This window comes from Microtus pennsylvanicus, chromosome 12 (genome assembly GCF_037038515.1).
Source record: "Microtus pennsylvanicus isolate mMicPen1 chromosome 12, mMicPen1.hap1, whole genome shotgun sequence".
Lineage (NCBI taxonomy): Eukaryota > Metazoa > Chordata > Mammalia > Rodentia > Cricetidae > Microtus > Microtus pennsylvanicus.
The window spans coordinates 93,044,051-93,188,229 of NC_134590.1; the positions used below are offsets into that span (position 1 = coordinate 93,044,051).

Genomic DNA, 144,179 nt, shown 5'->3' on the forward strand with positions numbered 1-144,179 from the left:
AGCCAGCTCTGCCATTGTGGGACGTCGACAACCCACGTCTTCTTTTCAGATGACTGAATCCTTGGTCCTCCCCATGGTTTGCAGACTTTCCCTGGATCTTCTGTCACACTAGATCAGATACCTCCACACCTTATTGATCTTCTATTGTTTTGAAAACCACACACACTCAGCTCTCATATACATGCCAGCAGCTGCAGCTGCCCTCAGCCAGACTGTGCACTGTCTGTGTTCTCTGCCCGACTACGCTGTGCAGTGACAGCCATCCTCATGTTTCACTGTCATTGCCAGAATATTTGGTGAGACAACTGTGAATATACTTTAGGGGAGGAGTGAGGTTTTTTTTTTAAAAAAAAAAAAGAATTTTTTTTACTATGTTAAAATGGGAAACAATATAAAAAGGTAGTTAGGTCTCTGTATGATTCTACAATGGCTGATTTAAAATGAAACAATAAAATGAAAGGATAATTAACCTATCTGTGGTTTAAATAATGTCCATTATAATCCTTACTAGTTTGGTAATTCTTGTTTTATCCCCAAAAATGTTGATTGATATCAGTGCCAAATACGAAAAAAAATGACTGATAAGATAAAATCCTTAGAAAGACATGGTACAGGAGAATTGTCTGTATTCTGTCAATCATGTTTTAAATAAACGCTGATTGGCCAGTAGCCAGGCAGGAAGTATAGGTGGGCCAACCAGACAGGAAGTAGAGGCAGGGCAATGAGAACAGGAGTATTCTGGGAAGAAGGAAGCTCTTTACCCAGTCCTGCCCAGACACTGAAGAAGCAAGATGCGACCTGCCCCACTGTAAAAGGCACTGAACCATGTGGCTAACATAAATAAGAATAATGGGCTACTATATGTTATAAGAGCTACTACGAAGCCTGAGCTAATGGGCCAATCAGCTTATAACTTATGTAGACTTCTGTGTGATTTTCTTTGGAACCTTACCGGCTATGGGAACTGGGCAGGACAGAAACCCCAACAAGCAGGCCCTCATGTAACAAAGACAAACTAATGGAACTAAGAAAAATACTCAGGCATACACAGAGGAATTTACAGCAGAAGTTGCCACAACATTGTATTATGAAATGGAAGAGGAGCAGCCCAATGTTATTAGAAAACCAACCTTAATTTATCAAGTTACTATTCAAGAACAGCGACCAGATGACAGGCATTCTAAAGACTATTCAGAAGTAAAATCAGATTCTATAGAAATGTTAGATTTAAAGAGATTTAAGGAAGCAATAGTTTCATGTGATATGCATTCATCTTTTGTGAAGCAGATGTTAAATTAATGGGTCACTTCAAAAATAATTATTCCACAAGACTGGAAAGATTTTGTTATGGCAGTATTTAAAGTTAGTCCTCAGTTACAGTGGAGAACCTGGTGGAGAGACAAACTAGGGCCATTGAACAACAAGGTAGGGTTAGATGTTATAAGATTACCCAAGATCAAATCCTTGATGAGGACCATTATACTGATGTGAAAAGACAGATTAAATTTGATGGTCACATCTTGGTCCCAAGTAATACAGAGCTTTGAATGCTTGGGGCAAGATTGAAGAATTAGGAAAAAGGACTGAGCAATTTAGTAAAATTATATGAGGCCCCAAAACAAATTTTTCTAACTCTTTTTTTTTCAAAGAAGACTTTAGCCATAAGCACAATGATATCTGATCCAAAAGTTAGATGAATATTAATTAAATCTTTGGCTTTTGAAAATGCTAATTCAGAATGTAAAAGGGTGATCCGGCCTATAAAGGTGAGATCTATACCCTCAGATGAATTGATTAAAAATATACCTGATGTTGGATCTCATTCTTATGATGATACTTGGATAGTAAGTGACTTCTAAAATTTTAAGAAAATTTACAAGTTTAGATGTTTTAATTGTGGTAATCTAGGTCATATGAAAAGGGATTGTAGGCAAGATGTTCTTAGAAAAAAATGTGTTTTCTAGAGAGAATCCAAACATAAATCACCAACATTCTAGAACATGCAGAACATGTGACAAAGACCAACATTGGACTAATAAATGCAGATTAATATGTAACAGTCAAAGTAGGCCTTTCACAGACCCTCATATCAAATTTTGTTCAATCATCCCCTGTCAGCATTGGGTGAAATCCTCCATAGACTTAATGCTTGTTATGCAAATTCATACTGCTCTGAATGATAGGGCAGCTTTATTAAACATAAAGCAATTACTTTGGCAAAGTTCTATGAATGATCAAAGATCAAAGTTAAAGATAAAAATAAATGGCATTGCAATTGAGGGTTTGACAGATACAGGGGCAGATATAACAATAATTGCACCACAACCTTGTTATCCAAATTGGCCTCTTAAGGAGGTAAATGTGAATCTTATAGGAATTGGAATTTACCTCAGGTAAAATAAAACATGAGATGTTCAAATGTAATGTATAGGACTGGAAGGACAGGAAAGAAAATTAAAGCCATACGTGGTTAGCATAGCAGTAAATATATGGGATGTGATTTGTTACAACAATGGAATATTCAGATTAACATTCCTCCAATTTAAAAAACAAATCATAATCTAATGTATGTTTTTGAGAAAAATACTAAAAGTAATTAGAAAGACCAGTCAACAACCATTCAGATTGTACATATATAGAACATAACTGTCACTGATCTTTCAAAGGTACCAACAGTCCTGCCATTAACATGGTTAACTGACAAACCTGTCTGGGCGGAACAATGACCTTTGACATCAGTAGAATTACAAGCATTAGAAGCAGCTAAATGCTCAACATTTCAAATAATTGACAAGTTTTGGAATTCTCCTAATTTGTCATTAAACAGGAATCTGGAACATGGAGAATGGTAACAGATCTAAGAGATAAGGTGACTCAAACAATGGGTTCTTTATAGTCTGGAATTCCCTTGCCTTCTCTATTACCTAAAGAATGGTTTATTATAGTGATTTATTTAAAAGACTGCTTTTTTTACTATACCTTTTCAAGAGCAGGATAGAGGAAAAATTAGCCTCCACAATGACTACTTATAGTAATTCCAAGCCTGTTAAAAAATATCAGTACAAAATTCTTCTACAAGGAATGTTAAAGAAACCTACCTTGTGTCAATATTTTGTACAACATCCATCGGAAATAATCCATAATTTATATAATTTATGATTATACAGATATCTTACTAGCTGATTCAGATGCAGATACCTTAGATAAAATGTTTGAAGAAGTAACAAATTTTGCCTTATTGATGAAAAAAATGCTCCTTAAAAATAGAAAAAGGAGAGTATATTAATTATCTAGGATATAAGATCGGCTTACAGAAAATTCAACCACAGAGTACAAATCAGAAGAAATCAATTACAAACTCTTAATGGTTTTCAAAAATTGCTGGGAGATAATAACTGGCTATGGCCCACAATTGAATTGGCAGCTCAAGAACTAAGTAATTTATGTAAACCCTATGGATACAAGTTGATTTGGACTTAAATAGTATCAAAAATTATCTGCTGAGGCTGAGAGAGAATTGGGTTTGATAAAAAAGAAATTACAAGATGCACATGTGTAACTCTTGATCCACAGCTTGATTTTTCTTGTTATTTTACATTCTATGTATTCTACTGGAATACTAATGCAGAGAGAAGATAATATCTTAGAATAGATATTTTTAACCATACAAACTGAGTAAAAATTAAAGACCTATGTAGAAAAATTTTCTGAAGTGATCCTGAAAGGAAAATTAAGACTTCATTAATTATCAGGAATTGAGCTAGTGGAAATTGTGATATCTTTCACTAATACTGAGATTTCCTCATCATGGGCAGAAAATGAGTGCTGGCAAAGAGCTTACAGTAATTTTTGGAGAGATCAACAGCAAATATCCCCAAAGCAAGAGACTTCAGTTTATAAAGAGAACTGCTTGGATCCTTCCTCACATTGTACAGGGAATACAAATTTCTGGAGTCCCTACATTATAAACTGATGCAAACAAATCAGAAAAGGCAGGTTATAAGTCAGGAAATTTAAGTAAAGTGTCTCAAAGCCCTTATGATTTTGTTCAAAAGTCAGAATTATATGCTATTTTAATGGTATTATTAGATTTTCCAGAAACTCTTAATACAGTTACTGACTCTCAATATGCACAAAACCATTGTTTTACATATTAAAACTGTTGAACTTATTCCAGGTGATTCCGAATTAACTATGTTATTTATTCAGTTAAAAGAAACTATCAAAAATAGAAATCATCCCTTGTATGTAGCACATATCAGATTCCATATGATTCTACCAGGCCCTCCAGCAAAAGGTAATGATGAAATTATCAGTTATTTGTAGGAAATGTGTTAGAAACCTCAGAATTTCATAAGAAGCACCATGTTAATAGCAAGGGGTTGTAACAAACCAAGGGAATTATAAAGAACTGTCCTACTTGTTCTTTGTATAATCACACTCTACTATCTGCATGAAGAAACTCAAATGGTACTCAAAGAAATAAAGTCTCACAAATAGGTATGTTTCATTTTTGCAGAGTTTGGAAAAGTAAAATATGTACACCATACCATAGATACATATTTAGGTTTCAATGGACATCTGCTTTCAGTCTAAAAAGATTGATTCTATAATGACATATTTATTTAAAAATTATGGACATCATGGGGATATCTGTATAAATCAAGACTGACAATGCTCCAAAATATATCTCTAGTAAACTGAAGCAGACTTTTGCATATCACAACATAAAACACATTGAAGGTACACCACACAATCCTACAGAACAGGCAATTATAGGAAGATTGGATCAAACTCTAAAAAACAGGCTTAATAAACAGAAAGGGGTAATAAAGACCCAAAGAGATAGATTTCACAATGCTTTATTAATTTAATTTTTAAATGCTAATGAGAAAAAATGATAGCTATAGAGAGACATTAAATAATAGGAAAGATTTGCTGAATTAAATCAGCCTGTATACTTTAAAGATGTATTGATCTCAGAACGGAAGCCAGGATATGTGTTACATTGGGAAAGAGATTTTGCTTTTGTTTCCACAGAAGAAAAGCTATGGATACCCTCAAAATTGATAAAGCTTAGATTTGAACAGGGGAGACCTCTTCATTCAATGAGGCAATAGTTCACACAGAATGACCACTCAATATAAACTAACATATAAGACTAACAAATGACTTTCATTTCATCAACAGTAACTTGCCAAAAAAAGAAACTCTTAAAGGTTAGGGTTGGAGCAGGATTTTGTTGTTGTCTTTTGTGAAGACTGAAGGCATACAGCTAAGAAACCTGAAGACTACTGGGAAAAAAAAGACAACTGAAGAAAAAGAATGAATAATCCAGAGAAAATGGCCCAATAAAAAGAGTACATTGACCTAATAATATATCACATTTCCAACAGGATAAAATTTCATAAATATCCCCAAATGTTTACTTATGCTGTTCTCTCAAAACATATAAGGCAAATGGTCTTTTAGTAGTCCTAGTTCAATTAAAAATCAAAGCTGGCTTTAGAGTTGGGGTGTGGCTCTCTCCTTCTCTAAACCCAAGCATGCTTCTTAAAGGAAAATCTAAAATCTCTCTTACGTCAGAAGAGCCACCTAATATGGGACAGAAGAAAAACCAAAGTTAAGGAACTTTTTATTGCCATTAATTTCATAATTCTTTGGTTTTATTTTTACTCTTTTAAACTTTTCATAAGGTATATTACCTCAAAATTTATGAAATTATATGTATATATATATATATATTTTAAACTTCTGTCATGATATTAATGGCCATTTAGAGTACTAATTGTAGAAAAAGGCTTCATCTAGCCTCCTGTACATGATTCAGATTTTAGTTTCTATCAGATGACTAGGAATTAAGTTTTTGTATACTGAATTTTTTCAGCTCAGATGGGTCTCATTCAGTAGAGCAAGAAGCAAGCATTCACTGTGTCTGCATAAACAGAGCATGATATTGAAACCTCTCATTCTAGTAACTGTAAGTGGAAGCAGTAAGGTCATAATTTCAAGGTCAGCCTAAACTTCATGAGCCTGATTTAAAAACAAAACTTCAAAAGCAATGATTAACAAAAAAGATCAAGGCTTGCCAGCAAAACTGATGGACATGCTTTGGTCCCTAGGGACCCAGATGTTAGGAGAGGACTGCATCACGCAGGCTGTCATCTGATTCCAAATTATACTTTGCATTTGTATGCACAAAGAATAATCATTAAATTTTAAAAGAAATAAGAATTTTGAGATGGTTTCACAGTTTAGTACCTGGCATGGAGCTCACAACAACCATTTGCTGCTTCTCAAAATTCCAGTGTTGTAACACTGCTGATCACAATTCTCCAACATCTTTCTACTTTCATTTTTAGTAATTCTCAGTACGTGTTATGGGAGTTTCCTTATGCCTTTTCCTTTGGGAAATTTTGTGTGGGCTTCAGTGGAGAATAAAGATGTATAAAGTGGCAGTTTCTTTAAACAAAATAATTCTTTGGGAAAAAGTCCCCCACCTCATGGAACTATATAATATAACTCTGCCTACTCCCACAAAAGAATCTGTATTGTGCCCCCCCTCCACAGTTACACCAAGAATAGAGGACAGGACACAGCTGGTCTCAAGGACAGAAGCACATTATGGAGAGAAACAATGGGCTCACATTCAGACAGGCATTTATGTACTTTGCTGAATGTACTGCCTTTTTCCTCAGTAATAATGCTGTGATAAGATGGATGGCCTGGTTCATCCCAAAATAATTAAGTCTGCATTCATTTTTGCTTATGGCTAAACTATTGCACAGTTATAGAGTACAAAAGGTGTAGTGTTTTAAAATAGACCAGCCACTATACTAATTCACTCTCAGATATTGTCAGTTTCCTTCCATTAATGACTCTACACCTCCTCTTTGGTGTAGTGATGAGGCGAGCAGGCCTGCTTTTCATCCTGCCCAGCTCCCACACAGCTAACTTTACACCCGAAGTAACAACACACAAATTGTATTCAATTAAACACTGCCTGACCCACTAGTTTCAGCCTCTTATTGGCTAATTTTCATATCTTGCTTTAACCCATATTTAGTAATCTGTGTAGCACCACGAGGTGGTGGCTTACCGGGAAGATTCTAACCCGCATCCATCTCAGAGAGGAGAACTATGGCATCTGCCTCACTTCCTTCTTCCTCCTAGCATTCTGTCTATCTTCCCTGCCTACCTATGTTCTGACCTATCAGGCCAAGCAGTTTTCTTTATTAATTAAACAATGAAAGCAACAGATAGATAGAAGACCCACCTACATCACTTTGGGATGAGAATTCCACTGCAGCTGAACTCTGGCAAGTATCTTTTGTAGAAAACAGTTCAATGTCTAGCCCCACATGGCAGCTCACATCTGGAACTTCAATGTTTCATGGAATCCAACCACCTCTTCTTGCTGAAAAGGCAGTGCCCTTGTGTGTGAACAAACATGTAGACAGATACCAAGGGTCATGGGGAAATATACCTTAAGGCAAGCCTAGTAGCCATTCACATGGAAGAACTCTTTCTTGTCCTCTCATACCTGGATCCCAAGTCCACCAGCTGCCTTTGTATTTGGGTTATGTGATCCAGCAGGATGTGCAGACCATATGCTCCTGCCCTTGCTGCTGCATCCCAGGTGGAGCAAGGTATGATTAAGGTATCCACAACTTCCTAAATAGATGAGCATCTTTGACCATGTTTGTGTAATTATGTACTTGTAAAGATATTTTAGCACATTTTATTTCTTTTATGTATATCTTCAGGTGAGTACACATATACCACTTTGCATAGGTGACATACAGAGGACAACTTGAGAATTTGATCTATCCTTCAGTCATGTGGGGAGCAAATTTAGGTAAGTAGTGCTGGCAGAAAGCCACATTATTGACTGCTCCATCTTGCTGGCTTTGATTATACATTTTCAGAAATATTGGAGTATATGTTTATGGTAAGCATCTGACTATTACTGGCATATTTACATGTGTTGAACATTGTGGTGTGTGTATGTGTGAGAGCATGGGTGCCATATTTACATGTGTGTTTGGAGAAGTCTACATGGGTGTTTGGGTTTAAAGGAGTTGTGTGTGGCAGAAGTGTTGTGAATGCAAAAGGTTGCCTGTGTGAAACTCTGGTATGTCATGGTTGACCTGGCACTCACAGACATGGCAAGCTTATCAACACCAGTCCAACTCTCTTGGTTCTACTCACCCCTGCACTTGTAATTCCCATTCCTTTCCCTGACCAAGCCTCTGCCCTGCCCACTGCTGGAACCACCTTGCATGTGGCTATGCCCAAATTGCCACTGCTACCACTGGCTCCATTTACTATGAACAATCAACCCTGTCTAAATGCTTTCCCAGCTTTCCCCAGACTTGAACCCCCATCAATACCTAGTCTCTATTCTCACCCACAACTTCTCACCCAACCCTGCTCTGCTTCTGTCTCTTTGATGACAGCAACAGCCCAACATTCTTTCCCCCTCCAACATCAAGCCTCCTGGGACCAACCCACTTCCCTGAGTCTACAGGTAAATACCTGGCTACAAGGCAATTCTGAGTGAAAACCTTACTATTACTTACATGTGTCTACAGGACATTAACTGGAAAATCACAAATACATCGCTTCCATTTGATACTATATTACTGCTGTGAATATCCTAATAGATGATATGATTGATCAGCTAACACCCAGGTCATGATGGGAATGCAGGTCACATGTAACTTAGTGGCTCTAATGTTCAGTTTCCACTGAGGCCCAAAAGTATCTCAAAAGCTTTCTCTAAAAGGGAGAATACATGTCTGCAGATGGTTGCAAATTCTTGCTCCAAGAACCCAAAGATCTCTTCTTTAATGTAACTATAGGTCTGGTAGCCCATGTGTGATTCAGTTTCCATCTGGAGTCATTACTGACTTAAAACATTTGAGTTCAAGTTTCCTGCTCTGCTTGCATCCTTGAGGGTTGCGAGAAAATTCCGATTAAGCCCATAAGAAAGAGAATTTTTGCTAAGATGAAAGAACACATTATCTATTAAGATGTGGGCTGGTGTATGCCAGCCAGAGGCACTCTTCATTAAAGATTAGAAGTTACTTAACTGAATGAGATAATGCATCTGCTTGAGCTTCCTCCCAAGGACAGTGCAGGGAGGTGGTCAGCTGACTGTGCTGCTCTTTGTTCTGCCTTTTGCCCATAATTAGTATATATGCTGGCTGAGAAATAAAGTTGGGGCTGTGTGGTATTCACCTTCAGTTCTCCCAGTCTATCCTGTTTTCTGTCTCCATTTCTCTTAATCTGCCATTTCCTATAACCTTTTGCCCCCTTCCAGGTACTCCCAGCTGATTCCTGTTGGAGTGGGCTCGACAGAGTGGCACCAAGCATGGGGCTGGGCATGGGGGATAAACGTGATGGTCACTGTGGATGAAAGAGTACACTCAATAATAGGGAGATCTGTGGTGAGTTTACCAGGAGTTCTGCAGTGTAAATATAAAGATAAGTAAACACAAGGATATACAGAGAGAAAAAAAGAGGTTGGTTGTGCAGTGTGAGAAAACAAGTAAGAAGTAACACAAGTATAGATGTAAAATCAGTAAGAAGTAACTTGAATTAAGACGTGTAAAAAGTAACTATGGGCCAAGGAAACATCAAACAGCTGTTTGTGCATACTTAGAGATTATTTAAAAGCCAGAGGCACTTAAATAGAACATTAGCAACTGTGTAAATTTTTAGAGTTTGTACATTTACTTGTAAACATTTTAAAGGTTAGGACTACTAAGGAAGCACAACAGCAATTGCTTCCATTTTTGAAATGTATAAAGATGTGTGTCCCTTGTTTCCTGCAGAAGGGAATATGAGTCTAGAGATTTTTTAAAAAGTGAGTGGATAAGCACTCTTTGTCATGGTCTTTGTTTTGACTGTTACTATGTTGCTGTTCAGTTTTGTGTTCATTTCTTTAGAAAGCTTAAGTGGTACCAGTACCTGCCTGCCATTACTGTCCGTTTTTGTCTATTGATCTTTGTTATTCTGGAGATGAGGTAGGCAGCCTCTGCCTCTATACTCCTGTGCATTTTTATTGGATCAGTTCCAGGGCTTTGAGTGCCAAAAGGGCAGAGAGGACACTACAGGGAGACATGCTCATGTGAACGGGGCGGCAGAGAATTGATTGCTTGCAATTGAAAAACTGCACAGATGTGAAACAAAGAGTCTGAGACTATGGCTGGAGAAATTTACAATTTTCTTTTCAGGAATACTGGCAGCCAAGGATATACTCTGTGCCCACCAGAGCTGGCCCCCATCTTCTTTTTTCCTAAGACAAGTTCTTCTTCACCGTGATAACACTCAAGGTCTCTTCTGCAGGCCAGCAATTTCTCATCTTAACCCTACTCTGTCCTGATACTGCTTGAAAAACTGTTGAATTATATCAACCTATATACTTTGAGAAACATTTTTTATCTTTTTTTTTAAAAGAAAAAACCTATCTCTTTCATTTCACATACCAATCCCAGTTCCTTCTCCCTCCCCTCTGCCCATTCCATCCACCTACTCTTCCACCCTAACCCCCATCCATTCCTCAGAGAGGGTAAGGTCCAAGGCCCTCCCTACTATATCTAGGCTGAACAAGGTATCCATCCAAAGAGAATATGTTCCAAAAAAGCCAGTACAAACAGTAGGGATAAATCCTGGTCCCACTGTCAGTGGCCCCTCAGTCTGCCCCAGTCATACAACTGTCACCCACATTCAGAGGGACTAGTTTGAACCTATGCTGTTTTCTTTCCTGTCCAGCTGGAGCTCCCACTAGTTCAGGTCAATTGTTTCAGTGGGTGTACCCATCATGGTCTTGACCTCTTTGCTCATATTCTCACTCCTCCCACCCAGTCAAAGTCCAGCCAACTGGGCTTTGGGAGTCCAGTGTTCCAATGCAGGTCTCTGCCTCTGTTTCCATCAGTTGCTGGATGAAGGATCTATGGCGATATTTAAGATATTTATCAGTCTAACTACAGGGCAAGACCAGCTTGGGCATTCTCTCCTCTTGCTTAGAATCTTAGCTGGGGTCATTCTCTAGGTTTCTTGGGAATTCCTCTAGTGCCGGGTTTCTTGAGAGCACCATAATGGCTCTCTCAATCAAAATATCTCTTTCCTTGCTCTCATCTCTTTCCTCCATCTCACCTATCCTGTTTCCTCAAGTTCTTCCACCTCCCCTTCTCCCCTCCTGTTCCCCTTCTGTCCTCCCTTCTCCTCCCACCCTCATGCTCCCAATTTTGTCTATTTCCCCTTTCAAGGTGGATCTATATATGTTTTCTTAGGGTTCACCTTGTTATCTTGCTTCTCTAGGTTCATGAACTATAGGCTCAATATCCTTTGCAAGTATCCATTTATGGTGGAGTATATACAATATTCATCTTTCTGGGTCTGGGTTACCTCACTCAGGATGATTTTTCTAGTTCCATCCATTTACATGCAAATTTCAAGATGTCATTGTTTTTTACCACTGAGTAGTACTCCATTGTGTAAATGTGTCACATTTTCTCTATCCAGTCTTCACTTGAGGGGCATCTAGATTGTTTCCACATTCTGGCTAATACAAATAATGCTGTTATGAACATAGTTGGACAAATGTCCTTGTAGTATGATTGAGTATATATATATATATATATAATATATATATATATATACTCAGAGTGATATTGCTAGGTCCTGAGATAAGTTAACAATTTTCTGAGAAACCACCATACTGATTTCCAAAGTGGATGTACAAGTTTGCATTCCCACCAGCAATGGAGGAGTGTTTCCCTTATCCACATCTTCAGCATAAGCTATCATTGGTGTTTTTGATTTCAGCCATTCTGACTGTTGTAAAATGGTATCTCAGAGTTGTTTTCATTTGCATTTCCCTGATGGCTAAGGATGTTGAACATTTCCTTAAGTGTCTTTTGGCCATTTGAGATTCTTTTGTTGAGAATTCTCTATTTAGTTCTGTACTCCATTTTTAAGTGGGTTATTTGGAATTTTGGTGTCTAATTTCTTAAGCTCTTTATATCTTTTGGAGATCAGTCTTATGTCTGATGTGGGGTCAGTGAAGATTTTTTTTCTCATTCAATCGGCTGCCTTTTTGTCTAATTGACTGTGTCCTTTGCTTTACAGAAGCTTCTCAGTTTCAGAAGGTCCCATTTATTTAGTGTTGCTCTTATTGTCTGTGCTACTGGGGTTATATTTAGGAAGTGGTCTCCTGTGACCATGCATTGAAGGCTACTTCCCATTTTCTCTTCTATCATGTTCAGTGTGGTCAGATTTATATTTAGGTCTTTTTTTTTTTTTTTTGGTTTTTCGAGACAGGGTTTCTCTGTGTCTTTGGAGCCTGTCCTGGAACTAGCTCTTGTAGACCAGGCTGGCCTCGAACTCACAGAAATCCACCTGCCTCTGCCTCCTGAGTGCTGGGATTAAAGGCATGTACCACCACCACCTGGCTTATATTGAGGTCTTTAATCCATTTGGACTTGAGTTTTGTGCATAGCAAGAGATATGGATCTATTTTCATTCTTCTACATGTTGACATCCAGTTATGCCAGCACCATTTGTTGAAAATGCTTTCTTTTTTCAATTGTATATTTTTCACTTCTTTGTCAAAAATCAGGTATTTATGGGTGTGTGGACTAATATCCGGGTCTTCAATTTGATCTGTTGGTCAACCTCTCTGTTTTTATGCCAATACTGGGTTATTTGCATTACTGTAGCTCTATAACAGAGCTTGATATCAGGGATGGTGATACCTCTGGAAGTTCCTTTATTGTACAGGATTGTTTTGACTATCCTGTTTTTTTTTATATGAGGTTGAATATTGTTCTTTCAAAGTGTGTGAAGAATTGTGTTGTGATTTTGATGGGGATTGCATTGAATCTATATATTGCTTGTGGTAAGATTGCTATTTTTATTATGATGATGCTACGTATCCAAAAGCATGGGAGATCTTTCCATCTTCTGGTCTCTCTTTCAGTTTCTTTCTTCAGAGTCTTAAAGTTTTTGTCAAACAGGTCTTTCACTTCTTTGGTTAGTGTTACCCCATGATATTTTATGTTATTTGTGGCTATTGTGCACGGTGATGTTCCTCTGATTTTTCTCAGCGTTTTTATCATTTTGATATAGAAGGGCTACTGATTTCTTTTTAGTTGATATTGTATCCTGCCACATTACTGAAGATATTCATCAGCTGTAGGAGTTCTTTGGTAGAGTTTTTGGAACCACTTATTTATACTATAATATTACCTGCAAATAACAAAAGTTTGACTTCTTCCTTTCCAATTTGAATCCCCTTAATCACCTTTTCTTGTCCTATTGTTATAACCAGAACTTCCAGAACTATGTTGAATAGATACGGAGAGAGTAGACAGCCTTGCCTTGTTCCTGATTGTAGTGGGATTGTTTTGAGTTTCTCTCCACTTGATTTGATGTTGGCTGTTGGCTTGTTGTATATAGCTTTTATTATGTTTAGATATGTTCCTTGTGTCCCTGATCTCTCTAAGATGCTTATCAAGAAGGGGTGTTGGATTTTGTCAAATGCTTTTTTAGCATGTAATGAGATGATCATATGTTTTTTCTTTCAGTTTATTTATATGGTAGATTATATTCATAGAGTTTTATATGTTGATCTATCTCTGCATCTCTGGGATAAGCCAACTTGATCATGGTGGATGCTTTTTTTTTTTTTTTTTGCTGTGTTCCTGGATTTGGCTTGCCAGTATTTTATTGAGTATTTTTGCACATATGTTCATGAGTAAGACTAGTCTGTAATACTCTTACTTGGTTGAGTCTTTGTGTGTTTTGGTATCAGAGTAACTATAGCCTCATAAACAGAGTTTGGCAATGTTCCTTCTGTTTCTATTATGTGGTTCACCTTGAGGAATACAGGTAATAGCTCTTCTTTGAAGTTCTGGTAGAATTCTGCAATGAAACCATCCAGTCCTGGGCTTTCTTAGATTGGGAGGCTTTTGATGACCACTTCTATTTCCTTGAAGGTTATAGGTCTATTTAAATTGTTCACGTGGTCTTGATTTAATTTTGGTATGTGATACCTATCAAGAAAATTGTCTATTTCTTTTACATGTTCCAATTTTGTCGACTGCAAGTTTTTGTAGCATGACCTAATAATTCTCTAGATTTCCTCAGTGGCTGTTGTTATGCCCCTCTTTTCATTTCTGATTTTGTTAATTTGGATGTTCTCTCTCTGCCTTTTGATTAGTTTGGATAAGGGTTTGTCTATCTTGTTGATTTTCTCAAAGAACTAGCTCTTTGTTTCATTCATTGAATTGTTTTCTTTGTTTCTATTTTATTGATTTCAGCCCTCAATTTGAGTATTTCCTGTTTTCTACTCCTCTTGGGTGAGTCTGCTTTGTTTCGTTGTAGAGTATTCAGGTGTGCTATTAAGTCATGAGTACGAGCTTTCTCCACTTTATGTAGGCACTTAGTGCTATTAACTTTCCTCTTAGCACTGCTTTCATAGTCTGCCATAGATCTGGGTACACTGTTCCTTCATTTTCATTGAATTATAGAAATCTTCAATTTCTTTTTTTACGTCTTCTTTGACTCAGTGGTGGTTCAATAGAGCACTGTTTAATTTCCATGTGTGTGTTGGATTCCCTAGAACTACACTTCCAGAGTTTTGAGCTTCTATGCTGGTGCTTGGGATTGAACCCAGGTCCTGAGGAAATGCAACCATCTTTCCAGATCCCTTTTTTTTGGTATTTTGAGAAAGGATTCCTCTATAAACTAGTACCATTCTGGAATTCAATATTAGGTCATCAGGCTTAGCAGCAATCACATTTTCTTACTGATAAAATTCTCTGCCATTCATTTGTGTTTCTAAAAATATAAGAAGTATTTAACCTCAGAACCAAGTACCAGGACCCAAAAATAATGGAATGACAATATAAATATCACTTTCAATTGGAAATACATTTTATTATTCAAATTATCAAACATGTATTCTTGGAATACAATGTTTACAACTTTAAAAAGAGACAATATTTTAACTATGGAGTGGCTCTACTAATTTTACTGAAGCACCATTGAGATAAAAATGTAGGCTTTTTCATTTGTGGACAGCAAGGCGTGACCTCATTTATTAGGTTGATGGAGATTTTCACCAGTGTGAATATTTTTTATGATTTTGAAGGATACTGCAACATGCAAAGACTTTACCATATTGATTACATTCATAAGATTTGCCTCCAGTATGAGTTTTCTTCTATTTGAAGATGACTATTAAGTGCAAAGTCTCTACCACATTGATTATATCCATAGGATTTCTCTCTAGTATGACATCTTTCATGCCTATGAAGATGACTTTTACGTGCAAATGCTTTATCACACTGCTTACATTCATAGGGTTTCTCTCCAGTATGAATTCTTTCATGACTGTGAAGATGACTATTATGTCCAAAGGCTTTACCACATTGACTACATACATAGGGTTTTTCCCCAGTATGAGTTCTTTCATGACTGAGAAGATGACTCTTCCTTGCAAAGACTTTACCACATAGATTACATTCATAGGGTTTCTCTCCTGTATGACTTCTTTCATGAATGAGAAGATTATTCTTCTGTGTAAAGGAGTTAGCATTTTGATTATATTCATAGAGTTTCTCTCCAGTATGACTTCTTTCATGACTGAGAAGATTACTCTTCTGAGCAAAGGCTTTACCACACTGATTACATTCATAGGGTTTCTCTCCAGTATGAATTCTTTCATGAATGAGAAGATTACTCTTCTGTGCAAAGGCTTTACTACATTGATTACATTCATAGGGTTTCTCTCCAGAATGAACTCTTTCATGACTGCGAAGAGAACTCTTCTGTGCAAAGGCTTTGTGACACTGACTACATTCAAAGGGTTTCTCTCCAGTATGACTTCTTTCATGACTACGAAGATTACACTTCTCTACAAAGGCTTTACCACATTGATTACATTCATAGGGTTTCTCTCCAGTATGAATTCTTTCATGAATGAGAAGTTTATACTTGTGTGCAAAGGCTTTACCACACTGATTACATTCATAGCGTTTCTCTCCAGTGTGACTTTTTTCATGCCTGTGAAGATTACTCTTCTGCACAAAGGTTTTACCACATTGATTACATTCATAGGGTTTCTCTCCAGTATAAACAGTTTTATATATTTGAAGATAACTGGGACTTGCAAAGGCTTTACTGCATTGCTCATATTCATACCTTTTCTCTCTAGAATGAGTTCTATGTGCTTGATGAAAACTATGACATGCAGAAACATTATCACTTTGATTATATTCGTAGGGTTTTTCTTCCAAATGGGTTCTTTGGTGTGCCTGTAAAGTAGAACCATATTGAATGGGTTTATCATGTTGATCACATTCATTGAGATTCTCTTCATTATTGGTTGTTTTGTGTGTTTGAAGATACCTGTGATGGCTAAAGTCCTTAGTATGAAGCTCACATTTTTCACTTCCCTTTCCAAAATGAGCTTTTTCATGTCTTTGAAAAGAACTGGAATAACTCAGAGTTTTACAACACTGACTGCATGTATAACATACACCGTGAGTCACACTGCATGAGCAAAGTGAGCCAGGACAGACAGATGGATTTCCATATTCCTTGTTCTCATAAGGGTTTTCGCCAAAGTGAGAGTGTAAACTTGTATCACAGCCATCCTGTCTTCTCGCAGTGGGGACTACAACATATCTTCTAACTGTTCCAGGAGGAAAAGAGGAATATTGCTTCTTTCCATATCCCTGATGCTCATATGGCTTGTATCCAGAGTGACAGTTGATATGCCTATTAAAGGAACAATAGCAAATAAAAGGTTTTCACATTACATTCACATAGTCTAACACTTTGTGCCTCAGAGACTTGCTGTATAGATTCAGGTTTCTATACCACAATACATTCCTTGTTGCTCATAAAGTGCTCTTCTCACTAAATTATTGTAAGTCACTCACTACAAGTATATGAGGAACACTAGGTTTAATATGGAAGTTTTGCTTATAAAAGATCTTGGGCATAGTGTAATTGCGTTATCAACATCTATACCTTATATGATGATTGAAGGCCATGATAATAATTGGATGGACAATTCTACAAAATGCTTTTCATATGGCTATGATTAAAACTGTGACATGCGCTATACTATACAATACTATAGTATTGTTTCCTTATCTTATCCTTAAAGGAATGGTTTTCAAATCAGGTCCCTGACACTGAAATACATGGTGTTGTAACACTTCTTCCATGGTGTATATGTACCAGCTTGCACATGAAAATTACCTTCCATGTCTTCTAGAACTTTGATCATCTTCTTCAATATTGTAGTCGTCCCATTTGTAACCTAAAATATAGTACCAGAAAATGTATATGATATATTACTGGAAATTAGGCACAGTCGAATATTCTATCTTTCATGAATCATTGAACAATGTCTGATTTATTCACTAGATTCTTTCTCTTTCATGTTCAAAATCACAGAATAGCAACAATCATCAAGAGAGGATTGTCCCATAAGTTAAAAAGTGACAGAAAGCTCATATTCCTACCTATAGAAATGAGGTTCCAGTAGGTTTCCACCATAACATCTCTGTAGAGACTCTTCTGGGAAGGATCCAGCAAAGCCCACTCTTCGTGAGTGAAATTCACATGCACATCCTCATAGGTCACTGCATCCTAAAGTATCCCACATATGTACATAATAGAAGTGTTGAGTCTGACTGCATTGTAAATGTATATTTCATTGAGAATATATTTACATAATTCATTGTGCTCATTACATTATGTCACATTGGTCATAAAATAACAAAGGCAGTCACCAACACATTTTAAAAGGAAAGAGAAAAGGAGAATCATGCCTTCCATATCTGTGGCCATAAAACAGAATCTGTCATTGCAGGAGAAATGCCTAGTAATAAACACAGAGAGACATGTAAACAGAATAACACTATTTGGTATACATCATAATTTTTTTAATTATCAATTTAAAAAAGTATACACAATATGGTTATGTTGGGGCCCACCTTTAATCCCAAATCTCAGGAGGTAAAGGCAGGTGATACTTAATGATTTCCAAGATAGCCTCGTCTGTGTAGAGATTTCCAGGACAGTCAAAGTTACATACTGAGACTGTCTCAATCAAACAAATAGAAAGCACTCAAAGAGTTAAAATATTCAATCCAGCTCTGTACTTCTCAGTCATAATCTGAAGTGATCCCTTATAAATTGTATGGCTAATAATTCCTAGGGAGGAATGCATGTTTAGTTCTGACTGTCAAATCAAAGAATTCTCAGAAACATTAGCAGAGTAAATGCTTATCCCAAAAAGAATAATAAAATGATGGAGTATATAAAGATGTGTCAACACATAAGATCACCTGTCCTAGACCAGTTCTCAGCACTCACTTGTATTTACCAACTATTCCTATCATCAGGTCAAGAGAACTCAGTGCTCTTTTCTGACTTCAGTAAATACCAGGTAGACAAGTGACAGTCACTCACAACCACCTGAAACTACACCCCTAGGGGATCTGACTCTTTCTGGTCTGCATGAGCACCAGGAAGACACAGTTTATGCAAGCATGTAAATCATAAAATCCTAATAAATCTAAAAGAATAAAGGGACCATAGATCGATCTCAGTTGGCAGCATTCTTGCCTAGCATGTGTGAATCCCTCAGTTCAATTCCTGTTCCTGAAAGGAACAAGTGAAGAGGTAGATGTAGTAAGATGAAACACTGAAAATCATTCTTGGGCCATAGGAAGTTTGAGGGCAGCCTGGCCTATATGAAACACTACCTTTAGAAACAACACACAAGAAAGCAACACAGGAATATCCCAGGAGAAAGAAAAGAATATAGGATACAAGCTATTACAGCTTTTTGAAAGCCCATAAATCTGGAATAGGAATGGATCCTAGTCAACAGAAATGGCAAAATGGGTATGGGAACTGAACTCTGTCTTCTGCAAAGTTTATATACATTCTTTCTACGCAGCCATCTTTTCAACTCCTAGACATTGTTTATGTACAATGTGGTTTCAGTTTCTGACTGTTATCACCAGCAGAAGATATGTTTATCTTGGAGAAAGCAGACCCTCAGAATGTCCCACCAAGGGCTGTATCTAAAAAAAAAACAGGATTTTACTGTCCACCAGTAAGAATCCACAGGACCAAATGAACAGTTCTTGCTTGTCAAGTTAACAACATCGGATCCCTATATAATTATATATAGTTCTGAACCCAAAATATTGACATTTAGGCTAAAGACTGTAGTCTGCAAAAAAAGAGGTCTCCCTAAAATCAAATCTTTAGAAAAGGTCTTCTTCAGATAGACATGGAGGCCTGAAATCTCTGATCTTACCAAGTAGGAAGTGGAAGGAAGCAAGAGAATAGGGACAGGACTTCAAGGCTAGATTTTGGCCCAAAATGTCGTATCTCAAAAAGGAAAGAAAAACAAAAAAATCAAAGTCTTTCTAAGGTGGCACATAAAGGTCCTAGTTGATTAAAAGGAGCTATAGGAGAAAGACAAATAGTACCATATAAAACACTTCATTTTCATTGTAAGACTTAACTGTTTAATAATATCTATACATACATTGATGAGATATTTTAATCCCATCAAAAAATTTAAGTGTGATTCAAGACCAGAGTGCATTCCTTTATCCCATCTAGACATTTAAACATTTAGAATTGCATGTGTGTCGTGTGTGTTAGGGCAGGCACGGAAGGGCCATAATGAGAACTTGAAGATCAGAGGACAGCGTTCAGTAGTTGATTTCTCCTTCTACATCAGGCTTGCATACCAAGTACTTTTCCTACTGAGCCAGCCTCACCAGCACTACTTCGCTGAATTCTAACCCACAGATAGTCTCACTCTTATATTCAAACACATCTATATTTCTTGTGGGCCTTTTCGCAGAGGATCTCTTTGTAGTTCTGGCAGGCCTAAACTCACTTTTTGAGTCAGAGCAGTCTTGAACTTCCTGCATCTGCCTCCAAATTACGAGCATGACAAGTATGTGCTCTCATGCTCTGTTAATTTAATGTACTGATTAAATCAGACTATAATACAGAGATATATGGCAACTCTTCAAGAATGGCAAAAATAAAGGGAAAGTGACATATTTATTTTAAAATCTTTTAACTCTAGCTCATGGGAAGTCTAACCATATAACAGGCATCACCAGTTGGTCTCTTATTGGACTAGGGAAACTCACAATTTCATTTCTCAGTAACATGCTGTAGAGTTTGCATGTTTCTTGGCCCTATACTGGCAAAATTGTTTTGTGTCTTTAGAGCATAGTCGCAGTCTGTGCTTTGGTCTGGCCGCATGCTAGTGGTGATCCTTTTGCTTCAGCTTTTCAAGTGCTGGGATTGCAACTGTGTGTCACTAAAACTAGGTCAAGAAATTCTGTGTAAAAGAGGACTTATTGGCAGACTATTTGCATATTATGTGTGAAACACTTGGGTTTGATCCGTAACCCACAGTGGAGAAATGTGGCCTCATTGTTCATCCAATATGCCCATAAGTATATAAAATGCACATGAAGATCTTCAAATCAAAATTAATCCAAAAGAGAAGGGAAGCACACTACCTATTCATTAATGAAAACATCCAACATGATGACCTTTCAATTTCTAACAACTAGTCCCCAAACACAAAGGCACCCTTCTTTGTAAAAGAAATATGATCAGAGGATCCCATAGGCACAGCTTCCACCTGCGCCAATTAGAAGAAGAGATGTGAGCGACACATCTCTAAACCAAACCAGTCCAGTTTCTAGGCTCTAGGCTCTAGGCCATGGAGTACATCCTGTGCTCCTCCCCCACTCATCACAGCCCCAGCAGCCAATCAGCAGGTAAAACTGCTCCACCAGTCTCACCAGCCATTCTAAAGGCCATTTATCCCATGGGCACCAACAGGAGGAAGAGGTGAGAGACTGGTGTCCAGCTGGAGAGCCCGTCGAGACACATCCTGTGCCCCTCCCCCACCATGGCAGCCCCACCACCCACGCAGCAGCTGTACCCTGAAGCATGGAAACCACCTGCACCAACTGGAGGAAAAGAGGACCCCCCCCCTGTGCCAAGCTAAAGGCACCACCTGTGCCTATAATTAGCCCAAACCCAGAAGAGTACATGGCAGTGCCAGAATATATTTAACCACAGAGTAAAATGGCACCACCAGTGGTTCTACAACAGTAAGACCTGACATCCCAATTCAGAAGGAGCAGAAGAAAACGGCCTTAAAAATAACTTTATGACGACGATAGAGACCCTTAAAGAGGAGATAAAACATTCCTTTAAAGAAATTGAGGAAAATGTAGGGCACAAGGGCCAACTGGAGCAGGAAAACCAACAAATTCCTGAGGACCCTGACTCTGAACCCAGAGTCAGTGAAAGAAACACACCCTGAATCTGAAATCTAAGCCAGGGGGGAAAAAAACTTTATCCCTGAACCCCAAACCAAAGAAACATACCCTGCTTTCGGGACTTGGCTCCAAGATGACCAAAAAAAAAAGGAGAAACAACGGTCGTGCCAAAAAGGGCCGCGGCCATGTGCAACCAATTCGCTGCACTAACTGCACCCGCTGTGTGCTCAAGGACAAGGCCATTAAGAAGTTTGTCATAAGAACATCGTAGAGGCGGCTGCTTTCAGGGACATATCCGAAGCAAGTGTCTTCGATGCTTATGTGCTCCCCAAACTCTATGTCAAGCTGCATTACTATGTGAGCTGTGCTATTCATTGCAAGGTAGTCAGGAATCGATCCCGGGAAGCTCGGAAGGACAGAACACCCCCACCACGATTTAGACCTGCTGGTGCTGCACCACGACCTCCACCAAAGCCCATGTAAAATGGCTTCATAAGGATAGAAGAAAACACCTTGGAAAAATAAAATGGAACAGAAAGAAAGAAAGAAAGAAAGAAAGAAAGAAAGAAAGAAAGAAAGAAAGAAAGAAAGAAAGAAAGAAAGATGCCCTGACTCTGAAACCAGGGTCAAAGAAACACCCTTTGCCCCTAGAATCAGAGCCAGTGAAAGAAATATGCCCTGGCCCTAAGATTACAGCCAAAAGGCCAGAAAGGACCAGTGTAAGAAACACAGTTTGGCACTGAAATCAGAGCCATTTCTGTCCCTGACCAATAAAACTAACCAATCCCTGAGCAGAGAAAACCAATCCCTTTTCTCCCTGGGAAAACTCTGCCCCTAAGAAGCCTGTTCAGTTGGGGGCTGTGTTTCACCACCCTGGCAAAGGCAGCCACTCTCCTGGACTCCTCCTTCCCAAATAAATGTCTTTCTCAGAAGAGTCTTGGGTGGCAATCTTCCTTCACCAGTGCAGAATAGAAGAGCATGGCTGGACGTCCCTTGGGGCTGGGCACTGAGCAGAACAGAACAGAACAGAACCTTGCTGGGATAGTCCCTTAGGAGGGCGGAGCAGAAAAAGTAACAACTTTTAGCCAGAGCAGAAGGAGATTGCTGTATTTCTGCAGTGGCTTCTCCTTTAGCAGAGTGTTAGCAAAAGAAGTAATATCTTGGTCTGGAGAAGAAGCTGATAGCTCTGCTAGGACATCCCCTTAGGGAAACAGAGCAGAGTTCAGCTGTAGTGACTCACCAGGAGAAGAACCGGACTGCTCTATCCTGCCGGGAGACCATTTCACACTGCACCCCAGTTTCAGGTAGCTTCGCTTCCCAACAAGTCGGGACATCTTTCCCTCTAGGGCTGAGCTGTCCTATTATGGCTCCAGACTCCAGAGCTGTCCTCTATCCCTCCACAGTTGTGTCCCTACTGCAGATCTACTCATCCAGAGCGGTGCTACTGCAGCTCTGCCCCCCCCTCCCACAGCTGTCCTACTGCAGCTCTCCCCCCCACAGCAGTCCTCTGCAGCTCTATCCCCCCCCACAGCTGTCCTCTGCAGCTCTCCCCCCCACAGCTGTCCTCTGCAGCTCTACCCCCACAAACAGCTGCCCTCTGCAGCTCTACCCCCCACAGCTGTCCTCTGCAGCTCTACCCCCCCCCACAGCTGTCCTCTGCAGCTCTACCCCCCCACAGCTGTCCTCTGCAGCTCTACCCCACCACAGCTGTCCTCTGCAGCTCTACCCCCCACAGCTGTCCTCTGCAGCTCTACCCCCCCACACAGCTGTCCTCTGCAGCTCTACCCCCCCACAGCTGTCCTCTGCAGCTCTACCCCCCATAGCTCTCCTACTGCAGCTCTATCCCCCAAAGCGGTCCTCTGCAGCTCTACCCCCCACACAGCTGTCCTCTGCAGCTCTACCCCCCCACAGCTGTCACCTGCAGCTCTACCCCCCACAGCTGTCCTCTGCAGTTCTACCTCCCCACAGCTGTCCTCTGCAGCTCTACCCCCCACAGCTGTCCTCTGCAGCTCTACCCCCCACAGCTGTCCTCTGCAGCTCTCCCCCCCCACAGCTGTCCTCTGCAGCTCTACCCCCACAGCTGTCCTCTGCAACTCTACCCCCCACAGCGGTCCTCTGCAGCTCTACACCCCCACAGCTGTCCTCTGCAGCTCTACCCTCCACAGCTGTCCTCTGCAGCTCTACCCCCCCACAGCTGTCCTCTGCAGCTCTACCCCCCCACAGCTATCGTCTGCAGCTCTACCCCCCACAGCTGTCCTCTGCAGCTCTACCCCCACAGCTGTCCTCTGCAGCTCTACCCCCCCACAGCTGTCCACTGCAGCTCTACCCCCACAGCTGTCCTCAGCAGCTCTACCCCCCACAGCTGTCCTCTGCAGCTCTACACCCCCACAGCTGTCCTCTGCAGCTCTCCCCCTCCACAGCTGTCCTCTGCAGCTCTACCCCCCACAGCTGTCCTCTGCAGCTCTACCCCCCACAGCTGTCCTCTGCAGCTCTCCCCCCCCCACAGCTGTCCTCTTCAGCTCTACCCCCCGAGCTGTCCTCTGCAGCTCTACCCCCACAGCTGTCCTCTGCAGCTCTACCACCACAGCTGTCCTCTGCAGCTCTACCCCCACACAGCTGTCCTATTGCTGCTCTACCCCCCCACAGCTTTCCTCTGCAGCTCTACCCCCACAGCTGTCCCCTGCAGCTCTACCCCCCCCCACAGCTGTCCTCTGCAGCTCTACCCCCACAGCTGTCCTCTGCAGCTCTAACCCAACAGCTGTCCTCTGCAGCTCTACCCCCACAGCTGTCCTCTGCAGCTCTACCCCCACAGCTGTCCTCTGCAGCTCTACCCCCACAGCTGTCCTCTGCAGCTCTACCCCCACAGCTGTCCTCTGCAGCTCTACCCCCACAGCTGTCCTCTGCAGCTCTACCCCCCACAGCTGTCCTCTGCAGCTCTACCCCCACAGCTGTCCTCTGCAACTCTACCCCCCACAGCGGTCCTCTGCAGCTCTACACCCCCACAGCTGTCCTCTGCAGCTCTACACCCCCACAGCTGTCCTCTGCAGCTCTACCCCCCCACAGCTGTCCTCTGCAGCTCTACACCCCCACAGCTATCGTCTGCAGCTCTACCCCCCACAGCTGTCCTCTGCAGCTCTACCCCCACAGCTGTCCTCTGCAGCTCTACCCCCCCCCACAGCTGTCCTCTGCAGCTCTACCCCCCACAGCGGTCCTCTGCAGCACTACCCCTCCACAGCTGTCCTCTGCAGCTCTACACCCCCACAGCTGTCCTCTGCAGCTCTCCTCCTCCACAGCTGTCCTCTGCAGCTCTACCCCCCAAGCTGTCCTCTGCAGCTCTACCCCCCCACAACTGTCCTCTGCAGCTCTCCTCCCCACAGCTGTCCTCTACAGCTCTACCCCCCCAGCTGTCCTCTGCAGCTCTACCCCCACAGCTGTCCTCTGCAGCTCTACCCCCACAGCTGTCCTCTGCAGCTCTACCCCCCCACAGCTGTCCTATTGCTGCTCTACCCCCCCACAGCTGTCCTCAGCAGCTCTACCCCCACAGCTGTCCTCTGCAGCTCTACCCCCCCCCACAGCTGTCCTCTGCAGCTCTACCCACACAGCTGTCCTCTGCAGCTCTAACCCCACAGCTGTCCTCTGCAGCTCTACCCCCACAGCTGTCCTCTGCAGCTCTACCCCCACAGCTGTCCTCTGCAGCTCTACCCCCACAGCTGTACTCTGCAGCTCTACCCCCCCCACAGCTGTCCTCTGCAGCTCTACCCACCACAGCTGTCCTCTGCAGCTCTAGCCCCCCCACAGCTGTCCTCTGCAGCTCTACCCCCACAGCTGTCCTCTGCAGCTCTACCCCCCCCACAGCTGTCCTCTGCAACTCTACCCCCCACAGCGGTCCTCTGCAGCTCTACCCCCCCACAGCTGTCCTCTGCAGCTCTACCCCCCCACAGCTATCGTCTGCAGCTCTACCCCCCACAGCTGTACTCTGCAGCTCTACCCCCACAGCTGTCCTCTGCAGCTCTACCCCCCCCACAGCTGTCCTCTGCAGCTCTACCCCCACAGCTGTCCTCAGCAGCTCTACCCCCCACAGCTGTCCTCTGCAGCTCTACACCCCCACAGCTGTCCTCTGCAGCTCTCCCCCTCCACAGCTGTCCTCTGCAGCTCTACCCCCCACAGCTGTCCTCTGCAGCTCTACCCCCCCACAGCTGTCCTCTGCAGCTCTCCCCCCCCCCACAGCTCTCCTCTTCAGCTCTACCCCCCCAGCTGTCCTCTGCAGCTCTACCCCCACAGCTGTCCTCTGCAGCTCTACCCCCACAGCTGTCCTCTGCAGCTCTACCCCCACAGCTGTCCTCTGCAGCTCTACCCCCCCACAGCTGTCCTATTGCTGCTCTACCCCCCCACAGCTTTCCTCAGCAGCTCTCCCCCACAGCTGTCCTCTGCAGCTCTACCCCCCCCACAGCTGTCCTCTGCAGCTCTACACCCCCACAGCTGTCCTCTGCAGCTCTCCCCCTCCACAGCTGTCCTCTGCAGCTCTACCCCCCACAGCTGTCCTCTGCAGCTCTACCCCCCCACAGCTGTCCTCTGCAGCTCTCCCCCCCCACAGCTGTCCTCTTCAGCTCTACCCCCCCCAGCTGTCCTCTGCAGCTCTACCCCCACAGCTGTCCTCTGCAGCTCTACCCCCACAGCTGTCCTCTGCAGCTCTACCCCCACAGCTGTCCTCTGCAGCTCTACCCCCCCACAGCTGTCCTATTGCTGCTCTACCCCCCCACAGCTTTCCTCAGCAGCTCTACCCCCACAGCTATCCTCTGCAGCTCTACACCCCCACAGCTGTCCTCTGCAGCTCTACCCCCACAGCTGTCCTCTGCAGCTCTAACCCCACAGCTGTCCTCTGCAGCTCTACCCCCACAGCTGTCCTCTGCAGCTCTACCCCCACAGCTGTCCTCTGCAGCTCTACCCCCACAGCTGTCCTCTGCAGCTCTCCCCCTCCACAGCTGTCCTCTGCAGCTCAACCCCCACAGCTGTACTCTGCAGCTCTACCCCCCCCACAGCTGTCCTCTGCAGCTCTCCCCCCCACAGCTGTCCTCTGCAGCTCTACCCCCACTGCTGTCCTCTGCAACTCTACCCCCCACAGCGGTCCTCTGCAGCTCTACACCCCCACAGCTGTCCTCTGCAGCTCTACCCCCCACAGCTGTCCTCTGCAGCTCTACCCCCCCCCACAGCTGTCCTCAGCAGCTCTACCCCCCCACAGCTGTCCTCTGCAGCTCTACCCCCCATAGCTCTCCTACTGCAGCTCTATCCCCCAAAGCGGTCCTCTGCAGCTCTACCCCCCACACAGCTGTCCTCTGCAGCTCTACCCCCCCACAGCTGTCACCTGCAGCTCTACCCCCCACAGCTGTCCTCTGCAGTTCTACATCCCCACAGCTGTCCTCTGCAGCTCTACCCCCCACAGCTGTCCTCTGCAGCTCTACCCCCACAGCTGTCCTCTGCAGCTCTACCCCCACAGCTGTCCTCTGCAGCTCTACCCCCACAGCTGTCCTCTGCAGCTCTACCCCCACAGCTGTCCTCTGCAGCTCTACCCCCCCCACAGCTGTCCTCTGCAGCTCTCCCCCCCACAGCTGTCCTCTGCAGCTCTACCCCCACAGCTGTCCTCTGCAACTCTACCCCCCACAGCGGTCCTCTGCAGCTCTACACCCCCACAGCTGTCCTCTGCAGCTCTACACCCCCACAGCTGTTCTCTGCAGCTCTACCCCCCCACAGCTGTCCTCTGCAGCTCTACACCCCCACAGCTATCGTCTGCAGCTCTACCCCCCACAGCTGTCCTCTGCAGCTCTACCCCCACAGCTGTCCTCTGCAGCTCTACCCCCCCCACAGCTGTCCTCTGCAGCTCTACCCCCCAACAGCGGTCCTCTGCAGCTCTACCCCTCCACAGCTGTCCTCTGCAGCTCTACACCCCCACAGCTGTCCTCTGCAGCTCTCCCCCTCCACAGCTGTCCTCTGCAGCTCTACCCCCCAAGCTGTCCTCTGCAGCTCTACCCCCCCACAACTGTCCTCTGCAGCTCTCCTCCCCACAGCTGTCCTCTACAGCTCTACCCCCCCAGCTGTCCTCTGCAGCTCTACCCCCACAGCTGTCCTCTGCAGCTCTACCCCCACAGCTGTCCTCTGCAGCTCTACCCCCCCACAGCTGTCCTATTGCTGCTCTACCCCCCCACAGCTGTCCTCAGCAGCTCTACCCCCACAGCTGTCCTCTGCAGCTCTACCCCCCCCACAGCTGTCCTCTGCAGCTCTACCCCCACAGCTGTCCTCTGCAGCTCTAACCCCACAGCTGTCCTCTGCAGCTCTACCCCCACAGCTGTCCTCTGCAGCTCTACCCCCACAGCTGTCCTCTGCAGCTCTACCCCCACAGCTGTCCTCTGCAGCTCTACCCCCACAGCTGTACTCTGCAGCTCTACCCCCCCCACAGCTGTCCTCTGCAGCTCTACCCACCACAGCTGTCCTCTGCAGCTCTAGCCCCCCCACAGCTGTCCTCTGCAGCTCTACCCCCACAGCTGTCCTCTGCAGCTCTACCCCCCCCACAGCTGTCCTCTGCAGCTCTACCCCCCACAGTGGTCCTCTGCAGCTCTACCCCCCCACAGCTGTCCTCTGCAGCTCTACCCCCCCACAGCTATCGTCTGCAGCTCTACCCCCCACAGCTGTACTCTGCAGCTCTACCCCCACAGCTGTCCTCTGCAGCTCTACCCCCCCCACAGCTGTCCTCTGCAGCTCTACCCCCACAGCTGTCCTCAGCAGCTCTACCCCCCACAGCTGTCCTCTGCAGCTCTACACCCCCACAGCTGTCCTCTGCAGCTCTCCCCCTCCACAGCTGTCCTCTGCAGCTCTACCCCCCACAGCTGTCCTCTGCAGCTCTACCCCCCCACAGCTGTCCTCTGCAGCTCTCCCCCCCCCACAGCTCTCCTCTTCAGCTCTACCCCCCCAGCTGTCCTCTGCAGCTCTACCCCCACAGCTGTCCTCTGCAGCTCTACCCCCACAGCTGTCCTCTGCAGCTCTACCCCCACAGCTGTCCTCTGCAGCTCTACCCCCCCACACCTGTCCTATTGCTGCTCTACCCCCCCACAGCTTTCCTCAGCAGCTCTCCCCCACAGCTGTCCTCTGCAGCTCTACCCCCCCCACAGCTGTCCTCTGCAGCTCTACACCCCCACAGCTGTCCTCTGCAGCTCTCCCCCTCCACAGCTGTCCTCTGCAGCTCTACCCCCCACAGCTGTCCTCTGCAGCTCTACCCCCCCACAGCTGTCCTCTGTAGCTCTCCCCCCCCACAGCTGTCCTCTTCAGCTCTACCCCCCCAGCTGTCCTCTGCAGCTCTACCCCCACAGCTGTCCTCTGCAGCTCTACCCCCAAAGCTGTCCTCTGCAGCTCTACCCCCACAGCTGTCCTCTGCAGCTCTACCCCCCACAGCTGTCCTATTGCTGCTCTACCCCCCCACAGCTTTCCTCAGCAGCTCTACCCCCACAGCTGTCCTCTGCAGCTCTACACCCCCACAGCTGTCCTCTGCAGCTCTACCCCCACAGCTGTCCTCTGCAGCTCTAACCCCACAGATGTCCTCTGCAGCTCTACCCCCACAGCTGTCCTCTGCAGCTCTACCCCCACAGCTGTCCTCTGCAGCTCTACCCCCACAGCTGTCCTCTGCAGCTCTACCCCCACAGCTGTCCTCTGCAGCTCTACCCCCACAGCTGTCCTCTGCAGCTCTACCCCCCCCACAGCTGTCCTCTGCAGCTCTACCCCCCCCACAGCTGTCCTCTGCAGCTCTACCCCCACTGCTGTCCTCTGCAACTCTACCCCCCACAGCGGTCCTCTGCAGCTCTACACCCCCACAGCTGTCCTCTGCAGCTCTACCCCCCACAGCTGTCCTCTGCAGCTCTACCCCCCCCCCCACAGCTGTCCTCTGCAGCTCTACCCCCCCACAGCTGTCCTCTGCAGCTCTACCCCCCATAGCTCTGCTACTGCAGCTCTATCCCCCAAAGCGGTCCTCTGCAGCTGTACCCCCCACACAGCTGTCCTCTGCAGCTCTACCCCCCCACAGCTGTCCTCTGCAGCTCGACCCCCCCACAGCTATCGTCTGTAGCTCTACCCCCCACAGCTGTCCTCTGCAGCTCTACCCCCACAGCTGTCCTCTGCAGCTCTACCCCCCCACAGCTGTCCTCTGCAGCTCTATCCCCCAAAGCGGTCCTCTGCAGCTCTACCCTCCACAGCTGTCCTCTGCAGCTCTACCCCCCCACAGCTGTCCTCTGCAGCTCGACCCCCCCACAGCTATCGTCTGCAGCTCTACCCCCCACAGCTGTCCTCTGCAGCTCTACCCCCACAGCTGTCCTCTGCAGCTCTACCCCCCCCACAGCTGGCCACTGCAGCTCTACCCCCACAGCTGTCCTCAGCAGCTCTACCCCCCACAGCTGTCCTCTGCAGCTCTACACCCCCACAGCTGTCCTCTGCAGCTCTCCCCCTCCACAGCTGTCCTCTGCAGCTCTACCCCCCACAGCTGTCCTCTGCAGCTCTACCCCCCACAGCTGTCCTCTGCAGCTCTCCCCCCCCACAGCTGTCCTCTTCAGCTCTACCCCCCGAGCTGTCCTCTGCAGCTCTACCCCCACAGCTGTCCTCTGCAGCTCTACCCCCACAGCTGTCCTCTGCAGCTCTACCCCCCCACAGCTGTCCTATTGCTGCTCTACCCCCCACAGCTTTCCTCTGCAGCTCTACCCCCACAGCTGTCCCCTGCAGCTCTACCACCCCCCACAGCTGTCCTCTGCAGCTCTACCCCCACAGCTGTCCTCTGCAGCTCTAACCCAACAGCTGTCCTCTGCAGCTCTACCCCCACAGCTGTCCTCTGCAGCTCTACCCCCACAGCTGTCCTCTGCAGCTCTACCCCCACAGCTGTCCTCTGCAGCTCTACCCCCATAGCTGTCCTCTGCAGCTCTACCCCCACAGCTGTCCTCTGCAGCTCTACCCCCCCCCACAGCTGTCCTCTGCAGCTCTCCCCCCCACAGCTGTCCTCTGCAGCTCTACCCCCACAGCTGTCCTCTGCAACTCTACCCCCCACAGCGGTCCTCTGCAGCTCTACACCCCCACAGCTGTCCTCTGCAGCTCTACACCCCCACAGCTGTCCTCTGCAGCTCTACCCCCCCACAGCTGTCCTCTGCAGCTCTACACCCCCACAGCTATCGTCTGCAGCTCTACCCCCCACAGCTGTCCTCTGCAGCTCTACCCCCACAGCTGTCCTCTGCAGCTCTACCCCCCCCACAGCTGTCCTCTGCAGCTCTACCCCCCACAGCGGTCCTCTGCAGCTCTACCCCTCCACAGCTGTCCTCTGCAGCTCTACACCCCCACAGCTGTCCTCTGCAGCTCTCCCCCTCCACAGCTGTCCTCTGCAGCTCTACCCCCCAAGCTGTCCTCTGCAGCTCTACCCCCCCACAACTGTCCTCTGCAGCTCTCCTCCCTACAGCTGTCCTCTACAGCTCTACCCCCCCAGCTGTCCTCTGCAGCTCTACCCCCACAGCTGTCCTCTGCAGCTCTACCCCCACAGCTGTCCTCTGCAGCTCTACCCCCCCACAGCTGTCCTATTGCTGCTCTACCCCCCCACAGCTGTCCTCAGCAGCTCTACCCCCACAGCTGTCCTCTGCATCTCTACCCCCCCCACAGCTGTCCTCTGCAGCTCTACACCCACAGCTGTCCTCTGCACCTCTAACCCCACAGCTGTCCTCTGCAGCTCTACCCCCACAGCTGTCCTCTGCAGCTCTACCCCCACAGCTGTCCTCTGCAACTCTACCCCCACAGCTGTCCTCTGCAGCTCTACCCCCACAGCTGTACTCTGCAGATCTACCCCCCCCCACAGCTGTCCTCTGCAGCTCTACCCACCACAGCTGTCCTCTGCAGCTCTAGCCCCCCCACACCTGTCCTCTGCAGCTCTACCCCCACAGCTGTCCTCTGCAGCTCTACCCCCCCCACAGCTGTCCTCTGCAGCTCTACCCCCCACAGCGGTCCTCTGCAGCTCTACCCCCCCACAGCTGTCCTCTGCAGCTCTACCCCCCCACAGCTATCGTCTGCAGCTCTACCCCCCACAGCTGTCCTCTGCAGCTCTACCCCCACAGCTGTCCTCTGCAGCTCTACCCCCCATAGCTCCCCTACTGCAGCTCTATCCCCCAAAGCGGTCCTCTGCAGCTCTACCCCCCACACAGCTGTCCTCTGCAGCTCTACCCCCCCACAGCTGTCACCTGCAGCTCTACCACCCACAGCTGTCCTCTGCAGTTCTACCTCCCCACAGCTGTCCTCTGCAGCTCTACCCCCCACAGCTGTCCTCTGCAGCTCTACCGCCACAGCTGTCCTCTGCAGCGCTACCCCCACAGCTGTCCTCTGCAGCTCTACCCCCACAGCTGTCCTCTGCAGCTCTACCCCCACAGCTGTCCTCTGCAGCTCTACCCCCCCCCACAGCTGTCCTCTGCAGCTCTCCCCCCCACAGCTGTCCTCTGCAGCTCTACCCCCACAGCTGTCCTCTGCAACTCTACCCCCCACAGCGGTCCTCTGCTGCTCTACACCCCCACAGCTGTCCTCTGCAGCTCTACACCCCCACAGCTGTCCTCTGCAGCTCTACCCCCCCACAGCTGTCCTCTGCAGCTCTACACCCCCACAGCTATCGTCTGCAGCTCTACCCCCCACAGCTGTCCTCTGCAGCTCTACCCCCACAGCTGTCCTCTGCAGCTCTACCCCCCCCACAGCTGTCCTCTGCAGCTCTACCCCCCACAGCGGTCCTCTGCAGCTCTACCCCTCCACAGCTGTCCTCTGCAGCTCTACACCCCCACAGCTGTCCTCTGCAGCTCTCCCCCTCCACAGCTGTCCTCTGCAGCTCTACCCCCCAAGCTGTCCTCTGCAGCTCTACCCCCCCACAACTGTCCTCTGCAGCTCTCCTCCCCACAGCTGTCCTCTACAGCTCTACCCCCCCAGCTGTCCTCTGCAGCTCTACCCCCACAGCTGTCCTCTGCAGCTCTACCCCCACAGCTGTCCTCTGCAGCTCTACCCCCCCACAGCTGTCCTATTGCTGCTCTACCCCCCCACAGCTGTCCTCAGCAGCTCTACCCCCACAGCTGTCCTCTGCAGCTCTACCCCCCCCCACAGCTGTCCTCTGCAGCTCTACCCCCACAGCTGTCCTCTGCAGCTCTAACCCCACAGCTGTCCTCTGCAGCTCTACCCCCACAGCTGTCCTCTGCAGCTCTACCCCCACAGCTGTCCTCTGCAGCTCTACCCCCACAGCTGTCCTCTGCAGCTCTACCCCCACGGCTGTACTCTGCAGCTCTACCCCCCCCACAGCTGTCCTCTGCAGCTCTACCCACCACAGCTGTCCTCTGCAGCTCTAGCCCCCCCACAGCTGTCCTGTGCAGCTCTACCCCCACAGCTGTCCTCTGCAGCTCTACCCCCCCCACAGCTGTCCTCTGCAGCTCTACCCCCCACAGCGGTCCTCTGCAGCTCTACCCCCCCACAGCTGTCCTCTGCAGCTCTACCCCCCCACAGCTATCGTCTGCAGCTCTACCCCCCACAGCTGTACTCTGCAGCTCTACACCCACAGCTGTCCTCTGCAGCTCTACCCCCCCCCACAGCTGTCCTCTGCAGCTCTACCCCCACAGCTGTCCTCAGCAGCTCTACCCCCCACAGCTGTCCTCTGCAGCTCTACACCCCCACAGCTGTCCTCTGCAGCTCTCCCCCTCCACAGCAGTCCTCTGCAGCTCTACCCCCCACAGCTGTCCTCTGCAGCTCTACCCCCCCACAGCTGTCCTCTGCAGCTCTCCCCCCCCACAGCTCTCCTCTTCAGCTCTACCCCCCCAGCTGTCCTCTGCAGCTCTACCCCCACAGCTGTCCTCTGCAGCTCTACCCCCACAGCTGTCCTCTGCAGCTCTACCCCCACAGCTGTCCTCTGCAGCTCTACCCCCCCACAGCTCTCCTATTGCTGCTCTACCCCCCCACAGCTTTCCTCAGCAGCTCTCCCCCACAGCTGTCCTCTGCAGCTCTACCCCCCCCACAGCTGTCCTCTGCAGCTCTACACCCCCACAGCTGTCCTCTGCAGCTCTCCCCCTCCACAGCTGTCCTCTGCAGCTCTACCCCCCACAGCTGTCCTCTGCAGCTCTACCCCCCCACAGCTGTCCTCTGCAGCTCTCCCCCCCCACAGCTGTCCTCTTCAGCTCTACCCCCCAGCTGTCCTCTGCAGCTCTACCCCACAGCTGTCCTCTGCAGCTCTACCCCCACAGCTGTCCTCTGCAGCTCTACCCCCACAGCTGTCCTCTGCAGCTCTACCCCCCCACAGCTGTCCTATTGCTGCTCTACCCCCCCACAGCTTTCCTCAGCAGCTCTACCCCCACAGCTGTCCTCTGCAGCTCTACACCCCCACAGCTGTCCTCTGCAGCTCTACCCCCACAGCTGTCCTCTGCAGCTCTAACCCCACAGCTGTCCTCTGCAGCTCTACCCCCACAGCTGTCCTCTGCAGCTCTACCCCCACAGCTGTCCTCTGCAGCTCTACCCCCACAGCTGTCCTCTGCAGCTCTACCCCCACAGCTGTCCTCTGCAGCTCTACCCCCACAGCTGTCCTCAGCAGCTCTACCCCCCCCACAGCTGTCCTCTGCAGCTCTCCCCCCCACAGCTGTCCTCTGCAGCTCTACCCCCACTGCTGTCCTCTGCAACTCTACTCCCCACAGCGGTCCTCTGCAGCTCTACACCCCCACAGCTGTCCTCTGCAGCTCTACCCCCCACAGCTGTCCTCTGCAGCTCTACCCCCCCCCACAGCTGTCCTCTGCAGCTCTACCCCCCCACAGCTGTACTCTGCAGCTCTACCCCCCATAGCTCTCCTACTGCAGCTGTATCCCCCAAAGCGGTCCTCTGCAGCTCTACCCCCCACACAGCTGTCCTCTGTAGCTCTACCCCCCCACAGCTGTCACCTGCAGCTCTACCCCCCACAGCTGTCCTCTGCAGTTCTACCTCCCCACAGCTGTCCTCTGCAGCTCTACCCCCCACAGCTGTCCTCTGCAGCTCTACCCTCCACAGCTGTCCTCTGCAGCTCTCCCCCCCCCACAGCTGTCCTCTGCAGCTCTACCCCCACAGCTGTCCTCTGCAACTCTACCCCCCACAGCGGTCCTCTGCAGCTCTACACCCCCACAGCTGTCCTCTGCAGCTCTACCCTCCACAGCTGTCCTCTGCAGCTCTACCCCCCCACAGCTGTCCTCTGCAGCTCGACCCCCCCACAGCTATCGTCTGCAGCTCTACCCCCCACAGGGGTCCTCTGCAGCTCTACCCCCACAGCTGTCCTCTGCAGCTCTACCCCCCCCACAGCTGTCCACTGCAGCTCTACCCCCACAGCTGTCCTCAGCAGCTCTACCCCCCACAGCTGTCCTCTGCAGCTCTACACCCCCACAGCTGTCCTCTGCAGCTCTCCCCCTCCACAGCTGTCCTCTGCAGCTCTACCCCCCACAGCTGTCCTCTGCAGCTCTACCCCCCACAGCTGTCCTCTGCAGCTCTCCCCCCATACAGCTGTCCTCTTCAGCTCTACCCCCCGAGCTGTCCTCTGCAGCTCTACCCGCACATCTGTCCTCTGCAGCTCTACCCCCACAGCTGTCCTCTGCAGCTCTACCCCCCCACAGCTGTCCTATTGCTGCTCTACCCCCCCACAGCTTTCCTCTGCAGCTCTACCCCCACAGCTGTCCCCTACAGCTCTACCACCCCCCACAGCTGTCCTCTGCAGCTCTACCCCCACAGCTGTCCTCTGCAGCCCTAACCCAACAGCTGTCCTCTGCAGCTCTACCCCCACAGCTGTCCTCTGCAGCTCTACCCCCACAGCTGTCCTCTGCAGCTCTACCCCCACAGCTGTCCTCTGCAGCTCTACCCCCACAGCTGTCCTCTGCAGCTCTACCCCCACAGCTGTCCTCTGCAGCTCTACCCCCCCCACAGCTGTCCTCTGCAGCTCTCCCCCCCACAGCTGTCCTCTGCAGCTCTACCCCCACAGCTGTCCTCTGCAACTCTACCCCCCACAGCGGTCCTCTGCAGCTCTACACCCCCACAGCTGTCCTCTGCAGCTCTACACCCCCACAGCTGTCCTCTGCAGCTCTACCCCCCACAGCTGTCCTCTGCAGCTCTACACCCCCACAGCTATCGTCTGCAGCTCTACCCCCCACAGCTGTCCTCTGCAGCTCTACCCCCACAGCTGTCCTCTGCAGCTCTACCCCCCCACAGCTGTCCTCTGCAGCTCTACCCCCCACAGCGGTCCTCTGCAGCTCTACCCCTCCACAGCTGTCCTCTGCAGCTCTACACCCCCACAGCTGTCCTCTGCAGCTCTCCCCCTCCACAGCTGTCCTCTGCAGCTCTACCCCCCAAGCTGTCCTCTGCAGCTCTAACCCCCCACAACTGTCCTCTGCAGCTCTCCTCCCTACAGCTGTCCTCTACAGCTCTACCCCCCCAGCTGTCCTCTGCAGCTCTATCCCCACAGCTGTCCTCTGAAGCTCTACCCCCACAGCTCTCCTCTGCAGCTCTACCCCCCCACAGCTGTCCTATTGCTGCTCTACCCCCCCACAGCTGTCCTCAGCAGCTCTACCCCCACAGCTGTCCTCTGCAGCTCTACCCCCCCCCCACAGCTGTCCTCTGCAGCTCTACACCCACAGCTGTCCTCTGCACCTCTAACCCCACAGCTGTCCTCTGCAGCTCTACCCCCACAGCTGTCCTCTGCAGCTCTACCCCCACAGCTGTCCTCTGCAGCTCTACCCCCACAGCTGTCCTCTGCAGCTCTACCCCCACAGCTGTACTCTGCAGCTCTACCCCCCCCACAGCTGTCCTCTGCAGCTCTACCCACCACAGCTGTCCTCTGCAGCTCTAGCCCCCCCACAGCTGTCCTCTGCAGCTCTACCCCCACAGCTGTCCTCTGCAGCTCTACCCCCCCCACAGCTGTCCTCTGCAGCTCTACCCCCCACAGCGGTCCTCTGCAGCTCTACCCCCCCACAGCTGTCCTCTGCAGCTCTACCCCCCCACAGCTATCGTCTGCAGCTCTACCCCCCACAGCTGTCCTCTGCAGCTCTACCCCCACAGCTGTCCTCTGCAGCTCTACCCCCCCCACAGCTGTCCTCTGCAGCTCTACCCCCACAGCTGTCCTCAGCAGCTCTACCCCCCACAGCTGTCCTCTGCAGCTCTACACCCCCACAGCTGTCCTCTGCAGCTCTCCCCCTCCACAGCTGTCCTCTGCAGCTCTACCCCCCACAGCTGTCCTCTGCAGCTCTACCCCCCCACAGCTGTCCTCTGCAGCTCCCCCCCCCCACAGCTGTCCTCTTCAGCTCTACCCCCCCAGCTGTCCTCTGCAGCTCTACCCCCACAGCTGTCCTCTGCAGCTCTACCCCCACAGCTGTCCTCTGCAGCTCTACCCCCACAGCTGTCCTCTGCAGCTCTACCCCCCCACAGCTGTCCTATTGCTGCTCTACCCCCCCACAGCTTTCCTCAGCAGCTCTCCCCCACAGCTGTCCTCTGCAGCTCTACCCCCCCCCACAGCTGTCCTCTGCAGCTCTACACCCCCACAGCTGTCCTCTGCAGCTCTCCCCCTCCACAGCTGTCCTCTGCAGCTCTACCCCCCACAGCTGTCCTCTGCAGCTCTACCCCCCCCACAGCTGTCCTCTGCAGCTCTCCCCCCAACACAGCTGTCCTCTTCAGCTCTACCCCCCCAGCTGTCCTCTGCAGCTCTACCCCCACAGCTGTCCTCTGCAGCTCTACCCCCACAGCTGTCCTCTGCAGCTCTACCCCCACAGCTGTCCTCTGCAGCTCTACCCCCCCACAGCTGTCCTATTGCTGCTCTACCCCCCCACAGCTTTCCTCAGCAGCTCTACCCCCACAGCTGTCCTCTGCAGCTCTACACCCCCACAGCTGTCCTCTGCAGCTCTACCCCCACAACTGTCCTCTGCAGCTCTAACCCCACAGCTGTCCTCTGCAGCTCTACCCCCACAGCTGTCCTCTGCAGCTCTACCCCCACAGCTGTCCTCTGCAGCTCTACCCCCACAGCTGTCCTCTGCAGCTCTACCCCCACAGCTGTCCTCTGCAGCTCTACCCCTACCCCCCCACAGCTGTCCTCTGCAGCTCTACCCCCACAGCTGTCCTCTGCAGCTCTACCCCCCCCACAGCTGTCCTCTGCAGCTCTCCCCCCCACAGCTGTCCTCTGCAGTTCTACCCCCACTGCTGTCCTCTGCAACTCTACCCCCCACAGCGGTCCTCTGCAGCTCTACACCCCCACAGCTGTCCTCTGCAGCTCTACACCCCCACAGCTGTCCTCTGCAGCTCTACCCCCCCACAGCTGTCCTCTGCAGCTCTACCCCCCCAAAGCTATCGTCTGCAGCTCTACCCCCCACAGCTGTCCTCTGCAGCTCTACCCCCACAGCTGTCCTCTGCAGCTCTACCCCCCCCCCACAGCTGTCCTCTGCAGCTCTACCCCCCACAGCGGTCCTCTGCAGCTCTACCCCTCCACAGCTGTCCTCTGCAGCTCTACACCCCCACAGCTGTCCTCTGCAGCCCTCCCCCTCCACAGCTGTCCTCTGCAGGTCTACCCCCCACAGCTCTCCTCTGCAGCTCTACCCCCCCACAGCTGTCCTCTGCAGCTCTCCCCCCCACAGCTGTCCTCTACAGCTCTACCCCCCCAGCTGTCCTCTGCAGCTCTACCCCCACAGCTCTCCTCTGCAGATCTCCCCCCACAGCTGTCCTCTGCAGCTCTACCCCCCCACAGCTGTCCTATTGCTGCTTACCCCCCCACAGCTGTCCTCAGCAGCTCTACCCCCACAGCTGTCCTCTGCAGCTCTACCCCCCCCCACAGCTGTCCTTTGCAGCTCTACCCCCACAGCTGTCCTCTGCAGCTCTAACCCCACAGCTGTCCTCTGCAGCTCTACCCCCACAGCTGTCCTCTGCAGCTCTACCCCCACAGCTGTCCTCTGCAGCTCTACCCCCACAGCTGTCCTCTGCAGCTCTACCCCCACAGCTGTCCTCTGCAGCTCTATCCCCACAGCTGTCCTCTTCAGCACTACCCCCCCAGCTGTCCTCTGCAGCTCTACCCCCACAGCTGTCCTCTGCAGCTCTACCCCCACAGCTGTCCTCTGCAGCTCTACCCCCCCACAGCTGTCCTATTGCTGCTCTACCCCCCCAAAGCTGTCCTCAGCAGCTCTACCCCCACAGCTGTCCTCTGCAGCTCTACCCCCCCACAGCTGTCCTATTGCTGCTCTACCCCCCCACAGCTGTCCTCAGCAGCTCTACCCCCACAGCTGTCCTCTGCAGCTCTACCCCCCCACAGCTATCCTCTGCAGCTCTACCCCCACAGCTGTCCTCTGCAGCTCTAACCCAACAGCTGTCCTCTGCAGCTCTACCCACCCCACAGCGGTCCTCTGCAGCTCTCCCCCCCACAGCTGTCCTCTGCAGCTCTACCCCCACAGCCGTCCTCAGCAGCTCTACCCCCACAGCTGTCCTCTGCAGCTCTACCCCCACAGCTGTCCTCTGCAGCTCTACCCCCACAGCTGTCCTCTGCAGCTCTACCCCCACAGCTGTCCTCTGCAGCTCTACCCCCACAGCTGTCCTTTGCAGCTCTACCCCCACAGCTGTCCTCTGCAGCTCTACCCCCACAGCTGTCCTCTGCAGATCTACCCCCCACAGCTGTCCTCTGCAGCTCTACCCCCCCAAAGCTGTCCTCTGCAGCTCTAGCCCAAACAGCTATCGTCTGCAGCTCTACCCCCCACAGCTGTCCTCTGCAGCTCTACCCCCACAGCTGTCCTCTGCAGCTCTACCCCCCCCCCACAGCTGTCCTCTGCAGCTCTACCCCCACAGCTGTCCTCAGCAGCTCTACAACCCACAGCTGTCCTCTGCAGCTCTACACCCCCACAGCTGTCCTCTGCAGCTCTCCCCCTCCACAGCTGTCCTCTGCAGCTCTACCCCCCACAGCTGTCCTCTGCAGCTCTACCGCCCCACAGCGGTCCTCTGCAGCTCTCCCCCCCCACAGCTGTCCTCTTCAGCTCTACCCCCCCCAGCTGTCCTCTGCAGCTCTACCCCCACAGCTGTCCTCTGCAGCTCTACCCCCACAGCTGTCCTCTGCAGCTCTACCCCCCCACAGCTGTCCTATTGCTGCTCTACCCCCCCCACAGATGTCCTCAGCAGCTCTCCCCCCAACACAGCTGTCCTCTTCAGCTCTACCCCCCCAGCTGTCCTCTGCAGCTCTACCCCCCCCACAGCTGTCCTCAGCAGCTCTACCCCCACAGCTGTCCTCTGCAGCTCTAACCCCACAGCTGTCCTCTGCAGCTCTACCCCCACAGCTGTCCTCTGCAGCTCTACCCCCACAGCTGTCCTCTGCAGCTCTACCCCCACAGCTGTCCTCTGCAGCTCTACCCCCACAGCTGTCCTCTGCAGCTCTACCCCCACAGCTGTCCTCTGCATCTCTACCCCCCCCACAGCTGTCCTCTGCAGCTGTACCCAACACAGCTGTCCTCTGCAGCTCTAGCCCCCCCACAGCTGTCCTCTGCAGCTCTACCCCCACAGCTGTCCTCTGCAGCTCTACCCCCCCACAGCTGTCCTCTGCAGCTCTTCCCACACAGCTGTCCTCTGCAGCTCTACCCCGCACAGCTGTCCTCTGCAGCTCTACCCCCCACAGCTGTCCTCTGCAGCTCTACCTCCCACAGCTGTCCTCTGCAGCTCCACCCCCCATAGCAGTCCTCTGCAACTCTACCCCCCCCACAGCTGTCTTCTGCAGCTCTACCCCCCAACAGCTGTTCTCTGCAGCTCTACCCCCCACAGCTGTCCTCTGCAGCTCTACCCCCCACAGCTGTCCTCTGCAGCTCTACCCCCCACAGCTGTCCTCTGCAGCTCTATCCCCCCACAGCTGTCCTCTGCAGCTCTCCCCCCCCACAGCTGTCCTCTGCAGCTCTACCCCCCCACAGCTGTCCTCTGCAGCTCTCCCCCCCCACAGCTCTCCTCTGCAGCTCTACCCCCCACAGCTGTCCTCTGCAGCTCTCCCCCCGCACAGCTGTCCTCTGCAGGTCCACCCCCCACAGCTGTCCTATTGTGGCTCTACCCTCCAGAGCGGTCCTCTGCAGCTCTACCACACACAGCTGTCCTCTGCAGCTCTACCCTCCCCACAGCTGTCCTCTATATCTCTACTCCCCCACAGCTGTCCTCTGCAGCTCTACCCCCCACAGCGGTCCTCTGCAGATCTCCCCCCCAACAGCTGTCCTCTGCAGCTCTACCCCCCCACAGCTGGCCTTTGCAGCTCTACCCCCCACAGCTGTCCTCTGCAGCTCTACCCCCCACAGCTGTCCTCTGCAGCTCTACCCGCACAGCTGTCCTCTGCAGCTCTCCACCCCCCACAGCTGTCCTACTGCAGTTCTCCCCCCCCACAGCTGTCCTCTGCAGCTCTACCCCCCACAGCGGTCCTCTGAAGCTCTACCCCCCACAGCTGTCCTCTGCAGCTCTACCCCCCCACAGCTGTCCTCTGCAGCTCTACCCCCCCACACAGCGGTCCTCTGCACCTCACCCCCCAAACAGCGGTCCTCTGCAGCTCTACCCCCCCACAGCGGTCCTCTGCAGCTCTCCCCCCCACAGCTGTCCTCTGCAGCTCTCAACTCCCCACAGCGGTCCTCTGCATCTCTACCCCCTCACAGCGGTCCTCTGCAGCTCAACCCCCCCCACAGAGGTCCTCTGCAGCTCTACCCCCCCACAGCGGTTCTCTGCAGCTCTACACCCCACAGATGTCCTCTGCAGCTCTACCCCCCCACAGCTGTCCTCTGCAGCTCTACCCCCCCCACAGCTGTCCTCTGCAGCTCTCCCCCCCACAGCGGTCCCCTGCAGCTCTACCCACCACAGCTTTCCTCTGCAGCTCTACCCCTACCCCCCGCACAGCTGTCCTCTGCAGCTCTATCCCCCCCACAGCTGTCCTCTGCAGCTCTATCCCCCCCACAGCTGTCCTCTGCAGCTCTATCCCCCCCCACAGCTGTCCTCTGCAGCTCTATCCACCCCACAGCTGTCCTCTGCAGCTCTCCCCCCCACAGCTAACCTCTGCAGCTGTACCCCCCCACAGCTGTCCTCTGCAGCTCTACCCCCCCACAGCTGTCCTCTGCAGCTCTACCCCCCACAGCTGTCCTCTGGAGCTCTACCCCCCAAGCTGTCCTCTGCAGCTCTACCCCCCACAGCTGTCCTCTGCAGCTCTACCCCCCACAGCTGTCCTCTGCAGCTCTACCCCCCACAGCTCTCCTCTGCAGCTTTATCTAACCCCACAGCTGTCCTCTGCAGCTCTCACCCACCCACAGCGGTCCTCTGCAGCTCTACCACCCACACAGCGGTCCTCTGCAGCTCTACCCCCACAGCTGTCCTCTTCAGCTCTACCCCCCCAGCTGTCCTCTGCAGCTCTACCCCCCACAGCTGTCCTCTGCAGCTCTACCCCCACAGCTGTCCTCTGCAGCTCTACCCCCACAGCTGTCCTCTGCAGCTCTCCCCCCCACAGCGGTCCTCTGCAGCTCTATCCCCCCCACAGCTGTCCTCTGGAGCTCTCCCCCCCACAGCTGTCCTCTGCAGCTCTACCCCCACAGCTGTCCTCTGCAGCTCTCCCCCCCCCACAGCTGTCCTCCGCAGCTCTCCCCCCCACAGCGGTCCTCTGCAGCTCTATCCCCCCCCACAGCTGTCCTCTGCAGCTCTCCCCCCCACAGCTGTCCTCTGCAGCTCTCCCCACACACCTGTCCTCTGCAGCTCTACCCTCCACAGCTGTCCTCTCAGCTCTACCCCCCCACAGCTGTCCTCTGCAGCTCTACCCCCACAGCTGTCCTCTGCAGCTCTACCCCCCACAGCTGTCCTCTGCAGCTCTCCCCCCCCACAGTGTCCTCTGCAGCTCTCCCCCCCACAGCTGTCCTCTGCAGCTCTACCCCCACAGCTCTCCTCTGCAGCTCTCCCCCCCACAGCTGTCCTTGGCAGCTCTCCCCCCCCACAGCTGTCCTCTGCAGGGCTACCCCCCACAGCTGTCCTCTGCAGCTCTCCCCCCCCACAGCTGTCCTCTGCAGCTCTACCCCCACAGCTGTCCTCTGCAGCTCTACCCCCCACAGCGGTCCTCTGCAGCTCTACCCCCCCACCGCTGTCCTCTGCAGCTCTACCCCCCACAGCTGTCCTCTGCAGCTCTACCCCCCCCACAGCTGTCCTCTGCAGCTCTACCCCCACAGCAGTCCTCTGCAGCTCTACCCCTCACAGCTGTCCTCTGCAGCTCTACCCCCCCACAGCTGTACTCTGCAGCACTACCCCCTAAGCGGTCCTCTGCAGCTCTCCCCCCCCACAGCTGTCCTCTGCAGTCTACCCCCCACAGCTGTCCTCTGCAGCTCTCCCCCCCCACAGCTGTCCTCTTCAGCTCTACCCCCCCAGCTGTCCTCTGCAGCTCTACCCCCACAGCTGTCCTCTGCAGCTCTACCTCCACAGCTGTCCTCTGCAGCTCTACCCCCCCCAGATTTCCTATTGCTGCTCTACCCCCACACAGCTGTCCTCTGCAGCTCTACCCCCACTGCTGTCCTCTGCAGCTCTACCCCCCCCCACAGTTGTTCTCTGTAGCTCTACCCCCACAGCTGTCCTCTGCAGCTCTACCCCCACAACTGTCCTCTGCAGCTCTATCACCGCCCACAGCTGTCCTCTGCAGCTCTACCCCCACAGCTGTCCTCTGCAGCTCTACCCCCCCCCACAGCTGTCCTCTGCAGCTCTTCCCACACAGCTGTCCTCTGAAGCTCTACCCCACACAGCTGTCCTCTGCAGCTCTACCCCCACAGCTGTCCTCTGCAGCTCTACCCCCACAGCTGTCCTCTGCAGCTCTACTCCCCCCAAAGCTGTCCTCTGCAGCTCTTCCCACACAGCTGTCCTCTGCAGCTCTACCCCCCACAGCTGTCCTCTGCAGCTCTACCCCCCACAGCTGTCCTCTGCAGCTCTATCCCCCCACAGCTGTCCTCTGCAGCTCTCCCCCCCACAGCTGTCCTCTGCAGCTCTCCCCCCCCACTGCTGTCCTCTGCAGCTCTACCCCCACAGCTGTCCTCTGCAGCTCTACCCTCCCACAGCTGTCCTCTGCAGCTCTCCCCCCCACAGCTGTCCTCTGCAGCTCTCCCCCAAACAGCTCTCCTCTGCAGCTCTCCCCCCCCCACAGCTGTCCTCTGCAGCTCTACCCCCCACAGCTGTCCTCTGCAGCTCTCCCCCCCCACAGCTGTCCTCTGCAGCTCTACCCCCCACAGCTGTCCTATTGTGGCTCTACCCACCACAGCTGTCCTCTGAGGCTCTACCCCACACAGCTGTCCTCTGCAGCTCTACCCCCCCCACAGCTGTCCTCTGCAGCTCTACCCCCCCACAGCTGTCCTCTGCAGCTCTCCCCCCCACAGCTGTCCTCTGCAGCTCTACCCCCCCACAGCTGTCCTCTGCAGCTCTACCCCCCCACCGCTGTCCTCTGCAGCTCTACCCCCCACCGCTGTTGTCTGCAGCTCTACCCCCACAGCTGTCCTCTGCAGCTCTCCCCCCCCATAGCTGTCCTACTGCAGCTCTCCCCCCCCACAGCTGTCCTCTGCAGCTCTAACCCCCACAGCGGTCTTCTGCAGCTCTACCCCCCACAGCTGTCCTCTGCAGCTCTACCCCCCCACAGCGGTCCTCTGCAGCTCTAACCCCCTCACAGCGGTCCTCTACAGCTCTCCCCCCCACAGCGGTCCTCTGCTGCTCTACCCCCCCCACAGCGGTCGTCTGTAGCTCTCCCCCACACAGCTGTCCTCTGCAGCTCTCACCCCCCCACAGCGGTCCTCTGCAGCCCAACCCCCCCACAGCTGTCCTCTGCAGCTCTCCCCCCCCACAGCGGTCCTCTTCAGCTCTACCCCCCCCACAGCGGTTCTCTGCAGCTCTACCCCCCCACAGCTCTCCTCTACAGCTCTACCCCCCCCCCACAGCTGTCCTCTGCAGCTCTACCCCCCCACAGCGGTCCTCTGCAGCTCTACCCCCCACAGCTGTCCTCTGCAGCTCTACCCCTACCCCCCCACAGCTGTCCTCTGCAGCTCTACCCCCCCACAGTTGTCCTCTGCAGCTCTACTCCCCACAGCTGTCCTCTGCAGCTCTCCCCCCCACAGCTGTCCTCTGCAGCTCTACCCCCCCACAGCTGTCCTCTGCAGCTCTCCCCTCCCCACAGCTGTCCTCTGCAGCTCTACCCCCCACAGCTGTCCTCTGCAGCTCTACCCCTACCCCCCCACAGCTGTCCTCTGCAGCTCTACCCCCCCACAGTTGTCCTCTGCAGCTCTACTCCCCACAGCTGTCCTCTGCAGCTCTACCCCCCACAGCTGTCCTCTGCAGCTCTACCCCCCCACAGCTGTCCTCTGCAGCTCTCCCCTCCCCACAGCTGTCCTCTGCAGCTCTACCCCCCCACAGCTGTCCTCTGCAGCTCTACCCCCCCACAGCTGTCCTCTGCAGCTCTACACCCCACAGCTGTCCTCTGCAGCTCTACGCCACCACAGCTGTCTTCTGCAGCTCTACCCCCCCACAGCTGTCCTCTGCAGCTCTATCCCCCCCCACAGCTGTCCTCTGCAGCTCTCCCCCCCCACAGCTGTCCTCTGCAGCTCTACCCCACCACAGTACTCTGCAGCTCTACCCCCCACTGCTGTCCTCTGCAGCTCTACTCCCCACAGCTGTCCTCTGTAGCTCTACCCCCCCACAGCTGTCCTCTGCAGCTCTACCCCCCACAGCTGTCCTCTGCAGCTCTCCCCCCCACAGCTGTCCTCTGCAGCTCTACCCCCCACAGGTGTCCTCTGCAGCTCCCCCACCCACAGCTGTCCTCTGCAGCTCTACCCCCCCCAAAGCAGTCCTCTGCAGCTCTACCCCCCACAGCTGTCCTCTGCAGCTCTACCCCTATCCCCCCCACAGCTGTCCTCTGCAGCTCTACCCCCCCACAGCTGTCCTCTGCAGCTCTATCCCCCTCCACAGCTGTCCTCTGCAGCTCTATCCCCCCCCACAGCGGTCCTCTGCAGCTCTATCCCCCCCACAGCTGTCCTCTGCAGCTCTATCCCCCCCCACAGCTGTCCTCTGCAGCTCTATCCCCCCCACAGCTGTCTTCTGCAGCTCTCCCCCCCACAGCTGTCCTCTGCAGCTCTCCCCCCCACAGCTGTCCTCTGCAGCTCTACCCCCCCACAGCTGTCCTCTGCAGCTCTACCCCCCACAGCGGTCCTCTGCAGCTCTACCCCCCCCACAGCTGTCCTCTGCAGCTCTACCCCCACACAGCTGTCCTCTGCAGCTCTACCCCCCCCACAGCTGTCCTCTGCAGCCCTACCCCCCCCACAGCTGTCCTCTGCAGCTCTACCCCCCACAGCTGTCCTCTGCAGCTCTACCCCCCCCACAGCTGTCCTCTGCAGCTCTACCCCCCCACAGCTGTCCTCTGCGGCTCTCCCACCCCCCACAGCTGTCCTCTGCAGCTCTCCCCCCCCACAGCTGTCCTCTGCAGCTCTACCCCCCACAGCGGTCCTCTGCAGCTCTACCCCCTACAGCTGTCCTCTGCAGCTCTACCCCCCCCCACAGCTGTCCTCTGCAGCTCTACCCCCCACAGCTGTCCTCTGCAGCTCTACCCCCCACAGCTGTCCTCTGCAGCTCTACCCCCCACAGCTGTCCTCTGCAGCTCTACCCCCCACAGCTGTCCTATTGTGGCTCTACCCCCCCCCACAGCTGTCCTATTGCTGCTCTACGCCCCACCCTCCCAGAGCTGTCCTATTGCGGCTCTAAGTATAGCCTGGCTTCCAGGTAAGTCAGGACATTTTTGCAGCTCCAGAGCTGTAAAACTCACACTCCCCACAGAAAGGACACACAATAATTGGAAGAAATCAATAAACTCCTTAAAGAAATCCAAGAAGAATTCCATCTGGACAGGTGAGTGTGTGCTATCCAGGGGCGGATTGTCCTGGAAGAGAGCACAAAACCCCCTCCCCCAGCTCCTTCTGCAGGGCTGTCTTTCTTTTGCACGACCCCCCCACCAAGTCTGCGTTTTCTGCAAGGTCCTTTGCTCAAGAACAGTTTTCTGCTCCTACACTAAGGCTACCCACCCAGAGCGGTGAGCGCCTACCTACGGGGCAGGCCTCAAGGACCCCCAGAAAGGGAGCACGTGCACCTTCAGCTTGTGCGGCAGGGTGTCCTGTGTTCTACCCGTCCCCACCCTGCCCCCAAGTTCCCCCTTTTGTCCTCGGGTCATTGGACTACCAGGCGTCCATATTTTGGTGCTGAAGAGTTCCATCTGGACGGGAACGGTTCCTGCTTCTACACTGAAGAGATACACCTAGAGAGTCAATCACAGCAAAGACTGGACCAAGACACCAGGCCTCTCCTGGCTCCATTTAAAGGAAGAGATGGGAAGGCGCCAATGGAAGAATTCCTCCAACAACCTGAAAGGCAACACGACATCACCAGAATCCAGGGATCCCAAAATAAGAAGAATTGTACACCCTACTCCAGAAGAATTAGAAGAAATCGACTCAAACGTGAACTATATGAAAATAGAAGACCTTAAACAGGAGGTGAAAAACTGCCATAAACAATTAGAGATTACAAACAAAAAGGTAGAGGAAATGAATAAATCGCTAAAAGACACCCAAGAAAACCAAGAGAAACAAGAAAAAGCAATCTAACAGGTAAGGGAAGCGGTTCAAGACTTGAAGAATGAAATGGAAGTAATGAAGAAAACACAAACCGAGAGAAGGATGGAGATGGAAAATCTGGGTAAATGAACAGGAACTACAGAGCCAAGTACTACCAACAGATTACAAGAGATAGAAGAAAGAATGTCAGACACTGAAGATACCATAGAGAAAATAAACACATTGATCAAAGAAAGCAGCAAAACCAACAAATTCTCATCACAAAACATTCAGGAAATCTGGGACACAATAAAAAGACCAAACCTAAGAATAATTGGGATAGAATAAGGAGAATTACAGCTAAACGGTCCATAAAATATATTTAATAAAATTATAGAAGAAAACTTTCCCAACCTAAAGAAAGATATTCCTTTGAAGGTTCAAGAAGCATACAGAACACTAAATAGACTGGACCAAAAAAACCCATCTCCTCGCCATATAATAATCAAAACACAAAACATACAGAATAAAGAAAGAATATTAAGAGCTGCAAAGGAAAAAGGTCAAGTTACTTATAAAGGTAAACCTATCAGACTTACACCTGACTTCTCTATGGAAACTATGAAAGCCAGAAGGTCCTGGATAGATGTACTGCAAAAACTAAGAGACCATGGATGCAAGCCCAGACTACTATACCCAGGCAAGCTTTCATTCACTATAAATGGAGAAAACAAATTTTCCAGGATAAAAACAAATTTAAACAATACGTAGCCACAAATCCAGCCTTACAGAAAGTAATAGAAGGAAAATCACAAACCAAGGAGTCCAACAATGACCACAATAACTCAAACTTCTAGAGACCCTTCACCAGCATAACTCAAAGAAGGGAAACACAAAAACTCCACTACTAAAAATGTGACCAGAGTAAACAACCACTGGTCATTAATATCACTTAATGTCAATGGACTCAACTCACCTATAAAAAGGCACCGGCTAAGAGATTGGATACGAAAACAGGATCCAACTTTCTGCTGTTTACAAGAAACACACCTCAACCACAAAGACAGGCACCTACTCAGAGTAAAGGGCGGGGAAAAGGCTTATCAAGCAAATGGACCCAGGAAATAAGCAGGTGTGGCCATACTAATTTCTAACAAAGTTGACTTCAAACTTAAATCAATCAGAAGAGATCGAGATGGACATTTTATACTCATAACAGAAACAATTCATCAGGATGAAGTCTCAACCCTGAATATCTATGCCCCTAATATAAAAGCACCCACTTCCGTAAAAGAAACATTACTAAAACTCAAGGCTGCCATCAAACCGCACACACTAATAGTAGGAGACTTCAACACTCCTCTCTCACCAATGGACAGGTCAATTAGACAGAAACCTAACAGAGAAATAAGAGAATTAATGGAGGTAATGAAGCAAATGGACTTAACAGACATCTATAGAACATTCCACCCAAATAGGAAAGAATATACCTTCTTCTCTGCAGCTCATGGAAACTTCTCGAAAATTGACCACATACTCGGTAACAAAGCAAACTTACACAGTTACGAAAAAAATATTCGTAACCTCCTGCATCTTAACAGATCACCACGGATTAAAGGTAGAATTCAACAACAATGCTACCCCCAGAAAGCCTACAAACTCATGGAAACTGAACAGTCAACTACTGAACCACACCTGGATCAAGGAAGAAATAAAGAAAGAAATCAAAGTCTTCCTTGAATTCAATGAAAATAAAGAAACAACATACTCAAACGTTTGGGACACTATGAAAGCAGTCCTGAGAGGAAAGTTCATAGCACTAAGTGCCCACTTAAAGAAAACAGAGAAAGCTCACATTGGAGACTTAACAGCCCACCTGAAAGCTCTTGAAAAAAAAGAAGCAGACTCACCTAGGAGGAGTAGAAGACTGGAAATAATCAAACTGAGGTCGGAAATCAATAAAATAGAACACAGAAAACAATCCAAAGAATCAATGAAACAAAAAGCTGGTTCCTGAAAATCAACAAGATTGATAAACCCCTATCCAAACTAATCAAACGGCAGAGAGGGAATACGCAGATTAATAAGATCAGAAATGAAAAGGGGGAAATAACCACAGACACAGAGGAAATTCAGAGAATCATTAGATCTTACTACAAAAGCCTGTATCACACAAAACTGGAAAATGTAAAAGAAATGGACACTTTTTTAGATAAATACCATATACCAAAGTTGAACCAGGACCAGGTGAACAATCTAAATAGACCTGTTAGTCGCGAAGAATTAGAAGCTGTTATCAAAAACCTCCCTACCAAAAAAAGCCCAGGACCAGATGGTTTCAATGCGGAATTCTGCCAGAACTTCCAAGAAGACCTAATACCTATACTCATTAATGTATTTCACAATATAGAAACAGAAGAGTCATTGCCAAATTCCTTTCATGAAGCTACAGTCACTCTGATACCAAAATCACACAAAGACTCAATCAAGAAAGAGAATTACAGGCCAATCTCACTCATGAACATCGACACAAAAATCCTCAGCAAAATACTGGCAAACCGTATCCAAGAACACATTAGAAAAATTATACATTATGATCAAGTAGGCTTCATCACAGAGATGCAGGGCTGGTTCAACATACGAAAATCTATCAATGTAATCCATCATATAAATAAACTGAAAGAAAAAAAGCATATGATCATATCATTAGATGCTGAAAAAGCTTTCGACAAAATTCAACATCCCTTTATGATAAAAGTATTGGAGAGATTAGGGATACAATGGTCATACCTAAATATAATAAAAGGTATTTACAGCAAACCGACAGCTAACATCAAACTAAATGGAGAGAAACTCAAAGCCATCCCACTAAAATCAGGAACATGGAGAGGCTGTCCACTCTCTCCATACCTCTTCAATATAGTGCTTGAAGTTTTAGCAATAGCAATAAGACAACATAAGGGGATCAAGGGGATTCGAATTGGGAAGGAAGAAGTTAAACTTTCATTATTTGCAGATGATATGATAGTGTACATAAGCGACCCCGAAAACTCCACCAAAGAACTCCTACAGCTGATAAACACTTTTAGTAATGTGGCAGGCTACAAGATCAACTCCAAAAAATCAGTCACCCTCTTATACACAAAGGATATGGAAGCAGAGAGGGAAATCAGAGAAGCATCACCTTTCACGATAGCCACAAACAGCATAAAATATCTTGAGGTAACTCTAACCAAGGAAGTGAAAGATCTATTTGACAAGAACTTTAAGGCATTGAAGAAAGAAATTGAAGAGGATACCAGAAAATGGAAGGATCTTCCTTACTCTTGGATTGGGAGGATCAACATAGTAAAAATGGCAATTCTACCAAAGGCAACTTATAGATTCAATGCAATCCCCATCAAGGTCCCATCAAAATTCTTCACAGATCTTGAGAGGACAATAATCAACTTTATATGGAAAAAACAAAAAACCCAGAATAGCCAAAACAGTCTTATATAATAAAGGAACTTCTGGAGGCATTGCCATCCCTGACTTCAACCTCTATTACAGAGCCACAGTAATGAAAACAGTGTGGTATTGGCATAAAAACAGGGAAGTTGACCAATGGAATCATATAGAAGACCCAGATTTTAATCCACAAACCTATGATCACCTCATTTTCGATAAAGGAGCTAAAAGTATACAATGGAAGAAAGAAAGCATCTTCAACAAATGGTGCTGGCATAACTGGATGTCAACCTGTAAAAGAATGAAAATAGAACCATATCTATCACCATGCACAAAACTCAAGTCCAAGTGGATCAAAGACCTCAATATCAATCTGAACACACTGAACCCGATAGAAGAGAAAGTGGGAAGTACCCTACAACATATGGGCACAGGCAATCGCTTCTTAGGTATATATTATTATATATACCTAATCGCTTATTATGGAATATATACATATTAGAGTATTACTCAGCAGTAAAAAACAAGGACTTCTTGAATTTTGCATACAAATGGATAGAAATAGAAAACACTATCCTGAGTGAGGTAAGCCAGACCCAAAAAGAGGAACATGGGATATACTCACTCATATTTGGTTTCTAGCCATAAATAAAGGACATTGAGCTTATAATTCATGTTCCTAGAGAAGCTAAAGAAGAAGGTGAATCCAAAGGCAAACACATAGGCATCCTCATGAATATTAACCTTCATCAGACGATGAAAGGAGACAGAGACAGAGACCCACATTGGTGCACCGGACCGAAATCTCAAGGTCCAAATCAGGAGCAGAAGGAGACGGAGCACGAGCAAGGAACTCAGGACCGCAAGGGGTGCACCCACACATTGAGACAATGGGGATGTTCTATCGGGAACTCACCAAAGCCAGCTGGCCTGGGTCTGAAAAAGCATGGGATAAATCCGGACTAGCTGAACATAGCGGACAATGAGGAAGAATGGGAACTCAAGAACAATCGTAATGGGTTTTTGATCCTACTGGACGTACTGGCTTTGGGGGAGCCTAGGCAGTTTGGATGCTCACCTTAGGAGACCTGGATAGAGGTGGGCGGTCCTTGGGCTTCCCACAGGTCAGGGAACCCTGATTGCTCTTCGAGCAGAAGAGGGTGGGTGACTTGATCGGGGGAGGGGGAGGGAAATGGGAGGCGGTTGCGGGGAGGAGGCAGAAATCCTTAATAAATAAATAAATTAAAAATAAATAAATAAACTAGACTTTAAAATGCTAATTCACCCAATTAAAAAATGGGGCACTGATCTGAACAGAGAATTCTCAACAGAAGAAGTTAAAATGGCCAAAAGACACTTAAGGTCATGCTCAACCTCCTTAGCGATCAGGGAAATGCAAATCAAAACAACTTTGAGATATCATCTTACACCTGTCAGAATGGCTAAAATCAAAAACACCAATGATAGCCTTTGCTGGAGAGGCTGCGGAGGAAGGGGTACCCTCATCCATTGCTGGTGGGAATGCAAACTTGTGCAACCACTTTGGAAATCAGTGTTTCGGTTTCTCAGGAAATTTGGGATCAACCTACCCCTGGACCCAGCAATACCACTCTTGGGAATATACCCAAGAGATACCCAATCATATGACAAGGGCATCTGTTCAACTATGTTCATAGCAGCACTATTTGTAATAGCCAGAACCTGGAAACAACCTAGATGTCCTTCAGTGGAAGAATGGATGAAGAAAGTGTGGAATATATACACATTAGAGTACTACTCAGCGGTAAAAAACAATGACTTCTCGAATTTTGCATGCAAATGGATGGAAATAGAAAATACTATCCTGAGTGAGGTAACCCAGACCCAAAAAGATGAACAAGGGATGTACTCACTCATAATTGGGTTCTAGCCATAAATAAAGGTCAGTGAGTCTATAATTTGATATCCTAAAGAAGCTAGAGGAGAAGGTGAACCCAAAGAAAAATATATAGCTATCCTCTTGGGTATGAGAAGTAGACAAGATTGCCGGGCAAAAAATCGGGATCTTGGGTGTGGGGTGGGAGGGGGTAAGGGGAGAGGGGGAGAGAAAAGTGAGAAGGGTAGGATGGAAAGAACTTGGGAAAATGGGATGATTGAGATAAAAGAAGGTTGGATGGGGAGCAGGGAAGCACATATCTTAATTAAGGGAGCCATCTTAGGGTTGGGAAGAGACTTGGACCTAGAGGGGCTCCCAGGTGCCCAAGGCGAGGTCCCCAGTTAGTTCCCTGGGCAGCTGAGGATAGGGAACCTGAAATGATCCTATCCTATAGCCATACTGATGAATATCTTGCATATCACCATAGAACCTTCATCTGGCGATGGATGGAGATAGAGACAGAGACCCACACTGGAGCATCGGAAAGAGCTCCCAAGGTCCCAATGAGGAGCAGAAGGAGGGAGAACATGAGCAAAGAAGTCAGGACCACAAGGGGTGCACCCACCCACGGAGACAGTGGGGCTGATCTATTGGGAGCTCACCAAGGCCAGGTGGACTGGGACTGAAAATGCATGGGATAAAACCGGACTCTCTGAATATGGCGGACAATGAGGGCTGCTGAGAAGCCAAAGACAATGGCACTGGGTTTTGATCCTACTTCATGTTTTGGCTTTGTGGGAGCCTAGCCAGTTTGGATGTTCACCTTCCTAGACCAGGATGGAGGGGGGAGGACTTTGGACTTTCCACAGCGCAGGGAACCCTGACTTCTCTTCAGACTGGAGAGGGAGGGGGAGAGGAGTGGGGGGAGGGGGAGAGGAGTGGGAGGCTGGGAGGAGGCAGAATTTTTTTTTCAATAAATAAATAAATAATAAAAAGAAATCCAAGAAACAAAAGAGAAAAAAAAAAGGAATCAAACAGGTGAAGGAAACAATTCAGGATTTAAAAATTCAAATAGAGGAAATAAAACACAATTTGAGTGAATTCTGAAAATGAAAAATCTGGGTAAATGAACAAGAACTACATATGCAAGCATAAGCAACAGAATGCAAAAGATGGAAGAGAATCTCAGGCATTAAAGATATGATAGAGAAAAGAGATTCATTGGTAAAAGTTAAGGTTAAGTCCAACAAATCCTTAACACAAAACATTGACGACATCTGAGACACCATGAAAAGACAAAACCTAAGAATAATAGGGAAAGAAGAGAATACCAGCTCAAAGGCACAGAAAATATATTCAACAAAATCACAGAAGAAAACTTTTCCAGCCTAAAGAAGGACATCCCTATGGAGATACAAAAAGCTTACAGAACACCTAATAGACTGGACAGAAAAAAGTCAAAACACTAAGCATACAGAATAAAGAAAGAATATTAAGAGCTAAAGAAGAAAAAAAACAAGTAATAAATACAGACTTATCAGAATAACACCTGACTTCTCAATGGAGACTCTCAAAGCCATGTCTTAGACAGACATTATCACAGAGTAAATTGTTGGGGAAAATTTTTTCTAATCAAATGGACTTAAGAAATAAGCTGGTGCAGATATCCTAATATATAAACAAATAGAGTTCAAACTAAGCTTGATCAAAAGGTATGGTGATGGACATTTCAAAATTGTCAAACAAAAAAATCCATCAACATGAAGTCTCAATGCTGAACATATCTATTCCCCAAATACAAGGGCATGCATATTTGTAAATGAAACATTAATAAAGCTTAAATCACACATCAAACCACACAAAGAGTGGGAGACTTCAACAACCTGTTCTCACCAATGGACAGGTCTGCCACATAGCAACTTAACAGAGAAATAAGAGAATTAACAGATGTCCTGACTCAAATGGACTTAACAGACATTTATAAAAAGATTCCACCCAAACAACAAAGAATATATCTTCTTCTCAGCACCTTATGGAACCATCCCTAAAGGTGACCGCATACTCAGTAACAAGGAAAATCTCAACAGAATCAAAAATTGGAATAACCCTTTGTATTTCACTGGACCACCATGGCTTAAAGTTAGAATAAAACAACGCACATTACAGAAAGCCTAAAAACTCATGGAAATTGAACAATGTTCAACTGAATCCCCCTGGGTAAAGTAAGAAATAAAAAAAAATCAAAGACTCCCTGGAATTCAATAAAACTAAATGCACAACATACACAAACACATGAACACTATGAAAGCAGTGCTAAAAGGAAAGTTCATAGCACTAAGTGCCTACATAAAGAATTTGGAGAAATCTCACAATAGTGACCTAACAATACACCTGAAAGTCCTAGAACAAAAAGAAGCAAATTCACTCAAGAGAAGCAGGTGACAGGAAACATTCAAATTGATTAGTGACCACCATAATTGTTATCATAGTAACTTCATCTAGTAACTGATGAAAGCAAATACAGAGATCTGCAGACAAGCAATGGGTCCAGCTCCTGAAGTCCATTTGAAGAGAGAGAAGAGGGGATATATGAGCAAGGCAGGTAAAGATCATGATGGGGAAACCCAGAGACAGCTACCCAAGCAAGTGGCATGTCATGAACTCTGGGGAGCCTACATGGGACCAAACTAGGCCCTCTGCATGTGGGTGACAGTTTTTCAGCTTGGTCTGTTTGTGGGGCCGTTGGCAGTAGGTACAGGATCTATTCCTGGTGCATGAACAGGCTTTTTGGAGCCCATTCCCTAAAGTGGGATACCTTGCTCAGCCTTAATGTAGGGATCATGTGGGATTCCCCTCTATATGCTGTGAATGTTTTATTACTATTGCTTAATAAAGAAGCTCCTTTGACCTATCTATCACAGGGAAGAATATAGATAGGCAGGAAAACTAAACTGAATGCAGGGAGGAAGGAGGCAGAGTTAGAGAGATGCCCGTAGTGATGAGGCGAGCAGGCCTGCTTTTCATCCCGCCCGGATCCCACATGGCTAGTTTAGCCCCAGAATAATTACATGGAAACTGTATTCATTTAAACACTACCTAGCCCATTATTTCTATACTCATACTGGCTAACTCTTACATCTTGATTAACCCATTTCTATTAAATCTGTGTAGCACCAAGAGGCTGTGGCTTACCGGGAAAGATCCTAACCTACATCCATCTCGGGTTGGAGAATCATGGCATCTGCCTGTCTCTGCTTTCTTCCTCCCACAATTCTGTTCTGTCTTCCTCGCCTACCTATGTTTTACCTATGTGCCTACCTATGTTCTGACCTATCAGGCCAAACAGTTTTCTTTATTAATTAACCAATGAAAGCAACAGATAGATAGAAGACCCTCCTACATGAGATGCCACGTAGTTTCCAAAGGAGAAAGATGCCATTAGCTCAGGCTTCTTATTTACTAATTCTTATAACTTACATTAGCTCATAATTCTTGTCTGAGTCAGCCATGTGGCTTGGTACCTTTTTTGGCTTGATACCTTTTTCAGCAAGGCAGTCATATCTTGCTTCCTCTGAGGCTGGGCCACAACTGCGGACTTAAACTTCCCTCTTCCCAGAATTGCCGTTGCCCTGCCTCTACTTCCTGTCTGGTTGCCCCACCTACACTTCCTGCCTGGCTACTGGCTAATCAGCATTTTATTAAAAATAATACAAGTGACAAGATAAAAGATCACTGTCCCACAGCAGCCCCATTATTTTTAAAATAAGAACTCTGAATCTAATATCCTTTGTTTAGCTTTTCTCCTGACCATTATCCATAACAACTTGTAACCAACATTCTAAACAAAGGAAAGTATACATAGTCTATTTTTTGGGAATGTGGGCATAGTTTTCCAGGCTACTTCCTGCTGATTGGGGGTGCTGATAATCTTATGGGAACCTAAAGAAAATTTAGAATTATCAAGTCATGACTGGATTATCCTATGAGGCTTGATCATCTCAGGCAGCAGTCTTGAATCTGTTCTGGATGCAGAACTCAGACATCTGGGCCATCCGTTCCTACCACAGATTTCTCTGGTAGTCTTCCTTGATCAAACCTGATTTTTCTCAACTCAGAATGAATCCACAGCCTCTCATTTCCTGGAGAAACAAAAGCAAAATCTCTTCTCTAAAGGAACATATATTTTGACTTCAATTTTGAAGTCAAGGTATTTCCAAAATACCTATCTTTGACTAATTCAGCAGCATTTATAAACAAATGTCTTTTAGCAGATGTTGTTCCTTCCTCAGCCATCAAACAATTCAAAGACAACACAATAACATACAGTATCCAGACACTCTGTGTATTTTCCATCTTTATGTGGCCTTATTTTAAACTTTATTTCTTTTATTTTTATTTTTAAGTTTTGTTTTTTTGAGACTAGGTTTCTCTGTGTATCTTTGGCTGTCCAGGAATTCACTCCATAGACCAAACTGTCCTTGAACTCAGAGATCTGCCTGCCTCTGCCTCCCAAGTGCTGGGATTAAAGGTGTGTGCCACCATACCCAACTACTCTATTTCTTTTTATTTTAAGGAATTTATCATTTTCCTTTGTCTTCCAAGCCTGCATATATAATTAAACATACTGTAAACCATTTAGTTTTTCTTTGCCTTTGAATCTATCTTTATTCTACATCTCTTTTTCTTACAACACTTTAATTTGCTAGGCAATATGGCTAGGATTAAAGCCATGGCTTTGATGGCTGGATCCAGTCCATTCCTTAGCTTTCTGAGATTCCAGACTTATGGAGGCGGTACCAGTCGGAGACATGTTTATTGCCACAATTCTATGGCATTTCAAGGTCCCTGCCACCACCAAAAAGCATGCAGCCAGCTTCTCATCAACACCATTTCATGGCAGGACCTCTTAAAAGAGCTGCAAGGTTTTACACCTAAAGCTGAGCCAGGAAGTCTATTTTAAATGAGAGTGTTTGCCTTTAGCAAGTATGGCCCACCCGAGAAAGTGCTGCTATCAAGAAGCCATGTTTAACTCTATTCTTCTCTATCTAGAATAAATTCCCAAGCTCTCTCAGGCTTTATGTGGATGCAGTTGTCCACATGTTGGGTACCATTCATTGACTGAGGTTTTCTGTCCTGCCCAGCAGAGTTGCCATGGAGCCGCCAGAGGAAAAAAATGTGAGCCACCAGCTGGAACCTTGCTGGTAGGCCACAAGCCTCATGGTAAAATGTAAACTATTAAAATGCCTTAACCAAAGATATAAGAGCTAGCTAGCAATATGCTTAAGTCAGTAGCCAAGCAGTGATTTAAATAATATAGTTTCTGTGTGATTATTTCGGGCTTGAATGCCCAGGAATGAATTAACAGCCTCCTTCAGCAACAGATCACCAAGATCCAACTATTAAAACATCAAGCTCCAGTGACTGAAACTCATTATTTTGACTAAACTAATCAAAATACCCAGATAGAACTTATCAACATATTCCAGCTCATTCTAATACATACCTCTTTTTCCTCTTGAATAGTTACCAGGCTGCCTGCTACTGTTTCTGTCCAATTCAGATTCAGCTACCTATCTCTTTGCCTTGCTTAATAAGAATTTCTTGGCATGAACCCTAAAAAATACTTCACCCAACAAAAAGCAGGAAGTAGTTTGGAGAGAACTATGCCAAAATTCCCAAATATTGTTTATAAATGTTTATTTACATTTAAAGGGGGATATGATATAAATACTTTGCATTAGTATGGATCTTGGTTTACTGATACAAATTTAAGGTCAGCTTTGTTATGTATATATTTCTGCTCTTGATTAAGATATTGTGTTTGTGAAGCTCATTTAAAAAGGTAATGTATAACTAAGAAATACAGGTTAATAGATAATCATCTATAATAGTTAAGTTTGTAGTCATGTTAGTTAGGTTTTCTAGATATACAGAGATATATTTCAGATGGATAGTTATGCTTCAAACCTTTCAAAGACTTACAAAATATGGCACTTAAATTTTTTTTTTTTAAACTTAGGACTTTTCATGACAGTGAGACACATCTGCTCCTAGCAGCACCAAGCTACTTCAAGAGGATGATAGGCATCGAAAAAGATCCTTATGGAGTTGGTTAGCCATTTGGGCAAGAAACTGCTCTTGCCTGGACTGCTTGATGTTATGTTGTATGAACTGGACATGCAGGATCCACAGAAAAATGACTGCTGAAGTTGTCTAAAGGTGAAACAGTTCTTCAAGATTCCTTTTCATGAAAGAGTCTGACAGACATTCTGCAGGACACAAAAGAAAGTGACTGACAAACTGCCAAAGTAGGTGGAACTGTTTTTTTAAATTTCCTGCTTCATAAAAAATTCTGCCAGATATTATGGACCTGAAGATGGATGCCCCAACGTTGCAAAAAAAACTTTGGGTGACTATCCACACAGTGAGATGTCCCTGTCAATTCTAGAGTTTTGGAAGTTGCTTACCATGCTTCCTGTTTACTTAGGTTATATTAATTCCTTCTGGAGTCTTTGATGGAGTTGAAGAATAGATGATTATAATTATAGTTTTCCTTAGTTATGATAAAAGATAAAGTAGATATAAATATTGTGACTGTAATTCTTGCTTGATACCTGTTTTGTTATATGTAATTTAACTATGTTAAAGTTAAAACCTTCCTTTTTATTTAGACAGAAAAGGAGAGAGGTGATGTGGGGTTCCCCTCTGTATGCTGTGAATACCACTGGTTAATAAAGAAGTTGCTTTCCGCCTATTGCAGCACAGAATAGGGCAAGGCAGGAGTTCCAAGCAGACAGAAGAGGAAAGAGTAGCTGGAGTCAGAGAGAAACCATGTAGCTGCTGCAAGAGACAGACACTGGACAAAACCTTACTAGTAGGCCTCAACCATATGGCAATACACAGATTAATAGATATAACAGCTAGCCAAAAAGAAGCATGAGCTAATAGGCCAAGCAGGGTTATAATATTACAGTTTCTATTTGATTATTTCGGGTCTGGGAAGCTAGGAAATGAATGAACAGCCTCAGCCTACAGGGAAGGAAACTATACATTCAGCAATGGAAAAAATCTACCAAGCAGATGTTTCAATTCTTAGCATGTATTCCCCAAACAAAGGGGTGCCTTCATTAGTTAAAAATAAAAAAAAAACACTACTACAGCTCACAAACTGATAGTGGGAGATATTGATACTCCATTCTCCCCCATAGAAAGGTAACCTAGACAAAAACTAAACAGAGCTAACAGATATTATAAAACAAATGGAGCTAACAGAGGGACTTAACGAATATTTACAGACCATTTCACACAAACACAAAAGAAGAGACCTCAGCACCTCATGGAACTTTATCCAAGATTGGCTACAAATTCGGATACAAAGCAAGTCTCAACAAATACAAGAAAACTGAAATAACTGCTGCATCCTATCAGACCATCACAGATTAAAGTTGGATATCAATAACAGTAGAAACATTAGAATGCTTATAAACTTGTGGAACCTCGACACCTCTCTACAAAATAAATAAGGGAACAAGATAGAAATAAAGTAAGAAATTAAAGACTTTGGGGGCTGGAGAGATGACTCAGAGGTTAAGAGCATTGCCTGCTCTTCCAAAGGTCCTGAGTTCAATTCCCAGCAACCACATGGTGGCTCACAACCATCTGTAATGGGGTCTGTAATGCCCTCTTCTGGCCTGCAGGCATACACAAAGACAGAATATTGTATACATAATAAATAAATAAATATTTAAAAAAAAAGAAATTAAAGACTTTCTAGAAATAACCATATTGCAGATAAAATGTTTGGTCAAGAAATCAGTCCATGGTTCTCTCAATTAGCCATATTAAATTTCACAGGAAAAGGGCAGAATACAGCAAAATAATGCACCAAAATATTACACAAACCTGTCTTAGTGACTGTTATATTGCTGTGAAGAAGCACTATGACCAAGGCAATTCTTATAATGGAAGGCATTAAATTTTGGGATGGCTTACAGTGGCAGAGGGTTAGTCCATTATCACCTTGAAAGGAAGCCTCAGTGGGCATGCATGGGGCTGAGTGCTACATCCTGATGTGCAGGACGGCAGAAAGAAAACACTTGCCTTCCACTTGTATTGTGAAATCTCAAGCCCAACTACAGCAACAGAGCTATACAAACAAGACATACCTACTTGCACAAGGGCATCCCTCCTAATATTACACCATTAGTTCCACTCACTGGACACCAAAAATTTGGTGACAGGAGCCTAAGGGTGTTGAGCAAATATTAAACCTGACAGGAACACAAGCTAAAGAAGAAAGATCTTTAAAGGAAAAGAATTAAAGTCCATTGAGGGAGGAAGGGAGGGAGGGTTGGAAGGAGGAAGAGAGAGAGAGAGAGAGAGAGAGAGAGAGAGAGAGAGAGAGAGAGAGAGAGAAGGATTTCTTCCCAATGGGGGAGAGAGCCAACTTCTCTGGCTAGTTAAAGGATTCCTTACTAAAATATTTCATGCCCCATCTAAGAAGAGCTTAAACAATGCAAAGCCTCCAAACTCAAGTTTATATCTCTTCTTTCTCTGAGTGCATGACATTATCCCTGTTTCCCTCCCTACCCAGTTCCCTCAGAGAACCTGGGAAACCTTGATCAGGTCTAGTAGAGGCAATGAAGTCCATCTCTTGGCGAGGTTAAGTGTGACTGCTGCACATGATGCCACCCTGGAGCTGCATTCTAACTGGTTAGAAGTGCCTCACAAGATTACTGCAGATCTAAATTTGACTATTTGAATAAGATAAAATCTGAAAGTCTTCAATTACAGCCAAAATGGAAAGTCAGAAACCTGTGTGATCACAGCAGAGACCATAATCAATGGGGATAAAATGGGGCCAAGTGACAACTTGTGTTTGGGTACTGGGAAGAATGTGAAAGACCTGGATGACAACACTCGGGCTTCCACAGTACAGTCTGTGTGGTAGGACACATGGATGGACTCTACTCTCTCTACTCGAGGCCACGGATTTCTGTCCTCTATTCCTTAGTTGTGTAGGGCCCACCAGCCATGGCCATAGGTCACATCTCCTCCTATATCATGCTTACCTCACAAAAGCGTCTTTTTAAAGTGAAGGGTGTGACAGTGCACACTGAACCTTGGAGAAGTGTAGATCTCACTTGGACATGTATAAGATGGAGGGCTAGAATGCCTTGGCAGTGAGCTGGGCTAACTTTGAGTGATAAACAATCTTGTGGTTTGCTGCCTTCTTGGCTATGACGTCAACAGTATATTACAACAATACAGAATTTAAACTATCGTTTCAGGAACAATTCAATAAAATGCCTAACAATTTATTCTACTACAACCAGAAAACTGATGACAAAAGGTCATCATGAAAGACAAAATGAACAACATAAGATTGAATAAATGGTGCACACAGTGACAGTGATGCTGACTGACTTCAAAACTCAGCATACAACTGCAATGAAGACTGCACTACCTGAGAAAAAGCAAAGATCATCACAACATGAGAGGAAACTTCAAATAAAACTGAGTCACAAGATAGACAAAAAAAAAGCACCAAAACTAAAACATTCAGCAAAATAGCTAGCTCTGTTGTAGCTCAACCATTGACCAAAATAGAACTCTTTCAGAATATGGCCGGGAGGGCCATAGGAAGCAAAGCATTTACAGGTCACTTCCTACCAAGTCATCAAGTTAGCACTGCAGAGCTCCCTTGGGGCGAAAGGGGAACAATAGTTTTTCACAGCAATACTTATCTCTGACGCACTTTCCTTTGGATTAAACAACTAACTCTACTCCAAATTGGAAAGGAAAGAAAAAGAAAGAAAGACGGAAAGCAAAGAAATTTATAACAAGAATGTGGATACAGGGTCTGTTACATCAGTCCCCTAGCAGGATGACGGAGGTCTGTCTCTGTGGTGTGGACTTTGCGGCAGGCCTGCTCAGGCAGTGCTAACACAGCATCCAGATTGAAGACTGTTGGGAACAGTTTATTGTGCACACTGCCTGCCTCTGAGAATATGTAATCTTAAGAGTAGGCCATTCAACACACATCTGCAGTGACTCCCCTGGGGCTGAAGTGCTGGATGATGCATGAGTCCTAACAGCTGTCCGGTGCCTCTGACACAGACACCCCTGGGATCTCCACACAGATGCAGAGGTGACAACCGCACATGCTCACTTCCTCCTGCCGTGTTGTATAGACGTGGGAGAGGTGTAATGGGGCTTGACCGATTGCCTTCCATCTCACAGACCCCATGCTCACCTCCTCCTGCCGTGTTGTATAGACGTGGGAGAGGTGTAATGGGGCTTGACTGATTGCCTTCCATCTCACAGACCCCACTCTGCAGTCCTGAGAGTCACTGCAGAGCAGCAACAGCATGCCGCGCTGTCTAACAGCCGCACTTCCTGTCCCGCGGAGGACTATGCCGGTATGCCACTCCAGGACATCTCTTGCCTGGCAGGGGAAGGAATACCCTGCTCCTTTCCCCAGCCCTGCTGTGCTCCTAGACCTGCTTCTTTGGCATCCGGGAACAGAAAGTAGTGAGTGGTAGAAAGAAGTGTTTGTAAACTTTGTTTAACATGTATGGGCGCTTTGCCTACATATATGTTTATCTTTCATATCTGTGAAGTGCCCTCGGAGATCAGAAGATCCCCTGAGACTGGAATTGCAGGTAGCTGATGTCTGCCATGTGGGTGCTGGGAATTGAACCCAAATCCTCTGGAAGAACAGCCAGTGCTTTTAACTGTGGAGCCATCTCTCCAGCCCAGGCAGAATTAAGCTTTCAAAACAGCCTGCAATGAATGGTTTTGACCCAATTTTGAGTCCTAAGTTGCTCCTGGGAATAAAAATACAGTAGCGCTTTCTGAATAAAGAGCTGGAGAGATGGTTCACCATGTTAAGATCTGTCTGTTCTTGTAGAGGACCAAATTTCAATTCATTGTATCTACATACCCACTTAAAACGACTTGAATCTGCAGTCCCAGACGACCTGACACCCTCTTTTAGATTCTTCAGGGCACTGAATGCATGTGGTGCACACACATACAATATATGAATAATACCCATACACATAAATAAAATTTAATATCTTAAGAACAGAAACACAGGATCTTCTAGACCCATGGTGCAGGAACACACATAAAACTCACCACAAGGCCAGCCTGTCTCACTTTAAAAATACTTTGTTCCTGTGTTTCTGTGAGGGAGGGGGCATTGCACACCATGGTGCTTGTGGGGCTCAAAAGACAACTTTGTGGAGTCTCTCCTTACAGCTTTTCCACGGGCTTTGGAGACTGAGTTCAGGTTATCATGTGCTCCATATGCCCGCAAACACCTTTGCTCACTCAGTCATCTCCTCGGCCCAAGGTATCAAATCAAATGCAGCCTTGATTCTTCGTTCTTTGGTTACGTTGTTGAGACAGTATTACACTGTGTATTCTTGCTAGAATGAGACTTATCATTAGACCATGGCCAGAACTCAGAGGAATCTGTCTAACTCTGCCTCCAGAACACTGGGATTAAAAGGATGCTGTTAACATCATTAGCTATAAAGAAAAGAATTTACAGGATGCACTTGGCATTTTGGTATCCTTAACAACAAGTGGCCAAAAGTAAAACCTGATAGAGACGGTAGTGTCAAGATGCTGGTACCCACTGCCTTGTTATTTTAGTGTCATGAGAAGCTATTTCAAGGTCAGAATCAGGAAGATGAGAGGATTAGGTTTGTGTTTGTAAGGCTATGATGCTATAGAATAGATTAGGAGTTGGGGAGTGTCAAAGTAAAGGCAGCCTCTGGGTAAGACAGATTTAGTATACTATTGATGTGAGAAAAAAAAATCCATTGGGACTGAACTTGGCCTGTAACTGCAGAGGTGACCGACTAGGCAGATTAAGGGTAATAAAGGTGTGAGGGCTGAGTACAGTCAGGAACTTAAAATGTATGAAAAGGTGGTTAAAGGATGATAGGCTTGATGGCCTCAGATTTGATCTTCCTACCCAGCTTCCTGACGGCTGAGAATTCTGACTTTTTTGATCCCAAGGACACACATACTGGAAATAAAGAACCAACTCATGTAAGCTGTTATCTGGGATCCCCTCACCATACAAACTGGAAAACAAATAATTATCATTTTAAAAATTAAAAGGTATCCACAGTCTCATAAACAAAGTCATTCATTCCCTCCAACTTGGCAAGGAGTCAGCTTCATTCCCCACCCCCAGGGCCGCGATGAAGGGTCCATGCCATGCTCACCCACCCCACCTTACAGCTTAGCTTGTTCACCATGTGTCTCACTCAAGTCACTCAGCTCCTGTCATGAGGACGGAAGCCCACCAAAATCCAGTTCGTCACTAACTATAGCAGTGGTAGTATGGGGCTGACCATGGCGATTTAAGAGCACGGTCTAGTTGTATTCCCATGACCTACACCCCCAGCACCCTAGCTTCCATGCAACAGTTACCCTGAAACCCACACCACATAAAGGCACAACAACGAGAATCAAAGACCTTTTCCCCTTATGAACATAGATACAAAAGTTGTCAATAAACCACTCAACAACCAAATCCAAGAACGTCAACAAGATCATCTACCCATGATCAAGTAGTCTTTATTCAAGACATTCAGGGATGGGTCAAGATACAAAAATCAGGAAATGTAATCCACCATATAAACAATCAGAAAGAAAAAAATTACATTATCACATTAGATGGAGAAAAGGCCTTTGACAAACTCCAACACCCCTCCATGACAAAAGTTTTGCAGATACAAGGGATACAAGGAACATACCTAATCAGAATAAAGCAATTTCCAACAAGCCTATAGCCACTATCAAATTAAATGGAGAATAACTCAATGTTATTTGTTTAAAATCAGGAAGAAAACAAGGTCGTCTACTCTCACCATGTCTACTCAATATAGAACTGGAAGTCTTAGAGCAATAAAACAATTGAAAGAGATCAAAAGGATAAAATTGGAAAGGAAGAAGTTGAAGTATTTTTATTTGCAGATGATGTGATAGGATATATAAGAGATCCTAGAAATTACCCCCAGAATGCCTATGGCTGAAAAACACTCTGAACAAAGTAGTTTAGATACATAATTAACTTGCAAAATCAGTAACTCTCCTACAAACAAATAGAAAAGGGGCTGAGAAAGAAAGCACAGAAACAATGCTTTTCAAAATAGCCTCAAATTATACAAAATATCTCACAGTAACTCTAACCGAGCAAGTAGAAGACTTCTTATGATAAAAACTACAAGTCTCTGAAGAAAGAAACCGAAGAAGATATGAAAAGATAGAAAGATCTCCAACATTCACGGATCAATAGGATGAACATAGTAAAATTGGCAATTCTACCAAAAGCAACCTACAGATTCAATGCAATCCCCATCAAAAGCCCAAAACAGTTCTTTACAACTTTGAAAGGAAAACTCCCAACTTCCAACGAAAAAACAGAAAACCATGGATAGCTAAAGCAATTCTGAAGAATAAAAGAACTGCTGGAAGTCTCCCCATTCCAGACAGCATGTGTGCTACAGATGCATGGCAATAGAAACCACACAGTATCGGCATAAAAACAGACACCTCAGTCAATGGAATAAAACTGGGGAGCCAGACATGAATTCACACTCCTATGGATATCTGGTTTTTATAAAGAAGCCAGAAATACACACTGGAAAACAGACAGCATCTTCAACAAATGGTGCTGGTCAAACTGGATGTCTGCGTGTAGAAGAATGCAAACAGATCTATACTCATCATCCTGCACAGAACTCACGTCTACGATCATAAGAGACTGTATGACCCTGCATTGTGTAAGATGTCAGCTGCTGAGTACTGTATGCCAACACACAAGCCACAGCCAAATGCTCAGCGTCTCAATCCTCTCACCTGACTAAACTGAGACAACCAGGTCTCTATAGATCAACATGAGAGAGTCACCCAATCAGAAATTTCAGTGGCTCAAGGTAACCTCCCCAAATTATGCACCCACAGATTTGGTTTTCCTTCATGCACAGGCTATGAGTTAATGCGAACTGAAAAAATAGACAGAAAGGTGCTCACTCTGACCAATCAGATCCTGTTTTAAAACAGAGACACCTACAGGTCAAAGAACTAAACAACCTCTAATCTAGCCATGGCCTAGCCTAGTTTCCCCTGTAGTGTACACAATAAACCATTCTTTCTATTCCGGTCTCAATGGAGAAGCTGTGTTCCACACAAATACCTTTCCTATCACTGCAGTGGACAGCCCACTCTGTGACTCCAATGGGGAGTTTTAGACGCGTATGGTGCTACAAACCTTTCATCAAGAATCGAAGAGGTTGAATCAGGAGAACAGCAATGTCAATGCCCTGTGGGCCTCAACCCTGGGATCGAGGCAGAGAAAGGCAACGTAGCAAACTTTGTCTTAAAATATTGTTCTGAAAGCTTGAAGGTGCAGCTGTTCTGGAAATAGGCCATCACAGTGAGAAATCATGCCACACATGGAAAGATTGAGAAAAATTCCTTCAGTAATTACAAGTCTCCAGCTCGACCAAATAAAGAGAGGATCTGTCTAGGAAAAGATGTGCCAACTCATATATACCACAGGCTGACACATTCTGCACGTGCTGCGACCTGGAGAAATGCTGCTGACTGCCCCTGCCAGCATGGCCTGCTCCAGTTTGCTTCCCTATACAACTCAGGATCACCTGCCCAGGGTGGCACCAACCACAGTGGGATGGGCCCTATTATTATATCAACCACTATCAAGAAAATACCCTATAAACCTATAGGTCAGTCTGACTCTAGCTTGTGGCAAGCTGACCAAATCTACCCAGCATAACTACTGAGTCATCTCCCAAACCCCAAACAGATTTTTAAGCAAACCTCAGCTCTCTTGACACCGGCTTTTCAGCGTGTACTTGTGCACACACACACAAAGTTTTGGAAATCTGTCAAGTTTACAACTGGAGTAATGGCTCAGCAGGTACCAGCACTGTTGCTCTTGTAGAAGTCCTGGGTTTGGTGCCCAGCACTAACATGGTGCACACAATCATCCCTAGATGCTGCTGCAGGGGATCTGATGCCTCCTGCTGTCTTCTGTGGACACCAAACACACACGAGGTCAACATACATACATGCAAGCAAATCACTCATACACATGAAATAAAATAATATAGAAAAATTGAAAACACATGCTCTCATATCTCTTATAGGTCATCACAGATAAACAAGTCAGAAATGCAGAGAAATGTGAGAAATATCTATAACCAAAACTATACCTATGTAATTAAAGAAATCAAGAAACTTGATCAGAGAGAAATTCCATGATTGTAAACAGGAAACCTAAATATTATTTCAGCACAGAATCTGAGCTATAGATTCAGCAACACTCCAATAAAGTCTAACAATCTTCCTACCAACAACAGAAAAAGTCATCATGAGTGAAACACTGGTCAACACAAGACGGAGTAATAGCACACAGTGACAGCATCTGACTTTAAAACTTCCCGTGCAACTGCAATGAAGATTGTTCTGTCTGGGAAAGAATAAACAACTCAGCGGAACATAAGAGAAAATTTAGAAACAAAATAACAATTAAAACAGTGTCGATTTGAACACAAGAGGCCAGGAAACCCAGTAAGTCTGGCCTTACTGACACACATGACTGGTCCACCCTGGCATCTCCATGCAAATGTGTTAATGGCACAGACTTTACGCCCTGCACAGAATTAACTGCAGTCGGATCCTACACCTCAGTGTTCAGTGCCAAGTGCAGAACTTCTAGAAGACATTAGAGAAAGTAGCTCTGTCATTTAGCAAATCATCTGCTTTTCAAGGCGATGATGAAAGTGGTGCAGACGCGCACGCTGCATGGTGCCGTCACAATAAGGAACTAGACACACAGTACCCCATCGTGTTAGATGCAGCCGTAGCCGCATCCCGCAGATGGAAGTTATTTGTTGCAGGGACCTCAAGGACCTCAGGGGCGCAGAATCCGGCCGCCCGTTCCCACAGCGCCGAGAGGACCTCACACCGGCTCCCGCGACTCTACCCCGCTTGGGGTCGGCGGCCCTCGCTCACCATGGCGGGTTCCGAGCTCGCCCGGCTCTCCCCGCTCTCCCCACAGCTCCGGACCGCGGGTCACAGCGCGGCACAAAGAACACAGGAGTCTCCCTCAGTCCCGGAGTCCAGAGCTGCAGTCTCCTGTATGTGGACCGGAAATGCCCTCCCCTATTCTGACTAGCAGTCCGCTTAGGAGTTCTGATTGGCTAATGTGATCTGAGTGACAGGAGCAACTGCCTTACAGAGTGTTGTGTAGGAACTCTGCACAGTGGTTCCCAGCCCTGGCTGCCACTCCGGGCACAGAATTGTCACAGACCTGCCGAGACTGGCGATGCAGCAGAACTTGGGCCTGGACTGCAAAGTCTTCTCTGAACTATTCCTCTACTCAGTAGTCACTTCTTCCTCCTCCTGGGCACAGAGTGTTAGGACTCAAACCTCGTTTAAAAGGCTAAAGTGTATGTTTACAGTATAAACGCAGACGCTGGGTGCCATGTTCTCCTTGCCTTCTTCAGTTCTTACTTGGTTACAGAGTATGTCTGTCATACTCCCCTCTCCCCTGAAGTTCTCCAATCCAGTAGCTGAGCTGCTCTACCCTATATAATCTACCCAATCTGATAACCCGGTTTGTTTTTGTTTTTCATCTACCCTTTACCTTCCTGGCCTCTCGGTCTGTCTCTCCCCCCATTCCCTTCCTCCTCCGCTCATGTGGTTCAGGCTCATGTCCACTCTGGCCTCTCTCAGATGTCCCTGCCTCTCCCGACATCTTCCCCTTATCAAAAACAAACTTTCTCCTCTACCAGACCTAGGAGCAGTCAGGTCCTTTGCTGTTTTAGTTTTGCTTTTGTTTTTTGTTTTGCTTTCATTCTGGTGGCTAAACTTGGGACCAGTCTTGTCCTTTTTATTTTCTTTTTTTCTCCCATTCACAGAATCTAGCATAACTCATTACTTCACCAACACTGAAGTGGTCCCCCTGTCTGACTGCTGAAATGACGCCCAGTCCATCCGGGTCAAATTTAAACCACCTTATAAAATTCACCACCCATCAGCAATTTCAATTAGGCTCACAGAACTGCTCCTGCTTCCTGCTACACGTTGTTATGCAAACAAGGACACTCTCCCAGGTGTCTGTGGTGGCAATGGTGTATCATGCCATCACTGGGTACGTGGAGACAGGACATCAAAAGTTTAAACCAGCTCAATCTATGACACAAAAAACCAAGGGTTGGGGTACTGAAGATAAGGTGCCAGGGAGGTGCCAGTCAGTCATACATAAGCTGATAGCTCATGCTAAGAAAGTTTATTAAAAAGTACACATTTGATGCACCATTTGTAGGGGCAGAACAGGGCCATCAGCAGAAAACTAATTAAGACATATTGTTAGAGGGACACGGGGCACCTCAGGCAGAGCTCACAGTAGGAATGACACATAACAGCCTGCTTCCTGTGTCTCCTTCAAGATGCTCACTCAAGCACGGGACCAGACCTTGGCAAGTCAGCGCTTGGAGAAACACAGAGAACTAGGGTTCCCTTGGAGCTTTCATCAGGGCATCTGAGAGAGCCTTAGATTGGCCTGGCTCCCAAAACGCCCAACTCAAACCTAAGTAAAATCACATACAAAAATGGAAACAAAGGGATGGATGCATGGAAAGAAAGGCTTTGAAAGACTAGCCGAGGCTGGGTGTAAAATTGACATAATAGGAAATAAGAAAACATATTAACACCAAAAGTTAATATTAAAAACCATAATTGATTCTTCCTTAAGCTACTTTTATAAGAAGACAGATTCAAATTGCTAATTTTTCACATGAATTTAGAGCTGGGAGTGGTGGTGCAGTCCTGCAGTCCCACCAGATGGAAGGCTGAGGCAGGAGCATCACAGGTTCTACAGATTGAGTTGACAAAATCATGGGCAACATAACCAGACCCAGCCTCAAAATAACATTTTGTTAAAACCTCAGTGGACAGATGCTTGCCAAGCATAGGAGAGCTCTAGAATGAGTATTCTACCCCCAAAATAAAACAGAGCAGCTACAACCAATATACTGAAACAGATGAGCTAGAAGGGAGGACTGTGGCAGGAGCCAGCCAGTTGGCTCAGCAAGCACAGGCTCTTGCAATCAAGTCTGACGGCCTGAGATCAACCCAACTTGGCCTCTGACCTTCACGCATGTGCTGTGGCATGTGTGTCCACACAAATCTAAAAGGCTCAAATTTAGAATTTGTGAAAAGAAAACTGAAAACAGAAAAAACAAAAATCACCAAAACTTAAAAACTCAAAAAAAAAAAAAAAGCTAGCTATATGGTTTTTAAACAATTGACCAAAATAGAACTCCTTCAGAACACTGCCTGAGTAAATGTCTGGACTGGCAAGCCAATCCTACCCCCAAGCCCTTGGTAGCACTATGGCAGCCTGCAGAGTGAAAAGATAAGCTCCCAAAAATCCTAGAGAGAAAGAGAAGAACTGTGGTACTTATAACCTTTGTTCAGACCATCCGAGCAACTCTGACCACCTTCATGGGAGCGGATGAATAGTTTCTCAGCCACTAGTCGGATTTGCTATGAAACTGAGAAATGACAGAAGAAAAAAAATACTGCCAGGTTCACAGTCAGCCATGCATCAGACTAGCTGTGAAAAATATGCTATGATTTTCATTTTTCCAAAAAGAAGGTTTGATTAAAAGTATGCACCAGAAATTGTAGTGGTACATTATTTGTATTTTGATAAATAAATCCTGCCTGAAGACCAGAGGCAAAGCTAAAGCCACTAGAGGTCAGGCAATGGTGACACACCTTTAATCCCAGGATCTGAGAGATGGAGTCAGAAGAATCTCTCTGAGTTCAAGACCACCCTGGACTACACAAGATCAATGCAGAAGCAGATCCAGGTGGTGGTGGCCTGCACCTTTAATCCCAGCGCCAGAGAGAATATAAAATGAGAGGAGAGAGAGGCTGTCTGTTTAGTCTGCAGTCACTCAGCCTTGGTAAAAAGTAAGACTTCTCTAGTGGCTTGGCTGCTTTACTTTTCTGGTTTTCGTATTGAACCCCAATTTCTTTCTCTAGGCTTTTATTATTCATGCTACAAAAAAAATCTGCAATCTCTTGAACAATTATTCTGTAGAAAAGGCCCATCAAAGCCTAGCCAGTTTGGTTGTTCACCTTCCTAGACATGGACGGAGGGGGGCGGACCTTGGACTTTCCACAGGGCAGGGAACCCTGACTGCTCTATGGACTGGAGAGGGAGGGGGAGAGAAGTTTGGGGGAGGGGGAGAAGGGTGGGAGGAGGGGGAGGGAAATGGGAGGCTGGGAGGAAGCGGATACTTTTTTTTCCTTTTCTCAATTAAAAAAAAGAAAAGAAAAGGCCCATCAATGTAAATACAGAATTTTAGTCAACTAAACCCTACAGGATCAAAGTATTTTGAAGCACTATTAATAAAAACCCAGAGACAGAAGACCTGATCTTCAGGCAAGCTTTATTTATTAAAATACAAATGAAATGCAACTACAGAATTTCTACTTAATCACTCCACATTTACTATAGGGACTCTTAATATTCTGATGACTAAATTAGACATAATTTACTGTCCACTTGACATATGAATCTAAAGATTTGGTTTTCAATTCTGCATCACTAGTAAACACTAAGCCACACTAACCAGCGTTTTTGTGTCATTTTCTGTGCCGCAGTCTCACTCTGCGGCCCTGGATGGCTGGGAACTACTCCTGCACTGTGCTCTGTTAAGCACGAACCAACAGCTTAAACAAGACCTACTAATTCCAATCGTCTATCTTTGTCTTCTCTACCCAGGTCCTCACTTGGGACACCTCCACTTTGGGGACCCTAATTTCTGTTGGTTTTGACCATAGAATCTTTTTGTGTTCTCTATTTCAGAAGGAAAGACCAAAGACTTAGACTGCATTCCAATTTAGATTAAATGAATTTATTCTTACAGCTTTCTAAAGGAAGGCAGCCTTAGATGAAAGACAGCATGCTATGTGGAAGGGGGTTAAAATGGGGATTTTAAGCAGATATCAGAAAAGTGAGTATTGCAACCACCCATGGACTCCACAACTGGGCAGAAACACTGTTCTACTTCCTGCTACACAGCAATAAAAAGATCAATTCATCATTTTCCATAGTTTCCCTTTTACAAAAACAAAGGTAGCTGTTAATATCTCACAGCCATTATCCTGTTATTATCTCACCTACAGGCTACTAGGAGTCAGAGTAAATGTCAATGGCCTTTAAGTCACACCTGGTTTCATATGAAGTTTTGTTACCTATCACAGGGTATCTGTGTAAATCACTACTCTGGTCTGAGTAAATGATTGGCATAGGTCAGTTCATTTCTGGGCAGGCAAAAACAGTACAATCGGGTTAAGACTGGCTGACAAGACCTCCCAAGACCAAACTGTTTTAAATTTTAGTGTTCTGCTTCTACCTCCAAATTGCTGGCATGATGGACTGGAACCACCACAGAAGGCTGGACAAGTGTTAAAATTTTGGCCAATATTGTGCAGTTGAGACAGGTGTGAGTTATTCTCCGTGTGCCTTATTGAAAGTGTTGATACCTGTGCCACTGTGTGTTGGAAACAGATGACCTTTTTGATTTTGTAGGGGATCATAGTTAAGAGATTGTATGACTCTCAGAAGAGACTTTAAACTTTGGACTTTATAACATTGTTGAGATTCTGATAGACTACAGGGACTTTTGAAGTTGGACTAAATACATTTTTGCATTATTATGTTGTTACAGGCTCATGAGGACCAGGGAGTGTAATGTGGTTTTTTGAATGTAATTGCCCCCATAATCACGTAGGGAAATGTTATTAGGGGTGCGGCTTTGTTAGAGGACATATGTCACTGTGGAGGAGAGATTTGCTCAAGTTATGCCCAGTGTCTCAGTTTACTTCCTGTTGCCTTGGGATCACAATGTAGCCAGCACCATGTCTGTCTGCATACCAGGGTGCTCCCTGCTATGAGTGATAATGGATGGAACCTCTGAAACTGCAAGTCAGCACCATTAAAATGTGTTCCTTTATAAGCATTTCTATGGTCATGGTGTCTATTCATAGCAATAGAAACCCTAAGACATGGGAGCCCATCAATCTATTTCCTAGTCCTTGTTTGGTATTGTTACAGCATTGGTGGTATTACTAGGCAATGCATGGCCCCCATTATCATTTTCAGTTTTACATTCCTTAGCACATTCTTTTCCTTTCTTGCATTTAAGGTATAAGTCATAAGGCCACTGATTTTGAGCATTCATTTTTTTGTGAGGGCCATTTACATTGTCTCTTTAAAGGCAAGGTTGGCAGTAATTCAATCACTTTGCCAATATCTATCTTTGAAGAGCATACATTTCTAAAGTAGATAATTTTGTTTTATATTTATAGGTCCCCACGTGGTTACATAATTTAGAAAGTCCATAACATTTCCTGTTTCTCTGAGATATGGTTAATTCTGGGCAACCCTTGTTGTAGAGAGTGCAGGGCCCTTTGTTCCATCTCACCCAGCTAGCTTAACCCCTGAAATAACCACACAGAAATTGTATTAATTAAATTACTGCCTGGTCCATTATCTCTAGCCTCTTATTGACTAACTCTCACATCTTGATTTAACCCATTTCCATTAATGTGTATTGCCACTTGACTGTGGCTTACCAGCATGAGTCTAACCAGCATCCATCTCCAGCAGTCTGCCACACTGCCCTTCCTCCCAGCATTCTGTTCTGTCTACTCTGCCCACCTAAGTTCTGCCCTATCAAAAGACCAAGGCAGTTTCTTTATTCAATCAATGAAAGCAACACATAGACAGAAGAACCTCCTACATCATTTCCCCTTTCTCTGTTTAAACAAAAAAGAAAGGCTTTCATTTTAACATATGTAGCGGGGTGAAGCGGGCTGGGTCCCACGCCAATTGTTGAAAGGAGAGAGGGCCTGCTTTTTGTCCTAGCCAGCTAGCTTACACCCGAAATAATCACACAAAAACTGTATTCATTTAAACACTGCCTGGTCCATTATATCTAGCCTCTTATTGGCTAACTCTCACATCTTGATTTAACCCATCTCCATTAATATGTACCGCCACTTAACTGTGGCTTACTGGCATGAATCTAACCAGTGTCCCTCTCAGGCAGAAGAATTATGACGTCTGCCACACTGCCCTTCTTCCCAGCATTCTTTTCTGTCTACTCCGCCTATCTAAGTCTGCCCTATCAAAAGAACAAGGTCGTTTCTTTATTCAACCAATGAAAGCAATATAAATACAAAAGGACCTCCTACACCATTTCCCCTTTTCCTGTTTAAACAAAAAAGAAAGGCTTTCACTTTAACATAGTAAAATTACATATAACAAAACAGTTATCAAGCAAGATTTACAGTCAAAATATTTATATATATTTAATCTTTTATCATAACAAAGGAAAACTATAACTATAACTAACCATTCTTCAACTCCATCAAAGACTCCAGAAGGATATAATATCATCTAAGTAAACAGGAAGCTCATTTTAAGCAACTTCCAAAACTCTAGAAATGACAGAGATATCTCGCTGCCTGGACAGTCACCCAAAGTTCTTTTTTACCATTGGGGCATCCATCTTCAGCCTACAGGCTCATAGTATCCAGCAGACATTTCCATAAAGCAGGAAATTTTAAAGACAGTTCAGTCACTTTTTTCTGTGTCCTGCAGAATGTTTCACAGACTCTTTCATGAAGCAGGAACCCCAAAGGATTATCTCACCTTTAGGATAGTTCAGCAGTCCTCTCTCTGTGGGTTCTTCATGTCCAGTTTATGCAACAGTCCAGGAAAGAGCAGTTTCTTGCCCAAACAGCTAACCAACTCCTTAAGGAGCCTCTTCGATGCCCATCTTCCTCTTCAAGTAGATTGTGCTGCCAGGAGCAGATGTGTCTCATTGTCATGAAAAGCCCTAAGTTATTAAGACATTTTAAATGCCATATTCTGAAGTCTTTGAAAGACATGAAGAATGCCTATCTAACTGAAACATATCTCTATATGTCTGGAAAATCTAACTAACATGACTACAAGATTGACTATTATAGATGATTATCCATTAACAACCTATATTTCCTAATTATACATTACATTTTTAAATGAGCTATACAATCATAATACCTTAATCAAGAGCAGAAATATACATATAACAAGATTGACCTTACCTGGGCAGTGGTGGTACACACCTTTAATCCCAGAACTCAGGAGGCAGAGGCAGGTGAATCTCTGTGAGTACAAGGCCAGCCTGGTCTACAAGAGCTAGGCTCCAGGACAGGCTCGAAAGCTACAGAGAAATCCTGTCTCAAAAAAAAAAACCAAAAAGATTGACCTTAAATTTATGTCAATAAAGCAAAATCCATACCAATGCAAATTATTCACCTCTATATAATATCCCCCTTTAAATGTAAAAGAACATTTATAAACAATATTTGGGAATATGGACATAGTTATTTCTCTTCAAACTGCTCCGTGCCGTATGGGGGTGCTGTTAAATAGGTCTTTCATGGTGTATCCTGTGTGCTAGGTTCATCTCAGTCAGCAGTTGAGCAAAGCAATTTTTGAGGGTGTTCACAGCAACATTTCAGGAGGGTGGGGTCCATGAAACCATATTGGTCTAGAAGCAATTCACAGGGTCTCATCTTCTGTGATTGTTGTAAAATGATATCTCAGAGTCATTTTGATTTGCATTTCCCTGATGGCTAAGTGTGTGAACAATTCCTGAAGTGTGTTTCAGCCATTTGCAATTTTTATGCTGAAAATTCTGTTTAGATTTGTACCCCATTTTGATTGAATTATTTGGTATTTTGATGTCTAGTTTCTTGTGTACTTTATATATTTTGGAGATCAGTCCTCTGTCCGATGTGAGGTTATTGAAGATTTTTTCTCATTCAGCAGATTGCTGTTTTGTCTTTCTGACTGTGTCCTTTGCCTTACAGTAGCGTCTCAGTTTCAGGAGTTCTGATTTATTAGTTGTTGCTCTCAATATGTGTTAACTGGGGTTGTATTAAGGAAGTGGTCTCTTGTGCCCATGCATTCAAGGCTACTGCCCACTTTTTCTTCTAAGAGGTTCAGTGTGCATGGTGTGAAGTTATATGTTGCATGTATGTTAGTGGGTGCAACTAGCTTCCTTGGGTTGGAGTTTTCCTTGTAGTACTTTCTTTAAGGCTGGATTTATGGATAGGTATTGTTTTATCTGGTTTTGTCATGCAATATCTTATTTTCTATGTTTATGGTTATTGAATGCTTTGCTAGGTATTGTAGTCTGGGCTTGCATCTGTGGTCTCAAGTATCCAAGTTCTGATGTCAGAAGAGTGTACAGGTCACGTCTTTGTAAGTAGTTCTGAGCCTTATGTTGTGGTGCTAGGAACCAAACTTGGGTACTGAACATCAGCAGTACTACTGAGTCAAATCCCCAGCTGTTAAATATGTTATCACAGTGTAGAAGATGAAGATGCACCATTACTCTTTCTGTGTTCTATCACTTGGAGGTGATGAAATTCCCTGCTATTTGGTCCTTGAACAACTCAATAGATTTTTATCCCTCTGTGATTGGACTTTGAACATTACTTTTTATTGCAATTGTTAACACAGTTCTCTTGATGTGAATGAAGATAAAAAATTTAGTTGAGTAGAGATAAGTCCTGATTGTGTTAGGGAAAGTTCCATAATGTGATATGTTCTTTCTATAATTAATTTTTATTTTACATGCATATTTTTTTAAATATGTATGTCTGTGTGAGGGTGTTGGATACCATGGAACAGGACTTTCAGATAGTCGTGACCTTCCATGTGTGTTCTGGAAATTGAAATTGTGTCCTCTGGCAGAACAGCCAGTGGTAAATATTGAGCCATCTGTCCACATGCTCCCCTTTTTTTGATTTTTTGAGACAGGATGTCTTGGCATTTCAGCAATGAAGCATCATGACCAAAAGCAAGCTGGAAGGACAACATTTATTTGACCTACACATCCATATTTCCATTCACCATTGAAGGAAATCAGGACAGAATCCTAAATGGGGCAGGAACTGAGAGGCAGGAGCTGATGTAGAGGCCATGGAGGTATGCTAATTACTGGCTCCCTCAGTCTGCTTTCTTCTATACCCTAGGATTCTTCCCCATCTATCACTAAAAAATACCTTACAGTTGGATCTTATGGAGGCATTTTCTCAGTTGAGTTTCCCTTCTTTCCAATCATCTAGTTTGCATGTGAAGCTGACATACAACTAGACAGTACAAATAACTATTTGTCAACTTGGCACACAAACTATTAAAGTCACCACCTTTCCTTTCTTATTCATTTATAAGAGCTCACATTAAAAAAATAAATAATTTTACTGAAAGTCCCATAATCTTTATAAATTCAAACACATTAAAAATTTCTCTTCAAAAAATATTCAATCTCACTAAAAAGCCAAAATATTTTTTAAAAGTTCAAAGTCTTTCAACTATGACTCATATAAAAGTCAAAATTAAATAGCTTTTCCCTTCAAGAGAGAAGATTGCAGTCACAATCGGAGAAAAGCAAAACCTCACTCCAACAGTATAAATAACACCGAACAACTGGGATCCACTCACAATCATCGGAGCTATGCCAAAGTGCCTGGGTCACTTCTCTTGCTATGCCCTCTGCCGTACACACAAATTCTCTTCTAGGCTCTGAATGGTTCCAGTTCAACAATACTGATGATCTTGGTGGGCATCCCATGGTACTAGCATCTCCAAAAGGATGGTGTCTTCCTCTCCGATTCAAACTTTACTTCATTTACTACATTCATTGGATTTTTCTCTAGTATGTATTCTTTCATGATTTTGAAGATGACTACTACGAGCAAAAGCTTTCCCACACTGATTACATTCATAAGGTTTCTCTCCAGTACGACTTCTTTCATGCCTGTGAAGGTGATATTTATGTGCAAATGCTTTACCACATTGATTACATTCGTAGGGTTTCTCTCCAGTATGACTTCTTTCATGCCTTTGAAGATAACTGCCAGATGAAAAGGACTTACCACATTGGTTACATACATAGGGTTTCTCCCTAGTATGACTTTGTTCATGCCTTTGAAGATTAATGCAATATGAAAAGGCTTTACCACATTGACTACATACATAGGGTTTTTCTCCAGTATGACTTCTTTCATGCCTTTGAAGATTACTATTACTTGCAAAGGCTTTACCACATTGATGACATTCATAGGGTTTCTCTCCAGTATGATTTCTTTCATGATGTTTAAAATTACTGGGATCTGAAAAGGATTTACCACATTGATTACACACATAGGGTTTCTCCCCAGTATGACTTCTTTTATGCCTATGAAGATCACCAGTACTTGCAAAGGCTTTACCACATTGATTGCACTCGTATGGCTTCTTTCCAGTATGTCTTCTTTCATGTATTTGAAGATAACTGGGACACGCAAAGGTTTTCCCACATTGTTTACATTCATAGGGTTTCTCTCCAGTATGAATTCTTTCATGTATTTGAATATAACTGGGACATGCAAAGGTTTTTCCACAATGATGACATTTATACTGTTTCTTTTTAATATGAGTTCTTGGTACTTGAAGATAACAGCGACATGCAAAGGCTTTATCACCTTAATTAGGTTCATAAGGTTTTATTTTCCAATGAGTCTTTTGGTGTAATTGCAAAGATGAATCAGATCTAAATGTTTTATCACCTTGTTTACATTCACAGGACTCTTCTCTATTATGTGTTCTGTGTGTTTGAAGACTCATATAATGATGGTTAAAGCCTTTAGTACATGGCTCACATTTATAGAAACCTTTTCCCATAGGAGTTTTTCCACCTCTTTCAAGAGAACTGGAAGAACTCAGAGCTTTACCACATGATTTGCATTCATAACATTTTCTTGTAGTGTGAGTCACATTACATGGACAATGTGAACCAGCATAGCCAGAAGAATTTCCATATTCCGTAAACTCAGAAGGCTTTTCTCCAGTGTAACCATGTTGATGTATTCCTATTGAAGCTGGAAATCCAAGTAATTGTATACTTGTATCATCAAAACTATGTCTTCCCACAGTGGGAACTACTACATAGCTTTGTCAGGGAGAGACAGGGCTACAATGCTTCTTTCCATATCTCTTTTGCTCACATGACTTGTATCCAGAGTGACAGATGATATACCTTAAAGGAAGAAAACAAACAAAAGGTTTTCCCATTGCATTCACACAGTTTAACTTATTGTTCCTCATAGAGGTGTGGTATAGGGATTAAGATTTCTCTACCACAACAAACTTCTTAATTCTCATAAACTGCCCCTCTCACTAAATTATGGTAATTTACATGAGTAACACCGGCTTAATTAAGGAACAATTTGTTTATAAAAGAACTTGGACACACCCTAATTCCCTAATAAATGTGAATGACTTTACAGTTCGTGAATGGGATGAAACTAAATGGATGGATGGTTCTACAACATGGATCTCAGGGAGCTACGATTATTATGGTGACATCTGTTAAGGCATCATTTCCTTGTCTTATTTCTTAGAGGGATGACTTGCAAACACAGATCAGCTATCTGAAATTGAGGTACTTGATGTTCTGAGAATTTATAGTGTTGGTTTCATTAAATATCAGGCACATTAAAATCTGTTCAGGCACAAATGTATCACTTTGCATGGGAAAATTACCTTCCATGTCTTCTAGAACTTTGACAATGATCTTCAATATTCTGGTCTTCCCATCTGTAGCCTAAAATGTAGTATCAGAAATGTATATTATTGGAAATTATGCAAATTTTGAGTTATTATCTTCAATGAACCCTAAAACCATGTCTCATTTATTCACCACATTCTCCCTCTCTCATAGTCAATATCACAGTGGAACACCAATGCCCAAGAAAGGTTTATCCTCTTAAGTTACACAGTGAAGGAAAACTCACATTCTTACCTATAGCAGTGAGGTTCTCACAGGTTTCTAGCATCACATCTCTATAGAGATTCTTCTGGAAGGATCCAGCAAAGCCCACTCTTCCTCACTAAAGTTCACTAGGACATCCTCATAGGTCACTGCATCCTAAAATATGCCATACAGATATGTAATAGAAATGGTGAGACTGAATGCTTTGTAACTGTACACTTCACTGGGTATATTTACATGATTCTACACACTCAACAAATTTATTTCATATCACAGAATTTCTAATGCAATCACCAAGTCATTTTAGAAGGAAATAAAAAAGGAGGATCATAATTCTCTCATTTCTGGGCCTTCTCAATGGTATATGGCATTGCAAGAGAAAGGCTGACTTACATATAGAAAAAAACATGCAAACAGAGGGAAAGTATTGAGTAAGCATCAGCAAAATTATATCAAGATTCCTGTTATCAAAGAAAGATAAACGATATGGGCATGGTGGTGCACACCTTTAACCCCAAAACTCAGGAGACAAAGACAGGTGAACCTCTGATTTTCAGTTGGCCTGGTTTGTGTTGAACGTTAAAGGGCAGCCAAAAGTACATACTTAAACAAAAAATACAACTGAGAGACCACCAATGAGTTATATATTCCCTCCAGAAATGTACTTGTCTTTCAGAAAACTGAAGTACTTCATTTAAACTCTAAGGCTAATATGATATTCATATAAAGGAATGCATTTTTAATAAGTTTATGGTTGACAGATTAAAAGCGTTCTCAAAAACTTTAATGAAGTAAAGTTGATACTAAAAAATAAAAGAAAACAAACAAACCCAGTTGAATATAAAGATGGGTAAAAAGTTAAAATCACCTGTCGCTTTTACACAGGACCTGCATCAATCCCCAGCACTCACTTGGTGGTCCCAACAATTTGTGACTGCAGTTCAAGAGAATCCAGCTGGACAGTAGTGGCGCACACCTTTAATCCCAGCACTCGGGAGGCAGAGGCAGGTGGATATCTGTGAGTTGAGCCCAGCCTGGTCCACAGGTCGAATTCCAGGACAGGCTTTAAAGCTACAGAGAAACCCTGTCTCAAAAAACAAAAACAAAAAAGAAAGTTCAATGTTGTCTTCTGACTTCAGTAAACATGAAGCACACACACAGTACACGTGCATGTGCATTTATATAATACAATATATAGTCTATATATTATATATATAATTCATGCACATATTTCAAAAACGAGACCAAATCACGGCATGCATAAAGATACCGAGAATCACCTGCAATGCAATCATTCAGGAGATCAGTATTAATGTTATGAATGCATGCCGTCCTGGTGGGAAAAAAAATGGTATTTTCTGCCAAAGTTTAAAAGTAAAGAAGTGGGTATAGCTCAGCACAAGAGCAAATGCTTCATATGTACAATCAGCCCAAAATATAAAAACAAAAATATCCCGGCAGACTAATGGCTTAGCAAGGAAAAGCAATTGCTTCTATTTACCTTAGGTTATTTAGGGATGGAGCCTGTTATAATGGTAATGGTATGGATGCAGGATAAGGAAGGGAAGGGCTAACTTTCAACTACAGAAAGAAAACTGGTGTGGTAGGGGTATAAACACTCAATGCTAATTCTCAAAGAATAACATACTCTAGAAAGTTCCCTCCATCCTAAAGGTACCATATGCCCCACAGTGGAAACCACAAACCAGAGACAAAGTATCAAATTCATCTTCCTACCTGGGCAATTTTTCATTCAACCCACCACATTTTGTGTGCCAGTTACTTTTTTTTTTTGTTGTTGTTGTTATTTGGTCCTGAAGCTCAGGACCAAACCCAGGGCCTTGCGCTTGCTAGGCAAGCGCTCTACCACTGAGCTAAATCCCCAACCCCAACCCACCACATTTTGACATAGGACATAATATGATAAGCTTACACTCAACCCATTTTCTTTCCAAAGAAGTGAGGAAAGATTGGACCAAGGAAAGACTGAAAACCTGCTGGGTGAACACTAAACCCTGAACATCCATGTCAGGCACCTGGAACTTCAGTTTCAAAGGGCTTCGATGACTCTTTCTGAAACTTTTCCCACATCTTTCTCATCTCATTGGCTAATTCCACGGCCTATCTGCAGATATTCATGGCAGGTGTCTCAAAGCTTGGGTATCTCAACATCTAATGGTCTTAAGATGCAACCCATTCTTCATTTTCACACCTTCATATGATGAACTATTACAGCCTCCTCATTGTGTTCTAGACTGCCAAAGAGATGGTTGCAACCGTGCTGAACTGAAAGCCCAGAGGAAGAACCCATGACCTTTAAATTTTACATCCTTCTTCTTTCAAGAAAATGTGACATACAGATAACATGTCTACATTTTCTAGCTTCAGATTTGCCCTGTCCTATTGGAACAGATCCCTAACAAATTCTGTATAAAGGTGGTTTCTGGAATTAGCAAACTTGTTGCCTTTTCTTTCTCATTTTAGGCTCTTTACGGGGATGTACAGTTCCGTTGCAACACCTTTTCTATATTTCCAAAGAGCAGGTACCCTATCTTTAATGGCCCTAATCTCCCTGATAATGACTGTCTCTGTTTCAGCTCATGACTGCCCTCTGAAACTGCCTAGCGCTGTTTTTCTTGCCAAATCACACAGGTTTCATTAATATCTGCCCCTATTGTTGTTCTTTTCCTCTACGGATCGGCATGAGTCATCAGTAATAACCAAGCCACAGACTAAATGTTTTGTCAAGACAATCCATGACTATTTAATTTAGCCTTCCTCATTCTCATGGGATACGGGAAGAATACATACAGATAATATGCCAAAATATTACACAAAACATCTATCTTAGTCACTGTTCTATTGCTGTGAAGGATCACCATAACCATGGTGACTGTTAAATTGCCGGGTTTTTAAACTGGGGCTTGATTACACAGAAGATCAGTCCATTATCATCATGAATGACATCAAGGTAAGCATGTATGTGACTAAAAATAATATCCTGATACACAGAGAAGCAGGCAGAAACAAACACTTGTCTTATGCTGGTCTTTTGAAACCTCATAGCCCATGTAGAGTGATATACCTTAACAAATAATACACACCCACTCCCACAAGGGCAGACCTCCTAATTTTACATAATTAGTTCCACTGTATGGAAACCAAGCATTCGAAGATAGAAAGCTAACAATCTTGAGGCAAATATAAACCACGAAAGAAATATAACCTAAGCAGAAAGAGCTCAAGAGGAAAAGAGGGAAAGAAATAGAGGGAAAACAGGGAATAAGAAAGAAGAGAGAGAAAAGGAGAGAGAGGGAGGAAATGAGGCAGAGAGGAATGGAGAGAGAGACAGAGAGACAGAGAAAGAAAAGAAAAAAAAGGAAATGTTTATTCCAAGTACTTCCTGCTGGGTTTCAGGCTTCCTCGATATAACTTTCCCTGTCATGTCTAAGAGGAGATTAAACAATGTAAGACCTCCAAGGTTAGGTTTAAGTCTCTACCTTTTCTGTGAGTGCAAGGCATGATCCTTTGCTTCCCTCCCTTCCCAGTATGTCAGAGAACCCGGGGAACCCAGGGTCAGGGGGAAGCAATGACAGCAGCCGCACAGTGTCCTTAAATGTGACTGTTGTACATGATACCATCTGGAAACTGCATTTCTAACTGGATGGATGTGTCAACCAAGACTACCAAGGTTTTAAATTCAATTGAACTACTTTAGCTAGTTAGATTCTGAATGAATTCTTAAATTCCAGCCAACATGGAGTCACAAATGTCTGATCACAGTTCAAACCAATCTCAACTGGGATAAAATGGGGCCAAGCAAAATATTGTGTCTGGGGACTGAAAGGAAGGTGAAACACCTGGATGACAATGATTGACTTCTACAGTTAAAATCTGTTTGGTAAGATATGTGGATGGATTCAACTGTCTCTGCTTGAGGCCATGAATTCTTTTCTCTACTCCTTTGCTGTGTTGGATCTTCCTTCCTAGGCCATAGATGCCAGCTCCTCCTATGTTAGTGCTAACCTAATTAAAGTGTCGTTTTAAAGAAATGGTGTAACAGTGCATATTTAAACTTTGAGAAGTGTAGATTCTCACCAGGACTTTTGTCTTGATGGAGGGTGGGCTAGTTTTAGCAGGGAACTGAGCCAACCTTAAAAAGAAAGCAACTATTTCAACAGTATATTACAAAAATTCTTATTCCGAGCTACAGATTCAACAAAAGTCCAATAAAACATCTAAAATTTTATGCTATCAACGATAGAAAACCAATGATAAAAGGTCATCATGAATGAAAAAACAATCAACATAAGACTGAATTAATAGCACAGTGACATTATCAGACTTGAAAACTTCAAATACAACTAAAATAAAAACTATAGTATTTGAGAAAGAATAAAGAGATCAACATAACATGAGTGCAAACAGAAATAAGAGCACAGTTCAGATATGCTCAGTGTTGACCAACAATATCGGGCAAGCCCAGTAACAACAGCCTTACTAACACAGCGGGCTCAAACACTGTGGCATTCATATGCAAATGTAGTAGGAACACAGATGCTAAGCACTTTACAGCATTAACTCCAGAAGCCTCCTACCTGCCTGCTAAGTGGAAACAACAGACCTTCAAGAAAACTGGCTTTGTGGGAGCCTAGGCAGTTTGGATGCTCACCTTAGGAGACCTGGATAGAGGTGGGCAGTCCTTGGGCTTCCCACAGGTCAGGGAACCCTGATTGCTCTTTGAGCAGATGAGGGAGGGGGACTTGATGGGGGGAGGGGGAGGGAAATGGGAAGCGGTTGGGGGGAGGAGGCAGAAATCCTTAATAAATAAATAAATTAAAAAAAAATAAAACTACCAGGCAAAAAAAAAAAAAGAAAAGAAAACACTAGAAGCCGGGCGATGGTGGCACACGCCTTTAATCTCAGCACTCGGGAGGCAGAGGCAGGCGGATCTCTGTGAGTTCGAGACCAGCCTGGTCTACAGAGCTAGTTCCAGGACAGGCTCCAAAGCCACAGAGAAACCCTGTCTCGAAAAAAAAAAGAAAAAAAGAAAGAAAGAAAAGGAAAAAAAGAAAACACTAGAGAAACTAGGGCTTTCTGAGTTAGCAGGCGTGCTCATTCTATGACGAGGTCAACAATAATTGTGTTTCCTCAGAAGGGCTGCTGCTCCCCATGCTCAGGAAGGAAGGCATGGCAGGAACTCATGCAAGGTAGGAACCTGAGCTAATGCACAGGCCATGTGCTGTTTATCGGCACATTACGTTAGATTAAAAAGTGAAGACTCATATAACCCTATAGGGTCTCTGTGAAAGACCCTACAGACCCCCTCCTCAAAACCCGCAGCTAGCATGCTCCCGGGGGAACGTCCTGTTTGTTTTAAACAAATCTCCGGATCAGCAGCCAGCCTGCTCCCGTAAGAACATCCCAGGTGCCTGAGAGAACAGGAGATAGAGATAGGAAGACTGCAAGGCAAGATGTCAATAAGATAGGATGTCAACAAAGCAGGTTAGTTATAAGATAGGAACAGGATGACTGTTGCCAGGCATCCATGCTGAGAGAGGAAACCTTTCATGCCCCCCGCCGCATTCCGATAACCACGCTTTTGCTTCTGTAAACTTGCTTCTTGCTGACACCCATGCTAAGAGGGGAAACCATTCATGCCCCCGCCTCATTCCGGTCGATCGATAACCACGCTTTTGCTTCTGTAAACTTGCTTTTTGCTCTTCCCTATAAAAAGCCCGTCCTCCAGTTGGCAGGTGCGCAAGTCCTCCGAAAGACTTGCTGCCCGCAGGTACCTGTGTTTACTCAATAAACCTCTTGCTAATTGCATCCTGTGGCCTGGTCTCGGAGTGTCCTGGTTCTGGGGACTTCATCAGAGAGGAAAGGTCCTCTCTGAGGGTCTTTCATTTGGTGCGTTGGCCGGGAATTGAAGACCTCCACCCAGGAGCTACCGACCCACCACTGGGAGGTAAGCTGGCCAGCACCCATTCGTTAGTCTGTGTCTGTGTCATTTGTGTTCTTTGTTAAGCTCTGTACGCTCAGATCTGAGTGCTCTGAATCTGGCGAGGTAGAAAGGAACTGACGAGTTCGGACTTTCCCTCGCAGCCTTTTGGAAGACGTTCCAGGGGCGTCTGGAGCCTTCGGGGCTCAACCCGTGTCGGAAAGATACGTGGATCTGGTTGGAGAAGGGAGGTCTGGACTCCCATTGTCTCCGTCTGAAATTTTGCTTTCGGCATTACGCCGAATCCGCGCCGGCGCATCTGTATTGTCTGTGTATTTTTGTGCTTAATATGTTCTTTGTTTTGTATATCTGTTTGTACTCGAGTCTAAATCTGGTACCATGGGGCAGTAAATAACCACCTCTTTGACCCCAACTCTATGAAAATCCAAAAGGAATGCTGACAGTCTGCCCCTCCTTTACTTCTCTAGGCTGTGCCTTGCTGAGGCTGTGCTGCTGAACTGCCCTGCTTGCTATTGCAAGAGGGGAGGGAGCAGGGCTGTGATCTCCTGCGGCACAGCCTGGAGCCAGGCCTAGGCGGGCAACCAGCCTCTGAGCAAACTTCTCAGCAGGACGCAGGGCAGGGCATGGCAGCAACCCTGGCCCAAGTCAGAGAAGGGGGCAGCTGTGGGCACCCCCTGAAATCCCTGTGCTGAGAGTGATGTCCTCTCTTGCTGACCTGAAGTCCACCAGCACCGCAGGGGAGGACTGGGGGAGGAGGGCTGCCTTAGACAGTCCAAGGTGTTCCCTCCCCCTACAGCCAGTGCAAAGGTCTTCACAGCTGCTACTGGCAGTGTGAGGGCTAAAGAGGAACTGAGTTGAGGCTTCCAGACGGTGGACCAATCCTGACCTCACAAGTTCCCTGGAGGGAATTCCTCCTGGGGCCTCTGGAATCCCATTCAGAGAAAAGCTGCTAGATTGCTGTGAGTACTGAGGTGGGGTATGGGAAGCTTGTGCTATACAACTAGGAGCTCACTATGGACAGAGCTGAGACTGAAGCCAGATCCTGGGAGGATCCCCAGTGGGGTTCCCTGTGGAGAAGGCTTGTTTTCCCTGGAAAATAAGGTGCTAGAGATTGAATGGCAGCCCCCATCTGCAAATGCCATGTAAAACCTTGTGCCAAAGATCTGTGGCCCTTGCCCAGGGGAAGTAGCTGGTGCTAACGCCAGGGTCACAGAACTAAGGCCTCCTGTGGAGACACATGCCAGCCAGTTGGGTCCAAGCTGGTGCTAATTCCTCCCCACAGGACCCAGTAAGCCTGGGAACCTACAGTAGGTTATTTCTCTGGGGTCAGATACCCTATTAAAAAGCAAAGGTCCCCTAAAGAACCTGGACCTTTCCATTTTGGCAGTAGGGCAAGAGATTGCAAGTAAATATCCCTGTGGCTGTTGGTAAATGGTTAATGTGGATTCAGGAGTGGCAGGTAGTGGAGTAAGCTGACATTAAAAGGGCCTACCAGCCCTGATAACATCTGTCTTCCGGGGATGCTCTATACCAGTCATCATGTGCTGCATCCAGGTAAAAGCCTCTGGTTTAAAAATTGGGAAAATTAAATTAAGTCACTTTAAAATAATATGCTTATAAAAAAACCTACAGATTGTTGGTTTCTATATTTCTTACTATGCAGTGTGTCCAGAGGAAAGTAAATTCCCAGCTCTGTTTAGATGGATGCAGGACTACACTGTCTTCAAGAACTATTGCTGTAAAAGGCCTGGCACAGGGCCAGGGCCATATGAACAGCCCAGCTGAGCTTCTAAGCCAGCCCATGTTTAGATCTGAATTTAACACTTGTCTGCTCACAATGCTTGTGATAAGGTGGGGGCCCCGAGTTGCCCCACAAGGCAAAGATCTGCTAAAGCCTCTCACCCCACTACGATGGCAAAGGGGGTGTTACTGAATGATGAGGTTGAGTTAAAATGGCCCTTTTGACTCTTTATAATGTTTATGGCTATTTAAAAAAAAACATGGCAAAGATTCTCATTTATTATTAATATAAAAAGGTGCATTTTGGGTTGTTTTCAGATTCTGTCAATGATAATATAAAGGATGTCGCTAAGTTTTTAAGGTAATATGTTATCTAATTCTGAAAATCCACCATGCTAATGTTCAAAGTAGCTGTAAGCATAAATTGTCAAATGATATTTTTAATCTTGGTCAGTTTTACAGGAATAAGATAAAATCTCAGAATTGTTTAATTTGCATTTCCCTGATGATTAAGGATGTTATATTTAAGCAAATTTTAAATATCTTTCAGTCATTTCAAGTTCATTTGTTGAGAATTTACAGTTTTGGTCTGTGACATAATTGTACTGAAATATTTGTTTTTATGAGGATTAAGTTCCTAAGTTCCTTATATGTCTCATGATACCTCCCCATTCTACAGGTTGATATTACATTCCGTTGATTATATCCTTTGCTATACAAAAAGCGTCTCAGTTTTAAAAATCTTATTTATTGATTGTTTCTCTCAATGTCTATGCCACTGAGGCTGTGTTTGAAAATGAATTTTAAACTTTTTTTTCCTTCTATAAAAAGTTCAATATTGTTGGTTTTATGTTAAGGTCTTTAATTTGTTTGGATTTCAGTTTTGTGCATAGAGATAAATATGGATCTATCTTCATTCTTCTACATGATAATGTCTAATTAATTCTTAAAGGGAGAAACTGACAGTCAAAATGCTGGGCTCATGGCAAATCTCAGGGGGGGGCTGCAAGGCACCCCACTAATTCGGCCAAGGTAAGAGAGGTTCTCCAGGGACCAGTTAAAATCTATGCTCCTTAAATGATTAATAAAAGTTTACAGGCATTTTACCCAACCTCTGAAAGTCAGCAGACAGCAGTAGCCATGGCCTACATAGGACAGGCAACATCAGATATAAGAAAAAGTTACAGCAAGTAGATAGGTCACAAGATTATACCTAGTAAAATTTGGAGAGACCAAAAAAAAAAAATGTTAAACGAGGGACAGAGAAAGGGAAGCGAAAGAGAGAGAGGCGGGAAGCAAAAGAAAGATAGGACTCAGACAGATTAGGAGCCTGGGCAACAGAAGATCAAAGACAAATGAAGAGGAACACTGGAACTGAGTAAAGAATACAAACTGGACATCTTACGAACTAGAAATTTGGGAAAAAGACAAATAAATGACTCGTTCCTCCCTGGTCACTTCTGAATGTATGACCAAAGCCTTTTGTTGACCAAACGAGGGACTTTTGCTTTCGCTGCTGTTTTCAGTTCTGCAGGAGACACAGGCTGCTTGTCTGCCTCTGCCTCTACCACGCCCTCCTCACCAGGATGACCACCTCTCCCTGCCATCACCGCTGAAGAAATCCTCACCTCCTAGCAACTGCCTTGATGCTGTGCTTGCTCTAAAGCCTGCATGAGCCCTGACTGCTCACTCTACAGTCTTGCTCCCCTCACCCATGTCAGACTGGGATACAGCAGTCAAATGCTACCACAGGTGCCCTCCTGTGCCAGACTACTGCTCCTGTGCTGGGCTGACGTCGATGGACTAAGGATCCTACCAGCATCTGCATAAAGGACAGGCGAATGGCAAAATGGCAGGCTAAGCTGTGCCAGGCAGAGCCGAAAATGAGGGCGAAGCTTGCCAGGGGCACAAGGCTGGCGGTCCGAGCTAAGCAGGTACACAAGACTGAAGGTAAGCGGAAGGCGGGGACAACATTGGTGGACAGGAAGCAAATGATCTGGGCCAGTAACCTCCCTTCAGGGATGGCGGCCCGTCCAGAACGCTGAACTTGTGGCTTTGATACAAGCTCTACAGATGGCAGAGGGAACGTCTATACTAACAGCAGGTATGCTTCAAAGCAATATACAGACAAAAAGGACTGTTGACATCTGCTGAAATTTTGAGCCTCCAGGAGGCCACACATTTGCCAAAGAAGACAGCCATCATACATTGACCAAGATTGAGACATCCAATGTAATGGCTAAGAAGATCATAAAAAAAAAATCATCCTAAGGTTTGGGATGCCCAAGATAATCATGTCCCATAATAGACCTGCCTTTGTTGCCCAGGTAAGTTAGGGTGTGGCCAAGACATTGGGGATCAATTGGAACTTAAGCTTACCAACCCCAAAGCTCAGGTCAGATAGATAGGATAAATAAGATTCTAAAAGAACAAATTGACATAATTGGCCCTGGAGACCAGCAAAAATGACTGGACAGACCTCCCTCCCTCCTGTCCTGTCCTGGGTTCAAAACACCCCGGCAATCGCTGCCACTAGTTCTGTTGCCTGGCTAGTTAGCTGCTGCTTATGTATCCGCTGACAGTGGCTGACCCTGATGATGAAATCCTGAGCTCAAGGCTTACACAGGGCAGGCACATCCGCTATAAGGTGGGCTTATATCACCTTTAAGGCTCTTCTTTCCTAGAGTCAGAAACCCACAGGGCTCTGCTCATTTTTCTTTAGGGTCTTTTGAAGCACAATATCAGACAGCAGAAGCAAAAGGCAATTCTGTTCTGTTCCTCCACTGTGTGTCTGGGACTTATTGACAGGAATTATTTTTTTACAGTTTGAGATTTTTCCGGATCAGACCGTTTTGTGCAGATAACTTCAGAGAAAAAGCAAACACACCTAAAGCTTCCTTACCTCTTGATAGGTTTTGTTTTTCTACAGGAAAATCTTGTTTTAATCTGTTGGGTTATGAAATGATATGGCTTTCAAAAGATAAACAGATATGGTTTAATATATGATAAAATAGATATCAATGGGATGTTAAAACTTTTTTTTAATGCTGTACTTACAAATGTAAAGCCTGAGTAAGTCAGTCTCAAAAAGATATTTATGTCCTCATTCGCTGTCCTCTGGCTTTAGGGCTTTTTGTTTTGTTTTAAACATTTGTCATTCTGTATTGCATTTTCTCTCATTGTTTGTTAAAGTTCTCACAATGGACACAACCCTGTACATTTGGATAAAGCTGATGCTACAGGATGCAATGGAAACCTGTAGATGCCATGTGGTGCCAGCTGGACCGAAACTGACTTCTCCGGCACATTCTCTGGAGTTGAGGAACAACACTCCCGGTGTCTACAGCAAAAGAGATTTGTATTCATAATACTGAACTTGCCTCTTATGAGAAGGCATCCATGTGTTTCCTAGGGCTGAGTTAAGCTCTTTGTAGTCAATAGACTATTATTGCCACAGTGTTGGGTGCTATTCTCGGGTCTACAGTGGTTCACAATGTCTACCATGTAGTTACTTTCAAGCCTCATTCAGATAATTTTGTTAAGAGCTATGTACACCCTAGAGATGTTCTACCATCTTCTCCCAATACTGCTCTGTAAAGTATAAGTTATTTTGTCCCATCAGTTGTACTAGTTTTCATATGGCTATTGTCTGAGCAAATCTTTCAGAGGTGGTGCTCCATAACAGGAGGGGCCTGGACCTGTTGCTTTTAAAGAAAGGGAGTCTTTGTGCTACACTCAGGGGAAAATGTTACTTTTATGCTGACCATACTGGATTGGTTAGAAGATCCATGACCAAGCTTAGAGAGAGGTTAAGACAGAGACAAAGCTGTTCGAATCACAACAAGGATGGTTCGACGGATGGGTTAATAAGTCTCCCTGGTTTACAACTCTATTGTCTTCTTTGATGGGTCCCTTGATTATCCTCCTTCTGATTCTCCTGTTTGGGCCCTGCATCTTAAACCGCCTGGTCCAGTTTATAAAAGACAGGCTGTCAGTCATTCAGGCCCTAGTACTGACCCATCAGTATCACATGTTACCACAACAAGATACCGAGGTTCTGTAATTGCTTTGAGTAAAAGATTTAACTCATTAACAAAAGAAAAAGGGGGAAATGAAAGACCCTACAGACCCCCTCCTCAAAACCCGCAGCTAGCATGCTCCCGGGGGAACGTCCTGTTTGTTTTAAACAAATCTCCGGATCAGCAGCCAGCCTGCTCCCGTAAGAACATCCCAGGTGCCTGAGAGAACAGGAGATAGAGATAGGAAGACTGCAAGGCAAGATGTCAATAAGATAGGATGTCAACAAAGCAGGTTAGTTATAAGATAGGAACAGGATGACTGTTGCCAGGCATCCATGCTGAGAGAGGAAACCTTTCATGCCCCCCGCCGCATTCCGATAACCACGCTTTTGCTTCTGTAAACTTGCTTCTTGCTGACACCCATGCTAAGAGGGGAAACCATTCATGCCCCCGCCTCATTCCGGTCGATCGATAACCACGCTTTTGCTTCTGTAAACTTGCTTTTTGCTCTTCCCTATAAAAAGCCCGTCCTCCAGTTGGCAGGTGCGCAAGTCCTCCGAAAGACTTGCTGCCCGCAGGTACCTGTGTTTACTCAATAAACCTCTTGCTAATTGCATCCTGTGGCCTGGTCTCGGAGTGTCCTGGTTCTGGGGACTTCATCAGAGAGGAAAGGTCCTCTCTGAGGGTCTTTCATCTGTACAGAATTAGGAGATACAAGGAGACATGGCAAGTGCAGACATATCAGCTACTGGCTACCCATGGTACTTTACAGTTCAATGTTGTGACGTTAGAGAATATTGAGGAGCAGGGCCAGGTGTGTTAATTAGAAGTGCAGTGTGCTGGGCAGACTGATCAGAAGGCTATGCCTGTATTTACACGAACGCTTCCCGCCTCTATATCATCTTGCTTTCCTGAGAGCAGAGCCTCACGATCAAGAAGCAGAATATGCCAACCAATATTATTACAACTAAAGAGAGAACAGCACAGGTCAAGGAAAACCAGTGCCACTGACAACTAAGCTGGTGACAGTTCCCTCGGCTCCCTTAGGGGAACGCCTTTAAAAACGTAGCCCCCATTGCCTGAAAATGACCCTGAAGTTTGAGGTGAGGAATTCAGTAATCAAACTAATCTTAAATTCCCTCCATTTCGAAATAGAAAACACTATCCTGAGTGAGGTACCCCAGACCCAAAAAGATGAACATGGGATGTACTCACTCATAATTGGTTTCTAGCCATAAATAGGGGTCACGGAGTCTACAATAGGTGAACCTAAAGAAGCTAAGTAAGAAGGGGAACCCAAGGAAAAACAAATAGTTATCCTCTTGGCTAAGGGAAGTAGACAAAATTGCCGGGGAGAAAATTGGGATCTTGGGGGTGGGGTGGGAGGGGGGTAAGGGGAGATGGGGAGAGAAAAGGGAGAAGGGGAGGATGGGGGGAACTTGGGGAAAAAGGATGATTGGGATAAAGGAAGGTTGGATAGGGGAGCAGGGAAGCACAATTCTTAGTTAAGGGAGCCACCTTAGGGGTTGGCAAGAGACTTAAACCTAGAGTGGCTCCCAGGAGCCCAAGGCGATGTCCCCAGTTAGTTCCCTGGGCAGCTGAAGATAAGGAACCTGAAATGACCCTACCCTATAGCAATACTGATGAATATCTTGCATATCACCATAGAACCTTCATCTGGTGATGGATGGAGATAGAGACAGAGACCCAAACTGGAGTACTGGATTGAGCTCCCAAAGTCCCAATGAGGAGCAGAAGAAGGGAGAACATGAGCAAGGAAGTCGGGACCACGAGGGGTGCACCCACCCACTGAGACAGTGGAGCTGATCTACTGGGAGCTCACCAAGGCCAGCTGGACTGTGACTGAAAAAGATCAAGTCCCCCTCCCTCATCAGCTCGAAGAGCAATCAGGGTTCCCTGACCTGTGGGAAGTCCAAGGACCACCCACCTCCATCGAGATCTAGTAAGGTGAGCATCCAAACTGCCTAGGCTCCCCCAAAGCCAATACGTGCAGTAGGATCAAAAACCCATTGCCATTGTTCTTGAGTTCTCAGTAGTCCTCATTGTCCGCTATGTTCAGCAAGTTCGGTTTTAACCCATGGTTTTTCAGACCCAGACCAGCTGGCCTTAGTGGGTTCCTGATAGAACATCCCCATTGTCTCAGTGTGTGGGTGCACCCGTCGCAGTCCTGAGTTCCTTGCTCGTGCTCTCTCTTCTTCTGCTCCTGATTTGGACCTTGAGATTTCTGTCCACTGCTCCAATGTGGGTCTCTGTCTCTGTCTCCTTTCATTGCCTGCTGAAGGTTAATATTCAGGAGGATGCCTATATGTTTGTCTTTGGATTCACCTTCTTATTTAGCTTCTCTAGGATCGCGAATTATAGGCTCAATGTCCTTTGTTTATGGCTAGAAACCAAATATGAGTGAGTATATCCCATGTTCCTCTTTTTGGGTCTGGCTTACCTCACTCAGGATAGTGTTTTCTATTTCCATCCATTTGTATGCAAAATTCAAGAAGTCCTTCTTTTTACTGCTGAGTAATACTCTAATATGTATATATTCCATAATAAGCGATTAGGTATATATAATAATACATACCTAAGAAGCGATTGCCTGTGCCCAAATGTTGTAGGGTACTTCCCACTTTCTCTTCTATCAGGATCAGTGTGTTCAGACTGATATTGAGGTCTTTGATCCATTTGGACTTGAGTTTTGTGCTTGGTGAAAGTTATGGGTCTATTTTCATTCTTCTACAGGTTGACATCCAGTTGTGCCAGCACAATTTGTTGAAAATGCTCTCTTTTTTCCATTGTATACTTTTAGCTCCTTTATCGAAAATCAGGTGTTCATATGTTTGTGGGTTATTGTCAGGGTCTTCTGTTCGATTCCATTGGTCATCTTCTCTGTTTTTATGCCAATACCAAGCTGTTTTTAATACTGTAGCTCTGTAATAGAGTTTGAAGTCAGGGATGGTAATGCCTCCAAACGATCCTTTATTGTATAAGATTGTTTTGGCTATCCTGGGTTTTTTGTTTTTCCACAAAAAGTTGAGTATTGTCTTCTCCAGATCTGTGAAGAATTTTGTTGGGAGTTTGATGGGGATTGCATTGAATCTATAGATTGCTTTTGGTAGAATTGCCTATTTACTATGTTGATCCTCCCAATCCACGAGCAGGGGAGATCCTTCCATTTTCTGGTGTCTGCTTCAATTTCTTTCTTCAAAGACTTAAAGTTCTTGTCAAATAGATCTTTCACTTCCTTGGTCAGAGTTGCCCCAAGATATTTTATGTTATTTGTGGCTATTGTGAAAGGTGATACTTCTCTGATTTCCCTTTCTGTTTCCTTATCCTTAGTGTACAGGAAGGCCACTGATTTTTTGGAGTTGACCTTTTATCCTGCCACATTACTAAAGGTGTTTATCAGCTGTAGGAGTTCTTTGGTAGAGTTTTTGGGGTCGCTTATGTACACTATCATATCATCTGCAACTAACGAAAGCTTAACTTCTTCCTTTCCAATACGAATCCCCTTGATCCCCTTATGTTGTCTTATTGCTATTGCTAGAACTTCAAGCACTATATTGAAGAGGTATGGAGAGAGTGGACAGCCTTGTTGTGTTCCTGATTTTAGAGGGATGGCTTTGAGTTTTTCTCCGTTTAATTTAATGTTAGCTGTCGGCTTGCTCTAAATACCTTTTATTATATTTAGGTATGACCCTTGTATCCCTAGTCTCTCCAAGACCTTTATCATAAAGGGGTGTTGAATTTTGTCGAATGATTTTTCAGCATCTAATGAAATGATCATATGGTTTTTTTTTCAGTTTATTTATATGGTGGATTACATTGATAGATTTGCATATGTTGAACCAGCCCTGCATCTCTGGGATGAAGCCTACTTGATCATAATGGATAATTTTTCTAATGTGTTCTTGGATACGGTTTGCCAGTATTTTATTGAGAATTTTTGCGTCGATATTCATGAGTGAGATAGGCCTGTAATTCTCTTTCTTGGTTGGGTCTTTGTGTGGTTTTGGTATCAGGGTAACTTTAGCTTCATAAAAGGAATTTGGCAATGACTCTTCTGTTTCTATATTGTGAAATACATTAAGGAGTATAGGTATAAGCTCTTCTTGAAAGTTCTGGTAGAATTCCGCATTGAAACCATCTGGTCCTGGGCTTTTTTTGGAAGGTAGATTTTTGATAACAGTTTCTAGTTCTTCGCAACTAACAGGTCTATTTAGATCGTTCACCTGGTCTTGGTTTAGCTTTGGTAAATGGTATTTATCTAAAAAAAATTTCATTTCTTTTGTATTTTCCAGTTTTGTGGCATACAGGCTTTTGTAGTAAGATCTAATGATTCTCTGAATTTCCTCTGTGTCTGTGGTTATGTCCCCCTTTTCATTTCTGATCGTATTTATTTGCGTGTTCTCTCTCTGTTGTTTAATTAGTTTGGGTAAGGGTTTGTCGATCATGTTGACTTTCTCCAAGAACCAACTTTTTATTCCATTGATTCTTTGGACTGTTTTCTGTGTTTCTATTTTGTTGATTTCCACCCTCAATTTGATTATTTCCAGTCTTCTGCTCCTCCTGGGTAAATCTGCTTCTTTTTTCTGGAGCTTTCTGATAGGCTGTTAAGTCCTCTATGTATGCTTTCTCCGTTTTCTTTAAATGGGCACTTAGTGCTATGAATTTTCCTCTTAGCACTGCTTTCATCGTGTCCCATAGGTTTGAGTATGTTGTCTCTTTATTTTGATTAAATTCAAGGAAGACTTTAATTTCTTTCTTAATTTCTTCCTTGACCCAGGTGTGGTTCAGTAGTTGACTGTTCAGTTTCCATGAGTTTGTCGGCTTTCTGGGGGTAGCATTGTTGTTGCCTTCTAACTTTAATCCATGGTGATCTGATAAGACACAGGTGGACACTGATATTTTTTTGTATCTGTGGAGGTTTCCTTTGTTTCCGAGTATGTGGTCTATTTTCTAGAAGGTTCCATGAGCTGCAGAGAAGAAGGTATATTCTTTCTTATTTGGGTGGAGTGTTGTTCTATAGATGTCTGTTAAATCCATTTGCTTCATTACCTCCATTAATTCTCTTAAGTCTCTATTAGCTTTCTGTCTGATTGACCTGTCCATTGGAGAGAGAGGTGTATTGAAGTCTCCTACTACTAGTGTGTGGTTTGAAGTCTGCCTTGAGTTCTAGTAATATTTCTTTTACATAAGTGGCTGCTTTTATATTAGGGGCATAGATATTCAGGATTGAGACTTCATCCTGATGAATTTTTCCTGTTATGAGTATAAAGTGTCCATCTCGATCTCTTCTGATTGATTTTAGTTTGAAGTCAGTTTTCTTAGAAATTAGTATGGCCACACCTGCTTTTTTATTAGGACCATTTGCTTGAAACACCTTTTCCCAACCCTTTACTCTGAGTAGATGCCTGTCTTTGTAGTTGAGATGTGTCTCTTGCAAACAGCAGAATGTTGGATCCTGTTTTCGTATCCAATCTCTTAGCCTGTGCCTTTTTATAGGTGAATTGAGACCATCAATATTAAGTGATATTAATGACCAATGGTTTTTTACTCCGGTTATTCTTATTGGTTTTGGTAGTTGAGTTTGTCTGTCTCCCTTCTTTGAGTTTTGCTGTTGAAGGGTCGCTAGATGCCTGAGTTATTGTAGGCAGTGTTGGCAATGTTGGATTCCTTGGGTTGTGATTTTCCTTCTATTACTTTCTGTAGGGCTGGATTTGTGGCTACGTATTGTTTAAATTTGTTCTTATCCTAGAATGTCTTGATTTCTCCATTGATAGTGAACAGTAGCTTGACTGGGTATAGTAATTTGGGTTTGCATCCATGTCTCTTAGTTTCTGAAGTACCTCTATCCAGGACCTTCTGGCTTTTATTGTTTCCATAGAGAAGTCAGGTGTAATTCAGATCTGTTTACCTTTATAAGTTACTTGGCCTTTTTCCTTTGCAGCTCTTAATATTCTTTCTTTAACCTGTGTATTTAGTGTTTTGATTATTTTATGGCAAGGGGATGTTTTTCTTTGATCCAGTCTGTTTGGTGTTCTGTATGCTTCTTGAATATTCAAAGGAATATCTTTCTTTATTTTTTGAAAGTTTTCTTCCATAATTTTGTTAAAAATATTTTCTGGGCCTTTGAGCTGTGACTCTTCTCCTTCTTCTATTCCTATTATTCTTAGGTTTGGTCTTTTTATTGTGTCCCATATTTCCTGAATGTTTTGTGATGAGAATTTGTTGGCTTTGCTGTTTTCTTTGATCAGAGCGTTTATTTTCTATATGGTGTCCTCAGCATCTGAGATTCTTTCTTCTATCTCTTGTATTCTATTGATTATGCTTGTTTCTGTAGGCTCTGCTCGTTGACCTAGATTTTCCATATCCAACTGGTCCTCCGTTTGTGTTTTCTTCCTTGCTTCCATTTCAGTTTTCAATTCTTGAACTGTTTCCATTACTGTTTCATCATTTTTTTTTCTTGGTTTCCCAGGGTATCATGTACGTATTTACTCATTTCTTCAAACTTTTTGTTATACTTCTCATCCATTTCTATAAAGGCATTTTTCACATGTTGTTTAAGGGTCTCTATTGCTTTCATAAAGTCAATTTTTTCCACTTCTTCTGTGTTAGGGTGTTCAAGTCCTTCTGTTGTAAAATCATTGGGTTCTGGTGTTTTCATGTTGTTTTTGAGATTATCGGGTGAAGTTTTGCCTTGGCACCTGCCCATCTCCTCCTATTGATGCTATCTAATGGGTCTTTTAAAACCGGTTCAGGTTTCCCTGCTGGCCTGGGGCTCTTCTTAAAAAATGCCCTCACTCTGTTTTCTGGCTCCTGCCGGGGGCCACAATCCCTCTCACCCCTCAGAAGGGTCTTCAGGAACAGGACTCGGCTCCTCGCTTGCCAGGGACCTTGCCAACCAAAGGCCTACCTCTTTGATTAATTGTAGTGGGGCGATCTGCTCTCGGTGTTGCGCGCCAGTCCCCGTGTGATTCTTTTAAGATGTTTTGTAAGATACTTTTTAGATAAATAATAAAATGATTGGTTCTCTCTTTGTAACCAGAAAATGCAGCCTGCCAGTAAAAGAACTGGCTGAGAATACCACCTCACTTGCTTACACTCTCTTAACGTGTAACAATTGCTCAGACATGAATGAATGTATGTGGGTCTTTGGAAGATTTCTTTTTCATCTATAATTAAAACATTTAATTATGTAAGGGTACTAGGAAATATGTTGTCTTTTATTTCTACTCATTGTAATCATTCACTTGAAGAAAAATAGAATTTAATTGCACTGTAACTTTTTTATTATTTGAAATATTTTGCTGAGGGATATAAGCTGTGGGAGGAAAAATAAAGTCAGACCTTGATGTGTTAAAGACATATGTATGTGTGTGTGTGTATGTGTTCTCCTCTTTTGCCAGTGCCAGAGAATTAAGTTTTGTTCTCTCACAGAAAAAAAAAAAGTCTATTGTGTGGTTAGCCAGCGACTCCACACTTTCTTTTCAGTACCTGACCTGTTAAGAGCTGGTTTCTCAGCAGAAAACATTACAGAAAATTTGATGTGGGATGCCCCTCTGTATCTGTGAATACCATTGGTTAATAAAGAAACTGTTTTGGGTCTGCACATGACAGAATAGAGGTAGATGGGGAAAACTAAACTGAATGCTTGGAGAAAGAAGGCGAAGTCAGAGAGATGTCATGGAGCCACCAGAAGAGAAAGATGCAAGTCGCCAGCTGGAACCTTTGCCAGTAGGCCATGAGCCGTGTGGTAAAATATAAAATGATAGAAATGGGTTAAGAGATAAGAGTGAGCTAGAAATATGCATAAGCTAATAGGCCACGTGGTGTTGTAACTAATACAACTTCTGTGTGATTATTTCGGTCTGGGCAGCCGGGAACAAACAAGTGGCCTCTATCAACAAAAATTCATCTTCCATCTCTGTGGATGCCATTCTGACATGAACATCTCTACTGTGCTGTTTGATTTGCCTCTGAACAGACTGGCTAAGAGAAAGGTGACAGCAGTGTCCATGCAGGACCAGAAAGAGGTCATTCTAAGTAGCCCTGGTAACTGTCTCTTTAATAACCAACACCAGTGTGACTCCTAGTGGCCTAGGCTGCGCTGGACAGAAAACATAGTCAAGAATGGACAACATGGGCCTCAGGAATAGCTCAGTAGTTAAGAGAACAAGCTGTTCCTCCAAAGCACACACACAGGTTCTATGACCAGGACCCACAGGGCAGCTAGCAAAGGCTCTAACCCCAGTTCAGAGTATTTGACTGCCATTCAGGTCTCGCTGCCAATGAGCATGGGATGCAGTACACAGACCTGTATGCACCTCCACCAAAAAAATCAAGCACATGAAACAACTTTTAAAAATTAAAACACAATGTAGAAACCACTCACATCATAAAACATCTTTCTCCAGCTGGGTGTGGCACTCCAGAGTCAGAGGAAGGGGCAGAAGATTCTCTGTGGGTTCAAGGCTACCTTAGTCTATATAGTGAGTTCCAGGAAAGCCATGTCTCAAAAAACATACAGAAACTTATTTTTTAGCAAAATGATATGACGTTCCCCTGGTTGTCTGGATAGGAGCCCTACACAGGTTTCCTGTGGATAAAATCTGAGCAATCAGCCACTGTGACACCAAGCACTGCCTGAAGGCTTGCGTAAAAATCTCCTAGAAAGGGGGCCCCAGGACCCCGGACTCCCTGGAAAGTGTTTCTCTGCCATCTGACCTCACTGTGGGTGTACTATACCTTACACACAGCACTGCCTGTCTGTCTGTTTCTCTAACATCTGACCTCACTGTGGGTGTACTATACCTTACACACAGCACTGCCTGTCTGTCTGTTTCTCTAACATCTGACCTCACTGTGGGTGTACTATACCTTACACACAGCACTGCCTTGTCTGTCTGTTTCTCTGCTATCTGACCTCACTGTGGGTATACTACAGCTTACACACAACACTGCCTGTCTGTCTGTTTGCCTTCTTGTTTGAAAATTGCATTAATTCATTTGTGTATGTGGGTGTACACATGCTTCAATGGCAGGGGATAACCAGCAGGAGTTATTTTCTCTGTGTACTAATGAGCTTGCTCGTGTGGGCATGTGCATTGCTATGCTCACCACAGTGCACATGGTGCCATCAGGGGACAGCTCACAGGAGCCATTCTCTCCTTCAGCATGAGGCCAGGACATCAAACTCAAGTCATCAGGCTTGGTGACAAGGGTCCTTATACCTGCTGAGATGTCCTGCCTGCCCTATATCTGGTTTTATCTGACTCTGGTGGACTTGCTCACTGCCCCTCTCACCACACAGTCACTGCCATTACAGACAGAAAACACTGCTGTTTCCATTATTACATTCATTGGTTTACATATGTATGTCAAACACATGAACTTGAGAAAACCCACAAAGAATATAACACTATCCAAAGAAAAACATTAGGGAGGATTATCAAGGCGGTTCAGAGTAAAAATGCCTGGGCCAAGACTGAGGACCTAGGTTCCATGCCCATTATCCACAGGGTAGAAGGAAAGAATGGGTTCCTGGAAGCATTCTCTGATCTCCATGTTTGCAGAATGGGTTCCTGGAAGCATTCTCTGATCTCCACGTTTGCAGAATAGCATGTGCATGTAGACACACACACACACACACACACCAAAACAGAAAACTACATCCTCCCACCATCCTACCATGAGAAGAGGCTTCCTGTCCATCTTCTGGGTCTGATATTCTTTCCTTCAGAGGTGATGCTGTTGCCATGACTCTCCTTACTAGCTGCCATGTGAACACCTATGGACACAGCTTGACAGCCTAGTGAGAGGGTTGGAAGAATTTGCTGGTTTTTCAAAAGGGAAGCACATGACATTCAAAAGATCACAAGACAGTTTATTCCAGTGACAAAGCATTGCTATGTCCACATAGTCAGCAACAGCAGTCTTCAGTGACTTAGCTTCTGCAGCAAAGAATGCCACACAAGCCTTGTCTAAGGAACAGATAAACACACTGCTGTAAGCATTAATTTGGACCTCCAAAATATATTGGGACAAAAGAGAGGCCAGCCTGAAATGATATTATATGAGCCTATATTTACTACATTTAAGCTGGTATGCATAAATGTATAATTCTAATATTCAGGATACTCTGGCCTATGAAAGGTCAAAGCCAACTGATGCTGTGAGACTCAGATGCAAGAAGTCTGAAAAACAACATTTATATTATACACCTTCAGATTTAACTTCTTTTCTCCATTTACTTGTTTGTTTACTTACTTATTTATATTTGAGATAAAGCCACACTATTCAGCGCTTGCTGGCCTGGACAGTACTATGTAGAACAGGATGTCCCTGAAATTACAGACTTTCACCTACCTACCTCTTCCTCCTGAATGCTGGGACTAAAGTGCCTCCCACTACCACCTGCAAACTGTTTTTAAACATAGGGTCTCACATACTCCAGTGGCTGCGGAAATAGAGCAGCGTTGGCTACATAGCTGACATTATTAAAAGGAAGCGTCGGCGGCAAACCAAACAGTTTAAAATGTGGTTTTTAACTTGTGTAAATTGTATCTCAATAAGACAAAAATTTTATAACGCATCTCTGATGTTACTATACATTTCACTGAAACTCTTTGCCTATAAATCCCAAGACAACTACCATTCCTGTGCTAGCAAGATTCCTTAGAGGTATTTGCAGCCAAGACTGAGGAGCTGAGTTCAACTCTTGTAATGCATAGAAAACCAACTCCTACATACTCTCCTCCTACCTCTACATATGCACTTTTGCATGTAGAGCCATTTCCCACCCTGCAACGTGTGTGCACACATATATGCTAATAATAAATGTAAATATATAGGTTCTTATCCCAGTGTTTGGTAATGACAATACCCTTACTCCCAATACTAGTAATATCCTTGACATGCCAACCCAATGCACCAGGATGAAATTAATTCTGAGCTACTCTTCCGAAAGTCTGGACTTTTCCCATTTTATCCATTTGTTCATTTATTTTTTGCAAAGGCTATCATAGCACAGTCTGAATTGTCCTGTGTTTCCAATTATCCTCCTTACTAGGCTAGACTTCATGGACTCGTCCTGCTTCAATGTCCTAAGTGGAAAGATTACAGGCTTGAACCAAAAGATGCAGTGTCCATCTCTTAAAAGAAACTGACTAAGGTAGCATCACTTCTAGATTTTATCATTTATGCATTTCCTAAAAGACCCCAGAATGTCGATGTCAATTTTGGCAAGAACCCCTTCGTGGCCAAGTGTTATACATTAACATTGTGTCCGGAATGGAGGCATGTGCAAAGAGAGGCAGTAAGACTAACATCGGAAAGAAGTCAGGGGCTGCGGCTGAGGCTCCGTGGTGGACTGCTGGCTTCGGATGCACAGCTCCCTGGTTTTGATGACTTCATCTTAAGAACAGATATATCTTTGTTATAAGGTCAGCATAAGTTAATTTCTGTTGGTAGCAACTTTCCAGTTGCCCATGCTTTAACCTGTTTCTGGAATTTGACATGTTCCCCACTCTACAGAGTTTGACCAACAGCTTTATTGTATCCGGATAAGATGTTCTATCAAATAGTTTTGGAATGTTCAGTCAAGTTCCTAAGTAACCAAATACCTCTAGAAATTCCCCAATCCTTGAAAATCCCCCAGTGTTACAGTTTTTTTTTAACTAAATAATTTTCTCAAACCCAACTTTAATGAGATAGCTCTTTCTAACATTAAATAAAAATTGCTTATAGACCAAAAACTGTGGGTAATGGTATTTCCTCTCTTTAGGTGGGATTAACAATTCGATCCTCAGAAGGGCATAAGCGAGGTATGGCAGCTCATGCCTGTTATCCCAACAGCAGGAAGCAGCAGTGGGAGGCTCTGGAATTCGAGGTCATGCTGAGTTTGAGGCCACCCTAGGGTTAACTCTGACCCTGTCTCAGAATAAGCAAACAAGAAAAACCAGTTGGAAAAGAAATTCTGGAAACCTTTCTCCACCAGGACAAGTTACACTGTGTAACAAACCACACGTGTAAGAAATGCCCAGGATAAAAGGGAGATGATATTATGAAAATAACCCATAAAGGGTCAGGAGCTGGGGGAAAAGCAGGCTCGCAAGCTCACAGGGAAAATCACCTTTACTGTGCAAAGCATGAGGCCCTGAGTTCAGTATGGAAGATTGTACAGATTTTAAAATTTAAAAAAAAAAGGTGTAAGGGGTTTGATTGATCCGATGGTCAAAGCATTTGTCAAAAGATGGTCCACTGCTGGGACTGATGGAGCATGTGATCAAACCGGACTCTCTGAATGAGTCGGACAAGGAGGGCTGACTGAGAAGCCAAGGACAATGGCACTGGGTTTTGATCCTACTGCATGTACTGGCTTTGTGGGAGCCTAGTCTGTTTGGATGCTCACCTTCCAAACCTGGATGGAGGGGGAAGGACCTTGGACTTCCCACAAGGCAGGGAACCGGGACTGCTCTTTGGACTGGAGAGGGAGGGGGAGGGGAAGGGAAATGGGAGGAGGTGGAAATTTTTAAGTAAAAAAAAAAACTAAGTTTAAGATCCAAGGCATCTTAAACTTCTGATTTAAAGAAATTTTGTGTAATAAATTTGTGTTGTTGTTTTTTTTTTTTTTTTTTAAAGATGGTCCACTGAAAAGTGTTTGGAGACGCCTGATATCCTGTGTCTTAGTGATGAAGGGATTTTAAAGTCCTCCACGACGGAAAGGCCCAGAGGACAAGCCCTTCATTAACCGCATAAGATGCCAAATGTTGAGAAGGGCACTGCACACGGATCCTACACCTGAATGTTCAGTGCCAAGTGCAGAACCAGGGCTCTCCAAGTTCAGCAAAATTGACTTCCCTGACAGCAGTAAACACAGCACATGCCTGCTCATTTCCTGGTGACTTCAACAAGGCTGTTTCTAACCACAAACGTCCTCCCTTCTCCGAGCCTCACTCTCCACGTGTTCCGCGGCCGCAGACCTCGGAAGGAAGTTATGCAGAGGCACTAGGACCCGGGAGTTACAGGGACAGCAGGAACCTCGTGGGGCACCGTTTCCACAGCTCTGGGATCCGACAACAGACCCCGTAGCTCCTCCACTTGTAGAGATGGCAGCCCCTCGCTTACCTAGGCGCAGATTGTGAGCTCGCCCGGTTCTCTTCACAGCTTCCAGTAGTGGGTGACAGGGCAGCACACGGAGCCACAAGAACCTCCCTCAGCCCGTGTGCAGATTGCACCTTGGTGGATCGGAAATGCCCTTGCAGATTGACTGGAGGGTGGCTTCGTAGGGGCTGGTTTGCCAGTGAAGTCTGAGTGAGAGGAGCAGCTCCCTTAGGAACAGAGAGTTGCGAAGGGACACAGCCCAACGGTACCCGGCCCTTGCTTCTATCCCAGGCACAATACTGTTTCGGACCTGCAGATACTGGCGTTGCAGCAGAACTTGCATCTGGATTGCAAAATCGTCCTTGCACTATTCTTGCATTAACTTCCCCTTCTTCCTCCTGGGCATACACAGATACTCAATGTGCAGTGGAGCAACCCTCCTGCCTCAAAGCTGAAAGGGCCCTCAGACCATGTAGGTCAAATTTGAACCACCTGCTTGATATTCACAAGGTCTCAGCAATTTCGAAAAGGCATGACTAGGACTGCTCACAAACAGGACACTTGCCTAACTTTCCGTGTAATGACTGGATTGCTTTTACTCCGGATTACTCATTAGTGCTTGCTTCTGTGAATTAAATGTACAAGCTATTATGGAAGAACATGTTTTTTTCCATATCTGGACTGTCCTGGTGATTGCATACAGCTTGAACTCATGAGAGTTTGACGCATGTGACCTTTCTTAACCATTAGATTAAATTGTCTAGGGCTATGAATAAAGTTGGCTATTGAATGAGACTTTAGTCTGCCTCAGTCACCTGCTCCTTGCCCCCAGTTGCAATGCCTCTCTAGTGGGTCACAGCAGTGTGCCAACACAATCTCCAAACGTTTGTTTTTAAAGGAAGGGTCTCACATGATCCAATGCTTTCAAAATTAGAGCAGTGATGGCTATATAGTGTCAAGGTGAACCCTTTTAAAATGGGAGATTTCGAGGAAGTCAGAAGTTGCCAATGTTTGCTGCCTCTTGGGATCCCTGTGAGAAGATCGTGGTTGAGCTCTGCCGGTAGGCTGTGGTGAGCTATGTGCATCTGTCATTCAAGAAGGAAGACTGGCAGACCAGGAATGAAGTGACCTATTGATGATGCGCATGTGAACTTCACTCAGGAAGAGTGGGCTTTGCTGGATCCTTCGCAGAAGATTCTCTACAATAATGTAATGCTGGAGACCTTCAAAAACCTCACGGCTATTGGCTCCTATTGGGAAGATCACGATATTGAAGAGCATTCTCAAAGTTCTAGAAGTCACTGAACTCAGTTAGAAAGGCATGAAAGAATTCATATGGAAGAGAAGCCCTGGGGAGGTATTCAACATGATGAAGCCAATGCATTTCACAGTCGACTATGAATGCATAAAAAAAAACACATACTGGAGAGAAACCCTATGAATGTAATCAGTGTCATAAAACGTTTTTAGGACATAGTTACCTTCAAAAGCATAAAAGAATATATAGTGGAGAGAAACCCTATGAATGTAATCAATGTGATAAAGCCTTTAATGTTTCAGTAGTCTACACAGGCATAAAAAGACACACACTGAAGAGAAACTCTTTGAAGGTAATCAGTGTTTAAAAGCCTTTTAACATCAGAATCTTCTCCAAATACATAAAACAACACATATGGGAGAGAAAGATTATCAATGTAATCAATTTGGTAAAGGCTTACATATCACAATGGTCTTTAAAGGCCTAAAAGAACACATACTGGAGAGAAACCCTATGAATGAGTCAGTGTGGTAATGCCTTTGCAAGTTACAGTAATCTTCAAAACATAAATGAAGACATATGGTGTGGGAAGTCCTATGTATATGTGTTGCTTCTATTGGTTGATAAAGAAGCTATTTTCAGCCAATGGCTTAACAGAATATAGCCAGGCTGGAATGTATATATACACACACAGAGAGAGAGAGAGTAGGTGGAGTCAGAGAGATGCCAGTAGCCGCCACTGGGAACAGACAAACTGAAACCTTGCGGGTAAACCACAGCCAAAATACAGATTAATAGAGATGGGTTAATTCTAGATGTAAGAGCTAGCTAGCAATACCCTTAAGTGATTGGCCAAAAAGTAATTTAAATAATATAGTTTCTGTGTGATTATTTTGGGGCTGAACAGCCAGGAACAAACAAGCAGCCTCCTACAACACGCAAACTCTAGAGAGACTGTTTGAATGTGAAGTGCAAGTGAAACCCACAATTTTAAACTGGTTCACCGTTTACATTATCTCGCCACCACTGCTCTAATTCCACAAGCGCTGGATTCTGTATCTGTAAAAACAAAAGTTTACAGGTTGTGTTAGCACACTGCTGTGACCCCTGTGTTAGATTCTGTATATGTTAAAACAAAAGTTTACAGGTTGTGTTAGCACACTGCTGTGACCCCTGTGTTAGAGCTTCCAATGTGCAGCTTAGAGAGGTGTGAGCAATTCTAGGTGTGCTTCCTTGAAATTGCTGGTGCCTTGTGGATGTCAATCAGGTCGTTTAAATTTAACTTGTGTGGCTGGGGGCACTTTCAGCTGTGATGCAATAAGATCACTTCACGGCCCATTGTTTAATGATCTGGTATGGTAGAGTTTGGTTTTTGTGCCCTGCAGAAAGAAGGGGAAGTTCCTATTGTATGCAGTTATAGTTCAGGGACCACATGGCACTCCAGGTCCAATCTCTGCAGGTGTGGGACAGTGTTGTGCCTCGGGTGGAAGCCAGGATTGGGAACTCTCTGTTCCTAAGGGAGCTGCTCCTGTCACTCAGGCCTCAGTAGCCAATGACAGCTTCCAGATGTACTCGACAGTCAGAATAGGGGAGGACACTTCCGGCCCATAGTTAATTCTGTGCAAGTCAGACAGGGTACGTTGCTCCCACAGTTCCCTGGCCGGCATTCCCTGGCCTGACCATGCCTTTGGTGCAAGGCTGTTAAAGCTGCATCACCTTTTCAATGACTGGCCTAAGTCCCCTCTTCTACAACTGGACTCCCCAGGAACTGCAATCCTCTTCCACATATGGGGATACAGGCCACTGAAGTTGTGCCACCGTCTTTGCCATCTTCCTCTACAGTGCCAGACAAGCCCTGAGGAGTCATGTCAGGGAAGATATGACCCCCTCTACCACAGCTGGCCTCCACAGGGCCAGACACACCTAAGGGTACCAGGCTAAGGAAGCTGTGAACCCCTCTAATATGGATGGCCTCCACCAGGTTAAACAAGCCCTGGGAAGCCAGCTTTGAGAAGCTGAGACCCCATCTTCACAGGTGGCCTCACCCAGTCCAGGCAATCCTTGGGAATCCAGGCAAGGGAATCTGTGTCCCTCAATTCCACAGCTGGTCTCTCTGAGGGAAAGTCTCTGCAGAGCCAGGCTGGGGAACCTGTGCCCCTGTTCCATGGCTGGCCACCCCAGGGTCAGAAAGTCCCTGGGGAGCCATGTGTGGGAACTATACCCCCTCTTCCAAGACTAGTTTCTTCAGGGTAGAACAGATCGTTGGGTGCCAGACCAACAAAACTGTGTCCCCTCTTCCATGGCTGCTCTGTGACTCTTCTTTCACGACTGTTCTCCACAGGGTGTGCCGGGTCAGGGAAGCTCTGTCCACTCTTCCACATCTAGCCTCCCCAGGGCCTGCTAGGCAGAGGAAGCTGTGCCCCCCTCTCTCATGGATGGCCAAGGCAGTGCTAGATATGCCCTAAGGTGCAAGGGTGTGGAGGTTGTACCACTCTCTTCCATGGCTGATCTAAGGCCCTCTTGAAAGATTGGCCTCCCAAGGGCATTGAAACTCTTGGAAGCTCTGTTTCTCTTCTATGCCTCGCCCACTCAGGGACTGCCAGGCCCAGGAACATGCATCCCCTCTTCCATGATTGGCCTCCAAAAGACAAGAAAGGCCCCGTGTTGCCAGACTGGGGAAGCTTCACTAACTCTTCCATGACTGGTCTAAGAAGGACTGGATGGAACCTGGGCAGGCATTTCATGGAATCTGAGTCTCCATCTTCCATGGATGGCCTCTGCAGGGCCAGACAGGCCAAGGGGAAACAATAGGGGTATCTGTATCCCCCTCTTCCTTAACAGGCCTCCCCAGGACTGGCAATCACATTGAAATTGTGCCTCTTGTCTTCTCCTGGATTCTCCATAAGATGACAAGCACTGAGGGGCCAGGACAGGGAAGCTGTGGCCCCTCTTCCATGACTGCCACTTACCCTCTTCAATGGCTGACCTCCCCTAGACAGGACAGGCCCAGGGGTGCCAGGCCAGGGAAGTTATGCACAAACCCTTGGGATACAGGCTTGAGAAGCTGCACTCCCTCTTCTATGGTTGGCCTCAGCAGGTTCAAACAGGCTGGGGAGCCACGCTGGAGCAGCTGGCATACCAGGCTGGGGTAGCTGTGTCCAGTCTTCAATGCCTGGTCTCCTAAGAGATGGCCATGTTCTATGGATCCAGGACGTAGAAGTGGTGCTCCCTTGACCATGGCTGACTTGTGCCCCCACGTTCCTGAATGGTCTCCCTCCTACCAGGTTGGGACAGGTGGACCACCCATTCTTCAACACCTGGCGTCCTCAGGGCTGGACAGCCTTAGGAGAACTTGGCCAGTAAATCTGTGCACCCATTTTTGATGTTTTTCTCCAGCGGTCCTCACAGACCCTGGGGAACCAGGCTGGGAAAGCTGTGCCTAATCTTCCTGAGCTAGCCTACTGAGGGCCTGCCAGACCAGGGAAGGAGATGTACCCCCACTTCTACAGCCTTCTCCCCAGGGAGCGACATGCCCTGGAAGTCCATGTTGGGGAAACTGTTCAACCCTCTTCCAAGGCTGGTCTTCCCAGTGTCAGACATGTTCTGGGGTGCTAGGCTGGGCACACTGCTTCCACTCTTCCATGGTTTGCATTCCTTGGGGTGGCCAGGCCCTTGGTTTAAGGCTGTGGAACAGTGTCCCCCTTTCCATGGCTAGCCTGAGCCCCCACATTTATGGTTGGCATCCCCAGGACCTGCTACCCCACGGAAGCTGGGAGTCCTCTTCCACAGGTAGACTCCCCAGGATCTGCCAGGATGGGGAAGGTGTGCCCCTTTTTGCTGCTGGCCTTCCCTAGACAGGACAGACCCTGTAGTACCAGGCTACATAAGCTGAGCCCTTCTCTTCCTAATCTGGGCTCCCAGGGCTGGTCATGCCCCATGGATGCAGGCTGGGGATGCTGTCCCTCTCTTCCACAGGTGGTATCACCAGGACCAGCCATTCCCTGCAGAACCAAGCCAGGGAATTTGAGCACCCCTCATCTCTGGCTGGCCTATGGTGGGCTAGACAGGCAATGGAAAGCCAGTTTGTAGAAGCTGTGCCCCTCTATTCCATGGCTGGTCTCTGGGGAGCCAGGGCAGGGCAGGTGTGCCCCACTCTTCCAAGGCCAGCCTCCAAAGGGATAGACATTCACTGGGAAGCCAGGCCTAAGAAGCTTGCACCCTGCCCAAACAGCTTACCTACACAGGACTGCACCATTCCTGGCAAGCTAGGCTGGGGAACCTGTGCCCCTTCTTTCATGTCTGACCTTCACATGTCCCCACAGTCCATGAGAGCCAGGCTAGTGATGCTGGACCACCTCTTCCATGGCATGCCTCCCCTTGGACAGCCATGCCCTTGAGTATCAGAAAGTGGAAGCTGTGCCCGCTCTTTCATGACTGGCCTGTACCCCTTCTTCCAAGACTTGCCACGCCAGGACCTGCATGCTCAGGAATTTGTGCCCTCTCTTCTATGGATACCCACTCCAGGGCCTACCAGGCCAGTTAAACTGTGTGCCAGCTTTGATGGCTGGACTCCCCAGAATATGACAGGCCCCCAAGAGCCAGGCCAGGGAATCTGAATCCCCTCTTCCATGGATGACCTCTCCAGTACAGGACAGGCCTTGAGGAGCCAGACCCATGAAGTTGCACCACCCTTTCCCAAGGCTGGCCTATGCAATGCCACACAGGCCCTGGGGAGCCAGACTGGTGAAGCTGTGCCTCACTCTTCTAAGGCTGGCCTCACCAGGGCTGGTCAAGCACTGTGGTGCCAGGAAATGTAAGTTGTGCCCCCTCCACCATGACACCCCTCTGCAGGGGTAATCATTTCCTAGGGATGCAGTCTGGAGAGTTACACCCCTTTTTCCATGGTTGGCCTTCCCTGTGCTGGCCATTCCCTGGGGAGCTAGGCCAGAGAAGCTGTGTCACCTCTTCCATGACTGGCCACAGCAGGGCAAGACAGGCCTGAGGAGTCACTCCAGAGAAGTTGTGCCCCCTTTCCTTGGCAGGCCATCTCAGGCAAGGCTAGACCCAGGGTTGCCAAGCCACAAAAGCTGCACTCCCTTTTCCAGGGCTAGCCTCCCAGGGGATGACCATGGCCTGGGGAGCCAGGTCACAGATACTGTGCCCTATCTTCCATGGCTGACCTCTGCCCCTCTTCCAGTATTGACCTCCACAGGTACAGCTAGGCCGGGCAGGTGAGCCTGCTCTTCCAAAGCTGGCCTCCTCAGGGCTAAACCGACCTGGGGGAGCGAGCCTGGTGAAGTTGTGCTCCCATCTTTAAAGGATTGCTCCACAGCGCCAGACAGTTCCTGGGGAGCCAGGCCAATGAAATTATGCCGTCTTCCAGGCCTAGCCTCTCAAGGGCCTACCAAACAGGGGAAGACAAGTAACTTCTTTCTTAGCTTGCCTCCTCTGGGTGGGACAGGCCCTAAATAGCCATACCAGGGGCATTGCACACCCCTCTTCCATGGCTGAGCTCCCCAGATTCAGAAAGTCACGGGGGTGTCAGGCCAGGTAGCTGCTCCCACTCTTCCATGGCTGGCCTTTCTGTGATGGCCATGTCCTCGGTGCAAGGCTGTGGAAGCTGTGCTACCTTTTCCATGGCCTGCACCCTCTCTTGCATGACTGGAATCTCTAGGTCTCGCAAGACCATTGAAGATGCACACTCTTGTCCTCACCCAGCCTCCCCAGGGCCTACCAGAAAAGGGAAGGTATACTCACAGTTCCACAGCTGGCCTATCCAGTTTCCAACAGAAGCTCCCGGAGCAAATCAGGAGAACCTGAGCCCCCCCCCCCCACTTCCACAGCAAGCCTGCCCAGGCCCAGGTAGACCATGGGGACCAAAGTGGGAAGCCTGCACCCAGTTCTTGCACAGTTGGCCTCCACAGGGCCAGACAGGCCATGGGGACCCAGGACTGGGGAGCTGTGTCCCCTTCTTCCATGGCTTGGCTCCACGTGGATGAACATGACTGGGGATCCAGGAGTGTTAATATGTGCCCCCTCTTCCATGTTTGTGTCTGCTGGACAGGATAGCCCCAATTTACCATGACTGGACTCTAAAGGGCCTGGTTTGCCAGGCCAGGGAAGCCGCACCTTCTCTTCCTTGGCTGGCATCTCCAGAGCCTAACTAGCTGTGGAGACCAGCCTGGGGAAACTGTACCCCCTCTTCTAAGTCTGGCCTCAACAGGGATGGACAGGCCCTAAGGAGCCAGGCTGGGGGAGCTCTTTTCCCTCTTACATGTCTGGCAACCACAGAGCTGGAGAATGCCTGTGGAGCCTTGCTGGGGAAGCCACACTCCCCTCTTCCACAGCTGGCCTCCCCAGAACAGGCCACACCTTGTGGTACCAGGCTAGGGAAGCTGTGCTTCCTATGCCATGGCTGGCCTCCCTGTGGACAGCCATGCCCTGGGGAACTAAGTCATGAAATCTGTGCCCACTCATCTTTGAATGGCCTGTGCTGCCTCTTCCACACCCAGCCTCCATAGTGCCTGCTAGGCTGGGAAGATGAACCTGCTCTTTCATGACTGACCTCCCTAGGGATGCAGAGGCCCGAGGAGGCCAAGTTGGTGAATCTGTGCCCCCTTCTTCCAAGAATGTCCACTGCAGTTCTAGACAGTTCCTAGGGAGCCGTGTCAAGGAAGCTTTGCCTCACTCACTCTCCCATGGTTGGCATAATGAGAACAGGAAAGGTCCTGGTGTGCCAGGCTGGGGAAGCTGCAATCCTATTCCATGACTGGTGTGTAACACATCTTACATGATGGGCCACCTCAAGGCCTTCTAGCCCAGTAAACTTATACCCACTACTCCACCACTGGCCTCCAAATGGCCTTCCAGGCTGGGGAACCTGGGCCCCACTCTTTCAATTCTGGCTTCTGCTGGTATGAACAGAATCTGAGGATCCAGGCTGGGGAGCCAGTGGCCCCCACTTCCACAGTTGACCTCCACAGAGATGGACAGGCCCTGGAGAGCCAAGACAGGGAAGCTTTGTCCCTTTCTTCCACACCTGGCCTCACCTGGGCCTGCAAGCCTGTGGCAGATCTGCCTCCTCTTCTGAGCTAGCTTCTCCATGGCCCGGCAGGCTGCGGAAGGTTCTCATGTTCTTCTGTAGATGGACTCAACAGGGCTGGCCAAGCTCTGGGGTTCCAGACCATGTAAGCTGCATCCCCCTTTTACACGACTGTCCCCCTCATCAGCGGTCATACAGTGCTGTATAAGGTCAGGGAAGCTGTGCCCTCTCTTCCATTCTGGCTTCCCCAGAGCCTGCCATTTCCTGGTGACCCTGGCCAGGGAAATTGTGCTCTCCTACTCCACAACTGGCCTAAGCAAGGCCTTAGAGGCCTTGGGGAGTTTGGGTATTTAAGCTGTGACTCCTCTTTCATGAATACTCTATCCAGGGCCAGACTGACCTTAGGGATTCTGTGTCCCCCTCTTCCATGGTTGACCCATGCAAATCCAGAGATGACCTCTGGGCCCAGGTCAGGCAGGCTGCACTTCCCTGTGCCACATCTGACCTCCACAGTGCTGGGGACCCAAACAGGGGAAGCTGCACTGCCCTCTCCCATTGATCTTTATTGCAGGGCCAGGTGAACTCTGCGGAACCAGGAGGGGTGAGCTGCATCCCCCTTTCCACAGCGGTTTTCTGTTGGCCAGACAGGCCCTGGGAAGACAAAGCTGAGGCTGCTATGCTCCTCTCTTCCATGGCTGGCCTCTACAGGGCCATACAGGTCCTGGGGTGTCAGTTCTGGTAAGCTGTGTCCCCTCTGCCATGACTGGTAAGCCCTGGGCTAGCCATTGTCTTTACATGAAAGGCTGTGGAAACTGTTCCCCCTCTTCCATGGCTGGGCTGAGCCCTGTTTACCACTACTGGTCTCCCCAGTTCCTGCAAGCTCATGGAAGCTGCACACCTCTTCCACAGATAGACTCCCGAGGTTCTGCCAAGCTGGAATGCCTGGCATCTCACCTGACTCTACCTTCTTTCCTCCTCTATCTCTGTTTGGATTTCCTGCCTTGCTATATTCTGCCCTGCCATAGGCCAAAGCAGCTTCTTTATTAACCAATGGTAATAAAATATTCACAGCATAGAGAGAAGAATTCCACATCATCTCACCTTTTCTGTCTCAATAAAAAGGAAGGTTTTAACTTTTATAAAGCAAAATTACATATAACAAAAGTTACCCAGCAAGAATTATCATTATAAATTTTAGTCTATTTACATTTTGCAAATTAAGGCAAATGCTCTTGTTTATCCTATCTTTGTGAGTAGAAAATTTTATATCTAATTTATTTTTATCATAACTAAGGAAAACTATAATTATAGCTATCTAGTCTTCAACTCTACCAAAGACCCCAGAAGGATATAATATTATCTAAGTAAATAGTAGGTGCATTATAAGCAACTTCCAAGGTTCTAGAAATAACAGAGAAATCTTGCTCCCTGGGCAGTTACCCAAACTTCTTTTTTAATATCGGGGCATCCATCTTCAGCCTATAGGCCCATAGTATCTGGCAGATTTTTTTAGTGATGTGGGATGCCCCTCTGTATACTGTAAATATGTTCTATTACCATTGGTTAATAAAGAAGAAACTTTAGCCTAGGACAGAGCAGAATATATCAAGGTAGGAAATCTAAGCAGAGAAAGAGGAGAAAGGAAAGTTGAGTCAGGTAAGATGCCAGCCAGCCATCAAGAAAGCTAGATATATAGAAAATGATGTATCTTGGGCTGGAGAGATGGCTCAGCCGTTAAAGGCTAGGCTCACAACCAAAAAATAAGTATTCTTAATTGGTTTCCTTATTTTCACTTTGAGGCAGAATTGGCAGAAAAACAAATCTGTAAACCCGTATGTCAAGTGAGCTGTAAAATATGTATAATTTCGTCTTCAGAGTCTGCGGCTCTACAGTAAACATGGCGTGAGAAGTAACAAGCTCACTCTGACCCCGTGGGGTTTAGTTCTCTAAATCCTGTGTTTGCACTGATGGGCCTTTTCCACAGCACAGCGGTTTAAGGAAGTGCAGATTAGTGCATGGTTTTTAATCAAAATTTCTTTTTACAAAAATGAAAATCATAGCCTGTTTTCCACAGCTGGCCCTGAGGTATCTAGCTCAGGAAGTGGCCGATTTCCATTGTCCTTCCTCAGTTCCATAGCAAAACCTCACTAATGCCCCAGAAAAGAGTCCTGCTGAGTGCAGAGCTGTCCAGGGAAGACTTTGCAATCCAGCCCCAAGTTCTGCTGCAATGCCAGTCTCCGCAGGTCTGGGCTGGAAGCCAGGGCTGGGAACCACTGTGCCTCGTCCCTTCACAACACTTTGTCCCTAAGAACGCCGCTCCTGGCACTCAGGTCTCAGTAGCCAATCAGGACCTCCAGATGGACTGCCAGTCAACATGGGGAGGGCACTTCCGGTTCGCCGTGCTGCAAACACCTTGTCTCTGGACTGAGGAAGGTTCTACTGCTCAGTGTGCTGCGCTGTGATCCGCTCCCCGGAGCCCGGAGCCTTGAGGCGAGCCAGGCGAGCTCGGAATCCGCCATGGTGAGCGAGGGCCACCGTCCCCACGAGTGTGGAGCCGCGGGATCCGGTGTGGGGTCCTGCCGGGTCTGTGGGAACCGGCGGAGAACGCGGTGGCCGTAGTGATTCCCTTTGCCCCCTGAGGTCCCTGCAGGTCCCATGGTGAAGCGGGACCTCTGAGCGATTTCGCTCTGCTGCACGCGCAGAGCATGGAGGAAACTGAGCATTTGTGTGGGAACGTCCTTGTTACCGTGCAGGACATCCGTTGTTATCAGACAGATTTGTGACTCTCCATGTTTGCTGAACTGAAGACTTTAGGGTTTAATTTGTTAAAATAGTTAAATCAGAAGTGAAGGTGCATGCTTTTAAACCCAGTGCTTGGGAAGCAGAGGTCAGCCTGGTCTATAGAGCGCGTTCCAGGACAGCTAGGGGCTACAGAGAGACAGCCTGTCTGGAGAAACAACTACAAAAACAAAAAGGTCAATAGAATTTAAAACTTTTGTAGCCTTCTGGAGGAAACATCCACTTAGGTAGAATGCAGCTTCCTGATGGCGTCATCTACAACAGCCACACTTAAGCGCAGCAAGAGACTGATGCCTTCGTTGCTTCCAGCAGACCTGATCCAAGGTCCCCAGGTTCTCTGAGTGAGCTGTGTAGGGAGGGAAACAAGGTATCATGCCTTGCACTCAGAGAAAAGATGTTGCTTTAAACCTAAGTTTGGAGGCCTTGAATTGTTTAATCTCTTCTTAGATGGGGTAGGGAAGGTTATATTAAGGAAGCCTGTAACCAACCAGAGAAGTTGACTCCCGTTATTTGGAGGAAATATTTTTTCCTATTGTTTGTCTCTCTTTGTCTTCTCGTCTTCCTCTCTCTCTGTTTTCCTTAGTGTCTTTCACTCTTTAGAGCTCTTTCTTCATAGATTGTATTCGTGTCATGGTTTATATTTGCTCAGCATCCTCAGGCTCCTATTTTTGAATGGTTGTCCCAACTAGTGGAAGTAACTGAGTAAAATTAGGGGGGGTCTGCCCTTCTGGGAGTAGATGTGTCTTGTTTGTATAGGTGTGTCACTTTGAGGTTTCAGAAACCCAGTGCAAGACAATTGTCTCTTCCTGCCTGCCGCCTGCCTGGGTATCAGGTTTTAACCCGTCCCATGTCTGCCCACAGTGAAGCTTCCTTTCAAGATGAGAATGGACTGAGACTTGGTCAGTCGCCAAATTAAAAGCCTTCCATTATAAGAGAAGCCTTGATCATAGTGCTTTTTCACAGCATGAGCAGAGTCAGGAAGACAGGTTGTGTAATATATTATCTCTCTGTATTCTGTACATGTCCTGGAAAATCAGATAAGGGTAAATGAAAGAGCAGTGGACTGATTTTATATGGGGGGGTGTTCTTGGTAAACAATAATTTTTTTTAAAAAGACACTTATTTTATGTATATGAGTGCTCTGTCTACATGTATGTCTTTATTCCAGGTGAGGGCAGCAGATCCTACTACAGATGATTGTGAATCACCGTGTGGTTGCTGGGAATGGAACTCTGGATATCTGGAAGAGCTGCCAGTGCTCTTAGCTGCTGAGCCACCTCTCCAGCCCCATGGACTAGTACCTTGAGAAAGCATTCAGTCTGTGGCATGGTTATCACTTCTGTTTTTATTTCTATCTTAACCCATTTTTCGTTCATTAGAGATGTCCTGAGGGTCCCCGTGTTTGTAAGCTTTCTGATTCTTCTACTGTTGTTGATGTCCAGCCTTAATCTGTGGTGTCTGATAGGGTGCAGGGCTTAGTTCAGCTTTCTTCTATCTGTTGAGACTTGCTTTGTGCCTGAATATGTGGTCGATTATAGAGAAAGATTCTTGAGGTGCTTGTTCTGGATCTTCACCAAAGAAGTCTGCAGGAACATGGGTTTAAGGCAAGAGAGAGTCTTTATTAGCTGGCCTGCAGCTACACTGGCTGTTCCTGTATCCCAGCGTAGCCCCGAGCCTTTCCCAGGATGAGCTTTTAAGCACAGAAACCATGTTCTGGGTTGACATACTTCAGTTAACAAGAACAGTTAGCCAGAAGCAGAACTACAGACTAAAAAGCAAGGTTGGTGCATGTAGAGACTTGCTGTAAATATGCACTTTGGTGGGTGAGGCCTTTGTTTTCCTTTGGCAGGTGGTACTTTCTATATGCGGAATTCTTCAGCCTGAATGGCACTTCCCTCTTGGATTCGGTTGTGCTAAAGTCTGGGGGCCTACTAGGGACTTTGGCCTGTTACATTTCCCACTGAACTGAGTTCATGAGTCAAATCATAGACTCATCCTGTTTTAGTTAACATGCAGGATTCCATGATTAATCCAATCAGAATGAGAATTAAGTGCCCAGTCAGTGCTGATTGCAGGGTAGTTAGACAGTGGGACAAGGAGAACAGAAGCTGGTTTCAGGTATTTGCCCAACCTTGGCAATATCTTTTAAAATTACTCCTGATCAATTAGCATGGGAATAACAGGTTATTTTCCAAAGCCATACATAGTCTCCTTTATCTCCTGAGAAGTAAGTCTAAGTCTTTTCAGTTTTGTAGGATCACTTTTGTAAGGGAATCTGGCTGTTGTTTTAACTCAAAAATGGAACCTTTTAATATCATCTTTTGAACAAACTGTCTACTTAGTATGGAAATCATCAGAAGAGGTACACATAGTCTAACTATTGGTACATGCCCACCAAGCAGTCCTAGGGACTCAATCTTGTTTTTATCTTGATGAATTAACCCATAAAGCAGAACCTTAATTTGGGCTACCTCTAGTCACAGTGGGTTTTATCTGTCAATGGGCTGACAGCCAGTTCCTATCCCTGTGTAGTATGGCAGGGGCCAGGTGTCTAAACATAACCAACAGTCCTGGCTTATGTCTGGCTGGGAATGGTTAAGACAGCCTCAGGGTCCCTTCCTGTGGCATAGGGCCTGATTCTGCAAGTATTTTCTATTTTCCAGAGGCCTGAATCTTTTAATGAAGTTTTTTTTTTAGGAAGCTTCAGTTCCACAAAACTGAATTTTGTAATAGAAAATTGCTTTTCTTCTGGCACAGCCACAGGGCATGCATAGAATTGTAAATTCTGTATTTCTGTCTCAAAAGATAAAGCCCCATGTCTTTCCTTTCTGTAATAAAACCAGGTATTTAAAGTGGGCATCAGTGAACCGAGGTCAGAATGAATATGGGCTGCTGGTCTGTAATTACATTGGGTAATAATATGCCCTGTTATTCTTAGTTCCCTGGTTCAGGCCTAAAGGCAGTCCCCACTGGAGCATACCAGATGTTAGACCCTGTGGGAGATAGAGGATAGGGAGAGGAAGGGCTTGGGGATCGGTGGAATCTAATCTTAATGACAGTCATTTGGCAGCAATGTGGCTTCTGCTTTCTTGCTCTAGGTGATATGGGTCCTTAGTGTCATGCCAGCTCTCCTTACTGCTTTAGGAGAGGAAAAAAATCAAACCTTTTAGGGTCTTTTCCAGGTTACTTCCCGTGTCATCTGGCTACTTGCTTGACCCAGACTGGTCAAAGGGAAACAGGTGGTGTACTCAGATGTCAGCTGGGACCCAGGATAGTCCAGTGATTAACCATTATGAAGGGCTGGAGTGCCTGTAGTGACTGAAAAGTTTCTGCCCCCCATAAACCTCTCCACTGAAGCTATAACCCCAATCAGACCACATCAAACCAAATTAGAGAAAGCCCAGGTTTATTTATTTTACCATGGTGTCTCAGACATTAAGTGGTCATGGTATATCATCAGAATATCAATTTTCTCCACCTGGTTCCTAAATATCAAGGGCCCCACTGGTTTGGTGGCGAGCCAGGTCAGAAGCCCAGCAGGAGGGCAGCAATATATAGAGGAAGCCAAATAGCCTGCCTCCTCCCACCCCTGCCGCAAAAATTTTTTTCTTTTTCTTTCTTTCTTTTTTGGTGAGGCAGGGTTTTTCTGAAACAGCCCTAGCTGTCCTGGAACTCACTGTGTAGACCAGGCTGGCCTCAAACTCACAGAGATCCCCCGCCTCTGTCTCCCAAGTGCTGGGATTAAAGATGTATGCTACCAAGCCTGGCAAGGGTCCATGGCAAGATTTTCTTCCCAGTGCTGTGAAGCCCTCTTTCTAGATCATACTGGGGCATGCCGGACAGTATAAGTGTAGTGACTGTCCATGTGGATGGTGGAGGTGGGCTTTCCTTTTTCCTTATCTGAGAGCCTAGTTCAGATGGATCAGTGCTGCTCTCTGGGCCGAGGTTCCTGGTGTGCATCCTTATTTTTTCAGTTAACGGAACTGCTACAGCTCCCATCTACCTGGTGGTTTTATCTTTCATTCCTGACAGTCATGGATGAGCACCTGTGTCATCACACAAGAGGACAGCCTCAGCCATGTCACCGTGTGCTGTGAGGATAAGATCTTGACCCAGAGTTAACTTACTTGTTTTTTTGTTTTGTTTTGCATTAAACTAACTTTAGCTGCCATTGCTCTCAGGCAGATGAGCCAACATCTGGCTACAAGGTTCAGTCATTTAGACATGTACATCACAGGACATTGCTGTGACCCCAAAGTTTGGGTTAAAACCCCTTTTGTTTTGTGTTTCTTGAACAAACAGTTGGAAATGTTTAGAGACATCTGGAAATTCCATGCCTGGAGTGGAAATCAGACCTGTTTTTAAAGCCTTAAATGCGTTTTGTTGAGTCTCAGTCCACATTAGGGCCCAGGGCCCCTTTGTGCTGGTTTATAGAGGCCTTGCCATTTCTACAGACTCTGGTATCCAGACACAACCATATCCAGTAGCATCCCAGAACTCTTTTACCGTTTCTTAGTCTTTGGGTCTGGGATCTGAGAAGTTTTTGTCTCAGTCAGTTGTTGTTGTTGTTAAACACCTTTTGAACTACCTCCAGCAACTGGGACCTTCTTTTACTTTAAAAAATTATAAACTTGTGTAACATTTTTCTAATACCCTGACTGACTTGGTTACAGATGAAATCTTTTTAGCCACAGTCTTTAATCCTTCTAAAAAGTACTTAGTGAGCCGGGCGATGGTGGTGCACGCCTTGAATCCCAGCACTCGGGAGGCAGAGGCAGACGGATCTCTGTGAGTTCGAGACCAGCCTGGTCTACAAGAGCTAGTTCCAGGACAGGCTCCAAAACCACAAAGAAACCCTGTCTCAAAAAACCAAAAAAAAAAAAAAAAAAAAAAAAAAAAAAAAAAGAAAAACCAAAATAAATAAATAAATAAATAAATAAATAAAAAGTACTTAGTGAAATTCCTTAAATGTCCTTGGAAAGATGGGAATATCTGTCCTTTTTAGGCTGTGTTTCCTGGTAGCGCTTCCCTTGCCTACCACAGGGGCAGTGTTGTTACTGTTTTCAAAGAGAGTAGTGGGCTAAGAGATCACTGATTGAAAAGGAGACAAATTACAAAATAGAAAATAGTGGAACTTAATCTTTTCCTTTTGGTTCAGTCCAGGAGAAGTTTTCTCCTTCCCTGGAACTACTTAGAGCAGGCACAACATGGAGGGAATGCTCGCCTGGGAACTGTTTCTCCACCCCGTGTGCATGGTTCTTAGATGATGGTGACTTGTGGGTGTAGCCTAGTGACCTGGTGCCTTCCCCTCCTCACAGGAACCACGCCTGTGCGAGAGCAGCAGTATAAGTAAGTGCTTCTGTGCCTAGAGTGGAACTGGGGAGGGGTTGGGTGAAGCGTCCTATAAATATCACTGAGATCCATTTGGTAGCTTCAGTATTTCTGCTTAGCTTTCTTCTGGGTGGCTTGTCCACGGGAGAGACTTGGGTATTGACATCTTCCACTATCAGTACGTGAGGGTCAATATTTGATTTGAGCTGTGGTAGTGTTTCTTTTACTTATGAAGGGGCTCTGTGTTTGGGGAATAGATGTTAGAAATGCATTGATGGAGGAAGCCAGCACTGACAAATTATACACACCACACTCTAATGTTAATAGAAGGGCCATGAGTTCCTCTTGCCAGAGATAGGGAGAATTACTCCTATTTTAGTAGGCAGGACTTTGTCCAACCCATTGAGGAAATGGGGGCTTCTGTTTAAATTCCTGACCTTGGGAAAAGTATTTTCTCCAGGAACCAGTACTCCGTTATACAATATTGCATAGTTTATCTAAATAGCTAAAGTTTAAAATAAGCAAAGGCTAAGATAGACAAGTACTGTGAACCTGAGTAGAATTTAGGAATTTATAAATTTTGATTTTTAAATATACCTTTTTTATCAAACAAATCTTATTTATCAAATATACTGTTATGGTTTTGGTCCCTGGTCCCTTTGAGAGATAAGCCACGCCTACTCCCTCCCCATCCGCTGAGGCAGACTGATCTTCAGCTTCCAGTCTGAGCTTGCTTTCTTTTCCATCTTCCTCTCGGAGAGGCAGCTTCGCTTCTGCCTCTCTCCCCACTTCTCTGCTTCCCCCCCTTCTGTCTCTCTCTCCTCCTCTTCCTGCTCCTCCTCCTCCTCCTCCTCCTCCTCCTCCTCTTCTTCTTCTTCTTCTTCTTCTCTCTCTCTCTCTCTCTCTCTCTCTCTCTCTCTCTCTCTCTCTCTTCTCCCCTTCTCCCTTCCCCCTTCATAACCCCCTGAATAAATATTCAACCTCACTCTGCAAGTTGTGTCTATCAATGTTTCTGTCTTCTGCCGGCCCGGGTGTCTCCCTGCCTGGGACCAGCCACTGCTCAGGGACTGGCAGCCGTCTCTGCCTGGGACTGGCTGCTCTCAGGGCCCACTGCCTGCTGCCACATGGCCCATTACCACCATTTGGGACCTACAGCATTTCTGCTGCCTACTGCCGTGGGGATCTTTCAGCACTTTTTAAAAATTATAAAATATACCTTATTCATCAAGTATATGTTCCTTATCAAAGTTTTTCTAGCAGCTTGGTGGTAGCTTATGTGGGAGCAGGCAGAGTAATCATTGTATATGGTTCCACAGTGGCACAGATTTTTTCCAAAGAATTATTTTGTTTAAAGAGGCTCCATTGTATACACCCTCATTCTCCAGTGAAGTCCACACAAAATTTCCCAAAGGAAAAGACATAAGGGAAGTAGAAGCCTGTATTTCCATTGATGAGCCCTTCCTACAGAATAGTAAAGAGACCACAGATTTCTGGTGCATTATCAGTCACAGGCAAATTCCCAGATCTGCTCCAGAGTAATAAAAAGAAAGCTTCAGAGTAGCAAAGGTTTAGGGGGGAAAAATCTTATCTATTGAAAAAGGCCTTTATGAAAAAACAGGCTCACATGATACTGTTTCTTAAAAAATTCTCTTTCAGGAAAACCCTAGCCAATATAAGAGCTGTATATTGAATGACATATTATATTCCTTACGTAAACAACAAGGACAGAGCTGTTCTATAAACACAAGAAATCACAAGGTTTTTCTCTCAGCCTCTAAAACTTCATATTGATGGTAACTATGACATGCTCAGGTATCTGCCAGCTTCCTTGATGTGTTATTGTCTGCAAAGCAGGCAGAAAGGCACAGGGCTAGAGACAGTGACCTAGAGAGTGTCCCAAATCTTAAGATGCATTTTTCTATTGCATAAATAGTTAGTTAAACCTTGAATTTTATAACATACAAATAAGTGCAGAAAGTCAGTTATTGGGACAAGGAATTGTGTCTTTATATCTGCCAGGTTCTTTTTGTGAGTGAAAAACTGGCACTACAGTTATTCCATGCTTGACCTTGGGAGACTCCTGGAATTGTCCTCAGAAGAGCACTTTGTCTCCAGGACAACAATTCTATTTGATTTTGCTGAGGCCTTAGCTAGAAACCTGGCTGGGAAAGTGTTTTATTTACAAGCATTTTACAGTTTTCCGACAACTCACAGACATACTTATGCCCAGAAAGTGTAAAACACACCACCAAAGGTTGTGGAAAGAACCCCACAGCGGTTCTTGTTAGGGAGGTAAAGAAAGTTACTGGAGAACATTACAGACAGGAACAACCAGTCATTCATGGTTGGCAGTCCTACGGCTTTGCCAAGTAGGGCTCCCCAACAATGTCTAATGGCTCGACTCGTCATTCATGGTTGGCAGTCCTACGGCTTTGCCAAGTAGGGCTCCCCAACAATGTCTAATGGCTCGACTCGTTCAGTTCTAGTTGTCACTACTGTGTATTCTTTTAGTGACCGCCAACAATTTTTTTAATCAAAGTTTCCTTTTACAAAGATGAAAATCAGCACATTTTCCAGAGCTCACCTGAGGTATGGCTAGCGCAGAGACTGGCAGGTTTCCTTGGTCTTATCTCAGCGTTATAGCAAAACCTGGTGAATTCCCCAGAAATGAGTCCTCCGCCCCCTAGAAACTGGTCAGTGTAGTCCTCCTTTTTAATGATTGCTACCTTTTAAGCTGTGGCTGGCTATCTTACTGGTCAACAGCAGCTAAGGCCACAAGAGCTAAGGAAATTCTGTTCCCTTAGGCACTCTTTCAAAGCTACTAAGAGAACTTATCTAAATCTCTGTTCTGATAAAGAACAGATTGAAAGGTTGAGGTAGAATCCTGCTTCCTAGAGAGGCTGAATAGCAAGCAGCTCACCTCCTCACATCCCCCTTAAAATAATATTCTACATTTTCTCCTTTTTGTCTAAACAAAGTTGTTTTAATTATTATAGCTCTATAGTAGAGCTCAAAATCAGGGATGGCAATGACTCCACAAGTTTCTTTATTGTATAGGATTGTTTTGACTATCCTGGGTTTTTTGTTTTTCCATGTGATATTGAGTGTTGTTCTTTCAAGGTCTGTGAAGAATTGTGCTTGGATTTTTATGGGGATTGCATTGAATCTGTAGATTGCTTTTGGTAAGATTGCCATTTTTACTATGTTGATCCCACCTATCCAAGAGCATGGAAGATCTTTCCATTTCCTGATATCCTCTCCATTTTATTTCTTCAAAGACTTAAAGTTCTTGTCATACCACCAGCAAAGGAAAGGTAGAGGCCTATTCATTCTTTGGTAGACTCCAATGAGTTTTATTCTTGCCGTTGTTGTCTTATGTGTTGTTAATTATTTCTTTTTACCTAGCCAGAACTCTGAGGTATATATGCAGAATCAGTGTTCAATCTATACCTACAGATTTAACTATTACTTGAAATTTTTTGGCTATGAAAGTGTATTGTTGGACTCCAGTCCTAGGAGGAGGCCAAATCAGAAGGCCAGTTCCTGGAGGAACTTTTTAAGCTATTATTTGAGTAGGTTTAGTTTGGGTTGGAATACTTTTACCAACCCAGAATGGGTATGTACAGAAACTAGCAAGTACTTTCATACTCCCGCAGTAAGCCAGATCTTGGTGCCGTTTGTTTTCCTAGAGTTCTTGGTAGTCTTACTCTCTTACCTGTACCCTTTCCTTCAGAAGGGCTCTCAACTATGCTGTTTGTTGTGGGTATAAGAGCTTGACCCAGAGTTAGCTTGTTTGTTTCCTTTTCATTGTACTGCTCTCAGACTGGTGGGCCAGCCTGTGGCTACAGGGTCTAATAATTTGGACTGGTATGTCACAAGGCATTTCCATGGCCCCAAAATTTGGGTTAAAAACCCCTTTGCCTGTGCTTCATGGGGAAACAGATGAAAAGGTTTTGAGACATCTGGAAATTCTGTGGCTGAAGTGGAAGACACAGCTGTTTTGAAAGTGCTAAATGGCTTTTATTAAGTCTCAGTTCACATTAGGGACTCAGTGCCCCCCATTTTTGCTGGTGTGTAGAAGCATTGGCGTTTTCAGAAACTGCGGAATACAGAGGCAACAGTCCCCAGCTGCACCTGGGGACTCTGGAACATTTTTCATAGTCCCTGGAATTGGTATCTGAAGGATGACAGCAATCCTACTCTGAGACAGGCTTCTTTGGCTTCCCTTCAGCTGGTAGCCAAGGTAGGTAGGCTTCTACAACCTTGGGCTTTCTTAGCCAGTATTTTGTAACCCAAGCCCTGTAACTCTTGCAGGCATCCCTCAATGGCCCCTTTTTAATGTGTTTTCAAAAAAAAAAACCTGTGAAGGAAAGGTAAGAACTCTGCATTTAGTGTGTTTACCTTCTGGGGCAACCTTGTACAGGTATATTGCCCACTGCATGCTCCCTCTGGGTCTGATCATTTAAAAGTAAATATAGAATAATTCACCTTTGCCAATGGGAGGCTAAAGAATGCATCTTTCAGGAGAGTGTACACCTGTTTCTCTGGAAGAAACAGACTCAAGAGAATCAGAAGACCCAGGTCTCTTTATAGGTAGGAAAGGCATGTTCCAAGGTGACTAGCAGGGTGCCAGGATGCCTGTTTCTTCAAGACAGACAGTATGGACTTCAAATTCCCCCTTTGTTTCCAGGATCATTGGATATTGCTTATCTTTTGATTGGAGGTAGAACTTTCTGCTAGGTTACAGTCTTCTGACAGATGTTAAGATGATGGAGGAAGGTCATTGGTTAAAAAAAATAAAGAAACTGCTTGGCTGGCCCTCATAGGTTAAAACATAGGTGGGAGGAGTAAACAGAACAGAATGCTGGGAGGAAGAGGAAGTGAGCTCAGACTCGGACAGCTCTGCTCTGGAGCAGAGGCCATGCTACCCTCTCCCGGGCAGACGCAATGAACTCCGACCCAGGATGGATGTAGGTTAGAATCTTCCTGGTAAGCACACCTTGGGGTGCTACATACGTGATTAGAAATGGGCTAAATTAATATGTGAGAATTAGCCTAGAAGAGGTTAGATAGAAATGGGCCAAGCAGTATTTAAAAGAATACAGTGTCTGTGTAATTATTTCGGGGCATAAGCTAGCCAGGCAGCCGGGGTGCTGGGGACGCAGCCCCGCCGCTCTTATTACTACATTAAGATACCAAAATTTTATTGGGGATCTATAAGTTTCACTGTGTCTCGTTATCAGAGAAGGTGAAGTTGGCTGTGAGTTTATGCAAAAGTTTGTTTTTTGGGGTCAGTTTTCATTGGTAAACACCTTTTAAACTACCTCCAGCAACTGAAACCTACTTCTACCTTTAATCTTTTTTAGTTTTTGCAACACTTTTCTAATATCTGGGGCAACAAAGGGAATCTTTGCAGTTGTTTTTAATCTTTCTAAAAAGTTGGACTGAATGAATTTCTGCATTATGGTATGGCTACAAACTTGTAAGGGCCAGGGCATGTGTTGGTTTAATGATCACCGAGTCACTATGAGGTTCCAAGGAGTCAAACCGTATCCTCTAGTGGAGCAGGCAGTGCTCTTCAACCACCGTGCCATGCGTAAAGCCCCAGAGGTCTCATCAACAATTTAGGTCATGCCCTGTATACATATGTAGTCTCAAAAGTGAAGGCCTGACAGTGAAGAGCCTTGGAGAATCAGCTCCTCCCAATGCACTGCTTTTCCTAGCCCTCTTTCCCCATGCTTCAGTGCTTCGTTTATCAAGCGCATCAGCACATTACCACTGGTTTTCTCTTTTCCGGGAATGGTCAACTGTTATTTCCTTTGTGTTACTTAAAGAGGGAACCCTACTGTAATAACTTCAAAAAGCTGGAGCCTTATATCCCAGAGTGGTGGATTGTGCCTGTAATTCTAGCACCTGGAAATTAAGGTTGGAAGATCAAGGTCAGGGCTGAGCTGTCTTGGTTACAGTGGATTCAATATCACCTGGGACTACAGGACACCCTGTCTCAATGATAAAAACCTGCAATCTTAGTGTGGGTCCTGGGCCACCTTGAAGAAATTGAGACTTACTTGCATGGAGGCATGAGATACAGCCTCGGTTCCATTTTGAAGTAACAGTATATTAAAATACCCACACTTTAAGAAACCTGCCATAAAAAGCTGCTCGTAGGAAGTAGAGAGAGAGAGAGAGAGAGAGAGAGAGAGAGAGAGAGAGAGAGAGAGAGAGAGAGAGGAGAGAGAAGTTCTAGTGAGAAACAGCCATGTAAGCCCTTTGGAAATGATACCCCAGGTGTCTGACACAGAGCTGCAGGATTTAGGATTGCCCTGCAAGATTTTGGACTTGTTTGGTCCAATCTTTTCTTAATACTTGTGTTTGATAGCTATAAGTTGTGTTTTCATATTACAAGATAATGACAGTTAAGCGATTGCCTTGAGGGTCAGAAGAAACTTTGCATGTTTGACAGTGCAGCGACTGTTACATCATATGATTATTTTTAAAGCTATACTAAATGTATTTTGCTTCATGTTTGGCTGTTCAATGAAAAATCTTCCAGATAGTATATTGTGTTTGTGCATTTGTCTCTGCTGTGTGGCCTTCATTGGTGACTGTGCAACCCTGAGGAGGAGGAGCCTTTCTGGGTTAGAGCTTTGAGTGCTTATCCTCTCACCCATGCTTTGATTGGTTGAAACTCAGCAGCCTTCTCCTGCAGCCACCCTAACACCATCATTAGAGACTCCATTTCTAAAGAATGGAAGGTAAAATAGAAGCAATTGCTTTCCCTTGCTAATCCATTTTTCTTGCCTGATATTTTTATGCTTATAGTTTTGGCTGCACAAATTAGGCTTTTGTACACGTCAAGCATTTCCTCTTGTGCTGAGCTTTGCCCACATCACTTTTGATCTTTGGTAGAGGGTGTCATTTTCAGACCAAGAATGCATAGAGGACATGAAATTGATAGTGATCTCCTGAATCACTGAATTACAGGTGTGTAACACCATCCCTTCCTTTGTGTATGTTTTTACATTTTTAAAATTTCAAATATGTGAATCTTTTGCCTATATACATGGCTGTGTACCATTCTTCTGTCTGGTATTTAGTGAAGTCAGAAGAGAGCTTTGGATTCTCTTGACCTGGGGTTAGAAATGTTTGGGAGCCCTATCCTATAGCAATACTGATGAATATCTTGCATATCACCATAGAACCTTCATCTGGTGATGGATGGAGATAGAGACAGAGACCCACACTGGAGCACTGGACTGAGCTCCCAAGGTCCCAATCAGGAGTGGTAGGAGGGAGAAGATGAGCAAGGAAGTCTGGACCACGAGGGGTGCACCCACCCACGGAGACAGTGGAGCTGATCTACTGGGAGCTCACCAAGGCCAGCTGGACTGTGACTGAAAAAGCATGGGATAAAACTGGACTCTGAACATGGCGAACAATGAGGGATGATGAGAAGCCAAGGACAATGGCACGGGGTTTTGATCCTACGCAATGTGCTGGCTTTGTGGGAGCCTAGCCAGTTTGGATGTTCACCTTCCTAGACATGGACGGAGGGGGGAGGACCTTGGACTTTCCACAGGGCAGGGAACCCTGACTGCTCTTTGGACTGGAGAGGGAGGGGGGAGGAGTGGGGGGAGGGGGAGAAGGGTGGGAGGAGGGGGAGGGAAATGGGAGGCTGGGAGGAGGGGGAACCTTTTTATTTTCCTTTTCTCAATAAAAAAAAGAAAGAAATGTTTGGGAGCCTGCAAGTGAGTATTGGGGATTGATTCCAGTCATCTTCAGTAGCAGTAGGTGATCTTATTTGTTGGCCCATCTTTATAATCTCCATCCCTATAGGTATTGCTTTTTTTTATTGTTTCTGGATCAGCATTTATTTTACTAACATTTTTGATTACTTTTGCCTGTTAGTCAGTAACTTCTTAAAAATGCCTTCCTTTCTAGGAATTATTAGCCTTACAGTTTAAAAGAAATTTTTTCAATTTATGATGAACAGGTTCAGAATTAGAATGAATATTCTAAATTCTATGTAGCAATTTTGAGTGAGCCCCTGAGTGTTTTCTGTTTTTATTTGTTTGAGACAGAGTCTCACTATGTACCTTTGGCTGTTTTGGCTAGCTCTTCATAGACCAGACTGACTTGGAAATCACAGAGATTCATGTGTCTCTTCCTCCTGGGATTTTGGGTTATATGTGTGTACCACCACACCTATCCTTTTTAAAGTTAATCATTTTGATAAAATTTTTCTGAGTTTGTGTACTGAATAGTGCTACTCTGTTTATAAGTCTCACTGTAGGTGTTGCTACGCGGTTCTCCTACAATGCGATATTCTATCTGGTGGACACAGAAATGGAAGGCATCATCCTCCATTTCAATTTCCTTCTAAAATGAATTGGTTATTGTATTTGAAATTCTATGACCTATGTCATGGAATATGTTGAGTACAAAGAATTATCTAACTTTATTCGCAATGAAGTGTACATTTACAATGCAGTCAATATCAACATTTCCATTATATACTTATATGGGACATTTTAGGATATATTGACCTATGAGGATGTGCATATGAAGTTCACGCATGAAGAGTGGGCTTTGCTGGATCCTTCCCAGAAGAGTCTCTACAAAGATGTGATGCTGGAAACCTACTGGAACCTCACTGCTATAGGTAATAATGTGAGCTTTCTGTCACTTTTTAACCTAAGGGGCCAAGCCTTTTTTGGTGGTTGGTGCTGTGATTTTGACTGTGGAAGAAGAAGAATTCAGTGAATAAATTAGGTATTTATTTATACCTAATTCCGCTGAATTAGGAACCTAAAGTTCCCTGAAGATAGAAATGTAAATTGTGCCTAATTTTAGGTAATATATTTTTTGGTACTGTATTTTAGGCTATAAATGGGAAGACCATAATATTGAAGAATATGATCAAAGTTCTAGAAGACATGAAAGGTAATTTTCATATGCAAGCTGATACATATGTACCAGGTACCTCTGAAAAATGTTGATGTATCCTAAACTTTTAATAAAAAGCAATAGTGTAAATAAGCACAGCTTTGTAATGCTTATTAAATTCTCACAACACCTTGTACTCTAATGTCAGGTGCTGATCATTGTTTGCAAAGCATTTCTTTAAGAAAGAAGACAAGGAAACAATTCCATAATAGATGTCACAATTTCAATAATAGACATATGAGAGGCATGTTGTATAATTGTCCATCCACATAGTTTCATGCCCATCAAGTATCATATAAGGAATACACATGTATAAAGGATTTAGATTATGAACAAGACCTGTTATAAGCAAATCGTTCCTATTATTACTAGTAGTCTTCAAATCCTTGTAGTGAGGGACTTACTATAGTTTAATGAAAGGAACAATTTATGAGAGTCGGGGACCTTGTTATCATGAGAAACCCTAATCCCTACACCACTTCTTCATGAGGCATAAAAATTTAGACCATGTGAATGCAATGTGAAAACCTTTTGTTTTTTATTCTTCCTTTGATAGGTACATCATCTTCAAAGACACACAAATATCCAATACTCAAGAGGATCTTTATGAATGTAAGCAATATAATGAAACATTTGGATCTGATCCCTCTTTAAAAGTACATCAAAGAACTCATTTGGAAGTAAAAAACTATGAATATAATGAAAGAATTAAACCCTTTTCATGTCACAGTCTCGATCAAGTATGTAAAACTCATACCAGAGGAAAAACACATGGATATCCTCAATGTGATACAGCCATTGCACACACCAGTTATCTTCTAATACATGAAAGAACTCCCACTGGGGAGATACCTCATAAGTGTAATCAATGTGATAAAACCTTTGCACAGAAGAGTCGTCTTCTCAGACATGAAAGAATTCATACTGGAGAGAAACCCTATGAATGTAGTCAGTGTGCTAAAGCCTTTGGACATAAATGTGATCTTCAAGTACATGAAAGAACTCATACTGGAGAGAGACCCTATGGGTGTAATCACTGTGGTAAAGCCTTTGCCTATAAAAATCAACTTCAAGTACATGAAAGAATTCATACTGGAGAGAGACCCTATGGATGTAGTCACTGTGGTAAAACCTTTGCATATAAAAGTAATCTTAAGATACATGAAAGACGTCATACTGGAGAGAAACCATATGAATGTAATCAATGTGGTAAAGCTTTTGCATGTAAAAGTAATCTTCAAACTCACGAAAGAGGTCATACTGGTGAGAGGCCCTATGAATGTAGTCAGTGTGGTAAAGTCTTTGGACAGAAACGTGATCTTCAAATTCATGAAAGAAATCATACTGGAGAGAAACGTAATGTATGCAATCAATGTGGTAAAGCTTTTGCACAGAAGAGTCATCTTCTCAGTCATGAAAGAAGGCATAGTGGAGAGAAACCCTATGGATGTAATCACTGTGGTAAAGCCTTTGCATGTAAAAGTAATCTTAAAATACATGAAAGAAGTCATACTGGCGAGAGACCCTACACATGCAATCACTGTGGTAAAACCTTTGCATATAAAGTCAATCTTAAAAGACATGAAAGAAGTCATACTGGAAAGAGACCTTATGAATGTAATCACTGTGGTAAAACCTTTGCATGTAAAAGTGATCTTCAAATACATGAAAGAAGTCATACTGGAGAGAAACCCTATGAATGTAGTCAATGTGGTAAATCCTTTACATGTAAAGGTAATCTTCACACACATGAAAGAAGTCATACTGGAGAGAAACCCTATGAGTGTAATCATTGTGGGAAAGCCTTTGCCTATAAAAGTAATCTTCAAACACATGAAAGAAGTCATACTGGGGAGAGACCCTATGGATGTAGTCACTGTGGTAAAACCTTTACACATAAAAGTCTTCTTAAAATACACGAAAGAAGTCATACTGGAGAGAAACCTCATGCATATAATTAATGTGATAAGGCTCTATAATATATTGTATTCCACAAATGTGGGATAATTTGAATAAAAACCCAATTTGCAAATGAAAACAATATTTATGCTGTCATCCATTATGTTTGGGTAGTGTTACTTTATTCTGGGGACTAAATACTTGTTCTTAATATTTTCTAAGAATGCCAGAGAATTTTACTGGTGAGTAAATGTGATCACTGCTAAGCATGATGGCCAGAATTCATTCTCTGGGAGACCCACATTTCTCCTACAGGTTCTTCACTGCACTTGTGTTGTATGCACACTAACACACCAGCACATATGTAAATATTTTTGAAGCTGAAATCAGAGCCAGTGAGTTCACTCACCAGTTTAGGGCACTTAACTGCCAAGCATGACTACCCTGGTTTCATCTCTAGTACTCACATATAGGAACTAGAGACCAGATACCTGTAAATTGTCTTCTGACTGGCACGTGGACACCATGGCACTGTTGTTTATACACAGTAATTCTTTTTTATTTTTGGAGAAACTGTTTAGCAGTGAAGGCTTCATAGTCCTGAAACTCATTCTATAGATAAGGCTGACCTCAGTCTCGGGGATATCCATGTTCCTCTGCTTCCCATGTGTAGGGCTTAAAGGTGTGCCAGCACCACCCAGCAAGAGTTAAAAATGTTTTAAAACAGGAATGATATTATCCTTTGAAATCAATTCATTGAAAAAATCCTAGAACCATTACTGTTTATTTTAAAAATATGATGCTTCTTGTTTAAATCTTATATTATCGTTGCATTGTCTGATTCAAAGTTGGGTCATTTAAAAAAAATCTCTCTTGGGTATAGTATTATGGTTTTATAATCCCAGAACTTGAAAAGAAAGTCAAGAAGATCTGAGTTTTGAGGCCAGTTTGGGTCAGATATTGTGTTCCAGGATGGCCATAGGTATAGAGAGAGATCTTGTCTCAAAAAAGGAATCTGATGTCTGCTTTACCCAAGAACCCAGGCTCAGTTCTCAGCACCCACTTCATTAATGACTTATGACAGCCAGTGAAAATGCTAATTTCATTTATGAATTCCTTCTTAGCCCCAGGATCTCCAAACGTTATTTCCAGTGTCATTAAAATCAAAATGTTTAGCATCTGATTGTGGAATAACCAATCTATTTAAAACTATAGAAGGAGAAATGGCATTGTATTGTCTTTACAAATTATCCTGAGAGGCAAAAATAACTCCAGTTATTTGAATTTCAAACAAGTGAGGCATTTGTGCATCATGTGTATTCTTCACTGCCTTCAAACTTATTTCTCCCATTAAATTGTCTCCTGTGGTGTTATAGCACTAGAGGAGAAGCCTTTGCGATGGATTTATTTACAGGATAAAGGCCAGAAATTATTAACTAGCAAATGGGATCTTTATAACTTTTTATCTTCAACAAAATATCAGATTGCCGTACTATATGATGACATTATATTGAATGGATCAAGTGAGCAGGAGGTAGTAACCACACTGAACTCTTTAGTAACACATGCCCAGCAGAGGATGGGACATAAATCCACCCAAAATTCAAGGGCCTTCTACCTCATTAATATTCTTAGAAGTCTAGTACTGTGTGACATGCAGTGATATTCCTGCTAAGGTGAAGGACAAGTTATTGCACTTGTCCCAGTTCTACCACGAAGAAAGAAGCACAACACTTAGTGTCTCTGTTTGTATTCTAGAGACAGCAAATTCCTCTCCTGGGCATGTTATTCCAGCCTATGTATCAAGTGACTCGGAAAGCTGCTACTATTGTGTGGGTCATGGAATAGGAAAAGGTTCTTCAACGGGTCCAGGGTGCGGTGCAGGAGCTATCACTTGGATCTATCACTTGGATCATATGATCCAACAGGCTCTATGGTACTTGAAGTGTCAGTGGCAGATAGGGATGCTCTTAGGAGCCTTTGCTGATTTTCTACAGTTGAGTCATAGAACAGATCTTTGGGATGCTGGAATATGGCTCCACCATCTGTACACAAATGTTTGCTTTTAGAGACAGCTATTGGCCGGCTATTCAGCCTTAGTGAACACTGAACATTTGACAATGGGCCACCATGTTACCATCCAACCTGAGCTTCCTGTACATAAGAAGATGGGTATTATCTGCCCCATCAAACCATAAATTAGAACATTTGCAGCATCAATCCCTTATTAAATGGAAGTGATATATTTATGATTTGGCTGAGCATATCCTGAAGGCACAAGCAAGTTACATAGAAAGTTGCCTTAATGCCTTAGGTTTCTTGTCACATTACAATTCCCTCTGCTACTAAGATGTGCTGTATAGACTGTGGGAGGTTGGTGGAGCCTGGAATGGTTGGGACCAGAGAGGGGGCCTGGAATGTTGGGTTGCTGCTGTGGGCACAGTGACAGGTTGGGAAGGGTGGTGTAAGCGGCTGGGGGATCAGGTTGGATCAGGTTGGAGACATAGATGGGTGTTAAAGTTTGGGGAACTTAGGAGGAGGATTAGAATAGGGGCATTCATCACATTGGGTGGAGCCACTACTGACAGGGGTAGGTTGTACAGGGCCACATCCAAGAAAAGTCCAGCAGTGGACAGGGCAGAGGCTGGGAAAGGGAACCACAAGTGCTGAGGTGGGTAGAACCAAGACAGGTGAAATGGGCTTGATAAGTTTGGCCAGGTCAACCCTGACATGCCAGAGCTTTACACAGGCATTTACAGGTGCATTTACAACACCTCTGGCACAGAGGATTCCCACAAACCCAAACACCCATGAAGACTTCTCCACACACACATGCAAAGATGGCAACCATGCTGACACATGCATCACACATGCCCTACACATCAATATGCCACTCTCAGATACATACCACAAACATACTCCCATAGTTTGTAATATGTACAGTTAGAGACAGCAAGCTGGGACAGCCAATTCTGTGGCCTGATGCCAACACTAGCTACCTATGTTTGCTCCCCATATGATGGAAGGAAAGAACCAATTCTCAAGCAATTCTCTGGCTACCACCTCTGAACTGTGACGTGTACAGTTACCTGCAAATATAAAAGAAATAAAATGTGTCAAAAAATCTTTACAAGTACATAATTATACACACATTACAGAGATATTATCTATTTGGGGAGGTACTAGGATTCAAACTGAGAACCTTGATAATGCATCTCTCCATTTGAGTTGCAGCCAGGAAGTACTGGGGCACATGGGAAGACACCCTACCAGGCATATGACCTAGCTGCAGAGGCAGCTACTGGAGCTTGCTTCCAGGCATGAGAAAAGAAGAGGAGATCTTACACATGAATTGCTCCTGCCACTATGCTCTCCTGAAGGTATTTCCACATCATGGGCACCTTTCTGCATATGAGGGCACTATCCATTCCACAAAAAGGGAATGGATCTCTTAAAACTTTGGAGTTACAGATGTGAGCCACCATGTGAATGCTGGAAACAGAACTGTGTTTTCTTCAAAAAGTACTAAAGTACTGAATCATCTCTCATCCCTTTTTATTTCTTTTAAGATTTAACTTATTATTCTTTTATTTGTATCTCTACCTACATAGTACTGTGCAAAAGTAAGATGGCAGCCTGTGGGACCTAGTTCTCTCAACCCATGGGTCTTAAGGACCAAACCTGTCATGCTTTGTCTACAAGCACCTTTACCTGCTGAACCATCCCATGACATCCACTGAGCCATGATCTTTCGTTAATCATTGTTCTGGGGGTGTTAGTTTTTAAAACAGGCTCTTGAAGTCCAGGCTGACCTTGGAATCATGACTTTTCTTAGCCCACTGGGACGACATGCCTTGTGCATGCAGAGGCATAAACATGTTGGGCCAGTACACACTATCTCCCCAATGAGACCCATCTGAAATAAAAACATTGAATTGTCCCACTTGGTAATACACAGGTACACACTGAGATTCTGTCTCAACAAACAAACAAAAAACAAAACCCTACAAATAAAAAAAAATAAAGACCATGTATCTGTTTTGAGAGGGTTTCTTTTTTCTTTTTTTATTGATTTTTATTGAGTTCTACATTTTTCTCTGCTCCCCACCCTCCCAGCCTCTTCCTGTTGTGGGAGCTCCTTCCACTCCTTCAGCCAATAGCTGTTGAGATACCAGCCCATTGGGGTGTGGTCTCTCTCCCTTTAAAAAAGCGGCCACTTCCCTCCACTCGCTCTCTGGCTGGCTGTTGTCTGGGATGGTGATCTGTAAGTTTTTCCCCCTTAAATAAATAACCATTCTATTTATCATAATTCCAAACTGATGTGGGATTGTTTGTGACTTACGCCTTCATCTTCCCTCCCCTTCAACCCTCTCCCAAGGTCTCCATGCTCCCAATTTACTCAGGAGATCTTGTCTTTCTCTACTACCCTGTAGATTAGATCTATGTATGTCTCTTTTAGAGTCCTCATTGTTGTCTAGGTTCTCTGGAATTGTGATTTGTGGGCTGGTTTTCTTTTTCTTTTCCTTTTTCTTTTTTTTTTGAGGGTTTATGGATAATCCAGGATTTATAAGGCAGATTATATTGTTTTGCAATACTAATTTGGTTTGAAATAACAAATAATTATTTAAGTGTATTGATTTCACCTCCCCAATTAAGTTCTAGACAAAGCAAAGAAGACTTAGTTATGATTACAGATCCAAATATGAATGTTATTTTTGTAGACTGAATGTTTGTGTCCCTCTCAAATTCACATATGGAAATTTTTTTCCATTCAAATATCTGCACTTCCTTCCCTCCTCCCAATCCCCTCCCACTCCCCCACTCCCTCTCCTTCCTCCCCCTCCCTGCTTGAGAGAGGGCAGGGAACCCTGGTGGGTTGGTTATCTTTGATTTATGTTTAAGAACTACTTATGAGTGAGTACGTGTGATAATTAACTTTCTGGGTCTGGGTTACCTCACTCAAAATGATATTTTCTAGCTCCATCCATTTTCCTGCAAAATTCAAGATGTAGGGTTTTTTTTCTGCTGTGTTATACTCCATTGTGTAAATATACTACATTTTCCTTATTCTTTCTTTGGTTAAAGGATATTTAGGTTGTTTCCAGGTCCTGGCTATGACAAACAATGCTGCTACGAACATAGTTGAGCACATGTCCTTGTGGCATGATTGAGCATCCTTTGGGTCGGAGCTTCATCGCATCTGCCCTGGGGAGCAGCAGCATGGCGTCTGTCTGAGGCATCTTACCTCACTTCCTCTTCCTCCCAGCATTCTGTTCTGTTTACTCCACCCACCTATGTTCTAACCTATCAGGCCAAGCAGTTTCTTTATTAACCAATGACCTTCCTCCACCAGCTGTTGTTTTGTCTTGTTATTCATGTCCTTTGCTTTATGGAAGCTTCTCAGTTTCAGGAGGTCCCATTTATTTATTGTTTCTCCCAGTGTCTGTGCTGCTGGGGTTATATTTGGGAAGTGTTCTCCTGTGCTCTGGCATTCAAGTGTACTTCCCACTTTCTCTTATATAAGGTTCAGTGTGGCTGGCTTTATGTTGAGGTCTTTGTTCCATTTGGACTTGAGTTTTGTTCATGGTTATAGATATGGGTCTATTTTCATTCTTCTACATGTTGATATCCAGTTATGCCAGCACCACTTATTAAAAATGTTTTCTTTTTTCCATTTGATATTTTTTGCTTCTTTTTCAAAAATCAGATGTTCAAAATATGTAGATTAATATCCAGGTCTTCGATTTGGTTTCATTGGTCTTTCTGTCTATTTTTATGGTAATACCAGGCTGTTTTCAGTACTATAGCTCTGTAGTAAAGTTCGAAGTCAGGCATTGTGATGCCTCCAGACGTTCCTTTATTGTACAGGATTGTTTTGGCTATTCTATGGAGGGTTTTTTTTTTTTGCTTTTCCATATGAATTTAAGTATTGTTCTTTCTAATTTCTTTGAAGAATTTTGCTGGAATTTTGCTGGACATTGCATTGAATCTGTAGATTGCTTTTGGTAAGATTGCCATTTTTACTATGTTAATTCTACCTACCCAAGAGCATGGGAGATCTTTTCACTTTCTTGTGTCTTCTTCAATTTCTTCAAAGATTTAAAGTTCTTATCATAAAGGTCTTCCACTTATTTGGTTAGATTTACTCTTGAGATAATTTATTCTATTTGTGGCTTTTGTGATGTTTCACTGACTTCTTTCTCAGCCCATTTATTATCTATGTACAGGGGGGCTCCTGATTTTTTTTAGTTAATCTTGTATCCTGCTACATTACTGAAAGTGTTTATATTTTAGTTGAACTGTTTGTTTCCCAATTGAGCTAACTTCTATAGTTGGCACCAAATTGTCAGGCTCAGGTCTTTAGCAGCTCTAGCCAGCCACCGTTAGGCTCCACACCATTCGTTTGGGTATAGAATTCCTGTACAGCAGCCCTGAGCCGCTAGCTGCGATCCTTCATATTTTTTCATTAAACGTCTCAGAGCTGCTCCAAGTCCTCAGGCACCTTGGCCACCTGCAACTGCACATCTGACTTGAGGGTCCAGTTTTCTGGCACTTGCTGAAGCTCAGGCGGGGTGTGGGCTTGCTTCCCTGGGGTCTCTTCTCACCATTGCTTTCTTGCTTGCTTTGTGCTCATGTGGCTGCTGCCCAGTCAGGGACTTCCACGGAGTGTACAATCTGTGATTTATACTGAAGAATTGTTTTTAATTTGAGCATATCTTTCATTATTTAACAACAAGATCAGATTGAAGCCAGCCACTCTTGTCACACTTGCCAGCTGTGATACCTACTGGCAAGTAATGGTTATTGCACCTACTCCAATCCAAACTCAACCACAGGTAGAATTATAATTTAAAATATAAATTTATATTTTAAAAGGGCAAGATGATAGACAATTTAACAATCTAAGACTTCAGTAGCTTTTTTCCTTATACCATGTATGATGTTATGCAGGTTTTATATGATTTTAACATTCCTACACCCCTCTATTTGATTCTGGGGATTAGCTTTGTCCTTCATATTTCTTCCTTGAAAACGTGGTTTGATAATAGGGCCAGGAATGAGGCACTTTTATAAATAATACAGTCTTTACAGACTGATAATGACCAACTAAAAGGGAAAGTCAGCATTCTGGACAATGATATGACCAATTTGGAAAACAAAACCAAGTTAATGACAGAGGGTGCTGAGACAATGTCTGAGAGAATCTGTACTGTTGACCATATTAATCAGACTCTATCAAATGGGTATGATAGATTGACTGATAGAATGTGTCTCCAGGAATGTAATATGTGTGCTATAAAGATTATGTCCAAGGATAAGACATTATTTCTACTGGACAGACTTCACACCTTGGAATCCTTAATGAAGGCATTAGAACAGAACACTGGACAGGAGATCCAGACTTTACAAAAGGCAGTGGTAAAAAGATTTGAAAAGATTGAGGAATTTATCAAATTTAATGACCGGGTACAAAAGGTACAAAGACAAAATGTAGCCTCATCATTACATACCACATTCTGGGACAGCTTACCCAGAGTTCTACCTGCCTTTCTGGTGATATTATGAGAAAGAGCATCTGGCACTAAATATCCTAAGGTAGTCAAAGAATATACATTAGAATCCATATGTATGACTGATCTAAAAGAAATTAAATAAGCAATTGTATCATATGGAATACATATGGTCAAATGTGGGCTTCAAACAGCAAGGCAACACCACAAAATTGGATTCAGTTAATCTCAGCAGTCCTTGAAAATGGACCTCAGTTGCTTTGGAAGTGTTATTGGAGGGAAGAAGTGAAAATTTTAGAGTAATAGGAAAAAGCAAAAAGACTTGAGATTTTCCAAGATCAAATTCTTGGCAAAGGACATTACTTTGATCTGTGGGAACGATGAACCCAGAAGATGTAGAAGAAAACAACTTTAAATGTATCTTTATGAAAATGATGGAAACCTTTTTTTAAAAAAAAGTAAAAAAGCTCCCCTAAAGAAATAGAGGAGCAGAGAAACAGAAAGCTGCAAAAAATTAATCAATCCCTTAAAGAAACCCAAGAAAACAAAGAAAAAGCAATCAAACAGGTAAAGGAAACAGTTCAAAACTTGAAGACTGAAATGGAGGTAATAAAGACAACACAAACCAAGGGAACTCAGGAAATGGAAAAATCTGGGTAAACAAACAGGAACTCCAGAGACAAGTATTACCAACAGAATACAGAGATAGAAGAAAAAAATCTCAGGTGCTGAAGATACTATTGAGGAAATAGAATCATTGTTCAAAGAAAACACTAAACCAACAAATTCTTAACACAAAACATTCAAGAAATCTGACACACCATAAAAAGACCAAATCTAAGACTAATAGGAGTAGAAGGAGAACAACTACAGCTCAAAGGCACAGAAAATATATTCAACAAAATTATAGAAGAGAATTTTCCCAACCTAAAGAAGGATATCCCTATGAAGGTACAAGAAGCATACAGAACACCAAATAGATTGGATCAAAAAAAAAAAAGCATTCCCTCGCCATATAATAATCAAAACACAAAACACACAGAATAAAGAAAGAATATTAAGAGCTGCAAAGGAAAAAGGTCAAGTAACATATAAAGGTAAACTTATCAGAATCACACCAGACTGTAACACCCGATTTTGTGTTACACCCTCGGTACAGTTCTCATGCCACTGTACCGAATGCAAGTTGAGCAAGGGCCTGGAGATTGAAAGAACACACAGAGGGACCAGGGTCATCCAAAAGGAGACCAGCCAATGCCAGTTTATTCAGAATTGGGGGAGTCCTTATCTACCTAACTGCTGCAGAAGGATCTCCGCCCAGGCAGGTGGGAAATTACCATATTAACAATGGAGTAAATGCCCTGCAGCTAACCACCAGGTGGGTAGGGAGAGCACAGACACACAGGAAGCTTAGTTAGCTGATCAGAAACTGTCCCCGCGAATGCATCCCAGGAATAGGGGAGACCAGGTCCCTACACCAGACTTCTCAGTGAAAACCATGAAAGCCAGAGAAGATCCTGGATAGATGTGCTGCAAACACTAAGAGACCATGGATGCAAGCCCAGACTACTATATCCAGCAAAGCTTTCATTCCCCATTGATGGAGAAAACAAGATATTCAATGACAAAAATAGATTTAAACAATATATATCCACAAACCTAGCCTTACAGAAAGTACTAGAAGGAAAACCTCAACCCAAGGAAGCTAACTACACCCACAATTACACAGACATCTGATAATCCCCACCAGCATAAACCAAAGAAGGGAAACACACAAATACTACTACAGAAAGATAACTGGAGTTAACAACCACTGGTCATTAATATCACTTAATATCAATGGTCTCAATTCACCTATAAAAAGACACAGGCTAAGAGAATGGATACAAAATAGAATCCAGCATTCTGCTGTTTACCAGAAACATACCACAACCTCAAAGACAGACACTACCTCAGAGGAAAGGGGTGAGAAAGATTTTCTAATGAAATGGACCTAAGAAACAAGTGGGTGGGGCTATCCTAATATCTAAAAAAATTTATTTCAAACTACAGTCAATCAGAAGAGATGGAGAAGGATACTTTATACTCATAACAGGAACAATTAATCAAGATGAAGTCTCAATCCTGAATATCTATGCCCATAATACAAGAGCACCCACATATGTAAAAGAAAGATTACTAAAACTTAAATCACACATCAAACCCTGCAAACTAATAGCAGGAGATTTCAACACTCCCCTCTCCACAATGGACAAGTCAACCAGACAGAAACTTAACAGAGAAATAAGAGAACTAACAGATGTAATGAATCAAATGGACTTAACAGACATCTATAGAACATTCCTCCCAAACAAAAAATAATATACCTTCTTCTCAGCATCTCATGGAACCTTCTCTAAAACTGAACATTCTTGGTAACAAAGCAAACATCCACAGATACAAAAAAAAATTGGAGTAATCTGCTGTGTCTTATCAGATTACCATGGTATAAAGTTAGAACTCAACAACATTACTACTCTTAGAAAGCCTACAAACTCATAGAAACTGAACAGTCAACTACTGAACCACCCCTGGGTCAAAGAAGAAATAAGGAAATTAAAGTCTTCCTTGAATTCAATGAAAGTGAAGGCACAACATATCCAAACCTATGGGACACTATGAAAGCGGTGCTAAGAGGAAAGTTCATAGCACTAAGTGTCCACATAAAGAAAACAGAGAAAGCTCACATCAGTGACCTAAAAGTACACCTAAAGATCTAGAACAAAAAGAAGCAGACTCACACAGGAAGAGTAAAAGACAAAAAGACAAAAAAAATCAAATTGAGGGCTGAAATCAACAAAATAGAAACAAAGAAAATGATACAAAGAATCAATGAAACAAGAGGGGGTTCTTTGAGAAGATCAACAAGATTGGCAAACCCTTATCCAAACTAATAAAAAGGTAAAGAGAGAACATCCAAATTAACAAAATCATAAATGAAAAGGGAGACATAACAACAGACACTGAATCATTAGGTCTTACTACAAAATCCTGTACTCCACAAAATTGGAAAATGTAAAAGAAATGGACAATTCTTTAGATAGATACCATATACCAAAATTAAATCAAGACCAGGGGAGCAATTTAAATAAATCTATAAGCGGTGAGAAAATAGAAGCTGTTATCAAAAACCACCCAACCAAAACATGCCCAGGGCAAGATGGTTTTAGTGCATAATTCTACCAGAACTTTCAAGAAGAACTGATACCTATACTCCTCAAAATGTTTCACATAAAAGAAACAAAAGGCTCATTGTCAAACTCTTCTTATGAAGCTACAGTTACCCTGACACCAAAACCACACAAAACTCAACCAAGAAAGAGATTTACTGACCAATCTCACTTATGAAAATTGACGCAAAAATTCTCAATAAAATACTGGCAAACCGAATCCAAGAACTAATCAAAAATATCATCCATCATAATCAAGTAGGTTCCATCCCAGAGATGCAGAGCTGGTTCAAAATATGAAAATCTATCACTGTAATCCATCATATAAATAAATGGAAAGAAAAAACCATATATCATTTCATTAGACGTTGAAAAAGCATTTGACAAAATTCAACACCCCTTCATGATAAAGGTCTTGGAGAGATTAGGGATACAAGGATCATATCTAAATATAATAAAATCAATATACAGCAAGCCGACAGCTAACATCAAATTAAATGGAGTGAAACTCAAAGGGATTCCACTAAAATCAGGAACAAGACAAACCTGTCTGGTCTCTCCATATCTCTTCAACATATTTCTTGAAGTTTTAGCAATAGAATAAGACAACTTAAGGAGATCAAAGGGATTCAAATTGGAAAGAAAGAAGTCAAACTCGTTATTTGGAGATGATATGATAGTGTATGTAAGTGAACTCCTACAGTTGATAAATACCTTCAGTGAAGTAGCAAGATTCAAGATCAACTCAAAAAACTCAGTAGCCCTCCTATACACAAAGGAAAAAGATGCTGAGATGAAAATCAGAGAAACATCACCTTTCACAATAGCCACAAATCACATAAAATATCTTGGGGTAACACTAACAAAGGATGTGAAAGACCTATTTGACAAGAACTTTAAGCCTTTGAAGAAAGAAATTTAAGAAGATACCAGAAAATGAAAAGATCTCCCATGGTCTTGGATAGGAAGGATCAACATAGTAAAAATGGCAATCTTACCAAAAGCAGTCTATAGATTCAATGCAATCCTTATCAAAATCCCAACACAATTCTTCACAGATCTTGAAAAAATAATAATCAACTTTATATGGAAAAACAAAAAACCCAGTATAGCCAAAACAATC

General features: G+C 45.1%; 2 protein-coding genes and 2 pseudogenes across 4 annotated transcripts; 2 read left to right on the forward strand and 2 right to left on the reverse strand.

Annotated features, from left to right (window-relative positions):
- Positions 1 to 11,321: 11,321 nt before the first annotated feature.
- On the reverse strand, positions 11,322 to 68,472 carry LOC142832295 (uncharacterized). Of its 2 annotated transcripts, none has more exons than XM_075942690.1 (4): positions 68,343 to 68,472; positions 17,550 to 17,676; positions 17,284 to 17,344; positions 11,322 to 16,794 (listed from the first exon to the last, which is right to left on the reverse strand). In XM_075942690.1, the coding sequence occupies exons 1-4, from the start codon at positions 68,343 to 68,345 to the stop codon at positions 15,204 to 15,206; spliced, it is 1,782 nt and encodes a 593-aa protein (XP_075798805.1). In that variant the 5' UTR covers positions 68,346 to 68,472; the 3' UTR covers positions 11,322 to 15,203. The 2 variants fall into 2 exon arrangements, with proteins under 2 accessions (XP_075798805.1, XP_075798806.1); XM_075942691.1 differs by having other exon boundaries at positions 14,255 to 16,794; positions 17,550 to 17,908; positions 68,343 to 68,466.
- Positions 21,487 to 21,895, forward strand: LOC142832300 (small ribosomal subunit protein eS26 pseudogene; annotated as a pseudogene).
- Positions 68,473 to 78,096: 9,624 nt separating the features above from the next.
- On the reverse strand, positions 78,097 to 80,374 carry LOC142832299 (uncharacterized; annotated as a pseudogene).
- Positions 80,375 to 115,768: 35,394 nt separating this feature from the next.
- LOC142832297 (uncharacterized) lies at positions 115,769 to 132,472 on the forward strand. Of its 2 annotated transcripts, XM_075942693.1 has the most exons (5): positions 115,771 to 115,881; positions 130,027 to 130,153; positions 130,374 to 130,434; positions 130,994 to 131,426; positions 131,512 to 132,472. In XM_075942693.1, exons 1-5 carry the CDS (start codon positions 115,879 to 115,881, stop codon positions 132,442 to 132,444), a joined length of 1,557 nt encoding a protein of 518 aa, XP_075798808.1. In that variant the 5' UTR covers positions 115,771 to 115,878; the 3' UTR covers positions 132,445 to 132,472. The 2 variants fall into 2 exon arrangements, with proteins under 2 accessions (XP_075798807.1, XP_075798808.1); XM_075942692.1 differs by having other exon boundaries at positions 115,769 to 115,881; positions 130,994 to 132,472.
- Positions 132,473 to 144,179: the final 11,707 nt, after the last annotated feature.

What these genes read in the sequence shown, in the direction of transcription:
- LOC142832297 (XM_075942692.1), top strand. An exon ending in CTGGAACCTCACTGCTATAG is followed by an intron (nt 130,154 to 130,373) that starts GTAATAATGTGA and finishes ACTGTATTTTAG; the next exon opens with GCTATAAATGGGAAGACCAT. An exon ending in AGTTCTAGAAGACATGAAAG is followed by an intron (nt 130,435 to 130,993) that starts GTAATTTTCATA and finishes TTCCTTTGATAG; the next exon opens with GTACATCATCTTCAAAGACA.
- LOC142832295 (XM_075942690.1), bottom strand. An exon ending in CTGGAACCTCATTTCTATAG is followed by an intron (nt 17,345 to 17,549) that starts GTAGGAATATGA and finishes ACTATATTTTAG; the next exon opens with GTTACAAATGGGACGACTAC. An exon ending in AGTTCTAGAAGACATGGAAG is followed by an intron (nt 16,795 to 17,283) that starts GTAATTTTCATG and finishes TTCCTTTAATAG; the next exon opens with GCATATCAACTGTCACTCTG.